This window comes from Clytia hemisphaerica, unplaced genomic scaffold (genome assembly GCF_902728285.1).
Source record: "Clytia hemisphaerica strain Z4C2 unplaced genomic scaffold, Clytia hemisphaerica genome assembly, whole genome shotgun sequence".
Classification (NCBI taxonomy): Eukaryota; Metazoa; Cnidaria; class Hydrozoa; order Leptothecata; family Clytiidae; genus Clytia; species Clytia hemisphaerica.
The window spans coordinates 531,590-672,717 of NW_027104389.1; the positions used below are offsets into that span (position 1 = coordinate 531,590).

The window sequence follows — 141,128 nt, forward strand, 5'->3', positions numbered from 1 at the left end:
CAAATGGAAACCCAAGCTATTATTACAAGCGAATATTGCATGTAAAGTTTACAAGATACATAACAACCTTGGTTCTCCATTACTCTCTGACCTAATCGTTAAAACGAAATCAAGAAAGTCTCGCAATACACTGAAAATCGATATGTCTCCATTCAAATATGTTTGCTTTCAAACGTTCATTTCGCTACAGAAATGCTATTGTATGGACAATATTCCAGACAGAATTAAAAATATGGACATTTCAAATCCTTCAAGAAGGATCTGAAAAAATCACTGCCTTGAAAGTTAATTTTAAAATGACAGGAAGAGCTCTTCTTCACGAAGACTTCATTTATACTAAAGTTATATCATATAATCATAACCGAAAACATATTTATTATTTTTATATTTAATATATTTATAAAAACATAACATATACATATTTTAAATTATTTTTTGCAACACATAAGATTTCATATTCTAATCCCCGTCATTAATTTTCAGACACACTTTAATTAACCTAGCCTTAGTTTGCATAAAACACATTTCGCCTTTGCAGCGGTTTTACTTTTTTGTTTCTTAGCCTGCAGGTCCACATCAGTTTTTACTGCCAATATATATAGAATTGTATATAGCTTGTATATATAGTTTTGTATATAGAACCTGACCTGTGTTGACAAATAAATTAACAAAAAAAATTAACAACAGAAGTAATGAAAACTATATTAGTTTTACCAGCTTCGTTTTGTGTTTGAATGCAATAAATTTTAAATTCTTTAATAGTAATTATTTCTATTTCTACAATATAATCTGTGACATTGGTTCGAGCATTCCTTGAGGAAAGTATTTTGGCTAAAACTGAAACTTTTTGGCTCGACTTATACTGTATCCGCCCTGTCCAAAATGAAAAGTGCTTATAAAAAATACCAAAATCCCCGATAGTAGAAATATTTTTATTTCACTTTCGATATCAACCACGGCTACCATTTTTTGTTTGTACTTCTAGTCTTGTACACATAGAATAATCAAGCGCTCCGATTGGCTCAGAACTAAAACAATCGATCGGGCGCAGATATTTCAATAGAACAAAAGGTTCCCTAGCCTATATTTCTATAGCTGAATAGCGCAATTCTTATCCTCTTTTCCCAAATCTCTGGTAAAACCGAAGTGAAAAGTTTTTTAGGCAAATAGATTTATAGAATTCATGATATGCACAACTGGAGAGTCTTCTGAGAACTTTTAGAATTTTCCACCCAATACCTCACTTAATATACCAGAATGCTGCTTGAAATTTTATGAATCTACGATACGATAAGTAAGCTTTTAGAAAGCGTTAGAATGTAAACCTGCATTCTGTGGGTGGGCCACTGGTGGGGCGGGGGTCAGTGAGTAGATTTTGTTTCCTGTTTTTGTTTTATTTTAATAAAAAAAGAGTCAAAACAAAACTAGTGTAATAACATCGTAAGTTGAAATGTCAAATTAAAGTCTGAGCCATTCAAATACACAGCTAGATTTTTGGTTAAGAACCGTTTGGAGGCTGAGGTATTCGTGTGCCGGATGAGTTTCTACGACTGTTTTGAAGCTTAGATTTTGACGATTTAATGATTTATTGGTTTCCTATTTATGAAAGTGTTTTGTCAAATTTAATTTCTAGAACAAAGGATGAATTGAATGATTGTTTAATAAGGTAATATTGTTGAGATAATTAAATATTTTTATGATTAAGGCATAGTTATTTTCATTTCAACCAATTATATCATACGATGATCATTTGGTTGAATGAATGGTTGGATCGTTGAAAGATTTGATGGTTTTTAGGTGCAGGCACAATACACCTTTTCGACCGTTGTAGTCGCGCGGTCAGGCTACTCTGTACCAGAGTGCATCTCACGTTTATCGCTTCGTAGTACACTCTGTGCACATTGTCTGTTTGATAAAAAAATTCCCGTACGGAGACCTCTGCGATGAAGTATGATTTATAAATAACAACACTTCTCTCGTCGTCTCCCCTCTCTCACCAACACTCCATCGTAGCGGTCGGTTTGAAAAGTCTCAAACGAGAAAAGACAATGACAACGGACCCTCTACGGTAATGAATTTTGAAATTAGCTGTAAATACTGGGTCTGTGTACAGACAAGGTCAAGCGCATGCTAAACTCGATCCAATCCTTTTTTACATCTTTTTCTATTGTCTATAGGTGCGAAAAAAGACTGGGACGGTTTTAGGGTGGTAAAATGGACAAAAATGCCCGCGCGGCAATTGGCGGCTACGGTCGAAAAGGTGTATACAATGCAAGGACTAAAGATTTTTAAGCGAAAACACTTTAAAACCTGTTTGAAGATTTGAAACGATTTGAATGGAAGTTCACGAATGAAGGAAGAAATACTGTACAGAAGAAATAGAAATAGGTTTAAGTGTTATTTGGATTACAGGATTACTAGATTATTAGAATTTACGAGAATTTACATAATGATGCTATTGTACAGAGGGTCAGTAAACGTGGTAGAATATATATGCGCAGATTCAGGGCGGTGGCGGAAGAGTTTGGAACACTGTAAACACCCCACCAATATTTACTTTCTGCCCCGAACTAAACTCCGTTTTCAAATTTATCTCGCCTCCTGAAATATTCCTTTTTTTAGTAATCTTGTGTAGTTAGACGATAGAGGATAGTCTAGAATTTACATCAGTTTTCTGATTTTAAAAGAGGGAGAAAATAATTAGCGGAAAGTATTTTTATAATAGACCACATACTTCCGGCCCAAGATGCCAAACATTAAAGAAACAATAAAGTTTCTATCAGTCTGTCTCTATTCGTGCTCTTTCTAGTGGTTAGTCATTCGTGCTCTCTCTAGTGGTTAGTCGTAGACCATGTTTGCACGTAACGATTCCGTTTCGCTCCCGGGGGGGGGGTACTAGGGTTGGTGAATGAGGGGTATGTGCGGACGGGACCTCCGAAAACCGACCCTTAGAGAGACCAAATTTTAGTGAAAAAGTGGCCCTTAGAGAGACTTTTTCGAAAAATTTTCTCTGATTTTCAAAAATTTCCTACCCTTAGTGAGACTTTTTTGTAATTTTTTCTCTCAAAATCAAATTTTTTTTCTAAAAATCGTGATTTTTCCCACCTTTAGAGAGACTACTTTGAAATTTCCTGATTTTTGTAACCCTTAGAGAGACTTTGAAAGGTGAAAAACCCGACCCTTACCGTCCGCATGTACCCAGAACCTATTTTTGCCTAAGTACCCCCCCCCCCGGGGTTTCGCTCCAAAGAAACGAAATGAAGCAATTCTATTGACTAGATGTGATACACAAAGCTTAAATGTAACCAATAGAATGTCTTCATTTCATGAAGGAATCGTTACACGTGCGAACATGGTCAAAGACTGGTGAAATCATTATATATAATCAATTATAGACTGGTGAAATCATTTCTATATTCGTGTTTAGAGTTTTAGAAAATATGTTACTTGTATTCATTGTTCATTGTTTTTTTTGTTGTAGAGGCCACCGGCAGTTTGTGTGATCACGTGATTGGAGCTTAGTCCCTTTGTTTGCTTTTTTATAATTCTGAGAGCGCTCAGAAAATATTGTATTACGTCAATCAGTAAAATCAAAAAGTGGTGCAAGTAGCTCTGTGTTGCTTATTCACCCTTTGTTGACGGATAGCACGATTTCATTTTTTTTTGGCGTCGTGGCACGATGATATGCGGCATAGATTTAAGGCTTTATGCGTGATGCATGGTAATTATTTTCCCTGTAAATTAGCATGGTGAACCGATATTCATAATCTTGACGAGAGAAAAAATATTTTTCTTTCTAAAAATTGCCTTATTTTTTTTATTCAGTACACTTTTTTGTGCGAAACACACGGAACAGATATGGCAAAAACTATTGCATGTTGTTTTGATTTCTTTATAAATAGTCGGAAAATTGATATATTGTTAGATCTAACAACTTTTTTCTTTCTTCATCTTGAAAAAGCAAGCAAAGAATAAAACAATGGGTCGAGGAAAACGAGGGCCACCACAAAACGGACAGACTTCGTTACAAAATTATCAAGCACAAATTCAACTCACTGTAGCAGTCATTGTTATTATCTTTAATCTGATGGAGATCTTCGTTTTAAAGTTTTTACAACGCTCAAGACGAACATTCGAATATTTGTTGTTGTCACTGTCCATAAGTGACCTTTTGTTTGGAATCACTGTGGTTGTCATGTCAACAGCACAAATTTTCGGCTGCCGTTCTGTTTTAAAGCAAGCACATTTCCTGTACCTCATTTTCGCAGTGTTCATCAGTTTTACATATATCGTGGGTGACGCTAGATCGTTTACTAGTCATCTCGCTGCCAATGCGCTTCAAATTATTGTTTCAGGAACGGCACGTAAGCTAAGCGGACATTTTAAACGGGTTTTTTTCATTATCGGATTATCATGGATTATCCCGATTGCAGTCATGTTTGGGATTCTGGTTGATGCACACGTCAACAAAAACGGAAAAGTTAAAAAGCAAATCAATCTTGGTATTCTGGTCTGTGTTTTATTCGCAAATGCATTTTTTATACCCTCTTATATTATTTTGATTTCCAAATTATGTAATCTACAAAACAAAGTGGCACCGATCGATCAGGAAACAACAACCTCGAGCCCTACTTCACTGTCAACAAAGAGTACGAGTCGTGTGGGAACTAACAATCGAACGAAAGTAAACACCGCAAGGCAAAGACATATTTTACTTCTGACTTGTTTAACTGCATTTGCATTTTCCGGCTGCACGCTACCGATTGCAATCGCACAATTTCAGAGCGGAAATGGTGAAATCCCATTCTACGCGAAACTTTTGTTGGTCCTTAATTCAGCTTTGAATTCCGTATTTTATTTCGGATACTGGAGATTACGGAAGTTCGTAAAAAGACGAAAAGCTAAAAGAAGGACATGAAGGGAATCAAAGATTTTTTCTCTTGTGGTTAGGAGCTCCTCCTTTTTTCAAGACAATGCTAGTTCCGGTGTTTGCGACACAAGTTACCTTGATTCATATTGATGATTAATCTAAATAAGTTTGTGTTTATCGACCCAGTGATATTCATATTGTAAGTTTATCTCGTGGATCACGAGATTTACGTTTGGCTACGTTTCGAGAGATTCTTCTCCCATCATCGGGCAATGTGGAGGATGTTCAAATTACTGTATGGTATGGGCCTCTAATTTCAATGATTAATGAGCCCCATAGCTGAATCTAGACATTGAAGTGAGGCGAGGAATTTTGTAAGAAAAATATATGAAAAGCCTGGTAAGCACTGCACACAACGTTGTTTTAACGTTCAAATAACGTTATTTGGACGTTATGAATGCCAAATGGACGTTGTTTTGACGTTGTGTGCCAGCTGGGTGTTTATTGCCAAATATTCCAGGGCTGCTTGTAGCTGGGATACCTAATGCATCATACGTCAATTCATTTCGTAATGTTTCATACGGAACCACCAAAATCAGCCCGGGTGTTTTGCCACACGTGTTGTGTATTGATCTAATCATGAATAAAGAAAGAGAGATAGAGAAATTGACCCTCCGATATCATCGGACCGGGTCCTATCCCGGGATAGTTTCCTACCCCTAGATAGGGAAATCACAGCGCTTACCAGACATTGTACTCTGTGCTTGCGACACATCAGAGCCGTGCTGTATCGATGATGATACTCGAACAGTACGAGAGAACCTTGCGTTCTCGCAGGTACTGAACATATGAGTACCATCACCACACCACATTCAATGTCAAATGAATAAAGTGAGACCCATAAATCTCACTTTTACGGCAAGAGAGGTTTTGAAATCCCCTGACAATAATTTGCGACAGCAAAATCCCAACAAATAGCTGGCGTAATTTAAGGCATGTCCAAATTTTTCAAATGTATCTTAATTTTTTACCACCGTTCCCACTTATCAAACCATATCACTTCATACATCAAAAGAAGCGTATTGGAGTGTAGAACACTAGATTGGCTGTTTAAAAATTAATTTGTATACCAAAAAAAAAAAGATATTAGGAAAAAAGCAAAAATTGTTTCTTGAATAAATGGTGATAAAAATAAGATATATTTGGACGTGTCTTAATACGCCTGAGAGCATACAAAGCCAACCATCATTTATTTCGATGAAATTTAATGGCAAGCAAAATCATGAAAAAGGTTTTGTAAATAGCGAGACTGTATACACTTAAGTCTGTTCTAAAAGAATTTTTTCAAACGTTCATCTCGATGGAATCTTAATTTTCAAATTTATAGGATAATTTACAAAGCTTATACTGAGCGACTCGAAATAACCTTTCCAACGAAGGTACTATCTTTATCCCTCCAGAGCATTGGTCAAAAAAGCTTGGACTGCTATTTTTTTTTCAGTTGGGTTGAAGTTTTTACAAGATGCTCACATAATTGGCTATTCAAAACAATAGAGATGACGCGTTCTTAGAAAACTATAATAAAAGTTTTTCTTTGAATAGTTAACGACCAATCCAATGACAAAAATTCTTGTAAATGTTCAACTTGACCCTTTTTTTTGGAACACTTTTATAAACGTCTCATCAGTTTTTCAAGAAAGCTTTTCCAAAAGAGTCACAGACAAAGATATGATACTTAATAGAAATTCATGACGTAATGTTTTATACGGTAGCACCCAAGAATGACCGGGTGTTTGTCACTAATTTTGAGTTCAAACAATAAAACTAGTGGCAAGAAACTAGGCTAATCTGGGCACTTCCGTATAAAACATTACGTCATGAATATAAGGGATTCAGTGTAGAATGAATGTAAAACGACCAATGTTCCAAAAGCGATATTTCATCACTTTACGTAAATTTTCCCGTGAAAAAATGATTTAAAAAATATTCTAACGCAAAAAACATATTCCATATACTTTTTTTAGATAATTATAAGGTTATAAGGTGTAAGAAACTTGGATTTAAATATGAACACTATTCGTCAGCCATCTTGGTTCAATATATTGGTAACCTAACTGGTTCTTTGCTTTGCGGTCTGCGTTTCTCTTGGCGAGCGTCTTTTGGACTTCTTTCATTCGGAACCAGGCTTTGCGGACCAGGGCACGGTATTTGAGGTCGGTAACGCCGGGCCAGTAATCGAAAATACGGTTAATTCGGACGTTCGCGATGATTCCCTTAAGAATGGTCATTCCCTGAAAGTAAAGATTTTGAAAAAGATAAGCACACGTTAAACTAGGCTAGGTTATATCTTCCTTCGTTTCGAGCCTAAAAGCCTGAAGCTCATTGGCTTCGAAGCCCGAAGGGCTAGACTCGAGTCTCCTGGATGGGAAATGAAGCCACTTATTTCTCATCCAGAACACCCGCGCGTGGTTTTTACAAAAACGCCGGATTGAAACTAAATTCTATCGCTAGATTTCAAAAATACAGTCCTCAAAATCAAAGGAATCGCTAGATACAATCCGTCGTCATGACTGCGGCGCGTAGGCGTGGTCGGGGATAAAAAAATCGGGTAAAAGTTTTAGTCGGGTCGTAAAATGTCGGGGAAAAATTTCGTCAACCCCTCAAAATTTTCGTCACTTTCCCCCGACATTTTTCCCCAATAAGGCACTTGAGACAGTAAATTTGATGGGGGAGGAGGGTCGCTTTCAGCTTTCTAGCTTAAGAAGAACACACTAACGACTAACGACCTTGAAAACTAGCCCCCTGGCAAGAGAGTAGGCTATCCTTCGAATTTGTTTTAATGCAAAATTGGAAGTTCGATTTTCTGCAATTTCTGCAATTTCTGCAATCAAACGATACTCTTCTGTGTTTCATTGTAATGGGGGGGGGGTTATTTTCCACTTTTCAACCCCAAAATTACTTTATAATGACCCTCCCCCGTTTTATGAAAAGTGTCAAAAACCTTCATTTTCCTAATTCACTAAACTCACTCCAATATCACGTAATTATGACCCCCCCATTTTATGCTTTTACTTCCTAGTTCCAGCCCCCCCCAGCTTATTCCCCTCCCCTACAATCAAGCACAGAAGAGTAAAGACTCTGCTGGGATAGATTTTAAGTAACGGAATTTATATGGCAAAATAGTGGGATGAGCTGGAATTTTTACAAGATACTTCACTAATTGGTCATTTGAAGTGATAGAGATGACGCGTTCTTTAGAAAAAGTAACAAAATTGTTTTATTACTGGTTAACGACCAACCAAATCAAATAAGAACTTGTAAAAACTCCAGCCTGTCCCAAAATAGTGCGGCCATTAAGGTCCCCTATCTATCGGGATATGGTCTAAGTGAAGTTCTTTACGACAATAAATCTAATACTATTCGGAACGAGAAGACAAAAAACACTCTGTTGATCCGCTTTCAGCAATCGTTGTCAACATATTAGCGAGATTATGTATCTGGAATTCTCTACAGCTACGGTTAAAGTGGCGAGGGAAATGGCGAGTAAGGCAAGTAATGGCGGAAAGCAAGTTCGATATTTGACGTACGGCATTATGTCGACTTGGCTTATACGGTGTTTTGGTGTTTTTCCCGTACAGAGCAAAGTAGACAATGACATGTCGCCTTTGGTGACGACCCGCATGGGCGGCCCCGCAACCGTAGCCGTAGAATATCTCCGATACATAATCTCGCTATTATGACACATTTCCGGCGGTCAAATTTAGATACAGGGTAATAACCTTTCCTCCGAAGAATATTGGTGTGAAAGAAATATGCTTCGCCGGCCCTTAGTCCGACAAAATTGTTTTTTTTGAGGGAGAGGGGGAAAGCTTGGGCTTTGTGCCATAGGTTTTGTCAATGTTCATAGATCGAAAAAGAGGAGACAAAATAAGTAAAATAAATTATGAGCACTCACAACAGTGAATTTGACTTGATGAGGGACAGCAATTTGGAAAGGCATTTTCTTCCCATCTTCGTATTCATAAAGCTTTGTCGGCGACAACGGTAGAAAATCGGGTGCCATCGGATAATTGGTGGTTGTGTGGAAAATATTAATAAAAAGGAATCGGTTCATGAACTTCTTGAGTTGCGCGATCGTTCTGAATGTTGAGGGGAAGTTCTTCATCATCTGCGAAAAAGAAAAATTTGTGAATATTTTATGACTTCAAATTAAAAAAAAACTGTTTTGACTTCTCACTACAGTCGACTCTCTCTAATTCGATCTTCAAGGGACTGATAATTTTCTTCGAATTAGAGAACTATTCGAATTATAGAGACTGTTTTATTCTAATTTCCAGCCAATATCTTTGTTCGATTTATAGAAAGATTGGAATAGTAGAGGTTCAAGATTTGTAATAGTTATCAGACATTTGCTCGTAGAATATGGAAATATTTCACTCGTTCTGGATTTTCCGTATATTTTCCTCGACTAAAGGCTCGGTAAATATTGTACGGAAAAACCTCAGAGCTCGTATAAATATTTCTCATACTGTACTCGCAACTGTCCGATAACTATTACATATTTTCATAAACTTTAAATTTATCGATACTGTTACAGTGGAGTCTCTTAACTCGAACCTCTCTAACTCGAATACCTCCTTAATTCGAACAAGATTTAATTGTGATGCTCACGGTAGACATATTGAGTCCGGTCAAAAGTATAGAAAATTTCTGTAAAGCCCGAAGGGCTAGATGCCATGGTAAATATCGCAAAAAATATTGCTGCTGTTGTTCTCGAAAGCCTGCGAAGCTTCTTTTTGGTCAAGCGCTGAAATTCTATTGTAATGTCATGTGACCTAGGTAAGATTTCCTACCTAACCTCGGCACACTTTTCAGCCAAAGCACGACATCTAGCCCTTCGGGATTTATATATATAAATCTAGAGTGGAACTTCAATTACCCTGGACGAAGGTATATCCTCCATCTTTGATCGAAGTTTTTTTACCCTAATTGTAGCACTACTTGATGTGGGTCAATTTGTAATTCAATGACCAACATTGAGTAGGGCTACAATCGGCGTCGAAATATTTGGCACAAAAGGGGAATTCCCTCGAAACTTTAGAACCACAAGTGATTTTTAAGTGCTTTGTGCTTTGAAAGTAGAGTTTTAACTCTGAGTTCTAACATTAGACCTCACACTTATGACCTTAGGATCTTAGGATCTAAAAGCTCAAAAATGTTCCAAAAATGTTGAGAATATAGCCTGGAAGCCACTTCACCCCTCCCAAATCGAAAAATCCAATGAAACAAAGTGGAAGTACTGAAACTGCAATCCTCGCCCGATCTATAAATTCTGAAAAACGATAAAATACCCAAAAGTATCATTATATTTCGGGGCCGATTGTGCCATTAGGGTACCACTTAAAAAAAAAATCCGATCAAAAATTTTGCTTAACCGAGATCAAGAAACTGTATCCAGAGTATATAGAGGTCAGTGGCCTGGGTACGAATTTGCATAATTACCTTTTCTTTTTCAACACCCAGGGCAGGTTTTCCTTTGGAAGATACTTCGTTGATCCAGGCTTGGAATTCTTTGTCGTTTCGTAGCTTCTTATTGCTATTGCCGTAGCTGAAAGGATAAAGAGATTAAATTCATGTTATAAACTGATTCTGTGTGATGTCGTTTTCACTCACAATCAGCCATTTTATTGGGGGATAGCAAATAGAATACATATGTACATTTTTCGTTTTGTGGGTGAAATTTATGCTAGTTAGTCATGTCATAGGCAGCTTGCTTGAGTTTTGGTTGGACGTAGTTTACAACTGAATTTTGTGGAATCTGTTCAATCCGAAGAAAAATCTTGAAGATCGAACTAGAGAGAGGGAACTGTATTTGAAATTCTCAAAGAAAAGATATTAAAGGTTTCTTACACGTGTTTTATAATTTCGTCAACAAAGAGAGCATTTTCTGCCATCAATAGTTTGGCGTCATCACGGAATGGGAAATATTTGATGTTAGGGTCGTCCAAACCGTTAGCCTGTAAACAAAATAAACGGAAATGAAACAAGATTTGTTCCTCCATTTACGCACTAAATCCTCATGTTGCTGCAAGAGAACTCCTATATGATTGGTTTGTTTTCTCCGTTTTCCCGTACGTTTATTTATTTGAATCGGTTGCTATTACCTACCTACAAAAAAACTTTCTCTTCTTGCCAGCTACACCAAATTAGTTCTTTTACGGTCTCAGAATGTAAACAAAGTTGCATTTTTAAGATCTTCAAATGCATATATTTTGAAATAGCTAAATCCTTTAAACTTTAAGTCCACTTTTCGCACTATTTCTTTCTAGGATTCATTCTAAATGTCATTAGCCGCTGTAGAGAGTCAAAAGTAGCCCGATGTCTAAGCTACCGGTAACCAAGAAAAAAAATATCCATCATTATACCTTGATGTAATAGTCAATATCATATTTATCATAATTTCTGTTGTTCCATTCATGAGTACCAATCTTCAAGAAGCCTTTGTGACCCATACCGTAATAATTGTGGGCTCCAGTCCCTTCGGTTGTCAAAATGGTGAAACTGGTGGAAATGTGGGGAACAGTACCTGAAAAAATGAAGGTTTTGACATTCTTCAAATGTGACGTCAAAAAGATTTTTTAAAGACAATATATTGGGCTTTTCCAGAAAAAATTTTACGCCCACTGTTGAGGATATTGATTTTTTGAAGTATCGAACCCCCTAGATATCCACTCTTAGAAATATGAAAAGCCCCCTGGATATCCTCTTTTATAAAGATGCTTACCCCTGGATATCGTATTTTTTACTTGAAAAGACACTTTATATCCTCCCTTGTAGATATTTAGCCCCTTCGATATCCACTTAAAAAAAAACATCGTTAGCCCCCTGGATATCCGATATCCTCAACAGGGGGGGGGGCACGGACTATTTCTGGAAAAGCCCATTGTATTTTATTTTCTAATGTATCTCATTTCACTGATGATTGATGAGCACCATGAAACTCTGAGTTTGAAACATAAATATTGTGTTATGGTTGAAATGTGGGGAACAGTATCTGAAAAAATGAAGATTTTGACATTATTATCACTGTTTCTCACTAACATTTTGTCGATTGGTAGTGTGAATGTTTCAATAGATAGATAGATAGAGTCGATATTTTACGTGGATAGCCCAGTAATCTAGGACTTTTAGGCAGTCTTTCGATTGTTTTCACGGGGTCCACGGCCAGCCGGCTCTATGAAGTGAACGGAACATTGGAAGGAGCGGGGATTCGAACCTCGAATCTCTGGTTGGAGACGCTGACACCTTTGACCACTTGGCCATCGCTCCTCCGAACTTCAATCACTCACAATTTTACAAGCATTCACAGTTGCCTGAAGATTGTCACCAAAGTGGCATGAGACTACCAGTAGCAGAATAAAAAAGTGTCTTTTCTTACTTCCTGACCTTAAGGGTACCTTTTTTGGATTTCCAAATTCCCGCTAAGGGTCCGAAAAATCAGGAAATCAAATTTCAGTCCCACTATGGGTCGGAAAAATAGAAAAATTTCATTTTTTTACCCCCGGAAAGACCGAAATTTGGTCAAAATTGGTCAAATTTGTCCCGCTAAGGGTCGTAAAATTCACAAAATTTTTCTTTGTTTTCTCCTTTTTAGTTCCGGTAAGGGTCCGAGCCTCGAAAGTGGGGCGGCACCCACCCTGTCAGCTCGCAACCCTAGTACCCCCCCCCGTTACGTTACGTCATATCACTCCAATGGAATTACTTCATTTTTCTTTTGACCAATAGCGTGAAAGCTTTGTTCGAAGAAGAGCGATCGCAGCGCGCGCAAGTGGATACCGGCCCTTTACGCAATTCGAACGTTTGCTTTCATAATGGCAGAAGTCTCGTCTAACTTAACAAAAAATGAAAAACTTTTTCTGAAGGCTGTAGGGACGGTCAAAAAATCCATTCTGTAGCCATGTAGTAATAAGCGCAGTAAATTCAAAATATGCTTGAAAATAAGTCACAACATACCTTCGCAATGGTATTTCAAGAAATTGTAGAGCGGATGTTGAGTTGAAATATGTCTTCGGAAAGTCAAACACCAGACTGTTGAAGTCAAATGAGTTCGTCCAAAGTGCATTCCAGCTTGACAATAACCATCGGCCATCATTTCAGTCTTCCCTTTAATTGTCATCCAATCATTGTGGTTGCTGACGTGAGTAAAGACTGGAGAGTCTGTTGGAAAGGAAGAAAAAAATTATGCGATACATTGTAAGAACGTTTTATTAGTCACCAAGAGCATTTTATTTTGGGATACCTAACTATGTTTGAAGGCCTGTTTCCATCGATCACGCGAGCGTGCACACTACTTAGGCCAAAATTTCCTAAAATAGCACATTGACGTCGCGAATTAAATTTCCTTTTACACAAAATGCGTACACTCTTGTACGCTTTTGTGCTCTTTTCTACGCTGAAAATCTTCAACTTTTTTGAGCGTACAGGAGCGCACATCCCAATTGATCATTTTTCAACCAATCAAGAAAGAGTAAACAAAAAAAAGTAAACATTCGAGTTGATGGAAATCAAACATTAATCGCGCGGAGGGTGCGGCCAAATCTATTTCAAGAATTTTGGCGATCGATGGAAACAGGTCTTTACTCGTACACCACCAGTGTTTAGTGCAAAGGGAGAGTATTCAGCTAAGGTCCTTTGGCCGGGTTATACCAAAAACACGTACTTTGTTAAAAATCTCGGCTTGATGTTCAGCAATAAATGAGAAGGATTAAGGGTAAATGGAGAAATTAAGGAAGAAAAAGTGGCATCCAATTCATGATTTTCATTACGTAATGTTTTCTACGGAAACTAGGAATTTTTCGCAGTAAATTAACAAAAATCCTTGAAAACTTTCTGTATTGTGAGACGGAATAGCTTCTTTAATACTTCTCTGATAAATAGAGCCTTACTTAAAAAATATGGAGGTAGTGAAAATAAGGCCTTACTTGGTTTAGGGTCTTGTTGGATTGCAGAGATTCTTAAAGTACCATCCGGTCGTAAAAGAAACAGAGAAACTGTCGATCGAATTTTCGCCATTCTTGTATTTTCAGTCTGGTTCATCAAGTCATTGATGTTCTCGATGTCATCCATTTCTGGTATACGGAGCACAAACAAGCGACCCATTTTGGCAGCCTAAAAGTGAAAGTGAAAGTGCACGGAAAAATTAGACAAGTGTCTATGCATTTAAGGGCTCTGACCATAGTCGGAAAATTGATTTTAGTATTTGAACATACCGGGTGTGTCAAAAAAAACGCCCCTATTTTTCGATTTTTGACGTACATTTTTCTATTTAGTTGGGCTGCTGAATTTTTTTTGTGAGTATTGTACATTTTATTTCCAAACATTTCTAGAAGTTTGGTAGAGTTGCCTCAAATAAATTAAAAGTTATGAACATTCTCGCAAGATCACTACTTTTTGTGTTGTTCACAGAAGCAATTAAGTGACGTCAAAGAAGATGTTAAACCTTTACATTCTAGCTTTCCTATCAGCTGTAAAAACAGTTTTAAAGTAAAATTGAAATTGAAGCGAGATGTAGAAGGGAACACTACTACTAAGCCAAAATCTTTTTATGTCAAACTCATCTTTTTTTTCAAATTAAAGGGGTTTTGGAATCTTTTCGCAGTGTTATGATAACATCTCAAGGTGTTCAAGGCAATGTAAAGCATTTCTTAGCAAAACAAAATTTCATCAATTCGTTTCATTTCCATTATTTAATCGATCATATTATATTCTACAAGCTCTGTTCTGTTTCCTTACCTTTTTGCAAAACACTTGAATTGAAAACCTAATGATTTTCATGCACAAAAGGTAATAACATCAGTTCGTTTCTGCATCATTGACGATTTGAGAGTCTTTTTTTTGTCGTCGCAATCGACGTTAAAAAATGGCCTAACTGGAACTAGCTAGAATCTATCAATTATTGACCTTGGAACAGAACTTAACCTATGAAACAAAAGAATAATGCCATTTTGGTGTTTTAAAAGTAGCGAGACAAAATAAGAAGGTAAAAACGAAGCGTATTTTGGTTTCTTGTTCCATACGGGAAAATTTAACTATCAAAATCTGTGAACAGTGAAAAATTGACGTAAGTCAGCCAAATCGTCATAAAGTCATTTTAAATGAACATACAAATGTATAATTCTCACCAAGGGTTAAAAATTAAATTTCAAATCCTCCCTGAAAATTTCACTTGCCTATGTTGGATAGAAATTTGTACGTCGAAAATCAAAAAATAGGGGCGTTTTTTTTGACACACCCGGTAAAAGTTATGTTTTAGGTTCTTTAACACATTCAACAAAGAATTACCTTTATAAATTGCTTTTTAATCAAATCCCTTCAGAGTAATTAAGAATTTAATTGCAGAAATGACGTGCAGAAATGACGTTATGAACTTTAAAAAGACGTTAATAATATGTTGCATCACCTTCTTTTATAAAAAGTGCGAAGTTTTAATGGGTAATTAACCTTTTTGTTTCAAAATTTCTTTACACTGTCCGCAAAGGATTTAACTGTTTTAAATTTTGCGGAAAATTTTTCTAAAAAGATGTGTCAAAAGTTATGACTGTTTTTTAAGCAAAATCCAGATGAAAAATTGACGAAAAACCACTATTTTGAAGATTTCGAGACAAAGAAGCATTTACAAAAATTTTCCGCAAAAATTTTTATTGTTCGGTAAAAGATACACCATCTACTGCGAAAAATTTTTCAAAATGTTTTTTCTTCGCCGAAACTAAGCTTTTCAAAGTTGAAATACTCTTCCTCGCAAAAGTCTTCATTCTCTTAACTTCATCAAATTTTTTCATTGCAATTTTTGAATTTTCAGATTCAAGAATAGTTTGTCTAACAGAAAATGTATAACATGCCATAGTTTTGTTGGTTACATCAGTCAGAAAACACATTTTAAACACGGCAATTATGAAAAATTCACTATGGTCAGAGCCCTTAATACAAAGCATCGATAATCGACCCATTTTGGCAGCCTAAAAGTGAAAGTGAAAGTGCCCGGAAAAATTAGACAGAAGTCTATGTATATAATACAAAGCATTGGTAACCGACCTATTTTGGCAGCCCAAAAGTGAAAGTGAAAGTGTCCGGAAAAAAGTGAAACAGGAGTTTATATATGCAATATAAAGCATTTATATTTTAGCAGTCTAAAAGTGGGAGTCGAAGGTAGAGTATCCGGATAAAAATGGAGCTGGGATTCTACATACAACGTTTGGAATACACAACAAATTTCCTGAAAATTAACCCAAATTCTTAAAAATTTGCAGGATTTAAAGCCTTTTCTTAACTTCGCTGCGACGGAAATCTGTCTAAGATGTAAGAAATTAAAACAATGTATATAATAATAAAAAACAATAAAAAACAATGATAATGGAACTTTCAGTTTAAAACAAAAGCAAACGTTAGCTAGTAAACATGGGAACAGCTTTTGAAAATCGGAATAAAACGGTCCATTCAGGTTTTGAGCTCCAAACATTCGATTTTTTATTTCACTTTAAACTTTCGAAGCCCCTACAGCCCAGCTGGCACACGACGTTATTTCAACGTTTATCTAACGTTCACAACGTCCATATAACGTTAAATGAACGTTTTAAACAACGTTTTGTGCCAGCTGGGTCACGAAAAATTTGAAATTGCGTCATACCAATTGAAAGGTTTTTTCCGAAACTCATCAAAGTGCAAGCTCTAGTTAAGATGGCCGACTTTCTGTCATCCCCCGGGGGGGGCACTGGGTTTGCAGACTGACGGTATGTGCGGGCCAAAAATTGGCTTTTAAAATTGCACCCTTACAGTGCAGCAAAAATCAGTGAAAATCATACCCTTAGAGTGCATTTTCCCCCAAATTTTCGATCCCTTTCGTGCAAAAATTGGTCAAAATTCTAGCATTTTTGGTCAAAATATCTAGATTTTTCAAGAATTTTCTAAAATTTCTACCCTTACAGTGCATCTCTAGTTTTTCCGACCCTTACAGTGCATTTTAAACATATTGGAAAAGGTACCCTTAGGACCCGCACATACCCGTCGGTCCTTTTGCCCAGCTGCCCCCCCCCGGGTGTCATCCCTATTCTTATTTCTAAAAGGAGGAAAATAGGTGGGCAGAAAGCTGACATTTAGCTTGAAGAAGATTAAAAGTCTTGCATTGACGTCAAAGGAGAATAAAGAAAGCCAACTTTCAGCCCACTTTGGTTAGAATCATGGACAAAAGGTTTGTAGACTTCTGCAATATTTGCAAAATACTTCAATATCGATCAAAAACAAGTTCCCAAGAGGTTCTGGGTGCTTTCCAAACCCATCCAAAGCTGTTCAGTCTTTGAAAGTTACCCACTGCAGTCTAACCACAAGGGCAAACCACAAGGGCTTGATTAACTGGCTTACACCAGTATCAAAACGCTGATTTTTTGCTTGTGTTTCCCTCAAAAGCAGTTCAAAAGCAATGCAACGACTTCGAAAGTGTTTTTCTTAACTTCCCTCCTTTTTCAGACGCATCGAAGAATCATTTTGCTCTATTTCTCACCATTTTTCACTGAAATTTCATTTGTCTACAACCTTTTGTCCATGATTGTAGAAACGAAATAAAATTGTCACAAAAAATACCTCAGTTATGGAGATCCATTTCTTTCCATATTGCATTCGATAGATCTTGAAAAATCTTGGATTCAAAATGCTCTTCAAATCGGCAAATGGAAGACCGTTCTTTCCTGAGAAAAATAAAATAACATCTCATCAAAAGGAGAACCTTCTCTTATGATCTTTATTACTAGTAATGGGTTATTCCAGAAATATGTTGAGAAGGTGTGACGTCCAGGGTGGTCTGTATATCAAAAAATCCCCGGATAGTCCGGTTTTTCGAATGTAAAAATCCAGGGTGGTCACTAAAATGCGGTCAAAAATCCAGGGTGGTCAGTAAAATGAGGTCAGAAATCCAGGGTGTTCCTGAAAAATTAAAAAAAAAACAGGGGGTCACCGTTCCCATGAAAAACCTCCTCAATATAGGGGGTACAAATTTTTTCTGGAATAGCCCAATAGCGTCACAAAATTAAAATTCAACCTTGTTGACTATCGTTACAGAAATATGGTGAAAAGCTTGCAGGAGTCTTTTTTGGCTTTTACTGTCAAAAGCACGATCAATAGAAAGGCTTAGACACCTATTTCTGCTAAACGGCCCCGGCGAGCCGTTTACAGTGAGGGATCCAAAACTTACTAAGAAAATTGTCGTCCAGCAATGGTTGAGCTGCTTTGCCATAATAATTGCCATAATTGTAAACTTCCAAAATTGTTAGGTCCAATTTCGAAAAGTAGAAAAGCATAAAGAACTAACCTGATGTGATGACCTTCTTCAAAAAGTAAGGACACTGGGCGGCCAATCGTCTCTGCGTGAACGCGTCATCCGTCTTCCAATATCCCGTATGAATGTGGTCGGTGAAATCGGCAGATTGTGACGGGTTAGCGTAGTACTGCGGCGTTTTCAGATTCTAAATGAAGAATACTGATGATAGTCAATTTGCTTTCGTCGTAAAAAAGTAAGTTAAGACAAAATACTACAACCTCCAGAAAAAAGTAAGGCTTACCGACGCAGTCGAAAGTGATACAAAGGCAGAGGAGTATATCTACTCGGAGGTAGAGGGGGGGGGGCAAATTCTTCTAGTCTGGATGACACAATTGAAGAAGAAGATATTATGACGTCATTGGAACGAGATGAAAATCTTAAGCCAGTGCAATCATTCCAAAGTTCTCGGATTAGTCAGGATTGCAAAACTGCCTCCAGACTGAGTCTAATTAAAGCTATTTTAAGTGTCATCTTTAATACACCTTTCCCGAATTGTTATTTAGGCTTTTTGACTTTTTTGTTTTAATGTTTGAATGTTTCTATTTAGTTTCATAAAATTGGATGTCGCAAAACTAAACAAATAAAAAAAGAATTATGAAAAAAACACTTCCGGTTCTTGAGTTATTTTGATTTGAAATTTCTTTATGAACAATAGAATTACATGGAAACGAGGCCGGGCTGTATGTTTTAGTTTTTATAAGGGATTTCACCTTGAACAAAAACAGTCATAAAAATTGATAGAAAAAAGCTTTTGAGCTCAAATTTTCAGCATGCACTTGTCATTATAGGAGTAATACAAATATATAGTTTTCAATATGGTTTGAAGACCTTCGAAAAAAACCTAACAATTCGGGAAAGGTGTATTAGCAGGCCTATGTATCATTCATTATTCTCGAAAAAACAATCCCGTATTTGGGTCATGTATTTGGAAAACCTTTCGATGTCCAGGGAGAAGGAGTGACGAAATTCGGACGTCTTTAATTAAAGATGACACTATAAATAGCTCTAATTAGACTCAGTCTGGAGGCAGTTTTGCAATCCCGACTAATCTGAGTTTTTTTGGAAAGTGGTACACTAACGGTGGCACTATTTAATAGCGGTGTAAATGCTACATTTCTACATTTCCTTGAATAATTGTGATAAGGTAAGGCCATTTGACCTTAATTTTCAACACTGCAATGGCTTCATTGCGGGTATTATTTACAAAACAAGTCCGATCAAGGATGGCTGATATAGCTTAGTCAAGACCTAAATAGGTCAGTAGGACACACACGCAAAAGCTAAACTATCAAACTTGACTAAATGCGTCTGATAACTCAACGCATTCATATTAATATGTATACACTTTTAAAAAGAGTTAGACAAAAAGATTTGGCGGAGGAGTCCTTAGGATTTTGGAAGGATTGCACTGGCTTAAGATGTTGTATCTTCATCTTGTCCCAATGACGTCATAATATCTTTCAATTGTATCATCCAGACTAGAAGAATTTGCTCTTAAAAGCAAAGTTGCAGGGCTATAATTGGCGGTACAAAAACCATTGGTGTTCTGGTGCAAAGTATGAAGATATGGTAATTCTTTCATCAGATCCATCTGATCAGATCTGTTATATCGTTTATTACTTTAACCAGAGATGACCGATATTGGGTTTTTCCAGAAAAAACAAGTGATACTTTTATGGACCTACCTGGTTATGCATTTAACACATTTATAATTGATATCTATGTGACGTGACCATTAAACAATCATTCAGAACACAAATAGTGACGATCTATTAAAATCAGTCGTGTGTTTCTTATAAAAAAACCATTGAGAAACCAAAATTTCATGCTCTTGAAGAAAAATCAATTTTTTAGCCGTTTTTTGGCCCAAATTTGCCCAAAAACATTTTTTTCGAAAATCAGGTTCCGTCACATTCAAGGGTTTATAGTTATGCATCTTTGTGCAAAAAATCTTAAAAAGTGAAAGAGCCAATCTCGAGAAAAGCTAATACCTAAGTAATTGATAATGTGCTTATAAAAAAGTAACGAATTTGGCCAGTTTTTCTAAAAAAACACGCTAAGCAACCAAAATTTCCTGTCTAAACACACATATTCTTCAAAAGTAAGCCCTCGTGAGCAAAAAAAACATCTATCTCATAAATAAATTGAGTAATTTGACTAAGAACATTGATGTATACTTATTAATAGTGATTCTTATAGATAAACATGCGCTTTTTGAGCCAACACGAGCCATCTTTTACCTATGATAGTACCCTACTTTCATGCAAAAAATCAGAAAAAATTAATGATCCAATTTTTCACAAAGTCCAAAAAACCCGTTTTTAGCCGTTTTTTGGCCCAAATTTGCCCCAAAATTTTTTTTTCGAAAATCGGGCTCCGTCACATTTTGGCCACTACCATTTTGCACCTTTGTAATAAAAATCAAAAAATTCCCATTATTCAATCCCGAGAAAAGTTGGTAACAGACGAACGAACGGACGAAGGAACGAACGAACACAGGTTAATTTATAGGACCTCCACCCCACCGGGGTAGGTCCAAAAAAATACCCCCACTATTGAGGATGTTGATTTTTCGAAGTATCGAACCCCCTGGATATCCTCTCTTATAAATAAAGATGCTTCGTAATTTTTACTTGAAAAGACACTTTACCCCCTGGATATCCGCTCCCTTGTAGATATTTAACCCCCTGGATATCCACTTTTGAACAAACATCGTCAATCCCCTGGATATCCGATATCCTCCACAGGCCCCCCCTCGCACGAACTATTTCTGGAAAAAGCCCATTAAGGCTTAAAGAGATAGTACAAAAAGTAGAAAACTACCAACCTTAACTTGTTGACTGAAAGCGTCAGACAATTCAACATATTCTTTCCAAGTGACAAACGGATACTTCTTGAAAGCCACCATCAAAGCCGGGATCATGATTTTATGCTCCAATTTCTCAAAACCACCAAAAAGAACCAAACTACGATACTCAAATGGGTCAAGCAAGTAGAATGTCTTCACTGCCGTAACATTGTGAGCTAACCAAGGAATTTGTCTGGCTCTGGGGAAGTCAGTATTCGATTTGGAGTTGGTAAGCTGGTACCACATTCTGGCACGTTTGATGTCAGTGGTTCTGGCTTCATTACATCTTTTTCGTGAGGTAGAAATTGCAATTGGACATTCTTCAAAAGAATAAGAAAAATAATGATATATTATTTACTTTCAAATATCTTGCCAACATCGAATAATGGAGTGTTTTGAATAGTTGAGCGTCGTTTATGAGAGTTTCTTGTTGACGGTGACTTTCAATATTATCGAATAATAGGAGGACGTCGAATTAGAGAGTTTCAACTGTCACATACAGTTAACTCTCTCTAATTCGAACCTTAATCTTTCTGTAGTCAAACAAAAATATTGGTCCCCTCAATTGGGGAGTGGTATCAATCAATATTTCTCTAATTCGAAGAAGTCCTTTAAAGATCGAATTAGAGAGAGTGAACTGTAAATAATATTTGTTTACCTTTGGGCAAACCTTTACCAAGGAGCTTTCCGATGAACATTTTGACGCCGTTGAAGAAGACCGGGTCTTGCTCTTCAGCTGTTGTAGAGAAAGAAGGAAAAAGAAAATATTGAAAAAGAACTTGGTAAAGCATCAATCTTAATAAGCATGAGGAATTGCTCTAGCCAGTAGGGATAAAGGATTCCAATTTGGGGGGAGGGGGGAGGGGGGGTGGACGATTTCCTAATTCTTGTTTTTGGGGATTTTAAATTCTACTGCTTACAGCTAAAAATACCGGTTTAAATATCCAGCGGACTTTCTACAAAGTACAGAGTGCTATTCGAAGGTACAGATCTAGGGTATTTTTTCTCACCAAGTTTTCTAGTGGGAGGGGCGGAAACTTGCGTGTCTGTGATATGGGGGTGTTTCATTCTAATAGCTGCCAAATTATGTAAGATGGTAATTGTTAACACTTATTAAGACAAAAGGAAGAACAAATATCATTGGTTTGGTTTTCCAAGATTCTATAACCCATTTGCTTCCAACTACAAGAATACTCGTGTTAAAGGATGAAATTGTCTAATCTACAAAGCGCCAAAAAATACACTACCAAGTTGTTATTTATTGGGTGTGTGCTTTAAGGGTCTGTATAAGCTAAAATATATTTATCAACCCTTAATAGACACCGTTCTGCTTTTGAGAAGTCTGGTGACGAATTTACAAGGAAATGACGTCTTTGTATTATGAGAGTGTCAATGCGACACAGGCATTTTGACGTCATTCTTTCCTGGTAAATTTGAAACCAGCCTCCTAACACTTTTAAAACTTTAAAGACTGATAGGTGTATTGTCGTTATTTGGAACTGTTGTTGGAGTTTACGATACCAATTTAAGGTCACATTCAAATTAGTTAGATTGATGGCACACAACGTTGTTTTAACGTTCAAATAACGTTATTTGGACGTTATGAATGTCACATGGACGTTGTTTTGACGTTGTGTGCTGTCTGGGTAGATTGATGGATTAAAAGGGATTAAGTGGATACATAAAAAAGAATATAGCAAAAAATTAATTTTCAAGGGGAATTTGAAAACGGGAGCTTATCAAATAACAGAATGTCGAATACCTTATCGGGGAAAACTTCGTTGGGGAAAAGTGACGAAATTTCGGCCAAGTGACGAATATTTTTCCCCGACGAAAATTTTCCCCGGCCTTAATGCGTTTACCAAAACCAGCAAGTGACGAATATTTTTCCCCGACGAAAATTGTCCCCGACGAAAATTTTCCCCGACGAAGTTTTCCCCGATAAGGTAGTTAAGTGTCGTTTGTGAGACTTTCTTAAAGTAACTCGACTGTGACCATCAGTTTGATCGAGAACGGGATGTGTCAGTACCTTCTTTTAACATGACTTTCTTCAAGACATCTTGTGGCACATTTTTGGACCATCTCATGAACGATTTGAAGTCTTCAACTAAAACAAAGAAACATGTTTATTAGTGACAGAATAGTTTTTCTCCTTTACGCTCTCTAATTCGATTTTCAAGCGGAATTGGATTTTCATCGAATAAGGGAGCTTATTGAATAGTAGAGTGTCGTCGTTTATGAGAGTTTCTTGTTGATGGTGACTTCAATATTTTCGAATAAGAGAGCGTATCGAATTGTAGAACGTCGTTTACGATAGCTTCTTGTTGACGGTAACTTTCAATATTATCGAATAAGGGAATGTATCGAATAGTAGAACGTCGAATTAGAGAGCGTCAACTGTACACACTTTTTTATCAAAATAATTTTACAAGGCTCAATTTCGGTGTTAAAAACAACCCCAAACTCAGAAGACAGAATTAATACGCCCGTATTTAGGGCGCTCCAAAGTAGACACCTCTATGTGTAATATACCAACATGAAGGGGGTTTGAAGCAGTTCAGAATTAGGGGAGGGGCACTTTTCCGCTAAGCTAACTTTGATCTTAAATTCCCTTTGTTATTCGAGAAGAAAGCAACTATAAACTAACAAGGCTTTCCCAGCTGACACACAACGTTATTTCAACGTTCATATAACGTTATGAACGTGGCCGTTGTGAACGTTAGATAAACGTTGAAACAACGTTGTGTGTCAGCTGGGTTTATTACAAGGTTTGCCGAAAAGTTTACTTTATCTTAAATATTCATAAAATACAAGAACAGCCGAGACTCATCTTTAAAAGCTTCTTACAAAAAAGTACCCTTTACAAAACTCTTTTTTGGCTGAAAAAGAAAAATGGTCCGTGGGTATTCGGGGGTGGTTACACTAACAAAAAAGGCGTTTAAGGAAAATTATTTGTCTCAATAATTTCCCCAGTGGATTTAAAACACCACTCCAGGGTCGGCGAAACCGGGGGGGGGCTAGGGGGCTATAGCCCCCCACTTTTTTGCAAAAAAAAAAAAAAAAAAAGAGTGAGAGAGAGAAAGAGAGGGTGAGAGAAAAAAAAACTTGGCTACGTTCAACAATTGAAGCCAAAACGGTTTAACAATCTTTCTTTGCTCCATATCCATAAAAATATAACGGATAAACTTGATTTAGATGAAGTTGGTAGAGAGTTTGTGTCGACTCGAGAGCATCGCTTTAATTACTTTGGACAATTTTAATTTTGATTACTGTATGCTTACTGTCTGTTAAAGCATACTCTAAATCTACTTTTACTTATGAATTTTGAACATGTAAAGTCCGCTTTATTTATTATAGGTTTCATTTTGTTATTATATAGTAGTATATTCTTTGGTGATTATCAGTATAAAAAAACGCCTAACTTCTCATATTTTTTCATTCCAATAACTTCAAAAAAATTAAATTTAGACCACTTCTAAGCCAATGTAGAGTACCATAATTTCAAAAATTTCTCAGCCCCTCAGCCCCAACCATGGTGGGGCCTCCTTAGTCACTATATCATTTAGCCCCCTCACTTTTAAAACCGATTCGCCGGCCCTGCACTCAGACCCTCCTTTATGTTTTGATTTGAAATTTGTTACACTTTACGACCCGCAGAATGAAGGACATTTTACCTCCTTTAACACAGCAAATTAATTTAGCCTCGATTCATTTATTTAGCCTTGATTTATTAATTTAACACACAAATCAGGAGACTTTAATCGTTGAGATTTTGACGTGGAAAGCTTAGCAATCTAGGACTTTTAGATATTCTTTTGATTGTTTATATGAGAACAGGTACACGTTTTTTTATAAGAACATCCAAAACTTTGAAATCCTTCGGATGCCTTAAAAATGTTCTTAACATGTTCTCATTTTCACCATTTTGTGGGTATTTCATCTGTTTTCTTAAGAAATCGGGTGTTTTGGAGTCCCCAAAGCCTTAAAATGTTCTTAACTTTAACATTTTGGTCATAAAGGTCTTATGTTCTTATATAGTTTGTTTTTATACAAAAACGGGTAGTCGGCCCAGCTATCTCTGATAAAGTGAGTGGAACAATGAAGTAGCGGAGATTCGAACCGTGAACCCTGGTTTGTGGCCCTGATGCCTTAGACTACTCGGTCGTCGCTCCATTAAATGTAGACTAGCACACCAGTCGGGCAGGAACGGTATCACGCGGGAAAAGTGAGCGTAGGAGTATGGTAAGTGTAGGAAAGAATTTTGTCGGCGGCAATGGCTGAAAGCTAATGTTAATCAACAGCCTCTCACCAACTTTTGCTCCTTCTCCTACGCAGCTCCTATTCTAGCTGACGCCCGCAGCCTTTATGTTCCCGCCCTCTGACATGATTAATTAAGAGACTAGTTTGCTAGTCTACTTTAGATGAGACTAATGTCGTCGTAATTTTGGGGTCACTTTTCTGTGAGCTACAGTGGAATATCTGTAACCCGACCACGCACGTGGAACACATATTTGTTCGAACTACAGAGAAATTTCGAGATATGGAGTAGGGTTTATAAAGCATTGTTAAGAGAAGAGAATAAAAAACTTGTTCGAGTTGAGAAGACATTAGAATTATCGAGTTCAAGACACAGATATCTGTAAAGCCCGAAGGGCTAGATAGGCAACTTTAAGCTTTCTCCAGCAAAAAAAGTGAAGCAAAAATTTGACTTTTCAAATTTCGTGCCGATGGATAGGATCTAGCATTTTAATTGTTTTCGGAGCGCGAGATCAAAAAAAGTAGGCGGCAAACGCTATTTCACATCTCTCAAACCGGTGAAATTGCATATTTTTGGTAGGAAATCCTTCCAAACCTAGGCTTCACTTTTCGATAAAAGCCGCAAATCTAGCCCTTCGGGCTTTACAGATCTGTGGTTCAAGACTCCACTGCATTTAGAGAAAAATGATAAAAAATTGATCTTTGTTCTTAACTGATATAGAGAAACATGAATTACCTTCTTCTTCAGGCGCGCTAGATCCATTGCAGCGCAACACAGCTGTGAAACAAAGAACAGCTAATAAAAAGATCTTCATAATTTTGAAGTCACTCAGTTCTTCAATGAAATTAATCTTCTTTCTTCAAAAACAGGCGACCTATTCAAGTGGCCGATGAAGATGTGAGTGAAAATGTTGTACTTCAAAATAATTGAAAGTTCAATCCCACAAAAATTCAAAACAAAAAATCTTTTGTTTTTTTTAAAGTTTTGTCTGTCCGAAGAATACGGATATTGTATTGTTCCGGAGTTTTTGATTTGTTGTCAATCAAAATTTTTAGAAAACACGCATTGTTTTGCAAAAAAGAAGTTGGGATCTAATAAAGTTTTTCTGTCCGGACGGAGATAAGTTATCTGTCCGAGCTTCCACACATTATGAATAAATATTAAATTAATTTTAACCATGCTTATTGATCTAATAATTTCCATATTTGAAAATGTGTTTTCTCGCCACGTGCGTTCATAATTCATTTAATGATGATTTCTAAAAATACACAGATTTTATTTATTTTATCTTGTTCTTAATTTCTTGATTTTCGAAAAGAAATATACTCATTTCTCTTTGTAAATTCGGGCTCATAATTAGCCAAATTTCAATTTCAGCGCCTAATTATGCTTAGTAATATCATTGACTTCCAAGAGACTTCTGGATGGGAAATGAAGCCACTTATTTCCCATGCAGAACGCCCGCGCGTAGTTTTTACACAAACGCCGGATTGAAAGTAAAATCTATCGCTAGATTTCAAATAATACAGTCCTCAAAAACAAAGGAACCACTAGATAAAATTCGTCATCATGATTGCAGCGCGTTCCAGACGCGTTCTAGACAGGAAATAAGTGGCTTCACTTTTTCTTGCCTGTGAGAGGTTAGAGATTCTACTCTAGCCCTTTGGGCTTCAAACACAATGGGTCATATTATGCTTAAAAAAGTTTTTTCAAAACATAATCAATTTTGGTGAAATTTCATTTTCACTTTTAAATTTTTCATGATTTCATCCACTCCATAATACATTTGAGTTTTATTTCTGCCAAGCATCACGGTACTTGTTAGTTACATAAAGATTAAGAAACGTTTTATTTCTTTTCAATACTTAAAGTTTCTTGCTTTCGCATTCATCAGTTGATTAGAAATTAGATTAGAAATTCTTAATCTTTATGTATCAATCTCTACTTATGTATTGAGCACTCTTAATTGTGCAGAGAAACACAAGAAGAACTTGTTAGTTATGTATTTAAGTCAAAATATTATTTGTCTAACCTATTACTATTACTAAACTACTATTATTTGGGCCCTAAATGACGTCATCGAAAGTGTAATTTCACTCGACTGTAATCATTGACCAAATGGATTCTTTTGGTGATTTCCGATTGAATTAGGGGTCAATAATTGCTTAAGGTTAAATTCATCAGACCCAAAATGACCCAAATTGCATATGCTCATTTTTGTAACTTCCAAATATACCTTCCCAGGCTTTTATCCATTAAATTCCAGATCCAATGAGGGGTCAATCATCTCCTAACTCCTTCTAATTTCTGACTAATCTGTGACATCATTGGGTTCCTTTACCCCTAATGTTGTCAACGGTCAATTCGCAAATTTCGAATTTTTTTTTCAATTTTTTTTTGCATTGTCTGATACGATTTTTTTACTGTGCAATAATTAAATATTGAATCAAAACGTTACAATTATAAATTGCTTAAAATACGTAGAGCTAGGAAATAGAATTCAAAAAAAAAAATTGAAATCACGACACAAATAAATATAGTGAAAACTGAATCGCAATCCTGTCGAAATAGCACAACCTAGTGGGTCATGCCAGCCCCAAAAGGACAAGCAAAAGCAATGGAAAAATGCGGTGAAAAAAATTGAAAACCAGAACTATGAGAAGCACTAAAATCTATGAAAAGCTAAGATTTCAAATTTTTTGCGGTCAACGGGTAGCTTCTACCCCAAGGGTCCAAAAGAAAACAAAAAACGTCAATCAAACGTCACCCATCCAAACAATCCGTCACGTAACTCTCGAACCCCTATCTCAAAAATCCATAATGGCTCCCCCACGGCTCATTCAGAATTAGATTTTTAGTATATGTAGATAGTGAAATTAATAAAAATACGTAAATATGATGAAAATGTGGAATTTTTACTAGCCTCCTTTATCCACCTCTGACATGTGCATAATTATAATTAGTGAATAAAGGCTTTTGCAAATTATGTTCCTGCTAAGCAGTATAATACCGAGTTTATGTATCGGAGGATATCGAGGGCGACGGTAAGTGAAATCGATACAAAACAAAGTCGATAGTCGATGTACGGCTTTATATCGCTTTTTCTCACCTAAACAGACGACGGTATCTTGGTGTTTTTACCGTCGTCGAGCAAAGTGGACGGTGATTTTGGAGATTTTGCTTTATACCGTCCCCCTCGATTTATCTCGAATGCATAAACTCGCTGGTCACGCGAAGAAAATGTCATTTTATAGGAAACTCGTTATAATTAAGTACAATTTCTCATCGGCCTCTACTTTTACCATAGGATTAAGTAGTCTTTTTACATTTCTTCGTAATTGTAATGTACATTATATATTATTTTTGTATTTTTTTGTCCGATGGTAATTAAGTAACAACAACAACAACAACACCCAACAACAGGTAACAACAACAACAGCCACAACCAATTGTAATTAAAAGGTGGTGGTGTAGTAGGTGCAGAAGATACTGGTAGTGGTGTAGGTTTAGGGGTGATCGTTTTTTTTCCACCGAAATTCCATATCACAGTTTCTTTGTTGTTATTCAAACATTTCTCAAAATACGGATAATTGTTAGGTATGAAAAAACAACCACGGTTTACGCCTTTGTCATGTTTCCCCATTTGCTGCCTTCTTGCAGATACACCCTTCGCTTTTTGTCCAAAACTAGGATCTGTGTATTCCAAACAAGATTTCCCGTAACAGTAAGCCGGGTGATCTATGTAACTTAACCTGTGTCCATGGCAACCACTGTCGCTATGACAACCTTGAGCAGCCAGAACACATTCAAATGACTTGCCTGAACTATCATACCGAAACTGCCTTGCTGAAATCCCACCGATTTTGATATAGGTGCATCCAAAATCTTTAAAGCCAGTGTAGTACTGTTTCATGTTCGTAGCAATCCTGTGTCTTCTTCCAAAGCTTTTTTCTCTAATCAAGAATAGATCCCAAATTGGCTTATACTTGAAGGCCATTGGCGATTCCATTTTACGGCCTTCGTTTAAAAGTTTTTCAATGTAAACCTGTCTTTCTTCCCCTTGCAATCTATTCCCCTGTAATGCATTTCTTGTTGCATCCCTGCCACCTCTAACATCCAGTTTATAAGAGGTGACGATTTTTGAATGCTTGGCATATTCCTCCTCCGTCACATCGCTGCACGCTTGTGTTGTTACACCAAGTTTCAAACTGATTATACCAAGGAGATCAAAACAAGCTTGAACTTTCAAGCCTCTTAATGTCAATGATTGGCTTGACTCAGCAAAATTCCATTGTCGATAAGAAGAACCCAAAAGAACTTCAGTTCGTAAATGAGTCCCAAACTTTCGGAAAAAGCGGTCATATTGGTCCCAATTCCTGGCTAGCCAAGGACTTTTGATGACTTCTGGAAGATCATCAAAATCTTTGAGAATGTCATCGGTGAATGAGCCAGAGGAAGGATTCATGTAACAATTTTCATCAAGGGTAACAGCTCTTGTATAAGTGAAGATTTCTGCTGAAGACCCCATTACGTCTTTTTCACCGGCAGTCAGTGCATCAGTTTTGGCATTCAAAGTAAACCCCATTGTAAAACGACCTGCAATAGATAAATCGATATTTGTGTCTGACGAGATCTTGTGGTAGAAGGATTGAGTATCTCTGTACGTGTTCAATTTGGTTTGTGTTAAATGCAAGTTCGTAGAAATATAGCAATGGTTCTCAAATCGTTTGAAGATTTTAATCCCATTTAGAGTTGGGTTGTAGATATCGTTCTCTGGAAGATAGCGAGTTGTGAAAACATGTTCCATTGCCGAACTACACGGTACCGATTCCTTTATCAGTGCACCATTGGGATGATATTGGGGTACAGAACATCTCGAGTTTTCGAAGTAATTGGCAGACACGATACCCAAGATGCATATTAAGACAACGGTTGATTTCCAGATCGACATTTTTCTCTTTCTTGTTTCTGATAGCCACTAATTCAATTTTATCATCTTCTCAGGTTTTACTGAATTTACTGTGAGTTTTTTTACTTTTATGTCATTTAGTCCAGTTTTGTTGTTTTTTTGGTCCATATTTTATGTTTTTGATTTTGAGAATAAATATTTTTTTTGAATGTCTCGTTTTGATGTTATGGTAACAAACAAAACAAAATGACAAAAAGTGAGAAAAACGCATAACTAAGCGAGTAAGGAGTAGACCTAATAAGCCTTATATAGCGGCGTGGACCTCTATTTGTTTATAATAATTGATATTGACGCCTTGATGGTTAGTTTGTACTTTCCCCAATAGAACCTTCAACGTAAAATGTAATAAAAAAAAAGCTGACGCAAATTGTTAGAACAGACCAACGTGATTACCTGATTCTTGTATCTGTATTAAAACTTTAAAACTGCATAACATGGCCGAGTAGCTCAGTCGGTAGAGCATTCACCTTACAATCTAAGAGTTGTGGGTTCGATCCCCTGTCACCGCCAACTCAGCGGATGAGTAGCTTAGATTGGGTAATCTAATCTAGGCGGTAAGTTACTGGGAGCTGAGAGTAGGTGTGGCGCTCCACCTCAGCATTCGATCACCCAGGTCTAGCGCAAATAGAAAAGGGGATAGACTACTTCTCTCCCGGCTCCGCCCGCCGACAGCCACCAGATAAATATACCATATACTTACTATACTATACTAACATAGTTAAAAACACAAAAAATGCGGCTGTTGCTAGGGTATATGTCATTCCTTGATCAGGCAACCCAATCCGCATTTACATTTGACTCTCGAAAATTCGAACTCGAATAGGGAAACGCATTTTTTCGAATTACAGAGAGATTCCAATTATAAAAAGTATATTTAAGAGCGTTTCTCCTTGACTAGGAATAAGTTCGAATTATAGTAATATTTGAATAATAGAAGTTCGAATAATAGAAGTTTGAACAAGCGTTCTTGTACTTACTTACTACAAATTGAATTATGGGTGCAGAATATATTGCCTGTACCAGAGGAATACGTTTTTTTCTCAGTCCGTTTGTAACTTTTTACAAATATTCCTCCCAGGATCTTGGGGAGGGGGAGATTGGCGTCAATTCATACAATTACCGGAAACTGACGTCACTTCAATGTAAGTATGTAAAATACGTAAAACGTAATAGAACTGCTGGTCTGTGATAAAAAATGGCATATTGGGATGAAGATAGTTTAGGGAACAAGGAAAAAAGCTATTCAAGAAAGAGTAAAAATGTTTTTCCCTGGTTCTCAATATACATTTTTTGATCTTCTTAAATTTTGATTTTTATGACTAAAAATGTTCATGACATCATCTTTTTTGTGAGTAGTTTTGTCCATCTTCCTAAGAAATTGGGTGCTTTAGAGTCCTCAAAATGTTGCTTTAAAATGTTCTTAACTTATTCTTAATTTTTTTGGCCATGGAAGGGGCTCTTCCAGAAAATGTCTGTACATGTGGGAGGGGGGAGGATATAGTGTCCGGGGGGGGGGGGGGGGGGGGGGTGGGGGTAGTGACAAATCTACAAAATTTGCCTTGTCCGGGGGGTAAAATTTCTCTATTATTGGGTAACTTTGCTGTGTTTGAGGGTATTTTTGAATGTCCAGGGGGTCAACTGATGCTTATCCGGGGGTTACACCTGCTGTACGGGTGGGGGGTCAAAAGTCACAATGTCCAGGGGGTAAATTTCCACAAAATTTTATATCCTCCAACCCCTATATTCATTTTTTTCTGGAAAAGCCCAACCCTGATGTTCTTATTAAAGAAACATATAAGATCATGTTCGCTTGTGACGGTTCGCTTCGCTCTAAAACAGAATGAAGCCATTCTATTGGTTAGAAGTGACGTAACACTTGAATGTAACCAATAGAATGGCTTCATTTCGTTTCGGAGCGGATCTTCTTTAGTCATGATTAGTTTTTCGAGAGAAGAAAAATTCAAATCCAGTAACCATGACACTTTGAAATAAAGCACTAAAAATAAAAAATGTGGTCCTCGTTTATATTTGAATATTTATTTTAGAAATTTATATTTGAATATTTATTTTAGAAATATGGGCGTCAAAACCTTAATATGTCGTGATCAACTTTTGCTTAAACTCGTTATATTTGGATTACAACCTCGTGTTTGTAACTTAAACACGTTGGATGTCAGTCTCAACGAGAACCAACCAATCAAAATCCAGCTTTGTATGAATCAGCCAATCAGCATTCAGCTTTTTGTCAACAAACCAATCAATATTTAGCTTTGAATGAATTAACCAATCAAAATTCATTAAGTGAAACTAATTTTGTGACAGGACCAATAGTGGTATTAATTATCCAATCGAATTAAGCAAATTAAGCAAATTGAACAAAAAACGGAAGAAATTTTGTGAACCAAACAAATCATTCATTCAAATAGGAATCAGCCAATCAGATTGGAGCTTAATGTCGTGACCTCGAAAAAAAAACAAAGAAATTTTGTAAACCAATCCAAAACTATTAAACTCATTCTACATATTCAAATAGGAATCAGCCAATCAAATTGAAGCTTAATGTCGTGATCTCGAGAAGAAATTGAGTGAAGGAAAATAAAATATTTTTTCATTTCATTCAAGTCTTTCGCTGAAACAAGTAAGGTAAGAAAATATGATTTATAAAAAGTTCTTCTATATTTTTTTCTTATAAGAATAAACTAAGAACATGAGGCTTCGATGGCCAAAATATTAAGAACATGTTAAGAACATTTTAATGTGTTACAATTTAAAGTCATATCGCTTGATTGCTTTTAAAATTCAAACATTTTAAGCCTTTAAAATTCAAACATTTTAAGGCTTCGAGGAATCTAAAACACCCAACCTTTTAGAAAATTGCTCAAAAGTATTCAAAAAATGGTGAAAAAAAATATATTTTAAGAACATTTTTGCGGACTCAAAAGCAATCAATATTTTTTAGGAAATTGCTCAAAAGTATTCAAAAAATGGTGAAAATAAGAATATTTTAAGAACATTTATAGGTTTGAAACTCAGAAATTTAGGTACATTCATAATCTTCATAAATTTTCTATGAAAAAGAATGGGTGAAATTAAGCATTGGGCTGTTCCAGAAAAAAATTAAATATGGAGGTTCGACTCAACTGTATATTAAATTCATTCATTCAGATATTTAATCTTTTTAATTTCGTCAATCTTTTAATCAGGTGAAAAGATGAGGTCGACATATTTTGCATTATTTGTGCTGACGTCGGCAGTTTTAGCGCACCAAGAGCACCAGTTTGATGCAGCGAATCATTTGCAGTTGAGCGGTGAGTAATCAGTAGGCACACAACGTTGTTTCAACGTTCATCTAACGTATGGACGTTGTGAACATTAGAGAAACGTTGAAACAACGTTGTGTGTCAGCTGAGATGTGATTAACACTGGTTTTATTGTTTACCGAGGCTTTCATTAGGTTTTTCGAATACTCTTTTTTGTATATAAAAATATAAGAACAATTTAAGAACAATTTGAGAACAAAGCTGGCAGTAGCTCAATTTTTACCCAGTCTCATAGTTACAAAAATTGAAGAGTTGCTGAGCCAACAAAAAAATTATTACTTCTTACTGAAGAAGAGGTACAGTAGATTTTCTCGAATTCGATCTTTTAGGGAACAGGATTTTTTTCGAATTACAGAAAGTATTTTATACTAATTTCTAGCTGAGGGGACAAATATTTTTATGTCTGCTTCTCCATACTATTTCCTTACCCAGGCCCTTTAGAAGCTCCCTTACTACAGACCCTCTTGAGTCCAAAAGCCAACTCAAAACGCTATTTACCACTCCATTCCATGAACTAAAGATGTCGTGGAGCACGAAAATAGAAATATATCTTATACAAAAGTATCACCCTATCTAGGTGGCGCTTCCCCGCACTGAACCTGGCCTACAAGATTCCCGATAATTCTCCAAAACAGCTCTGTAAGCTTCGTATGAAATTCATAATATTCATGACGTAATGAATTCAAGATTAAAGTTCATTAAAGGCCGGTCTCCACTTGCGCGCGCTGCGATCGCACCTTTTGGCTTCAATCCTTTTTGCTTTGGAAAAAAGATTACGTCATAAAATGTAGCGCGATTAGAGTTGCTTCATTTTTCTTTTGACCAATAGCGTGGAAGCTTTGCTCGAAAAAGTGCGATCGAAGCGCGCGCATATGGAGACCGGCCTTAAAAGCTTTAAATTCATAAACAACATACCATGATTGAAATTTTCTTTAATTTTCAGAGCAAGATGCATTATGGTTTGGAAGTACATTTAGAAAAGTGAAAAACTTTTTCGGAGGAGGAAAAAAGAAGCCGAAATTCACTGTCCCACCAGGTTCGTTCTTAACCAATGAAAATACTTCAATTTGTGCTTTCAGGTTTAATTCTAATTCTTAAATCTTAAAGGTTTTATTTTTACATAAGTGTTTCCGTTTCATATCAGACACATATTTCATATCAGAACAGTGTCTTGCTATTATTATATTATGCTGATTAAAAGCAAAAAATGTTTTCTTTTCCTCTTTCTGACCAATCTTGCTCCACATTTGTGTCAATCCAATGTGAAAAAGCTTGTTAATTAAAATTGATGAGTAAGCAAACGATATCACTCTTATTCAAAAACAAAACCTTTTAAACGCCCAGGGGGGGGGGGCACTCATATGATCTGGCTAACGTCATGTGTCGCGTTTAAGGGTGGGGTTTTTCAGCATCCCAAAATGCACTGTAAGGGTGTGCTTCTGTGAGATTGCACTGCAAGGGTCGAATTTTAAAACAAATTCAAAATAATTGATAAAAAGAAAGGTTTTTACTTCTCGTTTGTTCGTTTGTTTTACTTCAAAAGTTTCTATTGTCTAATAATTACAGCTGACAAGAATATTTTTCTCAATTTTTCTTTGAAACAGAAAATTTCCCATACTTCTTCTTTCACGCAGATTTACAGCTGAAAAATATAGTGCACTATAAGGGTTGGGTAAATCAAGAGAAAATGCACTGAAAGGGTACCTTTTCAGCCATATTGAACTGCACTGTAAGGGTACGATTTTGAAAAGCAGATTTTGCGCGGCACATACCGTCGTTTCGAAATCGAGTCCCCCCCCCCGGGTTTAAACGCAAAAGCAAACATGTGAGAACTTCAAAACTTTGTGACTTTTTATTTTCTTTACAAACGTATAAAGGATTATGACTAGAAGAATATGTTTACTGAAATATCTAGAATTTTATTCACAACCATAGATTTATAAAACCCGAACGACTAGATATCGTGCTTTGGCTGAAAAGTGTGCCGAGGTTAGGTAGGAAATCCTACCTAGGTCACGTGACATTACAATAGAATTTCAGCGCTTGACTAATAAGAAGCTTCACAGGTTTTCGAAAACATTGGTAGCAATTTCTTGCGATATTCACTTTTTTTTTTGCTTGGAAGAGCTTAAAGCACAATATCTAGCAATTCGTGCTTTACAGCAAATCTGTGTTCACAACCCTTCCTCTTAAGAGTGCCCGTATCTATCCAATTACATTTCTGCCTCAAAGTTTAAATTCAAGTCTAACAAAGGAAGCAGTTTTTTTCTGTTAACCAAATACAAAATGACTGTATTCTTATCAAATTCTGTGAAACTCACCCTAGAGGGTATTCTTAGGGTATTTTTACGGTTTGGCCAATTTTCACCCTGATATTCTTATTAAAAAAAGCGTGTATGACAAGAAGAATATCTTTACTGAAATAATCTAGAATTGAATTTACAATCTTTTCTCTTCAGAGTGTCCGGTATCTATCCAAGCTGCCACCAAAACTTGTCAAAAGGATCGCTACACCGACATTGCCAAAGCTCGATACTGGTACAAAATCACCGATGAAAATTCAAATGTTGATTTTCCATTGGCCAAAGAAGTTCCATGGTTGGAACAAAATTTGACCACAATCAAAGGTTATTACGCCGCTGATCCGTTCGAGTCCAGATATTCAGCTTTATTGCTAACCTGGTCTAAAATCCTTTTGGAACATATTGCACCACAGTTGGGGAAGGCTTTCGCCAAATTACCGTTCTCTAATAATCAACAGTACGCTATGGCCTATAATGGTTGGCAAGGCGCCGTTAAGGTAAGTTTCATATAGAATACTAGATCACGTCGTTGTATTTTGAAGCAGCTTAGGCTGGCAACGGGCTCGCTATATTCGCTGAATGCGGCAATTTCTATTATTTTATGAGAACTCTTTATAAGCACTATTCCCGTGTTCCCGTGTCCAAGAAAAGACAGACGCTTGCTAGTCTAATCAAATACATGTGTTTTTATAAGGACAAACTATATAAGAACATAAAGGCTTCGATGGCCGAAATACTAAGAACAAGTTAAGAACATTTTAAGGTTTTGCAGACTCGAAACATCCGATTTTTTTAGGAAAATAGGTAAAAAATGGTCACAACATGGAGAAAATAAGATTATTTTAAGAACATTTTTAGGCTTAAAACCCAAAAAGTTAGGAATATCGAAAGGCTTCACAAATTTTGGGTGTTCTTATAAAAAACGTGTAAATGCCTTTTCTATTAAGAACAAAAGAATTTTCACCTACTCTCGGGTACCTAATAAACGCCCTCCCCCCGATAATTAATTTTCGAAAATTTTCCACCCAGAACACTCTTTCCAAATCCCCTCTTATTAATTTTTGGGGAAATGTTTTTGAAAATTCCCTCTTTTGCCCAAATTCTGCAATTAGCCTCCTTTTCAAAAGTTTTCCACCCAGGACATTTTTATTTCAACAGCCCGCTCTATTTTAAAACGAGGCTTTTGAAAACAAAATCATTGAACTTCAAGAGATTTGCAAAACATTGACAAACTTTTGATGAAAAACCAAGGTTACATGAAGGCCTTACATCTTGAAATCAGCGCTTGAGACTGTCTTGACATCCTTAAATCCTTACTCAAAATCCTTACTTTTACTTGATATTGCTCAAAACTGTTATGGCATAGAGATCCTTACTCAAAATATTCATTTTTAATATAATAATGACTTGCGAGGGCTGTACTGAGAAATATTGCCCGAGGTCAAGTAACGACTGAGCTTGCAAGCGTTCATTTTCCTTTGAAAAAGTGACGTCACAATGAATTTTCCTAACGACGGGCAACTCTGGGCAGTGTAGGCCCGTCGTCATGCGAAAAGAACCAATTGCATTGCGCCAAAAGCCGTGTAGCCCGCTTCGAACAAGTATCCGGTAAACGGCTTTTTGCGCAATGCAATTGGAAAATTAACAATGCGTTGACATCATTTCTCTCATCTTTTATTTCTGACGTCAGAAATTATAACAATTTTTGTGTTTTCGCTTTTTTTCGTTGTTTTTTCGCTTTTTTTCGCTTTTTTTTCGCTTTTTTTCCTAGATAGAGCGCGAAAAATCAATCGAAGCTGAAGGAAACGGTTAACAAATACAATAATGACCGGTTAGTGAGGGCTGTACTGAAAATATTGCCCTCAATCAACGCAACATCCTCGCAAGCTCGGTCGTTACTTGACCTCGGGCAATATTTCTCAGTACAGCCCTCACTAACCGGTCATTATTGTATTAATAATGCACCCACGATTCTTCAATTTAAGTATGATGACGATGACCAATAAAATCATCATTTATTCTTGATATTCTAGAAAGCCAAGTTTCCATGGTTCTTCGGAAATCCAGGGCAATACCCAGAACACACTGATCACATTAACAATGGATTGTGGGAGTCGGATGAAGCTTTCACTCAACGAAGGTTAACCGGACAGTGTCCCTACTTGTTGAGAAAGGTCATGATAAAAGGTGTGTATAGATAATACAAATATCATCTTCCTTTACAAACAACAATCATGGTCAAAATTGAGAATTTAGCTTATTTCCTCATTTTTCGAAATTTGGAGTTCGGGCGAGAAAGTCGCTTTTTGGGCTGATTGATAAATTTATTCGGGTATTTCAATTCGGGAGGGGTTTATAGACTTCCTGGCTATATTCTGAGCCTTATTGGACCATTTTTGAACTTTTGGTCTTAAGCCTAGCGTTAAAACTCAGAGTTAAAACTCTACTCTTCCAACCTAATTTAGAGCGCTTCCAAATCGTTTTTGGTTATAAGATTTCGTAGGAATTTCCCTTTTTTCTCAAATATTATGACCATGATTGTAGATAGGCTAACTGCTCACATATTTCCCTTCTCAAAATGTCCAGTTTTGAATACACTCTTCTCGAGATGCATAAATTTATTGTTGTCCTCGTTTTCAAACAGATTTCATTGCTATAAAATTACATATTCACAATGATAATTGTATTGTTTACACCTCATGAGACATTTTGAATTTCAAGTACTTTTGTTTTAGAGTTAATGTTTGCCTTTTGGGAATTTAAATTGGTTTAAATGTATAATTTCATAGCAATGAAATCTGTTTGAAAACGAGGACAACAATAAATTTATGCATCTCAAGAAGAGTGTATTCGACTAGGATGCTCGCACAGTACAAAAACCTTTCTACATTTTTCATTTTAAAAATAAATGATATTGCCCAAGTTTAGTTTTGAAATTTTTTCTTTTTCTTTCGATTTTAGGATCCAAAGGATATTTATTAAAGGATCTGAAACCAATCATTAATATGAATTTTTTCAAGAACTTCAAAATTAAATATGACAATAAAAAGACCGTATCATTCACACAGGTAAGTCAGAGTTGATACAGCCCAAGGAGCGATAGCCAAGTGGTCAAGGGCACCAGTGTTAAAAACCAGGGGCTCCCCGGCTCGAATCCCCACTTTCTCCAATGTTTCATTAAGTTCATAGATGGCCGAACCGGTTGACCCCGTGAAAACCATCAAAAGACTGTCAAAAAGTCTTAGATTACTGGGCTATCCACGTAAAATATCGACTCTATCTATCTACTCGATTCCAGGGCTAACATGATTTCAGAGATATAACATTCTGCTATGATGAGCAATGCTATATGGAACCTCGTTCCTTACATACTTACTGATGACATCAGCAACGTGAATAACAAAAGGGATACACGGCGACGAGGATGTGTTATAGGTTGTAGGATAAGGGAGCCTTCTCTTCACCTTCGACTGCAAACCCTCTTATACCCCCTTCTCATAGACCCCGTAGGGTTTTTTCAATTTCCTTTCTCAAAATGTCACGATTTTCAAATTTTTGGGTCCCAAAAAACGCCAATATTTCCTCTCTCTAAGGGTCGATTTTCGATTTTTGGCTCGGACAAACCCGTCACCTCGCAAACGTAGTACCCCGCCCCCGGGAATAATCTGCAAACTTTTCATATATTTTTCGTAACAAACACAACTTCAAAGTTTTCAAAATTCGTTCTTACCTTTCCTTTCAGGCAATCTCAGACCAACGTCTTTTCGTTCTTCATCAACCAGAGATGGTTGGTACCAAGAATGTACCGGACGTTTTCAAAGATAAATTACCGGACAGGAAATTAGCGGATGTCAAAACTCCAATCACTTTTTTCGTTTTGGGTTATGACGGTTTGTTACGTGTTATCGCTATCCAAAGAAATCCTGGTAAAAGTAAGTAAAAACAAAGATGATCAAATTTACTTTAATGGCCAAAACTTAGTCGGCCTTAATTTTTAGTCGGCCCTAACTTTAGTAACCTTGTCGAAATTTAGCCACTCAGGGTCGACTAATAACTAAGTTTTGGCCATTTCTAAATTTTTAGTCGGCCCAAATTTTAGTCGGCCCAAATTTTTAGTCAGCCCTAATTTTAGTCAACAAGCCAAAATTTAGTCACTAAGTTTTGGCCAATAAGGTAATGGGAAAAATTTTCGCGGGGATTAAATTTCGGTGTCATCCACGAATTAGACCTTTTCGGAAATTACGTCACGAACATCACTTGCCTCGTTTTGAAACTATTACCAAGGTGATTAAATCCCAGCGGATTTTATTGAAACTACTTTCTATTCATAAAGAAATTATTTAATGTCTCAATGGTAAAAAATGGTAATTATTTGAATACGAGGCAAGTGATGTTCGTGACGTAATTTATGACAAGGTCTATTAAGTCCCAATAGAGAGGCCTTATCCACGAAATATTTTTCAAAAAATGTATAATGAATACTTTTCGAATGTTTACTGACGTCAAAAAGGTGCTAATGATGTGTATTTCAACAACCAACTGCATGATTTGACTGTAAAAGGCACAAAATCATGAAAATATTGTCAATAGTAACAATCGCGAAATTAAGTCCCCGCGAAATCTTAAAATTTCATAGTCTGAATCGCAGACCTTTACAAAACCTAAGGTGGTATAGGAGCACGAATCCGTTAGTGGATACCGGCAGCCTAATTGTCTGTTTGATAAAAAATTCCCGTACAGCAGCCTAAAAATTTCGCGGTTGAGCTTATTGAAATTAAAACTAAATAAGCCTTCCTACAGCTAATTTAGCGCTAAATTCAGAGGAAAATCTGGGGGGGGGGATTTCCTGGAAACTTTTCTCAGACAGTCAAGCTCACCACCCCACCCTGAAACAAAAAGAACCTGTGGATAAGCCTCTGATCTGATCATTTAATGAGTTTGGCTTTGAGCGTCATACTCACCTCATGTTTCTAATAAAATTGGGCTTTTCCAGAAATAGTCTGTACTCCCTATGTTGAGGAGGTGTGACGTCCAGGGTGGTCTGAAAAATAAAAAAACCCAGGGGGTGTAGTCTTTTGAACGTAAAAATCCAGGGTGGTCAATGAAATGAGGCTGGAAATCTAGGGTCAGGGTGGTCAGTGCCACGAGATCGAGAATCCAAGGTGGTCCAAATAAGTGAGAAAAAAAATCCAGAGGGATCACCTCTTTATAAAAAGACCTCCTCAACATAGGGGGTGCAAATTTTTCCTGGAATAGCCCATTAAGTACTGTCTAGGGATTTCAAATATCTCTGTATTATTTATAGTGTAAATCAATGGCTTGCCAAAATACATTCTTTTTTTACAAGAACCATTATATTTTTGTTCAGACTCAAATGTTATTTTTTGGCAATATTGAGACATCTTAGCTTTTGAACTTTATCTTTACTACTTTGACCCCAAAATTTAGTAATTTTAGGCTCAGCATTGTTCTAATTTTTCGGTCATTTTTAGCCTTAGTGTTCTTATAAAAAAACTGTACATATCTCTCTTCATACTTCATATCTTCAAGTCTGATGTACACATTTTTTGAGCGAGTCAGGGCTGGGGTTGCTCAGCATTCATTTTCTGAAAATTTGCTTTGATATTAAACCATATTTATGCTTGTTGGGTCAAGGGATATAGTTTGCCATGCTTAGATTATCTATAAACCTTCTACCCTGCGAGATAATGAAAAAAATTGACTAATTTCAGGGCTGGAGCCTTAGCAACTCGGTTGCTTATAAAAGAAGTGCAGGCTTGATTCAACCATTTCGATCTTTCTCTATTTCTAACACAAAAAGTCCTTGTTCCCGAAAATTCAAGCATTTCGATCTTTCTCTATTTCTAGCACAAAAAGTCCTTGTTCCCGGAAATTCAACCATTTCGATCTTTCTCTATTTCTAGCACAAAAAGTCCTTGTTCCCGGAGATTCAAGCATTTCGATCTTTCTCTATTTCTAGCACAAAAAGTCCTTGTTCCCGGAAATTCAAGCATTTCGATCTTTCTCTATTTCTAGCACAAAAAGTCCTTGTTCCCGGAAATTCAAGCATTTCGACCTTTCTCTATTTCTAGCACAAAAAGTCCTTGTTCCCGGAGATTCAAGCATTTCGACTTTCCTCTATTTCTAGCACAAAAAGTCCTTGTTCCCGGAAATTCAAGCATTTTCGATCTTTCTCTATTTCTAGCACAAAAAGTCCTTGTTCCCGGAAATTCAAGCATTTCGACCTTTCTCTATTTCTAGCACAAAAAGTCCTTGTTCCCGGAGATTCAAGCATTTCGACCTTTCTCTATTTCTAGCACAAAAAGTACTTGTTCCCGGAAATTCAAGCATTTCGATCTTTCTCTATTTCTAGCACAAAAAGTCCTTGTTCCCGGAGATTCAACCATTTCGATCTTTCTCTATTTCTAGCACAAAAAGTTCTTGTTCCCGGAGATTCAAGCATTTCGACCTTTCTCTATTTCTAGCACAAAAAGTCCTTGTTCCCGGAAATTCAACCATTTCGATCTTTCTCTATTTCTAGCACAAAAAGTCCTTGTTCCCGGAAATTCAACCATTTCGATCTTTCTCTATTTCTAGCACAAAAAGTCCTTGTTCCCGGAAATTCAAGCATTTCGACCTTTCTCTATTTCTAGCACAAAAAGTTCTTGTTCCCGGAAATTTATTCATTTCGATCTTTCTCTATTTCTAGCACAAAAAGTCCTTGTTCCCGGAAATTCAACCATTTCGATCTTTCTCTATTTCTAGCACAAAAAGTCCTTGTTCCCGGAGATTCAAGCATTTCGATCTTTCTCTATTTCTAGCACAAAAAGTCCTTGTTCCCGGAGATTCAAGCATTTCGATCTTTCTCTATTTCTAGCACAACAAGTCTTTGTTCCCGGAAATTCAAGCATTTCGATCTTTCTCTATTTCTAGCACAAAAAGTCCTTGTTCCCGGAGATTCAAGCATTTCGACCTTTCTCTATTTCTAGCACAAAAAGTCCTTGTTCCCGGAGATTCAAGCATTTCGACCTTTCTCTATTTCTAGCACAAAAAGTCCTTGTTCCCGGAGATTCAAGCATTTCGATCTTTCTCTATTTCTAGCACAAAAAGTCCTTGTTCCCGGAGATTCAAGCATTTCGATCTTCTCTATTTCTAGCACAAAAAAGTCCTTGTTCCCGGAGATTCAAGCATTTCGATCTTTCTCTATTTCTAGCACAAAAATTCCTTGTTCCCGGAGATTCAAGCATTTCGATATTTCTCTATTTCTAGCACAAAAAGTCCTTGTTCCCGGAAATTCAAGCATTTCGATCTTTCTCTATTTCTAGCACAAAAAGTTCTTGTTCCCGGAGATTCAAGCTGGTTGTTGGCCAAAGGAGAAGCAGAGATGTGTTCTGATCTGTACTGCCAAGCAAAACTTCATTTGGGAGGTGTTCATTTTGTGGCAACCGTTTATTGTTTATCCTTCCGACGTCATCTGAGTACCCAACATCCTTTATATGATTTTTTCAAATATCACTGCGAAGGAACCGTTCCGCATATTACCACAGTATTTGATTCTCTGACCAAACCTAATGCAGCCGGTAGTGTAATTTACGGAACGGGGAATGCTTTGTTTATCAAATTATCCAAAGCCGCGTTTGACGAGAGGAATTACGAGCACACAACATTCGAACATTTCATAAACGTAAGTTTTATTTCAATCTCTAGTCTTCATATACAGTTGACGCTCTCTTACCTGAGATCAGATTGTGATTGTTTTCTGCCCACCACGCTGAAGCTCTAAAGGGATGGGTGAAAACATACAATCTGACGAATATGCAATCTCAAAATCGTAAGGACCGCGTTCGTCTAAAAGGACTGGGGATGACAACAAAGTTGCGTGATTGTGTTTATGAATAGGGCGCCGTATCAGTTTTTGACTTTCTGGCGCACAACAAGATTCTTGTTGTAAAATTTTCCGCGGGAGGACTATTTTCCTCAGATGTATAATTTTCAAGCGCCTTTAGAGGTTTACCGTGCGCGTAAGAAAATTATGAATTCTCGGGGGTCAAATCTGAGTTTTCATGTGAAGCAGATATCGTCTATTCGAATAAGAGAGCGTTAACCTTATAAAGCTGTTATCAGGTTAACGCTCTCTTATTCGAATAGACGATATCTGCTTCACATGAAAACTCAGATTTGACCCCCGAGAATTCTCCACGATGCTTTGTGCGGAAAAAATTTCACCGTGGACTTTTTTTCCGCGCAAAGTATTGTGGGCTATTGTGGGCTATTGAGAATTCTCCACGATGCTTTGTGCGGAAAAAATTTCACCGTGGACTTTTTTTCCGCGCAAAGTATTGTGGGCAATATTCGGAGGTCAAATCTGAGTTTTCACGTTAAGCCAATATCGTCTATTAGAGAGTCCTAGCTGTAAAAGACTTTCTCATAAAACGATTCTCAAAGACTTTGAGAATTTTTGCTGATTCATTTTTTAATTTTTTACGTAAAGTTTGATGCAAAGTTTTCATATGAAAGGACCCTTTATGACTCATGATATTTTTCTCAAAGTTGTACTTTAGGAAATCTATCTATTTTAGAATTGTGTTTTTTTCGTGAGTATGAAGGGACCAAGATGTCTGTTTTCAGACTTGCTTTCAAATCAATTTGAAGTTTTCAACCTGTCATGGCATTGCAGCATACCCTGTCACTGAGAAAGTTCGGCTTAGTGTTAAATGTTTCTAAGCTATACATCACGGCTTGTAAGTTTAGGCCTTAAACGCTGCGGTTCTCATCAGGACCCATCAACAGATATCTTATATGAAATACTAGATAAAGCTTCTCTTCCTTTCTCAAATCACGGTTGGAGCAAAATAACTTTTCTGAGTAGACCACGGTTGTAGACCACAGTTCGGTGCCGGCAATTTGTTCAGTCAGAACAAACAACTACCATGGCGGGAATAAATTACCGGTACCGATCAATGGTCTACATTTAAAGGTGGTACATTATTTTGCTTCAGCAAGACACCGATTAGCTCTGTCTAGTGTTTTATACAAGATATCTGTGGACACTTCCTGACAAGTATAGGCTGGTTAACAATCTTCTGCTTCGTTTTCAGGGTAATGGTTTGGACGACAAACGAATCAAATACTACCCTTACAGAGATGACGCTAAAGAGATCCTAAAAGAATACGATATTTTTATTAACTCTCTCGTTGACAAATATTACAAAGGTATGTCGTTTGGTGACCGCTCCTTATTCAACCGCAATCTACCCGAAGTTTGGGTTGCTATCTGGAACTTGATTTTGGGGCCTTTTTGGATACGTGCGTACATATACAAGCTATATGGAAGAATGTGAATGCCTAGAAGAATCGGAAGGGAGTCTCCATTTCCTCATAAGAATGTGTATAGCTAAAAGAAACACTTCCAATCATAAATTTTGAACCATCCGTCAAATCCTCTATTAGGCTACAGTTAGGCTACAATCAATCTAGAAAGATGGTCTGCTTAATATGAGAGGATTCTTTATTCTTCCAGGTGGTTGGTTCAGCAAGAACAAGAAACTTCGTGCTGACAAAGAATTGCAAGCTTGGGTAAACGAATTGTCAAGCAATGGTAAGAAGAAACCAGACGGTGGCAAAGGAAAGGTAAGACCCTGTTTCCATTTGACGATTTTTCTTTGAATCTAATTGAAAAAACTAAGGCCTTATTTCCACTCGACGATTTATCATTTCTGTTGCATTTAGAAGAGCAAGGCACTGTTTCGATTTGACAATGTTTTCTTTGTCTCAGATTTTGCATCATTGTGCAAAAAATCGAATGAGCCAATCCTGAGAAAAGCTTGTATCAGACGGACGGACGGAAGGACACAGGTTAATTTAAAGGACCTCCACCCACCTAGATTATGTAAAAAAGGAACTCTAGGAAATAATCATCTATCAATTTTAATATCTTTTTTTTCAGATGATTGGCTTTCCACCAAGTTTCCGTTCAAACTCACAATTGAAGACTTTCCTCAAACGATTCCTTTTCATCAACCTTTTCCATACATCCGCCAACTACCCTGACACCAGAGATTTTGTACCCATCTCACCCACACGATTGTACCAGAAGCTTGATGGATCAGATATGCCTTTCTTTGATGCTTTATCTGGCAGAGTTTACGCTGTGGTAAGTTGCTACTTATATTACATTTTTTACCAGTTTGCAGAGTATGACAAGGCACTGGAAGAGCGCACCTGATAAATCTTGGTCCGGACAAGGTGCACCTATACCTCGGAAATTGGCCCAAAAAGGCAAAAAATTACTAATATTAGCTGCACTTGAGGAGAAAATAGCGGAGCTCTGCATTTGGGGTTAAAAAATCGTCTGCACTTGCACCTGAAAACCTCAAATTTTGTACTTGCACTCGACTTTTCGAGCAAACGTGCTACAAACTTGTATTTTTATAAGAACAAACTATATAAGAACATAAGGCTTCCATGGTAACAATATTGAGAACAAGTTGGGAAAACTTTAAGGTTTTGCGGGCTCTAAAACAACCATTATCGTAGAAAATTACTCAAAAATTCTGAAATATCTTTAAGCTTAAAAAGGTCAAGAACACCTGAAGGATTCAAAAATTTTAGATGTTCTTATAAAAAACGTGTAATGGATAAAAATTAAGCATGGAACATCTTATTTGTTCTTGAAATGGTACCTGGAAACCTCACAGTTTGGACAACTTTTAAGACATAAGAATGTTATGGGGAATTTCATTTTCATCCCTTTTTTTCAGAAATATTTATTGTTATCTCTCGATAACATCTTGGGAATATCTTTAGTCTTAAAACTCAAAAAGTTAAAGGCCAATTATTTTTGAAAATTTGTATTTAAAAATGGTGTTTCCATTTTGGCGAGAGCGTATGTTGTCTCAAAATATAGCTTTAAGGAGAACATTCTCTCTTTAAAAACACCTAAAGGTTTCAAAAATTTTGAATGTTTTCTTCCCTTTTTGTAGAAATACTTCATCTTCCGATAACATTTTGAGAATATCTTTAGTCTTAAAACTCAACTTGTCATAGAAATCTGCTCTCCTAAGCAGATCGCTCTTCACCCCGGTCTACGCTTTAGGAATGTTATGATAAATTTCATCCCTTTCTTTTCAGAAATACTTCATCTTCAGAGGATTGTTGGCCAACTTCAGAGTCAACCGAATCTTCGCATACTGGAAGCACATCGTCAATCCGGTCTACCGGCACATCGTAAGAACGTCGTTCTTCAGAATGCATGTATTGCTCCAAAAGAAATTGGCTAAAAGAAATGCTGCGCGAAAAGCCAAGAAACAATTGGGGTACCAAATTATGGAGCCCAAATGGCTAACCAATAGTATCCATATTTAGGACCAAGAAAATAAAAAACTGATCCCTAAATGATGACTAGAATGGGGATCTCAATTATGAATTATCTTTAATATCATTTGTAAAGGTGACTGCCGTTCTTGTAATTGATTTAGAGTTCTGTGATGAAATTTAAAGTATAGTTTGAGTCTTTTTCGGAAGTTTGACTAAAAGCATGACCAGAATAGAGAATCTCTACACCACTTGTTATATTTGAAATTTAATAGTTAATTTAACTTTGATATATTTTTGAAATCTTTAATGACGGCAATTTTAGAATTTTTTGTAGCTTGCAAAATAACAATTCCATATACTTTTTTGAAGAATTATTTTGTGTTTTCTCATTGGTTGATACATCCCTGTGTCACAGACCCGATAGGAGAATTTGGTCAAAAATTCCTCCCGGGGGGGAGACTCTAAAATTTCAGCCTTACTGTGAAATTGCCTTTCATTTCATCCCCATTCCCCGTTTAATGGTCAATGTAAAAAATTGCACTCCAAAACCATACCCACTGAATTGTTTGAGCTGGGAAAAATAGAATTTCTATCCCATTGAGATTAGGTGAGTTTTGAAACCTCTGGCAACAATCTCTTTTCTTCGAAACATTCAAGGCAGCACACGTTTTTTATATAAGAACAAACTATTCTTATCAATAAAATTTGATGGCCAAAATGTTAAGAACAAGTTAAGAACATTTTAAGGCTTTGAGGACTCTAAAACCCAATTAGGAACGGGAAATGGACAAAAACACTCACAAAATGGTGAAAATAAGAATATGTTTAGAACATTTTTAGGCTTAAAACTAAAATTTTAAGAAATTCCAAAAGCTTCAAAAACTTTGGATGTTCTTATGAAAAAATCGTGTGTAATGATACGATTCTTGCGAGAACCTCAGGCAACAAAGGGGCCATTTTGAAGATGACCACACCCCTTTTACTAGACCTTTTTTTCTTTGTAACATTCAAAAGGCAGTATAGTGTAAATCAATTTCAATCGTGTGTTATTTTTTGACAAGAAGATGAAAGAAATTTCTGAAAAGTTTTTCACAAACAAATCTCTATAGCAATAGACGCTGCTATGAGATACAGAGCTCGTTAATAAACAATACACAATAAATCAACCAATCACAGGTCAGGATTCATTCACCAGCCAATGAAAACACAGTATTTGATACAACCAGCCAATCAGAGAACAGTATTTCATTAAAACAGCCAATCACAGAATCGAATCAGGTATTCAGTATAAATAGAACAGCTGCAGAGGTCTTGGTTGAAAAGCGTTTCTTTGAGTTCAAACTCATTTGCTGTATGATTTCTTTTGTTCGAACAAAGACAAAACAGAAGATCGACCTCCAGTAGATTTTGAGCACAATCTTTAATTATGGGATTCAATGAAAAATAATTATGATATTGGAAATTTATTAACTGGTCCTTTGTTTGGAGTACTAAGCTTTGTTAATTTAAAGTTCGCAGAATATCAAATATGCTGAGATTTTAAAAACTTTGATATGGAGGCTTTATAAAAGTTTATCAAGAAAATATTTAACATTTCTGTTGATTGATAAACATGGGAAAACATGGCCGAAGACACAGTTTCGATTATTCATGCAGCAATGACTACGAAGTAAACCGTTTTTACGAGCAAGAAAAACAACGAAAAGTACATTTCGATGATGAATATTTAGCGTCGCGCGGTCGAAAACAGACGCGCGGGCGGTCGCAAGATGGTGACATACAAGAAATGGGTATTTACGAAACAACATCGAAACTGAAAGAATCGTATCAAAATATCGATAAAGGTTTAGATGTTTTACGAAGAATTTACGAGAATTTACTACACAGTAAGGAGTCGGTACGCTATCACAGCGAATGCTCGCAAAAAACATTTCTTTCCGAAATCAATACTCTACTCAGTCAAGTGAACGAGCTCGAAAAATCGTTACGAAAATCAGGAAATCAAAAGCGCGAATACTTAGAAGAGTTAACGAGACTACAACAAGCTTTACGCGAGGATCGATCAAAATTCGAAGCGAGTCGAGAAAATCGACACGAATTACACGAAAAGATGAAGGAATCGACAAAACAGACTCGCGAACAACAAATCACGATTAATAAACTTAAGAAGGATAATGAAAATTTGTGGCGTATTTTACAAGAAGTTAAAAAACATCTCTTAGAAGAAGATACAATACAACGCGAAGGACAGCTCTTTAAAAACAAACGATTCCAATTACCGTACCCTCCTTCGCAGGAGAAAACTAATGTCGAATGTGAGCTTTTCCCTATACGAGATAACAATAGCGTCTCGTCGCTGGAGAGCGCAGGGAGCTCCACCACAGATGTCATGTTGTCTGAGAAGTTGAAATATCTTATTAGCCGGAGTGAGAATATCCAGAGTATGATATCAAAGGTTGGGGAAAAGAGTAGCGGATCTAGGCTAAATCGTAGTTTTTCGGATGATTGTTTAAAGAGATCTAGCCTGGATGAAAAGCGACAACGCCCATCACGGTTTTCATCCTGTGAAAGAACCATACCTGAAGAAAAGCGTATCCCTGCTGAGAACGAACGGGGCGTGCGTTGTGACGCAAAGGATATATTACGGCGCTGTGAAGAGCTGGAGAAAAGAGTTGAGCAATGTTCGACTAAAGATATGCGCGACCGCCTCATGTGCCAATTAGAAGAAATGGAGCGAGATGGAAATGAAAATTTGAACGTCAGCCGTGATCGAGAGGACGACCAGTATTACAATACAGGTAACTTTTTTTGCTTTCCCCGGAGCTTTTAGCACAGTACTAGATACACTTTAAAAATGTTTTTTACTCTGTGACTTTATTGAAGACTTCAACCTTTTCCTCTCGAAGTTTTTCTTTTGTATTTCCAGTGTCAGAGAAAGCATTTTGAAATTTGGGGAATGGGGCTGAGGTTAAGTGACTTTGTGATGGCCAATAACTTTAGTTTGGGGTTAAATTTTCAATTCAATATGCCGGAAAATTAACTCAAAATCAAATTTTATTTGGGGAAGAAGAATGCAAAATTAGTAAAAAATTTATTGGATATGGAAAGCCCGCCCTTCCGGTAGCTACGGCATCCAATTCAAAAGCTAAATTATAATTTAGGTGGGATTATAATAGGTTTAACTCAGGGGTCCAATTTAGGCCCGGCCCGGGTCCAAGACACGAAAAAAATTACAATTCGAAAAGTTCGGTTCGCCTCCAGTACATATTTACAATTTACATAAAGATTAAGAAACGTTTTATTTCTTTTCAATACTTAAAGTTTCTTGCTTACGCATTCATCAGTTGATTAGAAAATCATTAAAAATTATTTACGTTAATCAATAAACGGGGCTTGCTAAAAACTCGCCGGCCTGGAATATTAAATTCGCCAGAGTTACTTTTTCATTCACCAGCCCATCAAAAAACAAAGCAAAACCCCTGAAGTTAAACTTAACGATTCCAATTCATTGAGAGCTTGTTTTTATATATTCATAAACTTTAGAGAGATTTTGCGAACGAAGCAAACAAAGTGACATGACCAAAACAAACACGTTGTCATCGCAACAACATCAACAACAAAAATGGCACCCAGAGGTGCATAAGAAGGTGCGTGGTGAACTTTTCAAATGCTTGGATCAAATGTCGACGCTGGAGAAGAACTTTACTGATGCTCAAACAGAGATTACAAGACTACGACAGTATATTAAGGTATGTTGATGGCTGGCTGGACTAAAATGTTGTTTTAACGTTAATCTAACCATTGACGATCTAACGTTGTACCGAGGGTGTAAAAAAACACCCCTATTATTCGATTTTTGACGTACAAATTTCTATCGAATAAAGACAAATGAAATTTTCAGCAAAGATTTAAGATTTAATTTGTTATCCTTTTTTATCCTCATACATTTGTATGTTCATTTAAAAATGACTTAATGACAATTTCGCTGACTTACGTCAATTTTTCACTGTTCACAGATTTTGATAGTTCGTTCGTTTTTACCCTCTTATTTTGTATAAACGCTAGGAACGTCAGAAAGACGTTGTTATAACGTTCTATGCCGGCTGGGTTTCTATAGATCAATGTTGTGACTGAGATTATTTCAACCATGGCTTAATCGGTTCGTAAAAGTATGCCACAGACCCACTTAGCCCCCTACATAAGACTTTGAAAATTGATATGTGATGCAAATGTTTCAAGATAACTTGGGTAATGCCTCAGTAGGCAACACATGTTGCGCTTTATCTGTGATCGAGGATACTTTAAGCCCGGCAGAACAACCGTAAGAGTGGGGAGGCTGAAGGCTCAAAATGAGATAAAATTCGCTTGGAGAGTGGGGAGGCTGAAGTCTCCCCAGTCTTGAAACACAGCATAAATCAAAATGGAAATAAAAGCACTTACACATCCATGGTCAAAGCAAACTTATTTTATGGGACAGCTGTAATCATCATCCTAAAAAAAGAATTAGAATATTTAATAGTGCATTGTTTGGAGGGTAAATCACTAAAAAACTTTTCTAAGACCGTAGTGCAAAGGCGGAGCATCAAGTACGGTGCGCAAAGTCGTGAATTCAATCCTTCATGATATGCGCCATTGCAATGTCTTCTGGCATTACATCACAGAACCAACAACTGATCGGTTGTAAGTGACGTAAAATCAGTCAATACGTCACAATCAGCTGTTGGGTCTGTAGAAGACATTGCAATGGTGCATATCAAAAATAGTAGAAAAAAGGTGTTTGATTCCTCTAAGAAATTAAGAGAAGGATCACGGGTAATTAGAGAGATCCAGAGGAACAAGTGGCGCACTCCCCTATCTTCGGGCGGGTAGATAGCTATCGAGAGAGGAGCTTTCGGGTTACTTCCGATTGCAGTCACAGACTTAATTATATCCTACACCCCAGGTATATCTTTTTCTGGTGTGATGGAAGAAACCAATTTGATATTTTTCTCCGACATACAGGAGACAAGCGAACATAAGGATTTCAGTGAGAAAACTTTCAAACGAGAAGCGATTCAATTACGAATGGTGGTCGACGAGAAATCGAAAGAAGTTGAAGTTTTGAAACAAAACCTCAATGATGCTATCAAAGTAAGATCCGTTTATCATTTTGTATTAAGATTAAGGACTGCGTTCAATCCGTTATTCTTAATTCTTCTCATACTAGTTTTTTCAAAACCAGGGGGAGTTCCTGTACAACCCCTTTTGATATAGTGCCGTCTTTTTGGATGAAATATGGCGCACAAAATCCTTGTCATATAAGGTAACTGTTGACAAAAAATTTTTTTGATGACGTCACTAGTTATGTCCAAAGTGAGCGAAAACTTTGTTCTTAAAAAAAGCTTTTGTATTCTAACAAAGGCTTCAGAAAAAAGTTCCCTGCGTCTAAAATGCTTATTTTATCCTAAATATTCAATAAATACGATTTAAAAGATGTATTTGACATAAAAAATAAATTTGTATCAGAAAAGTGTCAATTTTTGTGACACCTTACTGTCAGAAATGCCATCATGCTCAAGGTGTGAAAATTTTTAGGTTTTATTTTTTTTTATTTTGAAGCTTAATAAAAGTTTAACATTTACAGAAAATTTCATACCAAAAGCTCCATTTCAGGAACTATTCACCCCGAACAGAAACAATAAATAGTACGAATAGGGTTAAAGCGACGCAAATATAAGGCTTCGCTTTTCCTTGCTTGAGAAAGATTGAAGATTTCTCTCTTGCCGTTTGGGCTGTAAGCGCAATGGTTAAACCCATCGACCCTTATAATACAGTGCTTTTTATACTTTTATACGAGAAACTAAACCATAATCTTTATTTTATAGGGTTTACGAGATAGCGAGGAACTTATCGCGAAAGTGGATGAGTTGGAGCGAGATTTGGAGGATAAAGAACGAGAAATAAAACGACTGAAATCGAAACATCGAGCGGATTATGTCGAAATTGAAGATCGATTCGAACAGAAATGTACTGAAGCCGAGACACTGAAGGTTTGTGTCTTTTTTATGTGAAGAAAAACACCCCTGTGTCGGTGGAGCCCCATCCCTAACAGAAAATACCTAATCTCCGAGTAGATTCTGATTACTCCGCGCTAGCACGTATTCAATCTAAAGGCCATGGCTCCTTAAGGGAATCTAGCTAGGTTGGCGCACCGCTTTGATCTATTTCATCCAGATCTGAGATTAATATTAAATGAGCTTTTGAGCACGGTGATTGGCTAAACCAAAACATCAATCAACGTCAGTCGTAAACATAAGGCCCGGTGGATCCCCACCTACTGGAAAATACCCTGTAATAGACCTTTTCATAAATTACGTCACGAACATCACTTGCCTCGTATTCAAACAATTACCATAGTGATTATGTCCCTTGAGACATTAAATGATTTTTTTGTAAATAGAAAGTAGTTCTAATAAAATCCACTGGGAGGTAACCACCTTGGCAATAGTTTCAAAACGAGGCAAGTGATGTTCGTGACGTAATTTATGAAAAGGTCTATTAAAAGAAATCTAGGATTTTTATCCTAATTGGAAATTGAATGGAAAAAAGTTGAACACCGAAACCATCCTCATTCGCGTTTCCGAGCAGGAAACATTAGATTTTCTGTCCCCATTTGGATTTTGATAGTAATTTTCATCTCTACTGAGGGAGAAAACCCATCCAGGGCTTTGAGAAAGGGGTGTAAAAAGTGTTAGAGGGTGCCTGGCCGAAAACAAGTGATGTGAAGTGCGGTAAATGTCACAGATTTACGTTCTTTTATGCGATTGGCCTGAACTTTTTTTTTGTCGAGTAAACTCGAATAATTCAATTCTTGAACTGTTCGAATAAAACAGGTGGTTATAATGAGCAATTTGAACCAATGAACATTAAGGCGGTATGCTTACTCTATACCAGGGTGTAGCTCAGCTATGACATAGTGTAGCACACTTCGTGGTACACCACTACGGCAATGAACTTTGAAAATTCAGTAGATATCGGGTATGTTAGCAGACTAGGGCATGCTGAGCTTGGCTAGAGTTGTCTTTATAACAAAATCTATTTCTTTGTAGACTGAGATGCGAACTGCCCTTGAAGCAATGGAACGTATCCGTGTCAACACGACTCAACGCAAAGAATCGATGCGAATCGAGGAAACGATAACAACAGAAATATCGATGTTACAAGCAGCCATTATCGAAGTCGAAGAACGAATGAATATGCTGAGTACCGAAAACTCGACTCTCAAAATCGATTTAGATGAAAAGTTACAAATCTTAGGTGAAGTGACAATCGAGAACGAAGAATTGATCAATCGATTACATGCGTGTGAAATCGAGTTACAAACATACCAATCGAATCAAATCGATAGACAGGCGTATCCCTTGAACCTAAACGCAGCATCTTACGTTCAACAAACAAAGCGAATTCGACAACTGGAAAGTGATCTATCGAAAGCTTTATCGGAGAAAGAATCGATTTTGAACTCGACTCTTCGTAATAATTCGTATGTTCGAATCGACAAAACAAGCGATGAACAGGGTCAAGTTATCGAATCATTAATCGATGATAACGAGAAACATTTGGAAACGATTCAAACGAAAGATCGAATCATCGATGAATTACAAAAGGAATTACGTCGATTAAATCAAGATTCGAGTAACGAAAAAGGCTCGAATGACTCGAAAGAATCGGTTGAGAAATATATCGATATTATACAGCGAAAGACGAAAGCTATCGAGGATCTACGAGATCAACTAGACGAAGCCAGAGCCAAATTATCCAGACAAGAATCCGATGAAAACTCGAAAGAATCGACTACTAAATATATCGATATTATACAGCGTAAAACGAAAACAATCGAGGGTTTACGAGATCAATTAGATGATGCTAAGATTAAACTATCGAGCCAAGAATCCGATGAAAACTCGAAAGAATCGATTGCCAAGTATATCGATATCATTAAACAAAAGAATCAAATGATCGAGAAATTGCGCGAAGAAGTCAATGCGGAATCGGATAAAAAATTGATTAACGATTTGATCAATACGTTATCCTCGAAAGCAAACGATAAAGACGAGAACAACTCATCGATTGAAATCGAGCTCCAGAAAATCAAGAAAATTCTCAGTTCATCACACAAAGATCTGGTCGGTAAAATTATCACTTTGGAAGAAGGAGTTGATAATTTACGGAACGAAAATCGGTCGCTAAGGAAACAGATGACAACAAAGAGCGACGCACAAAATGAGAAGAAAATGGATCAACAATTTCACCAGGTATGACAAGTTTGGGTTACCCTCGGCTGTGATTAGCTTTCGAGATTTGTTCTTAAAATGTTCTTAGAATATTAGTATTTTATATTTTTGGTTCTTACAGTAGGCTGAATACACCCCTGTCTCTGTCAGCCCGGTGAATCCTTTTCTAAATAAAGAATAAATAAATAAATAAAATTCCACAGTGGGGATAAAATTTTCTATTGAAAACCCAATTTGGATAAAAAAGTCGAAAGATCCGGTGGGGATGATTTGGAGTGCGATTTTTTACATTGAATTTTGAATGGGGCTGAAATAAGAGTCGAATGGGGATGAAATTGTAGAGTATTTTCCCACCGGGGACGAGATTTTTTCCGAATTTTCCAGTTGGGCTGGGGTCCCAACGGTGTCTGAATTTCAGGCTTGGGTTTTAAAGTTGTTCTTATTCTTAAAGAAATAATCTTTGTTGATATCTTTTTAACATATTTTTCCAAATTATTTTCAAATCTCATAAGAGTCTAAAATCAATTCATGGCTCCGTACCAATGAAGTATAAGCCCGAAGGGCTAGAAGTCAATCTCCTTGGTAGGATTTGAGGCCAACAAATCCTACCAAAGTTGCGCGGCCTTGAGCGGCTCGCCTGGTTTTTACACAAATGACAGATTGAAACTAAAATTTACCACTGAATTTCGAAAAAAATATCAATCGTAAACAAAGGAATTGCTAGATTCAATCTGTCGTCAAAAATGTGGCGCATTTTTTAAGGCTTTTCTTGCCTGAGAAAGGTTAGAGATTGAACTCTAGCCCTTCGGGCTTTAAACTCAATGTTCCGTACACGTTTTTATTTTAACCATTTTGTGAGTATTTCCGTCTAATTTTCCTAAGAAATTAAGCCTTAAAATGTTCTTAACTTGTTCTTAGCATTTTGGCAAAAGTCTAAGTTCTGGTATAGTTTGTTCTTATAAAATACGATATTATATTTTCATTAGGTGATTGAAGAGAATGCGACACTGAGGGAATCTCTAAATAAACCATATCCAGGTTTGGTTCAAAATATCTTGTTACAGACGGATGAGGTTAAACGACTACACGAAGAAAATGAGCTCTTACGGCTTGGTTTGAGTGACAATAAAAGGGAACTCGTTGATAGCAACTTGCGGAAGCGGCAGCGGATCAAAGATATGCAGACTAAGATAGCGGAGCTTGAGAACGAGCGCAGTGGATCAGGAACAACCAGACGTGTACGCAGACGGTCATTCTCTATGAATGAAGATTTAGTAGATGCCAATCAAAATTCGTCCGAAATTGAAAGCCAGCTTCGCAAAATGGAGGACGAGAAAATCAAAATGGCGGAAAAGACACGACAGCAGAATAAGGAGATACGAGAGTTGAAAGACGAGTGTAAACGACTTGGTCGAGTGGAAAATTCGAAGAAGGCTTTGGAGTATGAAGTAAAGAATCTAAGAGATGCGTTGAAGAATTTTGGTGGTTCACAACCTGATGAAAAGGACCAAAAGATCAAGGATCTCGAAGAAGAAATAACTGTTTTGAGAGAGGAGCTCGGCGATGGAGGGTCATATTTGGTACCTGATATGGAAGGTGTTTTGATTGACAGCAAGACGAAAGATGATCTTCATCGCATGGCGAAAATAGCTGACCGCGAGCGAAAAAAAGCAGAAGAACTGCAACAAGATTCGGACGCGTGGAGGAGGGAGAAGCGTAGATTAGAGCACGCTGCGGAGGAGAGCCAACAAAACGTGTTGAAATTGGAAGACGAACTGTGTGACGCGCGAAGAGATTTGAGCCGCGCGGACGATGAGGTGAAACAGGCGGTTGAGGAGATAACAAAACTACGAGATTTGTTGGAAGAAAAAACGAGCTCGGATGAACGCGAAACAGAGATCAAGAATTTGACCGATGACCTAAACACACTTCAGGACGACCGTGTTATTTTGCAGAACAAGTTAGAACAAGTTCGACAAAAGAATATCCTACTTGACCGTGAGAATAAATCATTGAAAACGAATCTTCAAGAAAGTAACGCAGACAATATCGATGTTGTGCAAGGTTTTGAAGACGAGACTGCTAAAGCACGTGATGAGATCATCGAGTTAAGTCGCGAACTCGATTACCTCAAACAACAAAACAAAGAATTGCAAGACATCAACGAGACTCTGGTCGAGGAGGTGCAGAAAATGAAGGCTAAATCGAACGAGACACATTTCAAGAACTGGCTTGACCAAGATGTTGAAAGGAGGCTAGCTTTACTTAGCCCTGATACGCATCGCAGTGATTTGGGGCTAGATGAGAATGAACGGCAGATGAAGAAAGACCAACAGAGGCTAATCAGGAAGCTACAGATTGAAAACCAGATCATGAGAGCTAAACTACTTTCTTTAGAAGAAGAAAATATAGCTTCAACAAAAATCATCTCTGACATGGAGCGTGGGCATGGACACCTGACAGGCACTTTGAGATCTCACTTAATTCTTCAACAACACTCCACCGCAAAGCTTTTAGAGAACGCCTTACAACAATACACTACAGATTATGAAAGTTTGAAGAAGAAGTTTGTCTCGTTAGAAGAGAAATATGACCGAAAAAAAGGTTTGTCATATCACAGCTAACTCTCTCTAATTCGAATTTTTGAAACCTTCGGATGTTCTTAATCTTTTTGAGTTCTTAGCCTAAAACGTTTCTTAAAAAGTTCTTTCTTTCATCATCAACTTTTGTGCAATTCCCTTAGAAATCGGCTGTTTTAGAGCCATTTAAGCCTTAAAATTAATTTAATTTATTCTTAAATATTTTGACCATCAATGTTCTTAGAAAAAAACGTGTAGATATTATCAACGAGCTTTAACACTATTGTTCCACTCACAGGTGACAATTCAAAACAACGAGACGACATTTGGGAATTATTTACCAATGCGGGTGCAACTATCACAAACATCAACACTATACTCAATGAGGGTCTAGTGAAAGTGGATGAAGATCTTGAGAAAGACGAGTATGGTAAGAAGATGAGCATTTTTTTTCATAAATGAAGAATCTGTTACTTATATTTGAATTATTGGAAGTTTATCGTGGCTTGGATCACGAGATTTACGTTTGGCTACGTTTCGAGAGATTCTTCTCCCACCATCTCCCATATATTTGAATTAGTACAGTTTGGTCTCCATAACTCGAATCGCACGGGAACACAAATTTGTTTGTATTCAGGACATTTCGAGTTATAGAGTAAGGTTTATAAGGCATTGTTAAGTGAAGGAACCATAAAACTTGTTCGAGTTAAGGCGACATTCAGAGTTAGAGAGGTTCGAGTCAGAGAGACTCTGCTTTAAAATCGACAACAAACTACAAATCTAACGTCGACTAAAATATTTTAAACAAAATCATTCTCCATAACAATCCTTTCAAAAGAAAACAAAAATAGAAGTTGTGGTAAACATATCTTCTGATCTTTTAAGGGCACCCCTATGTCACAAACCCGTTGTGAACCCCGCCTCACTAAAAAATTTGTCCAAAATTTCGTCACCGTTGGGAAAAATACTCCACAATTTCAGCCCTACTGGGAACTTGATTTTGTTTTTATTCCCACTGAAAATTTGACGGAAAATGCACTCCAAAATCATCCTCACTGGAATTTTTGACCTTGAAACAATAGAATCGACAACAAAAAATTTTGAGGAATTCTTTTGTTGATTCTACTTCCCAAAAAAATAGGCGTACCTCCTTTCCATGCCATGAGATAAATATTTTTATTTTTCAGGAAATGACTTCGATGCAAGAGATTACAAATCACGTTTATGGATCTTAAGACGTCGTCTGTCGGATGTCGAGAACCGTCATCGAGAGTTACAGCTACGTGCGGAAGAACTCAACTTACGTTTAGACGCTAAACAAACGGAATTCGAGGTTACGCAAGATGAGTTAGAAGACGCAACACGTGACCTTGAGACACGTGAGAACCACGTGCAAAAACTAAAGACGGAGCTCGATCACGTGGCAAAAGAACGAAGCCGATTGGCTCGCTTAATGAATCTATTGAAACAAAATCAAGATCGAATGGTTGGTGACGTCATAGCTGACAATGAAGCTTTAGCTAACGAAATGAATCCGAAAATAACCGAAATTCATTACTATTCCGAAACGGGTACAGGTGGTAATCCCGATTTATCATCACTGATCGCGAAATTGAAAGAACGGGATACAGCATTGAATATAATGCGAAAGATGAGAGAGGAAAATGACAAAGAGAACGACGAGCTCAAAAGAAGAATCAATTATTTGGAACGTAAGCTGAAAGAAATGACGGATCAACGAGACAAATTGCAGAAGGAGGCGGAATACAGGGCCGGGTATATGAGTTTCGCCCGGGACGAATACGGAACCATCCATATGCTGCGGGATGACTTGAAGAGGATTGCGAAAGAGAATGCAGATTTGAAAAATGATATTGTTTTGAAACAACGACAGATGTATGATATGTCTAAAGATCTGCATAAGCTGAGAATCAAACTGGACACCGAGGTGGGGTCGAAGACCGGCGAACGAGCGCCACGGCGTGAAGAAAATGTCGAGAAGTTGATCAATGATTTAGCATCTAATAAAGCAGAGAAGTTTGTGTTGGAAACTAAGCTAAAGGATATGGAACGCAGGCTAAAGGATCGCGATGGTGGTACTGGGGATCTAGATAACGTTGATGGTCAGGCTAGTGATGCAGTGAGAGTCTTGAAACAGAGGCTAGTTGATAAAGAACGCGAGATTGAGAAGTTGAAACGTGGTCCGATATCAAGAAGCCCAAGTCCTACTAAAAGTCCGATGGCACCTCGAGACGACACGATGAGTGACGTCGTGTCGGCTTTTGATTCTTCACGCAGTGAGAAAAATCGCGCGCAGTTGGAGCTGAAGAAGAGGCTGGAAGAAGTTGTCGAGGAGAATAAGATCTTGACTCAGGCTATCGGTGAGAAAGGCTTGAAAACGAGTGCTGATTACGTCAAGAAATTAAAGATGGCGGATAAAAAGATCGCACAGCAGCGAACGGAGATTAATACGCTCAACAATGATAACGAGCAGAAGCGAAAAAGAATTCGAGAGCTTCTGACCGCCATTGAGGAGATCAAAGACGGTAAATCAACAAACTCGAAATCACAGAAAAAAGTGAACGATCTCATTAACAAAACAAAAGAGGATGAAATGTCTTCGGTGTTAGAGAAGTTGAAGAAAAGTAAAAGCGAAGTAGCTGAGTGGAAAACCAAAGCTGAGAGCTATCACCAGGAGTTAGAAAAAGTCCAAGAGAAAACAAAATCGAATGATAGCAGAGATTTCCTTATGGATCAAGAACTTCATTTCGATGGGAACGAGGCTACCTTGTTGACACCTGAGTTGCCAAGACAACAAGAGGAACTAGCCAATCAGGAGCCGTTATATGAAGAATTGGAGCCTGGGTACGAAACGATGTATGAAATTGCCGTAGATGGAAAGGATGCCAGCTCCAAGAAAACAGAATCGACAAAGAAGAGCCAATCCCGAATCCCAGTTTCACCCGTTAAAAGATTATCGGGAAAATCGGGGAAACAAACGGAAAAGAAATCGGGAAAAGAGGTAAGAGATGATGTTAGACAAGAACTCGATATTTATCGAGGACAACTCGACATGAACGAACACGATACACTCGATATACTCGGACGTGATCGATTAATTTACGTAATCGATTTTCAAATCTCGAAAAAATGTATGACTGAATTACGAACTATTAAAAATGATGTTTACGAACTTGAACACGAAAACGAAACTTTACAAACAAATTACGTGAATTTAGCTGAAAATATGAGTGAATTTAATGACGATTTACGAGTACAGATACGAGGACGTAACAACCAAATTGCGACACAAAATATACAATTACTAGACCAAAACACGAAACTTACGACACAGATTGAGGAGTTAAAGAATAGTTTGGAAGCGCGTAATATAGTAAATGACGAAGCTCAGCGACAGGTGGATGTACTTAATGTACAAGTCGAGCAACAGGTCCAGGAAATGGAGGTCTTAGACGAGACTTTGAAGAATACTGAATGTGAGCTTTCGAAAATACGCCAAAAAGAGGTGGATTGGGAAAGCGAGATCAACCAATTAAACGAGACCATTATAAATTTGGGAAATGAAATCGATCAACGGAATTTGGATAACGACGCTCTATCAACTCGATTGGAAAGTAAGACGGAGGAAATGTCTAAACTTCAGACCGGAAAAGGCGGTAAGGGCGTGAAGGGTGCCAAAGCTCAAGAGATAAAACGTCTAAAAGAGGAATTAAAGACGAAGGGTCAAGAAGTGGACAGTGTAAACGAAGCCTTACGTAAAAAGGTTGAGGAATATTCCAAACTACAGAAGAAATATAAAGGTACGAACATCGCTGAAAAGAATAAACAGTTGAAGGCGGTCAAAGAAGAACTCTTAGAGAAAACAAAAGAACTTCAAGATATTAATGAACAACTGAGAGAAAGGGTGGAAGAAGTACACAGGCTAAAACAAGAGCTGAAAGAGAAATCAAAGGCTAGTCAAAGCTCTAAGGACGATTTAGAAGCTATAGCCACGTTACGGCAGGAGCTTTCTATGAGCAGCGCGGAAATCATCAAAAGGAATGAAATCATACAAGAATTACGCGCGCATGTTGACAAAATTAAAGAACAAGAGTTAGCGGTTCGACAACAGGAGCAACAAGAATTTGAGGAGTTGGAGAAGAAATATGAAGAAACAATTTTAGGGTTGAATGAAAAGATACAAGAAAAAGATCAAGAATCGGAAAAATATCTTGATGAGACCGTCAAAGCAATGGAGGAAGCCAAAACGAGGCTGATTCAAGAGATCAACACCAAAAAGAGGCTGGAAGAAGATGTTAAAATGTTGAGAGAGAAGATTGATAATTTGAAACAAAAAGATGAAATTATGACAAAAGAATTGAAGGAGAAACATAATAATGAGAAGGAGATTATGGATATTGCACAAGCTCTTGAAAGTTCACAAACGCATGCGCAATTGATGGAACAAAAGATGCGTGATATGGAACCACAAGTAGATGCTTTGAACGAAAAGTTAAGATCGGTTGAAGGAGAACTGGAAAAAGAGAAGAGTGAGGTGAAACGATTGATAGCTAGTCTAGAGAAGGGGAAGATGGAGTTGAAAGGCATTTTGGCGGATTATGATTCCTATAAGCATGCAGCTGAGAGTGAGATTGCTCACGTGACAAGTGAAATGCATCTTTTGAAGAAAAAGATTGGTTGGTTGGAAGCTGAGAAAAAGAAAGTACCACCGCCCAAAATGCCCTCCATTGAAGAAGAGATAATAGAAGTGCCACCGTCTAAAACGACCGCTATTGAGGAAGAGATTATTAAGCCTGAGGAGGTACAAAATTCAATGGCAGTACCTTGTGATCCTGATCATCCGTTGTTGAGTCAAGGATTGGAAGAGTTGGAAGTTGAGCTGGAGATACTTCAAGGTTGCAATGAAGACCTTGAGGAAGAGCTAGCGAGCGCGCGGTCACAAATGAACGCGCTTGAAAATGAGAAAAGTGAGCTGGTTAATGAGCTAGAAAATACAAGAACAGATTTAAAGAAAACTTTGGGATATTTAAATGATTTGAATGAAAAACATGAAATCTTGAGGAGAGAGTTTGAAGAAAGTGAAACAAGCTTGAAATCGCAAGAGTCGAAGATGGAGAGCATAGAATCTGATCTAAGGAGCTATCGAGAACGCGAGCTAGAAGAGGACGAGTCAAGCCGCTGTGAAACGCTGACTGAAGATCAAGTCAAGAGCTTTGAGACTGAGTTCCAAAAACAAGCTCATATGATTGAACAACTTCAGGAGATTATCGAGGGCTTAGAGGGAGAAAACAAACGAAAAGATGACGCTTTCGAGCGTTTACGACTGAATAACGAGCGAAATATTCAAGAATTGGAAAACGTAACTAAGGAACTCGAAAGCGAGATTCAGTTACGAGCAGATGAAGAAGAAGATCGTAAAACACTTACGCGAGAACTCAAAAAGCGAGACGAAGAAATTAAACTGTTACGAGAACAGAACACTGGGGATTCAGGTAATTACGAGAAATTGTGTTTCGAAATTGAAAAACTTGAAAGAGAGCTTGACGAAAAGCTACAGTCGGAACAACGCCTTGAAAATGAGATCGAAAAATGGGTAGTGAAATCACATGAACAAGACTTGACTATCAATCGAATGAAGATTGAACTCGAACAGCAATTGGATAAAGATGAACAAGATGGCGGATACGGGACCAATCAGATTGAAGCATTACATCATGAGGTGGCGTCAAAGGCTTTAAAGATTCAAGAACTCGAACATCGATTGGTTCAAGCAGAACAAGATGGTGGATACGGGACCAATCAGATTGGAGCATTACGTCATGAAATAGGTTCAAAGAATTCGAAAATACAGACCTTGCAACAAGAAATACAAATGCAAGAAGACCAGTCGCAAATTTTATTGTCTTCCTTGAATAAGAGGCGTGAAGAATCGAAACAATTTCTAACAATGCAGCAAAAATTTCGTGACGAAATTGATAGTAAAGAAGACCTAATCCGAAAACTCAATTTCAAATTGAAATCAAACGATCTTGACGTCACAGCGTCATCCTTGAATGTGTCACGTGATGATGATTTAAGCCAATCAGAAGACGAGTTAGACAATAGGGATGTTTTATCGACCAATCAGGATGAAGATGTTTCAGATTCTATTGTTGAGCTTTCAAAACAATTGAATAATGTTCGAACGCGCAATAAGAATTTGTCACGTGATCTTGAAAAATGTCGCGGTGATTATATTCGCTTGAAGGAAGAAAAAGATCGTTTGGATCTGACCAGCCAGAATTTAAAAGAGGATATAGAAGTCTACAAGGATCGGATTACAGAGCTCCGTTCAATGTTACAAGCCTCACCTGATATGCCAAGTGATGAAGATGGTTCGAATGCAGTTGGAGTTCGCACGAAGTTGTACGCAAGTTATAAAGAGTTACGCGAAAAATCAATCGAGATTGCTTCTTTACGAATGTGTATTGATATAAAAGATGACGAAATTAGAAGTTTAAGAGAAGAGATTGAGCAGTTACGAGGGATAAATGTTGAATTACGTGGTCAAAATGAGACAATATCCGAAATCGATGAAAAACTCGATTATTCAAAAACGAATAATGTTAAAGTTTTGGTAGAGGAGCTGAATAATCGAGAACGAACCGAACAAGACTTACACAACCAGATTGCTGAGCTTCGACAACGTTTAATGCAGAAATGTAAACAAAGCGATAAATTACAATTAGAATTGAATAAGGTTACAAATCGATTTCGGGACATCGAGCAAAAGTTATGTCAAAATGATCGAGACACGCGGGAACGATTTTTGCACGTGTTTGAGAACGACAATTCGGAAATCTCAGAAGTTACACCTCTGAATTCAATCAAACTTTTCTCGGCACTTGATACACAAGATGCGTCAAATTTAACGGGAGACGAAAGCGATACCGAAGATTTGTCGTTAAACGAGAATTTTACGAGGGACGACGATTGCGAGATCAGTCGGTTACGAGAATTACAATTGAAAACACAAGAACAAAACTTATTTTATCAAGAGCAAGTGAAATCATTACAAAACGAAATCCAGCGAATTAAACATTCCAATAAAACGACAAATAACGAAAACGAGAATTTACAACGACTATTATCGGAACTACAAATTCGTTTACAACAACTTGAGACGACAAAGACAGACGGTGAGTGACTACCGACTATTCACTCGTTCGTTGTCTTGACTACAAATGACGCACGCACAAACTTCACTTGACCCTACTTCTTTATTTAAAAGGCATGTTCTTAATCTGTTCTTAATACATCTTTTACATCTTATAAAGCTGCCCATTTTGTAGACCGATTCCGTGTGACGTCATTTTCACCCACGATCAGCCATTTTGGTAGAACGAATATGAACAGGATGATTTAGTAACACCTTAATAGCTCAAAGTCTTCAAATATTTCCCTTTGGACCTGCGCATAGTTTTTTGTTTGTTTTGGCTTCGTGGGTGAAATTTATGTCAGTTAGGAACAGGCAGCTTGCTTGAGGTTTGCTTGAGGATAGTCCTTAACTGGATTTTGGCGAATCGGTCTATATCCATACAGGGGGTGGACAACCCTTTTCAAACCATAAAATTACTTGAAAATGTGTGGATACCCCCAGAAAATGACAGAATTTGTAAAAACCTTGGTAAATTTGCTCTTAAAATTTGCTCGTGTTGAAAATAACAACACCCGAAAAAAGCCGGGTTTTGACGGCTTTCTTTGGGTGCGTTCGTTAGAAAACATGACGTCATCTTGACTTACACTTATCAAGAATTGATCACTTTTTTGAGAATTTTAAATTTTCTAATCGATCTTTGTCTTACAGTCTTGAACGAACTTCAAAAAGGACGCGACGAAAACATGATTTTGGGAATTCAAATCAATCAGAGAGAAGAAAGACACAAAGTGGAACTCGAAAATTTGAAAACGTGTTTTAAAAATGTTGAAACGGAACACATGGCGTCCATTAAAAAGAGAATGGAAACTAGTTTCCAGGAAAAAATCGTTTTCCAAGTTAAAGCTAAACAACTGGCTAATGAAGTGAAACGCAAGGACTTGGAAATTGAAACCCTTAAGAAACGCGTACGACAATAATTGACCGCCCGCGCGTACAGTGATGGTTTACAAATATAGGATTTTGAAACCTGGACTTCATTTCATTGGACATGTAAATATTGTATATAGTTTGTATAAAGCTTATTAGTTCAGTTTTATTAAAGATTTGATTATGTAACAGTTTCTAGCGAAATTGAAGGATAAACAAGTGATACTTTTATGGACCTACCTGGTTATGCATTTAACACATATATAATTGATATCTACGTGAGCATGAACGTTAAACAATCATTCAGAACACAAATAGTGACGATTTATTAAAATTAGTCGTTTGTTTCTTATAAAAAAAACGTTTAGAAACCAAAATTTCATGTTCTTGAAATATTCTTTCATATTCAAGACTTCGTGAGCATCAAAAAGACATCTATCTCATCAAAAAATTGAGTAATTTGGCTAAGAACATTGATGTATGCTTATTAATAGTGATTCTTATAGATAAAGATGCGTTTTTTGAGCTGAAAAGTTTTTTTACAAAAATCTGCTCGACCCATCTTTTACCTACTCTCATGCAAAAAATCAGAAAAAAACAACGATCCAATATTTCACAATGTCCAAAAAACCCTTTTTTAGCCGTTTTTGACCCAAATTTGCCCAAAAACATTTTTTTTCGAAAATCGGGCTCAGTCACATTCGAGGGTTTATAGTTATGCATCTTTGTGCAAAGAATCATAAAGAATGGAAGAGCCAATCTCGAGAAAAGCTAATACCTAAGTAATTGATAATGTGCTTATAAAAAAATATTGAACTTGGCCAGTTTTTCTATAAAAACACGCCAAGCAACCAAAATTTCATGTCTAAACACACATATTCTTCAAGAGTAAGCTCTCATGAGCAAAAAACATCTATCTCATAAAGAAATTGAGTAATTTGACTAAGAACATTGATGTATGCTTATTAATAGTGATTCTTATAGATAAACATGTGTTTTTTAAGCCAAATAAATTTTTTTGCAAAAATCTGCTTGAGCCATCTTTTACCGATGATGGTACCCTACTTTCATGCAAAAAATCAGAAAAAATTAATGATCCAATTTTTCACAAAGTCCAAAAAACCCGTTTTTTAGCCGTTTTTTGGCCCAAATTTGCCCAAAAATTTCTTTTTGCGAAAATCGGGCTCCGTCACATTTTGGCCACCACCGTTTTGCACCTTTGTACCAAAAATCAAATGATTCCTATGATTCAATCTCGAGAAAAGCTGGTAACGAACGGACGGACGGACGGACAGAGGTGAATTTATAGGACCTCCACCCCACCGGGGTAGGTCCAAAAAGATATAGGGACCGATGGGATCATATGATGGGATTTCAATAGACTCTTCCAGAAAATTGTCCGTACATGAGGGGTGGAGGATATAGTGTCCGGGAGTAGTGTAATATCTACAAAATTTGACTTATCCAGGGGTAAACTTGCTCAGTTTGAAAGTAATTTTCCTTTGTTTGAGGGTAATTTTGATTGTCCATGGGGTCAACAAATGCTTGTCCGGGGGTCAAAAGTCCGGGGGTAAATTTCCAAAAAATGTTATATCCTCCACCCTCCCCCCATATTCAAATTTTCTGGAAAAGCCTAATGAAACGGTATTTTCACTGAGGGATGGAAACAAAAACCATAAGAAAAATTGAAAATTGAAGTACACTTACCATTCCTCGTGCCAGTTCACTTGTTATAACCACCATTGACGAGTCTGGTTTCTGTATAATTTCATCAATTAATAACATTTCTCAAAATTTGCCAGAATTTTTGTTGTAAATATGTATATTTATTTTGTATTTCTATTTCTGATCTGAAAAAAAATCAATTTTGGAAAATAAAATATCTAAAGTCGCTCAAATTATTGGAATGGACACATAGTTTCTAGAGGGGTCAAGACCCCCCCCCTTAGGTAAGAGGACCCCTTCCTTAAGTGCTAACCCCCCTTAGGAAATTCATTTAAAATTTCACACCCCCCTTAGAAAATCAGTATAAATGAAACGATTGTACAAGAGTCATAATTCAAGGAAGACCCCCCTTAACTGGCAACCCCCCTTAGGAAAGTCATACTTTTAACACCCCCTTGCTTTTGGTTCATCAAAACCCAAGACCCCCCCCCCTAAATGTAGGGGGGTAGAAACTATGGGACATAACAATTAGCCTCTTAGTTTCTAGGAAATTCATTTTCAATGTTAAAGGTCATGTGCTTTATCATCAATATGAAATCTGAATTTCCACAAAGAATACCTAAGTTGAGAGCTACTGGTATCAACGTTTATTTGACACGTTAGAATGGGCTTTTCCAGAAATAGTCTGTATCCCCCCTGTTGAGGATATCGGATATCCAGGGGGTTAATTTTTGTTCAAAAGTGGATATCCAGGGGGGTAAATATCTACAAGGGAGCGGATATCCAGGGGGCAAAGTGTCTTTTCAAGTAAAAAATACGATATCCAGGGGTAAGCATCTTTATAAGAGAGGATATCCAGGGGGTTCGATACTTCGAAAAATCAATATCCTCAACAGTGGGGGTAAAAAAATTTTCTGGAAAAGCCCAATGAAAGGTCCCAATACTTGGAGGACAAAATACTTGGAAAAAGGGGGATTTCTCTGCGAAACTTTAAACACCATAAATGATTTTTAAGCGCGTTAAAGTAGAGTTGGAAAGTCGTGTTTCAACTCTGAGCTTTAACGTGTGACTTAAGACTTAGAACTTTAGGATCTTAGGGTTTAAAAGCTCAAATTTGCTCCAATAAGGCTCGCAATATAGCCTAAAAGCCACCGAACCCCTCCAAAATCGAAATATTCAATGAAAGAAAGTTAAAATAAAATGTTAAAATAGCAATTCTCGCCCGAACTTTAAATTCTAAAAAACGTTAAAATACACTAAAATCTCATTATATTTCGACCATGATTGTTGGTACCCCCTAAAATTCGATATCGGTAGGTATCCCCTACTAATTTGGAAGGTACCCCTCGATTTGGTATGTACCCCTAGATTTGGTAGGTACCCCTAGATTGAATAGGTATCCCCTTCTAAGTTGATAGGAACACTTTGATTCGGTAATTTTGCCTTCTAACTTGGTATGTACCCCTAGATTTGGTAGGTACCCCTAGATTGAATAGGTATCCCCTTCTAAGTTGATAGGAACACTTTGATTCGGTAATTTTGCCTTCTAACTTGGTATGTACCCCTAGATTTGGTAGGTACCCCTAGATTGAATAGGTATCCCCTTCTAAGTTGATAGGAACACTTCGATTCGGTAATTTTGCCTCTAACTTGGTATGTACCCCTAGATTAAATAGGTATTCCCTTCTAACTGGTAGGTACCTATTGTAACTTGCTAGGTACCCCCTTCAACATGAGTACACACTAGGATGTTGTAGGTACCAACTAGATTTGTTCGATAAATATAGATTCGGCAAGCTGTACCAATTGTTTTGGAATGAAACAAAATATGATTTTTTAAAGTAACAATAAATCTTTACTTCCATTTCATCTACAAAGTATAAACATTATTTCTCTCCATAACTACTAATTGCAATCTACTAAATTAAAAAAATGAATCCAAAAAAAAAATTGTAATTTTTACAAAAAGTGAATGAAAATTTGTTAAATAATGTAAAATAATCTCTAATATGGATGAAGAAAAATTCACAACCGAGACCGAGGAAATTCCACTGTGCCTCTACCGAACACGTGGGTTGAAAGCTAGGGCGAATTCTACTAATCTCCCCAATCGTTTACTTTTACGACACAAAAGATAGGTATGATATTTTTTAATGAAGTGAAGAACAAAATTTCGCACGTAACGATTCCGTTTCGCTAAAACGAAATGAAGCCATTTTATTGGTTAGATGTGACGTAAGAGCTGAATTTAACCAATAGAATGGCTTCATTTCGTAGCCAAATGTCGAATATATCTTTTATCTACAAAGCTCTCGTGGAAAAACTAATTAAAAGCCCTACGGATGGCTTTACCACCAAAATCATAAACCACCATTAGCTTACATCCATTGGAAACTCAAAGACAGCTTTGGAAATCCCGCCCCTCCATAGGGCGTCAAGGGCGTTATATGATGATAATGATGATAAATATAACCAGATTGCATGTGCTTAAAACTCAAAGACAGCTTTTGAAATCACACCTTTCCGTAGGGCGTCAAGGGCGGCCTCATAGTCATGTAAGCTGTAAGAGGCGACCTCCAAATGTTTAAAGTCTAAATACCTATCTGACATATGGTGTACGAGATTTACAGTCCGCGCGTACGAGAAGCGGTTTAGAAACGAGCTGACGATTCGTAATTCTTTTTGGTAGATACTGTACCCTTCGAAACTCACGTTGACACCTTTCCCACAAACGCCGAATAAAACGAAAGTGGCGCCATGGCGTAACCAGCGGAAAGCATCTTCTACGGCACGTTTATTTCCTGAGAAGGGAATGAAAAATTTTTTAATCGTGATGTGCAATTTCAATAATTTCAATATCAATTATTCTTATTACCCCTATCTACAGTATGCCAACCCCCCTGCGGATGTCAGCACAAAGACCATGTTCACGCATGACGGTTCCGTTTCGCTCCGAAACGAAATGAAGCGAATCTATTGGTTACATTTAAGTGTTACGTCACTTCTAGCCAATAGAATGGCTTCATTTCGTTTCGCGTCACGTGCGAACATGGTCTAAATAATACTTTCTCGAACTACATAATTGCTATGAATTTAATTCGTGCGGAGCCATTGGGGTGGATCCCATTGAGCCGAGTTAGTTGATTTCCATAAAACAAAGAAATAGTAGCGAAAATATTCGAAGAAAATAATTTGAAACAGTCAGTTTAACAAGCGAGCTTATAGAAATCTGAAGACAAAAAGGATAGACATGAAATAGTAGCTTAAGCTGGCTTAAAACTAAGAAAAATGACATTACAATATACCGTAGTCGCGCAGTCAGGCGCGTGCCACTTTATTATTTAATTATCCCCCTAAACTCGATCTAATCCTTTTTTTACACCTTTTTCTTTTCTCTATAGTGAGAAAAAAAAACTGGAACGGTTTGTCTGGGTGGTAAAACGGACACAAAATGCCCGCGCGGCAATTGGCGGCTTCGGTCGAAAAGGTGTATTACCTGAGCAATCTACGATAACATCGAATCCCCAAGTCAAGTCTCCATTTGTCTCTGCTGCCTTATAATCATCTCCTATATCCTTTGGATGTCTTGCTGGGTAACCGAGGTTTAATCTTGCCGCCATTTCTTTACGTTGATCGTTAATTTCACTGATCGTGACGTCACGGTAACCATGGAAATGAAATAATGACGCCCATAGCAGCCCTACTATACCTGATTCGAAAGTAAAAATTCATTTCGTTAAAAACTTTTTAACTTTATAGTACAAAATATAGATTTTTATTAGGCTTCTTAGTACAATTTCCCATCAAGCATTTCGAGTATTGCCTGGTACGTAATGTTCAAGGCTTTCTGCCACGTGCAAAATTGCAAAATCGAGGAGTTAAAAGCACAGCTTGAAAAAAAGCTAACCGTCTCCAATACCATTACGGTATGATGCCATAGATTTATAAAGCCCGAATGGCTGGATGTCGTGCTTTGGCTGAAAAGTGTGCCGTGGTTAGGTAGGAAATCCTACCTAGGTCACGTGATATTACAATAGCATTTCACCGCTTGACCAATAAAGCTTTCACAAAACAAATAGCAGCAATATTTTCTGCGATAAATTCACTTTTCTTTTACTTGGAAAGCCCGTTTTTTACTACTGATCTTTATTTAATCTACTAGATCATCGAAAGAAAAACAAGCAATATGCTGAATGGACCTACCTGATGATGAAACTTAGATAGCAATAAGGAGAAAAACAATCATTTAGAAAATATAGCAGTTAGCGAAAATGCATTAAATTTTATCGTTGATATTTGATGGGGGGGGGGAGGGGTTTAGGAAAAAAGAAATAGAAAGTTCCGGTTGCAAATTTGCAAAGGTTTTGTTGACAATTGAATCATGCTTGATGGTGTCATTGTTATCAATAATTTTTTTAAGTGAAAAAACAAAGAAATATATGGAAAAAGCCCAATTCAAATCTGCAAAAACGGCGATTTCCGGCACACTTCCGGCATGACAAGATTCTCAAAAATCCGAATCGGCCACACTTAGGGCATTGCTGATACACATCTTCATGCAAAAATCGGGAAAAACGAGAAAATGGCAACAAACCGGTTTTGACGGCATATTATCGGCATTTTTGGCCGAAATTGTTTTACTTCAAAAATCAGGCTCCGTCACATTTTAGGTATTGCCATTTTTCATCAGTCTGCAAAATTTCATGAAAAGATATAAAGTACAGCTCGAGAAATTCAAGAAAAATCGTTTTTCCGGCGATATTCGGCTGTTCCGGCGATTTTTAGAAAGTCCGGCATCAAAAATCAGTTTTATTGACAATTGAACCATGCTTGATGGTTGGCATTGTTATCAATAATAATTTTGCGTGAAAAAACAAAGAAATAATAGGAAAAAGTCCAATGAAAATCTGCAAAAACGGCGATTTCCGGTATATTTCTGGCATTTTCGGCAAGAATAGAACTTTTCTCAAAAATCGAACTCAGCCATGTTTTGGGCATTGCTATTACGCATCTATGTGCAAAAAATCAATGATGAAATCTCGAGAAATTGCCAAAAAAACGGTTTTTCCGGCATATTTCCGGCATTTTCGGCCGGAAAAAATGTTTTTCGAAAATCAGGCTCCGTCACATTTTAGGTATTGTCATTTTGCATCAATGTGCAAAATTTCATAAAAATATATAAAGTACAGCTCGAGAAATTCAAGAAATACTGTATTTCCGGCGAAAATAGGTTGTTCCGGCGATTTTTAAATAGTTCCGGCTTCAAAAATCAATTTTATTGAAAATTAAAACATGCTTGATGGTGGGCATTGCTATTAATAATGTTTTTGAATGAAAAAACAATCAATTATAAGGAAAAAGGCCAATGAAAATCTGCAAAAACAGCGATTTCCGGCATATTTCCGGCTTAAAATTTTTTTTCTCAAAAATCTGACTCGGCCATGTTTTGGGCATTGTTAATACGCATCTTTGAGCAAAAAATCAGAAAAAACTTATGATAAAATCTCGAGAAAATGCCAAAAAAACAGTTTTTCCGGCATATTTCCGGAATTTTCGGCCGGAGAAAATTTTTTATCCGAAATCGGGCTCCGTCACATTTTGGGCATTGCCATTTTGCATCATTGTGCCAAAAATCAGCCAATCCTGAGAAAAGCTGGCAACAGACGAACGAACGGACGAACGAACGGACGAACGAACGAACGGACAAGGGTTAATTTAAAGGACTACCTTAGGTAGGTCCAAAAACGATCTAGTGAGGAGAAATATAGATATCTGTTTTTCCAGCGGAAAATATAAGGACGGTCCATAGGGTATCGTGCCTCATTGAATGCAGAATTCACAGTCCCATAAACTCGCTAGTAAGACAAGCCAAGGCAAAAACGACCGTCTAAGAATGAAATTTTGTCTGTCATACCTGCTCCAGCGATGAGTACTTTAGAATCCAACGCAATTTTTCCCATGTTATCCCACCCTCTCAAAATGGTTGACAATGGTTGGCAAAATACTGACTGTCTCAACTGCATGGTGGGCGGTAGTGGAAAACATAAATGCCCTGGGAGTACAATGTATTCCTGGAAACCACCATCTTTTTGGTAACCCAGGGCAGTCTTCATGGCTTCCTTAACGCAAAATTGAGGTTGGCCTCGCACACAGAAAGCACAAGATCCACAATAGTTGTATGGGTTGACACAAATTCTGAAATAAAGTTAAAGTTGAAAAGTTTTGATTTATTTTCCAATGTATTTAATGTTGGTTTTACATATAAATGTATACCAACTTAAGAGCAGAAATTCCAGTATATTACTTCAGAACAGTCAACACCGAGCTAGAATGTCAACTGAGGTAACGCTTCGAGTGCATCAAACATTGTTAAGACATTTTCGATCCTACCTTTTCAAACTTACTGCAGAATCTTCTATAAAATTAGATTCTGCTTCTCAATCTAGCTCTCAGAAAAAAATTGGTGCATACAGACTGAACTAATATTATATAAATATGAAAGTTCTGTTAAACTTCACTGATATCCTTGTTCCTTTCCTCTAGTCCCCCCTGCTTGCATTTCTGAAATCAAGATCATGGTATTTTCTTAAAAATACAATAAAATATTAACACTTCGTAAACTATCACTGTTTATAAACTGCTTTAGAACAGGAAATATTTAATTAAAACTAAAAAGCTTCTTGAAATGTTCTTTGTTCAACCATCTTGCCAATCTTGCAAGTATTTTAGCGGAATTTCCTAAGAAACTGGGTGTTTAAAAGACTGCAATCTGCAAAGCCTTAACGTTCTTAACTTGTTCTTGGTATTTTGTCCATCGAAGCTTTCTTTTGTTTGTTCTTATAAAAATATGTAAAAATTAAAGGTTACCTATCACCAATCTTTAGATGTTTGACTTTTGCACCAACACCGGAAACTACACCAGAGAACTCGTGACCTTGTATAATTTTCTTTGCTGCTTCAAATCGACCAGCAATGATGGATAAATCAGTTCCACAAACCCCAGCGTGGGTCACTTTAATCAAAACATCATTTGGTGACGTCACTTTTGGCATGGGTCTGGTGATGAGAGATAATTCTCCATTGTATGTTTGTAAAGCATTGTTCATCATTTTGTGATATTGCCTTTTAATTTTTTTTACTGTAAATAAAAAAAGAGAATTTATTTTGTCAAAATACGTGTAAAATTCAAGCTAAATTTTTAAGCTAGATACAAGATCGTGTCATGGGTTTCAAGATAGATAGCTGCAGGATGTAAAAGGGAATCGGCAAAAAAAAAAGAAAAGGTAAATATTATTTCCTTTACAAAAAATTATAATTTCATTCACAAAAATATTTTCCTATCAAAATTTAAGATAAAAGATTAGCGTTTAAGGTGCATGTGGTGATATTTTACAAGAGTGTAACAAAACCTACTTAATCAATGTTTAAGAGCTGTAAATACTAACAAACATATACTAGTAACAACAGATTTTCTTTTAAAACATGTAAATAACATGTTGCGGATCTAAACAAGAGCTTTAGTTCAGTGTGTTGAGCTTGGAAGTTATATATGTAATAATTATAAAAAAAGTTGCAGCAATGGTGAATAATGAGTAAATAAATAATTTTCAAGAAATGTCATTTTAAGATAATTTTGATCTTTATAAATGTATAGTAATAAATTGCAGCTTTATTTCTTTTAAGACGCAAAAGATATCATATCAGCACAACAGATTTTATGAAATTAAAATTGGAAACCATTCAGACTTCAAAAACTAATTTTGAGAATTCACCATTCTGTAATTTTTCCAGAGCTTCTTCATAGTCTTTCAATTTAAAAACACCAACATCCAATTTCTTAAAATCTAAATACCGCTTTGACATTCCATGAACCAATTTTAATGTCCGTGCATATGAAAACCTGTTCAAGTAGGAACTAACAATAGTGATTTCTTTTTTATAGATTTGATAAACTTCAAGATCTAGATTAACACCCTGCGCACATACTCCATACAACAAAAATGTCGCTCCTTTACGTAACCATTTGAATTGGGTCTCAATAGCCTCTTTTTGACCTGGAGAATAAATATTAAAGAATGTAGGTTACAAGTCTTAAACTTTGAGCAAGAAAACAATAGAAAAAATGTAAAAAACCAATGTAAAGATATTTCAAACTTTCATTTGACTGGGAAAATGTTAGTCAAAACATTTGGAGGTTTCATTCAGAACCATAGAAGATTCTACAGGCAAAATATATCAAATCATCTGACTATCCTTTTTAACAGCTTCCTAATTTTAAGGTTCAAACCTGTACAATCAACAATCAAATCAAAACCCCATGCTTCATTGCCATGTTCTTCAGCTTCCCTCATTTCTCGGTTTACATCTCCTGGCTTCAATGCTGGAAAACCAAGATCAAGGCGTGATGCCATTAGTTTCCGATGATCAATCACTTCTGTTATTGTGACGTCACGATATCCATGGAAATGAAACAGCGATGCCCATAATAACCCAACAATGCCTGAAACATTTTCAAAATATGCATTTCAATTAGCTAAAAACGCTTGTATATACCCCTGAAAAAACATTTTTTCCAATAGAAGAATGCTGATCATGTTTTGCAATAAATATTACAAGAGTGAGAGTTGAAAATATTCACCTGCACCAGCAACAAGAATCCGTGCATCCAAATCAACATGAACCATGTTATCCCAGCCTCGTATACAATTTGATAAAGGTTGACAAAAGACAGAGTCCTGTAGTGACATTCCTTGTGGTAGTTGAAAACAAAGGGAGCCGGGAACAACAACATATTTTTGCCAGCCACCATCTTTCATGATTCCAAATGCAGTTTTCATCCCTTCCCGTACACAAAATTGTGTATCTCCACGAACACAGTATAAACAAGTTGAGCAAAAGTTGAATGGGTTGACACATACCCTAATAAATAAAAGTGCTGCTTTTATTGGTATTTTCAGACTTTTTGCACAAATCAAAATTGAGCTTCACCAAATAAATTCAAATTGAGTTTCTACCACTACAGTATAATAGTGGAAAAATTCCTAAAAAAAACTTTATATCCAGTAACTGTTACTAAAGCCTGTGTCAACCTTTTTAATATACAACAAATGCTTGGGAAGTTATAAAATAAAAACACTGCACACCTTTTTGACACAGACTTTAAAAAAAAGAAGTGCTAAAAATCATTTGAAAAATATACCTGTCTCCAATGCTGAGATGAGTCACATTTTCACCTTTCTCTGCAATCAAACCTGTGATTTCATGACCCATTATCACAGTTTCAGCCGCAGGAAATTTCCCATCGATTATTTTCAAATCAGTCCCGCAAACTCCTGCATGAGTTACTTCAATAATTACATCATCAATAGATGATAGTTTTGGTCGTTGAACCTGTACAGATTTCAATCTCCCTTTGTCTAACTGCACTGCCAAATCCATAATACTTTTTATAATAATTATTTTAAAATTTTTAATTTGCAATCTGAATCACAATTTATTTATTCACACAAAGATACATGCTAAATGGACCTACCTGAAGGCTAATGTAATTAGAAAATAGAAAAACAGCTACAATGGTAAGAAAATGCAAACTAAAAAATAAAAAATAAAAAACCAAGTCAAACGCGAGAAATAGTCATTTGCCCTAAAAATGAGAAAAGGAAATCCCCCTAACTAAGAAAATGCGATTTTACGGCAAAAAACATTTTCCAGAAAAACAGCTTTTAAAAGAACCTTGACCTCTGTCTTTATGCAAAAAATCTTACAATTTTGCAATTTTACACAAAGTCCCAAAAACACATTTTTTGGCACTTTTTGGCCCAAAAATTTTTCTTTTCAAAAATTGGGCTTCGTCACTTTTTGGATATTGTCATTTTGCATTATTGTGCAAATTAGCAGAAAATACTAATGAGCCAATATCTAGAAAAGCTGGTAAGAGACAAAAGACAGCATACAGACCTCACACTCTCTGGTTCCTCCTAAGACAGATAAAGAAAGAGAGATTCAAACACACTTTCATATTTTCTTTTAAATAAAGTTTTACCATATCATAATTTTGATTGCTAATTTTACATGCAATACCTTTCTGTTATCTATTAAGGCCCCCAGCATTTTGGGTGAATGCGTATTTTTGGCTGCGTGAATGCATGAAAATAAAAAATCTGTGAATGCATGCCATGAATTTAAAAAATTTGCGTGAACGTGAAAATCCTCTTTTATTACGTGAATGCCTGAGCTATTTTGTGCCTGAATACATGAATCTTCCCTTTATTCCACTGATTAAAAACTTCTAAAAAACGTTTAGTAGAAAATGAAAATCTGTCAAATCAAACCAAATTTCATTTTCTAGTGGCCTTTTCTAGTGCTAGTGAACTTGTTGCTCCTTCAATGCCAGCTCAAACTCATGTAAGTTACAACATATGAGGCTATATAAGTTCAGCATCAAGTTCATGAGACAGTGCATGTTTTTGATTTTTGCAGACGAGCTGCTGATTTTCAGACATGTTTATAACGTATATAAAGTCTGAAAAATAACCAGTTGACGTCATTCATAAACATGCTTAACATGTCAATAAACAATGACTATAGAAGTTGCATCATTTCATGACATAAACCCCTCAATACTTTAACTACAAAACAAAAGAAATATATTAAAAAAACATCTGCCTCACCTATCGTGTATGTCTGCACTGGGTCACGTCCTTTGTACTTTCGTTTTCTATTTAGCGCGCAAAATGAATAAGCCGCCTCGTCCTAGTCTTTTTTATCCTCTACCACCCAACTTTCGCCTGGACCGCCCTCCGTGCGCCCCAGTAACAAAACGCTTTTACAGTTACACGAGTCGCGTTTCTGACTAGTCTGAATCGCAGACCTCTATAGATATACTTCCTATAAGAAACTTTTTTCGCTAGAGGATGAGCAAGAAGCCTATTTTCTGACGAGAATCAGGTCCGGGGCGGGGCACTCGATTCAGCAAAATTTGGGTAGATTTGGACGAAATATCAAGCGTTACGGTGCATCTTCTTGAAATTTTTTTACCATTTTCAGGCAAAACATAGTCACGTTTTCCAAATTTTACACCCTTAAAGTGCAATTTTTCTCATCTTTTTGATCATTTGGACACTGTTAGTGCACTTTGGGAATCTTGGAAAAAGCACCCTTAAGGGCCGCACGTTCGTTTGTTTGGTCATTTACCTACCCTCGCTCCCACCCCCGGAATAAGCCTAAATTTAAACTCAATTTTTTCCATGGTGCCAATCACGTCAAAACCTTAAAGGTTTGATTTCAATCTTTATCTTTTCAATCTTCTTTGATTTGATGGACACATATTCACGCATGGCAAGTAAGTATGATAAATATTGAATCAGAGTTTCTCACAAACAAAGTTAAAGCAAATAGAAAATTTTTGCTCGCCGATTCAATCTTCTTTTCTTGACATTTTCTCTTCAGCAGTCTCTTGTGTGTAAATCATTAAACAAATTGATTTTCAGTTAAATAATGATGGCTTCATAGTGCTGGTTTGGTTAGGTATAATCTTTTTCACAATGAAAAAGTGAATGAATTTTCGAAACACCTTTGGCTCACGTCAAATTTGTTAACACCAAATGCACTATTGTATTTTTAATGTAGATGGAGAGAAAGTGTATGACCATGACGTGACTGCGATGCTGTAAATATGCCATGCCATGATACGTGGTCCAAGACCACGAGTAGATTTAAATACTTCCATCAGTAGAAGTTTTAGATTACGGGTATGAATACTCAACCGCATTACAGTCAGTTAATAAGTCACTATAGTTTGATACGGTTTTATTTTTCAGAGCACAGTGCAGTCTTTAGTGGCATTTCTTAATAAGGCTGCTACCCCTTTACCGCCAAACATCCAGACTAATGGGCAGTATAGTTGAATGGCGAGAGAATATAGGAATTTATTATAAGAAGCTTTGCTTGATCTTCGGATATAAAATGTCTCACCCTTCAAATTTTAGTTAGATTTTTATAAAGTTCGGTGACGTGAGGAATAAATGATAATTTTCGATTTTTATAGCCAGAATTTTCACAGCGTCGACGTTCTTAATGTGGTTTTTACCAAAAGGAAGAGAAACATCGGCGTTAAAAGTACTGGGGTAAATTAGTTGAAACTTAGGGGGTTTGCAATCATCGAGTTATGCTTAAACCAATCAAGAGCAATGCTTAGTTGGTGTAAAAGGTTTGCGTTAACTTCATTCAAGTTGGATCCAGAAGAAGATATTATCAGAGAACTGTTATCATCACAGTGCCGTAGCAACTGGGGAGGCAAGGGGGGCTATGCCCCCCAATAATTTTTTCAAAAATGGTTATTTTGCAAAATGCAAAGTTTTTCTTTTTTAATTTGTCATAATTGTCTTTTATGTACATGTTTTGAGTGTATTTTTAAGCAATCTAGAGCCCAAATTTTCAAAATTTCCCCCCTCGGTCCAAACCATGGTTGGCCCTCGCGGTGTCACTAAACTTCAGCCCCCCAATATAAAAATGCTTCCTACGGCACTGCATCATCTATTCAGATTCCCTTTGTTAAAGGTGATTATTGATCATAAAAACAGTTTCTGAAAATCTGATGCGTGGATAGAAATCTCTTTATATAAGGGTATGTTTGCACGGTATTTTTTCTCAGTTACGATATTTTTAGTTTTAGAAAACGATTGATATTTACAAATCTATTTTGGCTTACAATCTGGAATTTTAGGAGCTGAAATTTAGTGATTCCATCGATTTTAACTCCTAAAATCAAAAAATAAATTTTAGTTTATACGGAAAGAATAACTAATTTAGGTAAAAAACTTGACACCCAAATTTCTTTTCTTAGAAGTGCGTTTTCAAATAGTTTTTCAACACTGGTGAATCTATAAAATGAGCTGATTTCAAATATGTAATTCTTATTTGCATTGAGGGGACCGAAGTGCCCGAAATTTCCAGTTGAAAATGATCAAATTATGTGCATAATATTTTGAGAATTCAAAAGAATCCAATCAAGCATGAGAAAATATGCAATTAAAATACGATAAGAACAAAGAAATTTTGAGGAAAAAAGCATGAATTCATTCTATCTATGGTATTATCATCTGCAAAATTTAAAATTTCATCTATGACATAAAATAGATATATTAAAAGAAAAAATTAAATAGTAACGTCCCAAGAATAGACCCTTGGGGTACTCCTAATAAAATACTAACAAGCTATGTACTCTTGGGGGGGGGGGTACTACCCTTGTCGACCGACGGGGGTGCTCCCCCGCTGTGGTTCGAGAAATGGACCCTACGTGGGACTCGTTTTTTTGAAAACTTTGCAGAAACTTTTTCCCCAAGTTTTCCAAAAAATACACCCTACGAGGGACTGATTCTTCTATTTTGGTGTTTTTGCGACCCTACTCGGGACTCTTGGAGGTTAAACAAGGTACCTTGACCAGCGGTGCATCCCTGTAACCCATTTTCCATAGTACACCTCGGGCATGTACTTAAATGTGAACCTATACGAACTCTATTCTATTGCTTGAATAACAGTGCATTAATTTGACGGCACTCTCACTGAGCCCGTATGCCGAGAGTTTTGCTAAAAGTAAGTTGTGAGAGGTAAACAATCAAAGGCTTTAGATAACACAATTAAGATCGCTCCCACTTTTTGTTTATTTGCTATAGCACTTCGCCAATTTCTTAATATGTTCAAAATGGCGTGTTGAGTGCTATGACCTTTTTGAAAACCACACAAGAGTTTTGAGAAATGTGGTTCGAGATGCGCGTTTAATTGATTTACTATTAAACGCTCAAAGATTTTTGAAACAACTGGGAGTAAGCTTATTGGTCTATAATTGACTTTATCAGTAAGAGAGCCTTTTTTAAGAACGAGAGTGTCATCAGCAAGCTTAAGCCTGCTCTGGAAATGTCCCGGATTCCAGGCATTCATTAAAACATTAAGTTAGGAATAGAGCACAGACATTTGCTTCAATCTTAAGCATACGAGCCGGTATAGTCCCACTTACAGATACCCTATCACTGACTCTTTTTAAAAAGCATTGATAACTTTTTTGAGTTGTGTTTTCAATGACGGGAATAAAAATATCAGCAATGAACTTCATTCAAGATCTTGGATTGTCGTCAAGGTTACTTTTCTCTGCGTTGATTGCGAGCTGAATAGAATCTGGATTGGTCGGCACAGGTCGATATATGATTTCGGCCTGTGGTTTTCACGGTAACTTTTACAGATTTAGATTCATTTAGGCTTGGAATAACTTTGAGAACGTCAGTCTGTTCAACTCTGGAAAAATCAAAAACCTCGTCAGTGTTCCTTTGAGAAACTATTACTTTGATACTTGGATGTTTTTCGGATAGGATAAAGGATAACTCGCTACTGCGGAAACCACGATTGGTGGTTACAACTTTCCCCCTCCAGGCGTCATTTCTCACTTGGCTTCATATACATAATCCGTATACAAATAAAATGACAATTTTTATTGACATTGCAATTAAAAGAGTTTGTTTGTTGTTTTATCAAGTTAATCCGCTAATACCTGAGTACTTAACTTTCCAATCTAGAAGTAGAATACACGTCAAGGTTGATACTTGGCGGTGACTACACTCTTCTCGAGATGCATAAATTTATTGTTGTCCTCGTTTTCAAACAGATTTCATTGCTATGAAATTATACATCTAAACCAATTTAAATTCCCAAAAGGCAAACATCAACTCTAAAACAAAAGTACTTGAAATTCAAGATGTCTCATGAGGTGTAAACAACACAATTATCATTGTGAATATGTAATTTCATAGCAATGAAATCTTTTTGAAAACGAGGACAACAATAAATTTATGCATCTCGAGAAGAGTGTCTTGATAGTCACCGATCGTCGAAAGCTAAAATAAAACAAAAACCCCTGTCTCACTGATTCATAATAAATTTCTCGGCCGCTCTTCTGGTCTTTGACTCCTCACTGAATATAGGAGTGTCACCAGGGCACCAGGCAACCTCCTTCCCTGTGCATTATCAGCTTTTTGATGCTTACTGATAGCACTACAATCAGTGCTATAATATATTGGCAATTTTGACAATTTTACCATTTTTTCCAAGTTCGAGTGAGAATGTCAATTTCGGGCCTTCAACTTATTGATTCCATCGATTATTTCGATCTGGGAGAGATTTATTGGTTTCTAGGCTAAATTTCAAGCCTGGACCATTTTTGAACTTTTGGATCCTCAGATCCTAAGGTCTTAAGGCTTAAGTCTAGCGTTAAAGCTCAGAGTTAAAACTCTACCCTTCCAACCTAATTTAGAGCGCTGCCAAATTGTTTATGGTTATGTATTTTGTCACTGATTGTAGATGCTACCCAGGCAGGGTATTCTCTGGCGACAATCAGTAACGTCAATAACGCATGGGATACACGGGGACGAGGTTGGGCTCCATGGCAATATTTTTGACCAACTCTTTCACTGGGCAGCGGGTAGCAATGACAGGTCTACAACACAGGGCTTTCATCTTAAGGGCTCTGTCCATAGTTAATTTTTCATAATTGCATAGTTTTAATGGGTGATTAATCTCTTTCACCCTCGACCCAATGGCTTATCTACCCCCCTTACGCTATTGATGATTCTGATGGACGCGTTGACGGGGCAATTATACGGTACTGGCCTCTTTAAGTCGCAGAATCGTTTATCGGCCCTGGCTCGCGAGGGTGAACCTTTTTAATTATCTGCAAACTAACTTTTTGAGTTTTAAGCTTTAAAATGTTCTTAACTTGTTCTTAACATTTTGGCAAGCGAAGCCTTATCTTATATAGTTTTGTTCTTATAAAAAAATGTGTAATCGGTCTCATAATCGATCTTTTAACTATGTTTATTATCTTTGATGACCACTCCCTTAGTTTCATTTACAGAATGAAGAAGGTGATACTCTCGGGTACCTAATAGCCCCCCACCCGCTAATTAATTTTTCGAAAATTTTCCACCCAGGACATTCTCATTCTTATTCTAACCCACCTCAGCTTATTAATTTTTGGGAAAATGTTTTTGAAAGTTTCCTCTTTTGTCCTAATTCTGCCGTGTTAGCCTTTTTTTCAAAAAATTTCCACCCAGGACATTTTTATTCCAACCACCCTCCCCCCCCGCTTATTCCTATCCGGCTATTAGGTACCCGAGAGTATATTATTTATCTCTACACGATAAGTTTGTTTGTTTTTTTTAGTCAACTTACTCCCTTAACTCAAAGTGCTTTCCAAACCAACCTTTTCAGAAGTGACAATTAAAAGATTTTTCAACCGCAAAAACTGTTTACAGACCGTTGAAACCCAACTCCATAGCAGCAGCCTTTTATTATGTCTCGGTGAGGTGATTAAGTTTGCAACGGAGATGTTGTATATTTTTCTCAAAGGAAAATTTTGTGAATTTTACGACCCTTATTGGGACAAATTTGACCAATGTTTGTTCTTTCCGGGGGTAAAAAGGGGGGGGATTCTTCCGACCCTAAACAGGACTTTGCAAATCCAAAAAAGGTATCCTTAAGGGCGGCACACACCGTACCCTCCGTTTGTCTAAGTACCCCGGGCTTACGGCAAACAGCTTAGCAAGACAGGGACGATTTCCTCTAAAGGCGTCACCATGAACTTTGATTTTATCTATATAAAGTATATAGGACGTCCTTCTTGTTAATAAAGTTTCTAGGGTTTGTTTTCTGTCTTAACCGGTATAATCTGGATAATCCTTTAGTAGCAGCACTTAACTCTTTGCCTTTCCAATTTGCAGATCTCTGAATAGATCAATTAAAAGATTGTTTTTTTCGCAAGTCACTTCTAGACTGTGAAGCTCAGTTTGTAATCTTTTGTAATGTTGTTAAGGTGGTAGTCTACCCAAAAATAAAAAATCATCGAAAAAATTGTCGAATTCTGGTTTTTGGGTGTTTTGAGATCCTTAGGTCTTTCTGAACATCTCCTGAAAATTTCAGAGCTATATCTTTATCATTCAGGCCGCAGTGAGCATTTTTATCCTGTTGGGTGCTTGAAAAATCGCCCTAGCAACAGAAAAAATCCCGTTGCTAAGGACTTATTTCTTCAATCTCGGCCGAAACATAGCAATGTGATACGCCAAAAGAAAGCTCTTTTTACGCCCTTTTCGAGCGCCAAAATATTATTTTCCGTGGCATTACGTAATCCTTAAAATTAAAGATGGTAGCTGCAGTAGTGTAACACATCAAAACCAGCTGAAAAGCAAGATGTAAGCATGATTCTGCAGATTTCTTGGCAAGTTTTATATCAAAACTTAATCTCTTTGATTGAAATGATTTATTTAAATGAAGAATGGACTCTACCGAATCTATAAAGTTGCTCTACATTGGTTGTGTTGCTGGATTTCTGCGAAAAACATTTAAGTTGTCGGCATTTTGTTTTGAGCATAGACAGTGTGCTTTTGTTGGTGACTGAGATATTTCCAAGCACAACATGATGTAACAGAGATAGAAATGTGCATTATAATGAACTGGACCTAACTTCTGGAGACACACATTCTCATCTGACACCAGCCATTCATAACCGCCTAGGCGGTAACCGAAGCGAAGGCGCCGCCTTCGATCAAGCCAGCTCATTGTCAATTCAAGTCTATGTGAATAAAAATATGCACTAGAAAAGTTTCCATGTCTACAGAGAGTCATGCTGGAATTTCAATGAACATTTTGTCACACTTATGTGGCTGTTTTCACCCAAATTTGATGTTATCGGTATCGCAAGATTACCGCAAAGTTTGCTATATTTACGTAACTTTAGCGCAACATGTTTTTGTTGATTTTTGGATAATTTATCAATTTTTGTGAAATGTTTTACTTTAACTTATGAAACCTGACTGGTTTGATGAGTATTCAGTGAAGAAATTTTTTGAAAAGAGCTTTCCAGCTTAAAATGATACCCATTTTTGTCTTTTTCTTTGATTTTCTCAAAAACGCGTTTCCGGGGGTTCGCAAACACCTTGTCAGAAATATCTTATGATTGAGAGTAGCTACAGACTTGAAATTTTCAGGGAAGTTTCCTTACATGATTGTGCATTGAATGAATGGATTAAAAAGTTTTAAAATTGGTTTCCTGACTTTTAATCTCAAAAAAGCGTTTTTTTCAGTTTCTTACCCCCTGGAAAAAAATTTTAATTTTTTTTTTCACTCATTCCAGACCTTTTCTAAATATTAGTCATTTAAAAAAAAAACTAACTTCATAGGTCAAGCCGACTATTCAGAAAACCTGACACAAGCAAAATAAAGTATTTTACCCCCTGGCTGATTTTACCCCCGTCTTTGGTTATTTTTAGAATTTTTTTTTATTTTTAGAAATGTTAATAGTTGATATACATTTCCTGAAAATTTCATTACGAAATGTAAAGAAGTTCTTGAGTTATTGCAAAAAATGTGATTTTTTGACTTTTGAAATCTGGCGGTAGACTACCACCTTAAATCAAATGTAAAACAACTTCCTTATAGTTTTACAAATTCTATTAAACTATATAGAGATTAAATGAAAAGATTTCTTTCTCCATATTATACACATTCATGGAAGGTTTTACAAAATGATAAGAGGAGAGGATAAGGCGAGGAGTTTAAGAACGTTGTAAAGTGGTTAAGTATGGTTGTAAGTAGATGGACATTTGTCCAGTAATTTTAAGTGAGCTTCAAGAATGAAAAAGGTGTAGGAGAAACGTATGTGATTGACAGACCTTACTGACGTTGAGCTTTTTGTGAAAGGTTCGGGATTTGGTTATCCGGAGGGCTAGAGAATAATCTTCAATATGAAGTGAAAACTTGAGATTGGCGTCGCAATCATGATGGCAAAGGATTCAATTTGGTGCTTTTTTGGTTTTCGAGCGGCTCACTAAATCTGGCGAAAGATGTGAGTGACTTTTATTGCGATTTTTTTGTGAAGACTGCGCTTGTCGCGCGTTTTGAATGGGAAATAAGTAGCTTCCTTGATTCCCTTCTAGTCCATTTAGGGACTTAAACTCTATGTTTGTCATTATTTTCTCAGAAAGCACAAACAGAGTCATATAGCAAGGGAAAGCGATCCACGGATTATAGCAGTTCTAAATTAGTATTTGCTTTCACTCTAAGATAATCACCCTTGTATTTAACGATTTAACCAAAAGGAAAATAGAGAATTCTTAAAGTTAATGTGTGTGAGATATGAGTATTCGAATTATATTGGTTTTTCTTGAATTTCAATTGATCAAACTTGGTTACACGTCTGGCTATTTGGGATGTTTCTGTTTTGCCTGAGTACATAAGTACATCTCTGTCTCGATAATGACCCGGTGTAAGTTGTTCATTTAGTGAGGATAAATTTAGTCCACACTTTATTCTCTCGAAAACTTTTTCTTTCACAGCCCTGTCTCACAGCCCTTGTTGAGCTTTTCCGATAGTGGAGATGAAAATTGCTACTGGGACTCCAATGGGGATAGAAATTCTATTGTTTCCAGGCCAAAAAAATTAAGGATGTTTTGGAGTGCTATTTTTCCCGTAAATTTACCACTGTGGCTGAAATCATAGGGCATTTTTCACACTGGGGACGAAGTTTTAGCTAAAGATTTTACAATGGTTTGAGGTCTGGTATCTTTTCCATTATCGATTCCAAAGTGCTTAAAAGCAAGGGTTGTGAAAAGCTATAATAGCAGATGGGCTTTGACTTCAACGGGGATAGAAAATGTGGGGAATCTCAAAATATTTTACACGAATTTAGTTAGTAGGAGCCATTCGTCTCAATAAGCGCAGACAATTCTTTACCCGATTTCCGGTGGGTAGGCGGTCACATCAGCTGTAGGGACAGTTGAGTTTTACACCCGGAAGGGCTACGTATTTCCAATATAAACCCGCGTGGTTTTCAGTAGGGTAGACAGGAGGGCGCAAAATTTGTGTAGGAGAGCAGATTTTTATGACACTATTCATAATGTTAAAAGATAATTAGAGTGTCATAAAAATCTGCTCTCCTCGTACACAAATTTTGCGCCCCTCCTGTCTACGATATTGGTTTTCACACATATTCTTCATCGCCAGATTTCGAAATTCACGCTGCGTGAAAACAAAGCAAAAGCAAAAGCTAGATTCATTCCTTCTTAAAAAAGAAGCGTCAATCTTTTTAGGTTTTACTTTTTCTCGCTTGAGGAAGTTTGAAAATCTCCTTTGAAAAATACATGCATTGTGTTTTCAGAGCATCCACTAGAGGCGATATTTAATTATTTGATGCAATTAAAACACAATCATCTTGCTGGGAAGTAATCAATAGTCAATTAGTTTTGACTGAATGCCGAGGTTTATTCTGGTTGTTTTGCAGAAACATGAAACGAGCTCTTTAATAGCGCTCCGCAAAGCATACGTCATAATTATTACTTTACACTTTTTTGACATTTGTACGAGTTGCAATCCCACAATTCAATGCGAGTCAATTAAAAATACGTGCAAGTTGTTTTATATCTTTTGTCAAATGATGCAATTAACGTGCAAAAGAAATTAACGCAAGGGTTGATGGGATTGGAACTCGTACAAACACATCGAGAGTAATGATTATGACAAAAATAAAATCTATTTTTAGACTCAGCGCGGTGCGCTATTATTTGAAGTCATTAAAACACAATTATCTTGGTCTGAGGTAATTAGTAGAACTGAATTAGTTTAGATTGGATGACAAGGTATATTTTGGTCGTTCTGCAAAATCATTTAATGAGCAAACTATACGTGTTTTTCTTGTGACAATGGGCAGATGGGTAATATGATGGCATAGAAGTTGTGGAAAGAAAACATTTTATTTTAAAAAGTCGAAGATGACATTTCTAGATAGGTAAAAAACCAGGTTTTAAGAATTTTTCTATGGTTGATTAATAATACGCAACAGTGTTCCTGCGTTAAAATGGATAATTAAATGCGTGTTTTTTCGATGTATTTTATAACGTCAAAATCAGTTTTTGACCGATATCTTCAGATTGACTTAATGTAAATTTTTGACCCAGCTCTTTTCGAAATCCTCTTGTTGATACGATTGTTTTGAGCTATATATGAGAGTTAAGGAATAATGGGAAGCGGTGCGCGTCCCGCAAGACAGCGTATCAATTTCTTGGTGCTTGAAATGTTTTGACCACTAATTTTTGGAGTCAAAGCAGCAGTGTCCTACGAAAAGCTTTTGTTAATTCCTTATTTTATACGGAAGCACCCGTTTAAGCCCGGGCGATTGCCACTAGTTTTACTGCTTTAATGATGCGGTCTTTTTGGGTACTTCCGTATCAAACATATTATGTAGAATATCAAAATAGTCGTCTATGACGCTGCAGCTAACGCTCGCCTTACGCTCACTAGGTTCGCTTAGCTCTAGTTTTGACGGCTCACTCTTCGCCCTGCCTGCTTGTAAGAGTAGGTACAAAGTGGGCCGTATAATTCTTTGCTTCAAAAAGGTTGAAAGAAGACATTGCATTGACGTCAAAACCCCATCAAAAGAGGGCAATGCATTGAATTTAAACAGCCCACTTTATGCTCACCTTAATTCGCTATTAGAATAAACAGAGCGAAAAGTGGGCCGTCTAAACTAGAGCTTAGTTATTTCCAAACTAAACTCGCGGCTGTTTTTCTAGATTATTACTATTATTATTATTCGACTTATTTTCCGATTTGTGAGTATGAAAAAACGACTGACCTACAGTCTAACATTACATCGTGGATATCACAAATGGAAATAATATAAGGATGAGACTTGACCATAAAAACAAACTTCTTACGTATATCCCGTTTTTGTTTTGTACAGGCGAAAAAATCACATGAAATTCATAAACGACGTTACTATATACAATCTTCACAACAACAAAACAACAGAAGATCAAAAAATGGTTCACGGCGACGAGTCGTTAAATTTACTTCTATTTGGTTTAGCCGCGTTTATCATTGTTTTGATATTTGTATTGTTTATGGTATATCGTTTACTCGGTTGCCGGCTAAGTTGTTGGATGTACGGCATCCGGATTAGATTTAAGAAAAAACGAAAACGAAAGTGTAAACGGTATAAAAAATTGACCAATATTGATCCGAAAAGTATGGAAAATAGTTTGGATGTAGGTAACTCGGTATCGATAGATAATGTTGATAATAAGTTATGTTGCTTGGCTTTGTATTGGGATAAAGATGATGACGAGACGGAAGTGATTTTACCGAATTCTCATCGAGTGACTTATGGTGAATTTCAACCACCTACGCAAACAACGGAACGCTTTATAGATTGCTGTTGCGCATGCATAGAACGGTTTCCACAGCAACCTAAAAACGATACATGCCCGATATGCTTGGATGTTTTTACCCAGAATACATCACTAGTGTTGTTAAATTGTTCCCATGGTTACCACGATAAATGTTTGACTGATTGGTTGAAAGCGAACAGTGTTTCATACGTGCAATGCCCGATCTGCAAACGTGGTATGCACGTTGAGGGGTTTGGGGAAGAGTATTCCTTAGTCAGTAATAGTTATCATTCGGGCGGTGGCGGCAGTTATGGATTTGCAATGCCGCCCCATGCATTTAGGAACACTATATCATATTTGTAAATAGTTTCTTTGAAGAACTTGAGATTTGATTGGCGGATGTTCTGAAGATGAGCTATTGCGTTTGTATCCAAGCAAACTCGAACCCAGTCCTTTAGCTCACTTTTTATGTCTCTGAAAACGCTCACAAAAGGTACGATTGTACCAACGTCCACCAGTATAAAATCGTAAAAAAAGTGACGTGATTGGCTCTGGGTACGAGACTGGAATCTAAAATATTTATATTCGATGGCTTCCTTTGATTATCAAAAACAGGCTATGAATCTAATTATTCTGACTTCTGAAATAAACTAATTTTTTGAGTCAATTGACCAGCGAGTTGCCAAAAAAGACCACGATACCCTTTAGGCCTTTCGGATATCTACTTGACTAAGAATTTTTTAGTGTGTCATATTGTGAATATATTGTTATATATTTTTTTAATGTTTTTATGTACAAATTTAATTTTCGATTTTCCGAAACATAAACATACAGATGTCGAACAAACAGAGGCTGATCTGATGGCGAACTTGTAATTTTCCTCCTAGATTTTGTAATTTCCCGCAAAAGTGAAATTTCCATCGTTTGGAAATTCATCACCTTTTTCGATTTTTTTGTTAGAATTCCAATCCAAACCATGAGATTAACCAGGGATCCCATGCTTGTTTTCGTGAAATTCTGGATAAATTACCCTCACAGCAAATTTCGAAATAGTATTTTAAATTCGGTAAGTTTAGAGTTAATATTTAATGCATACATCTTTTGAATTTAATATTTTTATGACGTGTCATTCATTTTGGTTGAGAATGCGTTTGTGTAAATAAACTATTATATAAATTTTCGCTCATACGTGTTGTTATTTAATTTTCTCGATCTAGGAGAGATGATCCTTTACACAAGATCACTAAAAAAGGGAATAGTTTAGGAGGCGTGATATATTCGGGCGGAGTAAGCAGTGGTGGAGGTGCTTACGTTTGTTCCAAACTCTACCGCCACTTTTTTCCTGTAAACCGCCCTGACGCTTATATATTTTCCCGCGGTTACCGACCCTCTAAAACGGACGATAGCATCGTCTAGATCTAGGAGAGACAATCTTTATATAAACAAAAAATTCCGGTCAAAGATTTTGGTTCGCTGCAATAAAGGGCTAGAACCGAATCTCCTTGTTTGGGTTTGAAGCCAATAAATCCTACCAAAGTTGCGCAGCCCGCCTGGTTTTTGCATGCCAGATTAAAACTAAAAATTACAGAATGTTATAGTCTAGCAAGCTAGACAACTAATTCAGACATATTAGAAATAAAGCAAAAAAGTAAATTTTAGTCGTCTAGAAACTTTTGTGCACTAACTCCAAACAAAAAAAAATGTCAATATCGCAATTAAAATTTTTTCCCGCTCAAAAAAAATTCTTCAAAATAAAATGTGTGTGGATTTGTGTGTTAAAAGTTTTTCATTTGAGTTGCTTTTATTTTGAAAGTTTGTTTGTTGCTTGATAAATTGTTTTCTCGCTACGCAAGTTTCTGCGTAGCTAGGCCCGGTATCTATAAGGCTGGAACACCGGATTCTTCCAGTCGTTTATACAAACTAAATCCCGTATCATTATTTGTGTTTATTATTAGTATTACATGCATTATAAACGACTCCAGTCTAAGAATGTTACAGAATGACTAAATTTTATGTATAGATCAATACTACATAAAAAGATTTCTGAAAATCACCTTCCTTTTAGAAGTCAATTTTTGAGGTGGGGCCGATAAACCAAATTTTTGTGTTTTAACATTTTACATATTGGCTCCTCAAAACCATAAATTCTATGACTAGGCTCTGCAAAACCATCAATTTTACATGCAGGATTTTCAAGACCATCAATTTTACTAGTAAAGTAGCCTCAAAACCATCAACTTCTCAAGTACTTAGAATCTTACATGCAATCAATTTCTCTATAGTTGGTATGAAATAGTATTTAATTATTACTATACCTACTATGTAAGACCAACGATGTAAAAATATTAGATAACAAACTACCTCTAGAAGGCACTTCTCCCAAGAGAACAACCATTGTTTTCCTATTCAAATGAGCACTCCTTTAAATAGCTCTGTGTGCAGTGCGTGTTATGCTTTTAGCTAGATGTTGACACACTTTTTGACATCCACTGAATTGATAGAAAATTTGAATTGTTATTTACTGCAAATTTTGGAATTTTTTTCAAAAGATAAAGGTACCAATCTTTAGACAAATTGACTACGGATCAGCCTAATACCACTTAATCTTCATCTGGATAAATAAACGCTCATAAAATGATGTTATCTGAAAAATATATGTGTGATTTGAAGTGCGATATCTCACGAATGAAAAGTGCATGAAGGTTGCCTGATACAAAATAAACAGATGAATGTTTATAGAACAATAATATCTAATTAAAAAATTCCTTCTGTGAGGCTGCCTATAGGAAAATACACTTTTTTTAACCCAAATTTTGGAAAAATATACATCACGTGATCGATTCTGGCCAATAGAAGGTTGCAAATGAAGCAAGTTTTTATTTAATTGCACTTTTTACGATGCAAAATGTCATTAATATTTTTACAACCGTAACACGGATGTTTTTTGAGAATCAAGGCAAGTTGGTTATCTATTATTTTATACATCGTTGGTAAGACCAACGTTAAATAATAAAAAATTAAGTGAAATAAAAACCATCAATTTTGCAAGTAGAATCTTCAAGACCATCAATTTTACAAGCAGGATCTTCAAAACAATTAATTCTACAAGTGAGATCTTCAAAACCTTCAATTTACAAGTAGGATCTTCAAAACCATCAAATTTACAAGTAGGATCTTCAAAACCATCAATTCTACAAATAGGATCTTCAAACCCATCAATTCTACAAGTAGGATCTTCAAAACCATCAAATTTACAAATAGGATCTTTGAAACCATCAAATTTACAAATAGGATCTTCAAGACAATCACTTCTACAACTGAGGATCTTCAAAACCATCAATTTCAAAAATAGGATCTTCAAAACCATCAATTTTACATATAGGATCTTCAAACCCATCAATTTTAAAGTAGGATCTTCAAAACCTTCAATTTTACAATATAGGATCTTCAAACCCATCAATTTTAAAGTAGGATCTTCAAAACCTTCAATTTTACAATATAGGATTTTCAAATCCATCAATTCTGCAAGTAGGATCTTCAAAAACATTAATTTTACAAATAGGATAACCAAAACTATCTATTTTACAAACAGATTTTTCATCAACTTCCCTAGTAGAATCCTAAAAACCATTATTCCAAGTAGGATCTACAAAACCATCAACCTTACAAATAGGATCTTTAAAACTATCAATCATACAACAGAACAACGGAAACAAGAATTTTCAAGACCATGACTTCTACAACAAGAATCTTCAAGACCATCCCTTCTACAACAAGAATTTTCAAGACCATCCCTTCTACAACAAGAATCTTCAAGACCATCCCTTCTACAACAAGAATCTTCAAGACCATGACTTCTACAACAAGAATTTTCAAGACAATCCCTTCTACAAAAACATTTTTCAAGACCATGACTTCTACAACAAGAATTTTCAAGACCATGACTTCTACAACAAGAATTTTCAAGACAATCCCTTCTACAAAAACATTTTTCAAGACCATGACTTCTACAACAAGAATTTTCAAGACCATGACTTCTACAACAAAAATTTTCAAGACCATGACTTCTACAACAAGAATTTTCAAGACAATCCCTTCTACAAAAACATTTTTCAAGACCATGACTTCTACAAAAACATTTTTCAGGACCATGACTTCTACAACAAGAATTTTCAAGACCATCACTTCTACAACAAGAATTTTCAAAACCATCACTTCTACAACAAGAATCTTCAAGACCATCCCTTCTACAACAAGAATCTTTAAAACCATCAATTTTTAAAATAGAATCTTCAAAACCATCTAGTTTGGGGTGTGAAATATACATCGCCCCCACATTGCCTTTTTACGCTAGCTTTGTTGAAGCCCAAACAGGGCATTTAGATGAAAGTGTTGTTTCATGTCTATGCGGCTGGTAGGGTATGAAAATTTCATCCCATAGGATATGAAATTTTTTTGAGAATTTTTGATACGCAAACAAAAATGTCACCGAAAAAATCCCTTCCACCCGGTATATGCTATACTTAATGACCGCTCCCTTAATTGGAGCTGGCCAAAGTCAATCGTATAATAGACCTTATCGGAGTTTTTGATTTTTCTAAAAAAGCGATGCATTGTGGGATTGTTTCGAGTGTATTACAATAGAATTCTTTTAGAAAAATCAAAAACACCGATAAGGTCTATTCCTTCAGGGTACCTAAACATATTCGTGACAGACAGAAAGACAGAAAGTCATTTCATGTAATCATTAGAACGCATTATGTAAAAGAAATACTCGATGATCAATAAAGTATTTCAACATATTAATTTTCTTTCTGTTACCCATCAACATGATAATAGCAGGTTAATGCTATCATCAATATAATATGGAAAAATAAATTCTTCAAAATAAAACTTCGTTAGAAAATAAAATTTTGTAAAATTCATAAAAATTAGTATCGGTTTTTTTTGCAAGTGTCACATTGTAGATTTGTGTTAGATCAGCTTAGATACATTCCTGCCACTGGGGTGACCCAGTGAATGAAAGCTTTTCAAGGTTCGTAACACACAGAATTCGAATCAAAGTTCTCTGTGATGTGAGTAAATACAATCGCTTGAAAAGCGAGTCGACGCCAATATAGTTTGATGTGAAAACACACCAAATTTCACCAATTATCACCTCCTTTGCCTTTTATCATATCCGCCTCCAAAATTACTTTGTCCGTTATTTTCGAAAGGGCGTTTACGCCCGTAACCACCCTGAGAGTTTCTATTATTGTTATTATTATTCGACCAATTACTACCGAAGCTTCGGTTACCGTTTTGGTTGCGATTCCAATTATTTCCACCGCCACGTCCTCCACCATAACCGCCTCGGCCACCGCCACGACTGAAATTCCCACCTGAGCCACCACCGTATTGTGAAGAAACACCTTCGACTAACTCTGGTAGTTCAGTCAGTTTCTCGAGGGTAGCAAATTTGTCTCCTTGCCAAGTATCCTACAAAAGTTGAAAGTAGGGAAATGAAAACATTGCACAGTAGACTCTCAAGCTCTGAAGAATCAGAAGAAATTGCAAGAGATCAAGTATCGGAAAAAGGATAACTCCTCACCAGAAAGCAATAAAAAGAACAAAATCCAGCTGACCCATGAAGAGGATAATATCCACACACCTTCAAACGTACTAGTCATATGGTTCATCGCGGAGGGGAGGGGGTGGTATATTTTGTTAAACCGTATTGAGTTTATCTCTGCCCAGCTCTATTTCTCTTAACCCTATTAGCCCCAAGCTTTTTTGACTTTTGTATCCCCAGGGGGGGGGGTAGAATCTACCACCCTCGATTATTTTCGATCTAGCTATGGCCATGAAATTTGGTACAGATGTTCTCCATCATGATACAATTTTCCAGGAAGAAAAAAAAAAATTGATGACGTCATTCAAAAACTGATGACGTCATCACAAAATTTCCACCTGTCGGAAAAAAGCCCAAATATATGGTTTACAAAAATGTCTATTACAGTCGAACCAATAAAGATATTTCGATTCTGTTTGAAGATTCTGAAAGGTAAAAGACTGTCCTTTAACATAATTGCCTGTTTTGCAATTTCCATGAAGATTTTTTCTTAAAATCTATGCTGAAGATGAGTAAAATTTACAAAATTTGATGACGTCATAAATGATGACGTCATCATTTTCAAAAATTTTCTTTAGATTTTTTAAATTTGTATTATCAATGCCTATCACGTGTCAAAATTTGAAAATGATTGAATAAATAGTTTAGAAAATATCAACACTTTAAAATTTTGAGTTTTAAGGATTTTAGCTGGGTTTTATGTCATGTTTCACAATAAAGTCATAAAACCTGATCTGGACAACCTATGACCCTAAAATTTTGTACAAGTACTCTTAATAAGATTTTATTAAAAGTCAGAAAGTTTCAAGTCGTTTGAAAAATTTTTCTCCGAGATATAAACAAAAGAGCTCCAGCGTGGTAGATTCTACCCCCCCCCTGGGGCTAATAGGGTTAAACATACCGTTGGCTCTCACCAATTTTAAATCGAACGAAGAGAATTGTTCGAATTAAAGAGAGATTAGGAGTATAAGGCATGGGCTCTTCCAGAAAAAAACCTTTCATGGGGGGGGGGGGTGGAGGATATATTGTCCAGGGGTATTGACAAAACCCCGAAAAACTGCCATGTCCATGGGGTGAATCTGCGATGTCCAGGGGTGAAAAACCGAAATGTCCAGGGGTAGATCACAGACAAAATAATATCCTCATATATATCATAATATTTGCACTTTCGAAAACGGCTACGATAGCGATAATGAAGGAAGACAAAAAGCCAACGATGAGGAAATAAATAAAAATCTTTTGTTGCTAAAAATTAACATATTTTTTACTGAACCTTTCAGCAGGTATAATTTAATTACATATACTTGTAATAACATAGCCAAGTTGTCGCAGTGAGAAATTGTGGAGAACTTCCTCACAAGTATTTTTGAGTCTGACAACAGACAAGAAAACGTGACAAATAAAATTACAAGTTTGTGTTTTTTTTAATTGATCGACAATCATCAATAAATCGGACTTTCTTTACTTTCCATCTTATTTTCAACATTTTGATCGAGTTGCACGAAGACGTGTTCCTGAGGGATTTCTGTCCGATACTCTGCGTTGCAATTCCTCCCACACTCGATACAATACAAAATACAAGCTGCTAGCATGTTGAACAGTATCAAGATCTCCATGATCAAGACGATCACAATCATTGCGTATTCTAACCGAACGCGATCGATAGTGTCAGTCGAACACACAATATCTCCAAAATCGTCAGCTGCAGGAGAATGGCGGGAGTCGCTCGTCGGATTCTGCCGCGCGCAATGTCCTAATGCCGTCACAAACAGCAATCCAAAAATAGCTATCTTGACAATTTGACCAAGGATTTGGAACACGTCAAATCCCAATTTGATGGAAAGATAGAGTCTGTCTTTCTTGGTGATAGCAACATAACCTAATACAATATTAACCAACAAAGGTAGACTAGTCCATGCAGTAATACCCATCTTTTTAGCACCTTTCCAAGTAATTCCATATTCTTTTCCACTATTGGCATCACTAATGTACACCGATCCAGCAATAGTAGATACCAACACAAAACTCAATAAAAGGTGAGACAAAATACGTTGGGCCTTCCATGTTTTGGTTTCATTGGCGTTCCAACAGATACTCATTTTCCCAATATCGTTGTAGTCTGTTGTATTTGCTGGATCTATAGAATTGATAAGCTTCCACCGTTTGTTTGTTTTGAATCTTTTGGCTGATTCTATTAAATGAATCGTCTTCCTCTCTCTTCAATTATTTGTAGTTTTCAACCCTCGTATCAAGGATCTTTAATAAAACTCTTTTATATAAGTTTCTTGTTCGTATCAATGATTCGATACCATCTGCTTCTTTCTTGTTATCTTATCGTCGAAGATTAGTTGCTTACAACACAGTTTTTCACGAAAAAATGCTAACGTAAGCATCTGAAAGCTAGATCAGTATCACTCATGACGTCACACCGTTTGAGACGTCAGAACGAGTGATCAGTATATAATGATAATGAATGTTATGACAGATTTTTAACGCTTGTCAAACTTCTGAGTATAGGCCATTTCACGGTCGAAATGGATCATGGGTAATCAGGACTGATTGCGCCTCCATTACGGCTTCCCGTTGGCTAGACGCAAAAATCTTCATTTTTTTTCAAAACTTTGGACCAATAGTAAGTCGTTATTAGCGCGCAGTGGTCCTGATTACCCATTACGCTTTGCGACTGTGAAATGGCCTATATAATTTGTAATTAATGCTAGGCTGCACACATCCCCTCTGATAAGTTTTGATATATGCTAAATAATTGTTCAAGAAATCTATCCATCAAATGGGTTCATCATCATTACCATTTTAAATGAGGGCATAATGTGTGTAAAAATATCATTTCCCAATGAGCAAGTTATGAAGAAATTATTACCATGCGATTGCCATGGAAACCAAATATAGTTGAGTTTATACTTCCCGATGATTGTAAACGTAACAGGAAAATATTTCAATATGCTAATTAAGCTTTTTTATTGTTTTCTTCGTAAATTTTGCTGAGAATCAAAATTTCTAAAAGTATTATAAAAGACAATTAACACAAATTTATTAGCATCATAGATTTGGCTGAACTAGAATTGGGAAAATGAATATCTGTTGGAACGCAAACGAATCCAAAACATGGAAGGCCCAACGTATTTTGTCACATCTTTTATTGAGTTTTGTGTTAGTATCTACGATTGCCGGGTCGGTTTATGTGGCGAACAGAGAATACACACGAAGTGAAATCATAAGAGCATTGAAGACGTTCATAGGTTTCCCTGCATGGAGTACATTGTCATTGTTGATGAATGCTGTGTTTGGGTATCTAGCTGTTGCCAAGAAAAAGAAACTTTATTTATCCATAAAGCTTGCGTTCGATTGTTTTCAAATCGTCAGTCGAGTATCAATCATTATTTTCATTGGATGGTTACTTTTGCCGGTGTACGGTAGATGGGTGAGAGGAAGATTGCCGGAAGATATACCCGAAGGTTATAATATCGATCCCGTGAAATTAGACTTTGCGATGATTCTGATTGTCTTCATAATGGAGATTTCGATACTAGCAAACTTGATCACTGCTTGCGTATTTTATTGCAGGCACGATAATGATGAAGAGAATAGAAATCACGGGCTAGTGGTTTATAAGACTGATGTTGAGCAGTCGGATATGAACTTTGCCGAGAAGGAGCTGCTGTGAGCTGTGTTATTGAAAAGTCATTTGTTTAGTTTTTATCATGCGATACTTACTGATACTTACTTTCTCTAATTCGTTTTTCAAACTACTAAAAATTATTTTCAAAATAGCTTTCGGATTACAAAGAGGATTTCATACGATATTCCAATATCGTTTGAAATAATGTTTTTAAGTTCGAATAATAGGGGTTCGAATTAGAGATAGTTGACCGTTTATCGCTTTTTCGTTCATTTATGTGCTTGAATTACAACTGACTTTTCAAGTTAATTCATAACATAAAGTTTCAATATATGAAAGAGTGAATAAATTGAAAGACTTTAAGAGATTGAACAAGCTAGAAACTATAGAGACCTACAAAGAGGCTTTTCATGAACATCAGTTGGAGTTAACTTCGAACCCTCTCCGATCACTAATGAACCCATTTAAAAGCCACTGTTATCCTATGTGATCACTCCATTTTCTGCGGTCCTGTACCGGTCGAGATTGGCATATTTTTTAGGTTGGGGTGTGCACGCGTTTGATATAGAACAAAATATTTCAAAATTTGAAGCTACTGAGTGAAGGCATTAGACCAATTAGAGATCAGATTAGTTTTGAAGTATTCTTACCTCCAGGACACTGATGCTTGAGTCTGGGACGTCGAATACACAACCCTAAACAATAAAGAATACAGGCAGCGATTTAAATAAAACTACAACACTTTAAAATGATGGACCCTCAACGAAAAAAATCGTAGTGTGATGGTAACAGACCTTTTTCTGTTTTCGATAGTAACCTTTGTCGAAAAATGCCCAGTTTTTCACTAAAATATGGGTGTAGTTTGGCGGTTTAGAAATTGATTTATAAGATTCAGAAGACGTCTGGGGGAAGCGGACAATCGAACTCTCAAGAGTAAGTAGATGTAGAAGAAGTAAAGGTCGAAATTGAAAAACTGAAATTGAAAGATGGAATTTCCACCTAAGAAAAACCTTTTCTTAGCAGATAAGATAAACATCTGCGAGAAAAACAAAACAATTAAGAAGGGGTACCAGTTTATCAGCACACATGCGCATTCCCTTGATAGAGCCGAGGAACGACTCGTCGAAATATCTCCTCAGCGTGCTCCAGATTAAACTATTGCTACGCAGTTCCAAATTCTGTTTCATCATATACGTTGTATAGCCCTGTAAGGAGAAATAGAATGTTTGATCAAATTACTTAGTTCGGGGGGATGACACCTACCGAAAAAAATGAAGAAGGGGGGGGGGGTCAGAAATTTTATGAAAAAAGGGGGGGGGGCTTACATATATATTGTAGATTATTTTTAAGCACTGTTATAAAATTTTGTCTTGTCTTCATAAAAGGAAGTTTTCTGTTAGAGTAGTCTGAGTCAAAAAGAAGAAAGAAGTTTATTATTTCGCTTTCTCTCTCTAAAGATATTTCACATTGTTTGTTAGCTAATTTTTGTCCAAAATCCTTGGGGGATAGACATTTCTAAAGTTGGGGGGATGCCAATTAGACCCCTTTCCACACTATGAATTATCCATTTAAGGTTTAGCCTTCTCTTCTTAAGAAATTTCTTTTGGCCAGATACTGGGTATGACGTTAAAGCAGGAGCTGGCCAATGCCGCTAAGCACCATTCAGAAAAAGTTTACCCCCGAACGACAGGCAAGAAAAACAGCACAAGTTTCGTTCATTTTTCTGTTAAGTAATAAGTGCAAGTAAAGTTATTTAGTCAATACAAAGGTTGCAAAATTAAAGTCTGAAGACAAATCACGCTTTTACTCGAAATTTTTTATGTGCTGGTTACATGACATTTATTTTTGATTGGTTCGAATTTATTGACACTGATAAAGTTATCAGCTGTAAGTTGTAAGGCAAGTGACATGGGACTAAAATCACGTGAGCTTTTTCGAGTAATCACATGTTTTGACTGCATTGGTATAATTTTGCAACCCGTGTATTCTAGACTCCTTAATATTTGTGTAAGCGAGAGTATAAAACGGCGTACTGCAATCCAACGGTAAAGTATTTTTTAAGCTATGATTGATATCAAAGAAGAATGATGAAATTGATCTTACTGGTTGCGAAGACAGCAATGATCGCTGAACAATTTCTGTGACACCAGAAATATACGCCAGGGCGGCAGCCAGCGCCTCTTCAGCATTTCCGTCTCGCTTTTCGATTAATTCTTTTGCTGACGGTGCAAAAATACTCAAAACTTCGTCACTGATATCGTCCAGACATCTGAGAGAAAAAGATGGTGAATAAATTTTACCAGATCGAGACAATAGACATTTCGAGGCCTTTGTTTTTTGATTTTGAGCGACAATCATGAACAGAAGTGTTTGAGAAAAACACAGAAAGTTACTTCTAGTCCGGCGGCGATCCAGGATCACCCTTACAAGTAGTAAATATGGGTTTTTATTTTATTTTCTCATTATATGGTCCCTTGGGACCCCAAAACCGGTTTTTGCCAAGCTGGCAAAGGTGGGGAAAATTTTTTATGGGGGATTGAAGGGGGTAGGGTCATTTTAGCCTGGGGGTCCTTAGAAAGTCGAATTTTGAAGTTCTCATTTAGCTAAAACTGATTGTACCATCAGATAGAGCTTGAAGAGTAGATCACCAAAATGGGGTCATTTGTCTCATTTGGCGGACTTAGTCCCCCGGAATTGGCTGATACGTCTTCAAAAATGCAATATTTTATGCTGACGTCAGCAGTTTTGAGAAAATTTTCAGCGAAAGATACCACTTTTAACAGATGCGTCTCAAAGTGTACTATCGATTAGAGGGGTCATTTATAGGGTTTCCTAGGCTAGATCATGAGATATTTGAGTTTGAAATTTTGCTGACTCAGCAGCAAAGGGTCAAAAACGTTGAAAAACGCTGGACTATTCAGAAATTTAGAAAAAAGATACCTCCTCCCACCCAACCGTAGTGTTCAGTGTGCACGGCCGTCCCACCGTTCATTCAACATTGTAAATGGGGGGAAGCAGGCTGGTGGAATAGATGGGAATTTGCTTTTTCTCTCATAATTTTTGTCCATGATTGTAATTGGCGATAGTTAAAAGTTCTCGTTAGGAAACATTAGCATTTGTTATTGGCTGGACACTTAAGATAGAGTGTGATATACCAAACAACAGAAATAACTCAAATTCTGGTTGACGTTTACGTATTAATTGCCTTTTGGGACATAATTATAGAGGCTTTTTCATCGTATTAGTTAAGTTACGAAACTTCCGACATTATGGAAGTAAACGTTCGAATCTGTAGAGGTCATCCCTTACGAATTAAAACACGAGAAACCTCTATTAAGAGCCAGTTTTTTTAAGAGCGGGGCAGGTCCAATAGTTTGAAACTTAGATTTTTTTCATTTTTGGATATGTTGTTAAGTACAATGAACTGACTAAAATCCCAAAATATTTTGGTCTGAAAATCCATAATGGCGGATTTATGCCAATTTGAAGTTTTTGACATTTTTGGGCATTGCACTTAAAAAGTTTTTTGATATAGAACCATGCTTTCTCAAATCAAAATGAGGAATTGATTTTGGGTCATTCTGAAACTATGGCCAGTAAACTATACAATTTTCCAAAAAAATCAAAATTTTCAAAATGGTAGCTGGAGTTATGACGTCACAAAAACACTACAAATTTGATTTTAGGGGTATTTTAGAGCCATCTGACCTGTCCCAGGGGAGTTTCTTACTGCTCAAAATAATATTTTCTGGTAGTTTATCCCCTGGTCTATCCATTTGAAGTGATTGCAATAAAAAATTCCGGCCCTACTGGCCCCTAGAGGCCCGAAAAGCCAATAAGGTCTCAAAAAAGTACCAACTTTAGCCCAATTTTCCTAGAAATCCCAACATTGTCTGACCTCCAACTCTTCTGTTCCTGAAAGACAACCGCCTGGTCTCTTAGGATCAAAAGAGAAACCTATGTGACCTCCTACCATTAAATTTTTATCTTGATTTAAAAATTTTCTTAACATCGCTCGAAAAATGACTAAAATTTGGGATATTTTGGCCCATTGGCAAACTTCAAAGGGGTCTAGGTCACTGAATTTGTTATAATATAAGGGCTATGATGAATCTTTTATATAAAAACAATGAAACTAGGTGAAAAAAGTTGTCAAATGTGCTTTTTTGGGCCAAAAAGGCTTTTTTTTCAATTTTTTGACTAAGGCTGAGGTCATTCTATTGCAGCCAGTAATTGGCAGCTAGAAAGTAAATTTTATCTGAAAATCATGATTCCTCATCACATTCCAGAAAGGTTTCTAGGAAAATCAAATATGGTACTCTTCGAAAGCTTATAGAGGCTGAATTTTCACTCAAAGGCGGCTTCTAACTCCCCTGACCCCCTTAATTTTGTAAAATTGACTTGAAAGTACATTTTTGGCTGAAATGTTTGCCCAAAATGAGTACCCATTGCTACTCGATTCTTGATTTTGTGAAAGCATCCTATAGATAGTTCAAGAATTTATCAGAAGTTGGAACCTTTTCCTTTCTTTTAAAGATTAGGGCTAGCTTAAAGTCAGTTTTAACTCTAAAATCATAAAAATCTTGACAATATTGCTCAAAACAACAATTTTTGCTCAAGATTGAACAGAAAATGAGCCCACTCAGATAATTAAATCATGGTTTTTGGAAAGTTTCATGGGGATAGTACAAACATTCATCAAGATCTTTACCTCCTGATCTACCATTTAAGGATCAAGTCTGTCAAAATGTGCTTCTAAACTCTCAAATCTTCAAAGGTGAACTTTACCAACCCCATAAAACAATTTTGCCATCAACCTTTCTGCCCTTAAATACTTAGAGATAAGTCCAAAAGTACAAAATATTCCTAAACCTTTCCTTCCCTTTGGATAATTTGAACTTTGGGCTCATTAAGTGCATTTAAGAGCAAACAGGCTGATAGCAAAATTGTGTTATGGGGTTGGTAAAGTCCACCTTTAAAGATTTGAGAGTTTAGAAGCACATTTTGACAGACTTGATCCTTAAATGGTAGATCAGGAGGTAAAGATCTTGATGAATGTTTGTACTATCCCCATGAAACTTTCCAAAAACCATGATTTAATTATCTGAGTGGGCTCATTTTCTGTTCAATCTTGAGCAAAAATTGTTGTTTTGAGCAATATTGTCAAGATTTTTATGATTTTAGAGTTAAAACTGACTTTAAGCTAGCCCTAATCTTTAAAAGAAAGGAAAAGGTTCCAACTTCTGATAAATTCTTGAACTATCTATAGGATGCTTTCACAAAATCAAGAATCGAGTAGCAATGGGTACTCATTTTGGGCAAACATTTCAGCCAAAAATGTACTTTTAAGTCAATTTTACAAAATTAAGGGGGTCAGGGGAGTTAGAAGCCGCCTTTGAGTGAAAATTCAGCCTCTATAAGCTTTCGAAGAGTACCATATTTGATTTTCCTAGAAACCTTTCTGGAATGTGATGAGGAATCATGATTTTCAGATAAAATTTACTTTCTAGCTGCCAATTACTGGCTGCAATAGAATGACCTCAGCTCTAGTCAAAAAATTGAAAAAAAAGCCTTTTTGGCCCAAAAAAGCACATTTGACAACTTTTTTTCACCTAGTTTCATTGTTTTTATATAAAAGATTCATCATAGCCCTTATATTATAACAAATTCAGTGACCTAGACCCCTTTGAAGTTTGCCAATGGGCCAAAATATCCCAAATTTTAGTCATTTTTCGAGCGATGTTAAGAAAAATTTTAAACCAAGATAAAAATTTAATGGTAGGAGGTCACATAGGTTTCTCTTTTGATCCTAAGAGACCAGGCGGTTGTCTTTCAGGAACAGAAGAGTTGGAGGTCAGACAATGTTGGGATTTCTAGGAAAATTGGGCTAAAGTTGGTACTTTTTTGAGACCTTATTGGCTTTTCGGGCCTCTAAGGGACCAGTAGGGCCGGAATTTTTTATTGCAATCACTTCAAATGGATAGACCAGGGACTAAACTACCAGAAAATATTATTTTGAGCAGTAAGAAACTCCCCTGGGACAGGTCAGATGGCTCTAAAATACCCCTAAAATCAAATTTGTAGTGTTTTTGTGACGTCATAACTCCAGCTACCATTTTGAAAATTTTGATTTTTTTGGAAAATTGTATAGTTTACTGGCCATAGTTTCAGAATCACCCAAAATCAATTCCTCATTTTGATTTGAGAAAGCATGGTTCTATATCAAAAAACTTTTTAAGTGCAATGCCCAAAAATGTCAAAAACTTCAAATTGGCATAAATCTGCCATTATGGATTTTCAGACCAAAATATTTTGGGATTTTACTCAGTTCATTGTACGTAACAACATATCCAAAAATGAAAAAAATCTAAGTTTCAAACTATTGGAACTGCCCCAAACTGCCCCATTCTTAAAAAAACTGGCTCTTAAAACAATGAAATGTGTTGATAAACGAATTACCGAATTAATGTTTACGGATAATCTTTTGAGCCAACAAAAATTTGTTCGAGTAGATTCTACAGACCTAATTTTGAGTATAGAGGCGATTATTACAGTCTATGTTGCACAAAGTAAATAGTGTTGGCGAAGGCGGTGATTATTAACTAACCTTACGGCGTCATGTGCACTTGCTCTGATGATGTCTTCTTGTTGGGGTGGGCCAATCCTCGTAAATTGAATGCCCTGTATACATTACAAAAAATCAGTAAATCAGTGAAAAATGACATTTGTCTTTTTAATTCGGTCTTCAAGGAACTAAAACTTTTCTTCGAATTAGAGAAAGATTCGAATTATAATTCACTTTAATTTCCGGCCGAGGGAATCATTGACTTAATTCGAACTACCAATAGATTTGAATTAGAGAGAGAGTTGGATGTATACTGTTTCATAGTGGGCCGTTTGAGTAGGAAAATACCGGGTGCGCCATAAAAAAGTTTCTCTCTTTAAAACTGATTTTCGAGAAATCTAAAAATTTGAAAAAAAACCCATTTCTTTTCCATTGGAAAGAAGAAAGATAAACTTAAATTTTGATGGGTCATTTATTAAATTCGGTTAATGAGATCGAAAGTTATGCTCAATTGAATAAAAAAGTTACTTTCTGAAAGTGCACAAACACATTAAAAATCGACCTATCAAATAAAACAGAAGTATGATTACATGATGCATCAGCATTTTCGTTTCAGTCATTAAAAATGATAATTAGCTGTCTATTGTTGAATTTCAATTAAAAGGAAGAAAATTCGTCGAAAAAAGACAAAAAATCTGGTAAAATTCATAAAAATACATCAAATATGGGTTTCGAGGTACATCCAGCCTTACATAGACTTTGTTCAGTCGAGAACCAAAAATCTGATGAAAATTTCAGTGAAAGTAAATTAAAATGATTTTGACGAAGATTTTAAACCCGTTAAAACCCATCAGTTTCAAAGTTAATGTGTTTAATTACTGAAAAATGCTCTTAATGATGTAAAGGCTATTGCAATTGCCAAATTTAAAATAAACTTTGATAGGTCGATTTTTAACGTTTTCGGCCTCTTTCTGAAAGTAACTTTTTTATTTAATTAAGCATAACTTTTGATCTAAAGAATCAAATTTAATAAACGACCGATCAAAATTTAAGTTTATCTTTCTTCTTTCCAGTGAAATAGGAATGGTTCTTTTAAAATTTTTAGATTTCGAGAAAATCAGTTTCAAAGAGAGAAACTTTTTTGTGGCGCAACCGGTATAGGAATAGGGAGGCTTATGAACAACTCTTTCAAAAAACTTTTAACAAAACTTAAAAAAGTGTTTAAAAAAGGTCAATTCCTAAACAAATCACAGGCCAATAGTCATCATGATAAACAAAAGATAATCAATAATAAATGAAGAAGCGAATTGTTCTTACGGCTTTTCGTTCAACAGCTTGTACGCCCCATTCTTGGCCGGGTTTGAAGAAAATGATGCAAGCGCCATTACGCCCTGCACGCCCAGTACGTCCGGCTCGATGAATATATGAATCGACATCCTAAGTGTGTAAAAAAAGTGGATAAGTTGACTGATTAGGGACTTCAATAATTATTAGAATGACTTACAACTGTTTTCTGATTCTCTTCAGTATTTAATTTCCCCGTTTGCGGTAATCCCAGAAGAAGGGTACGTTACACCACGGATGGTGAAATAAATTGATAGTACAGTTGACGCTTTCTTATTATTCGATTTTGAAGGGAAATTTGATTTTCATCGAATTAGGGGAACATATCGAATAGAAGACCGTTAAATTAAAGAGCGTCCAGACGAAAGACCTCGCCAATCTGATAGTAGTACTCATTAATAGACGGCTCGGTCGAACATAAATTCCTATCTGGTTTAATGTTTTTTTTCTGTATTGGACGGTATAGGAGTTACGTCGTTAGCACCGTCTTCGCTATGGTTTATACTGCTTGCCATCTTGCGATACTGGGTCGCAGTTTTCGACCAAGTGAACCATTATAGGACAAGGTAAGTTTCTAATTAATATGAAAAAACCTATTGAATGAACGAATGAATGAATGAATGAATGACAATATATACCTTTGGTGGTTCTGTTTGGATGACCAAGTCAATTTCTGGGATATCGAGACCTCTTGCAGCAACATCTGTTGCAATTAGGCAGTTGAATTTGCCATCTCGAAAACTCTGCAAAGATAAAACGTAACTACAGTAGGAATGTATCTTTGAAGGGATGTTACATTGTTAGGTATTGACTAAAAATCAAATCGATGTACAACGGAAAGTATCTGAATGTGTATTGGAGGTTCTAGATTGCGATGTGATAGCGAGTATATAAATCCGAACTTTCTGAGCAACAGATATCCGCGGTTCAAAAATGCTTCACATCAGAATTTAGGTAAACATTCAACATGTACAGACTGAAATGTAAAATACCTGTAAAGTAATTTCTCTTTGCTTTTGCTGAATATCACCGTGCAAGACTTGAGAATCCTGAAGAATTGTTCAAAATAAAACGACATAAAATTTAATCTTTTCAACTACAGTAATAACAACTGGACAAAATGGCGAAAATCAAATCAAACATAACTTAGATCACAGGGCAAACCTTCACGCGTTTTCGTGTTCTTAATTTATCACTCTTTGGTTGAAACTCTTTAGTAAGCAATTTATTTGGAAAGGAGCGAAGAACAATTCCGGGATCAATCAAAACGTAAAGACCTGATGCGTATGCGAGGGCGAGCGGTAACGAGAAACGATGGCAAATCTAACCTAGTGCAAGGAAAAAGCAGGTTCAGTGGTGGCAGCAAAAATGAAGGAGAAGATCTTACCATTTTGATAACAGAGCTTAGAGCAAGTTCATTGGCTTCTTGTTTGGTTGATGTGAAAATGATGGACTTGCCATGTTTGCCACTGTAAACCTGTAAGTAGCGAATGAAGAGAGTTGAAATATAAAATTAATCGATAGTCACTGCTTTGTTGACAGTATAATTTACCTAAAAGGGGCAAATTTTTGAGGGATCTACTTTTGGCATTTTTGCATTTTTGACCCATTTTTTAAAAATTCATTTTTGAGGTGGTTGAAAAATAGATTCCAGCGAGCATTGATCGATAGATACTTTTTACTTAAGAGGGGGCAAAATGTTGAGGAACGAACGTTAACAGTTGACACCCGTCTTTTTGTTCATTCTTTTTTTTTTGAATTTTTTTTTTACGGAATTATAATGGAAGTTATATTCAGTGGAAATAATTTTCGCGGTAGACACCAAAAACTGTGAAAATTTGATGTGAAATATTAGTTCCCTTGAGCTGCATTTTTTAAACAAAAGAAGTTCAACACTAAGAACCAAAAAACCTTGCAAGCTCTTTCCTGACGATCCTATATATATAACAGAATCTGTTGTACGATGCTACCATTGCAGTCTAATTTTACCAACGCCTAAAAGAACTTGAAGGAAGAAAGATGAATGCTTTAACTAAAATATTTACCTGTAAAATGTCTTTTATTGTTGCTGCTCGTTCGTAGTATGAACATTTAATTGCTTTGTGCTGCAGAAAAAAGAAGAGATAAAAATTTGAATGGATTTTCAGCATTTAGATAGAACTTCGTTGCACGCTTACTTTAAGCCGCGCATGTGCATAAAAACTACAATGCAGAAAGAAGAAAGTGTACAAAATGTTATTTTTATCAAATCTGTGAAATTCTCTCAATTTTCACTATGGTTCTCTTACAGATATGCTATTTTCATTTGAAAACATTAACATGACAGAGAAATCTAAAGACAGACAACACGATAGAATAGAGAAAGTCTGAAATGCAATGGATTGGCGAATAAAAAGGGGAATGTCAATGAAGTGTTTGAGTATACCTCTACACTTGTGGAGCTTTTGTTGATATCCTTGCCAATCAAGTCGAAGGTTTTGTAATTCTTGTCCATATATTTCTTAGCTGTGTCTTTCACCCATGGCGGTACTGTGGCCGAAAATAACAACGTCTGCGGCTTGTTGTCTAAGGTTTAAATGATAATAAAAATAATGTAAAGTTGGCGTAAATCATAATAATAAATTTTGTGTTGGGTGTTGAATGTGAATATAGTTATAAGTTTGTCAATGCAGTATGGTCCACAGTTTTGGGTTGGTCCCTAATCATCAATTTTTTATGGAATATTTCTTGCATTGATTAAAGTGTTGTGAAAGCTGTAAATCAATAATTTGCAAAGACCAAATGCCAGGAGTAATTACTCATTTATTTCCGAAACCCATTGTTAATAAAACCACAAGATTTGTAAATAAAGAATTTAGAGAAGAAAGTGGTAAGATGTAAATACCATTTGTGTAAGCAGACGAAAGAATTTCATCAAGTGACTCTTGGAAACCCATGTCCATCATTCTATCCGCTTCGTCCAAACAAGCATGTCTGAAAAAGTTTTGGAAAGTTTTAAAGAAAAAAACCATCAAAATTCTCCATAATCTTCAACTTGAGAAGGCTCAAGATTTGATATTTACCTTAAGTTAGTCTTATGTCGACATCCCTCGTCTAATACTGTCACCTTTCTTTATAGGTGGAATATAATAAGGAAGGTCAGAATCGCTTATTGATAAAACATATTTTTCTCTCTGACCGATAAGAAAAGAAATATAGTTTCAATAAGCGATTCTGACCTTCATACTCTTATTCCTGTCCTTAAAGAAGGGTGACCCAATTAGATGGGTTATGTCAATATTAGATCAATTTCCAGTACTCAAGATGGAGCAAAAAAACAAACAAAGATTATCCCTTAAATTCTCCTGTTCCAATGATACCCTTTTTCTTGACAATGAAAATGGGGGAAAAGAGAAGAAAAGAGAAAGGTATGTTGATTCCATGAATTAAAAGTCTTACTTCAAATTTGAGAAGTTCAGTTTTCCCTTGTGTAGATAGTCCATGATTCGACCAGGGGTACCAACCAAAACATCAATCCCTTCTCTCATCTCGTGTTCTTGTTGTTCGTACGGCGCTCCCCCGTAGAAACATGACACGCTGATCTTCTTCGCTTTGTATTTCTCGAACTCTTTGTATATCTTGAAAAGAAGAATGAAATTTACTGATTTATTGATTTTGCAAATGAGCTAAGAATGCTGTACGTTAAAGTAAAGATTATGTCAACATTAACTGCATAGTGGCAATCAAAATGTTTAAAAATTAAGTGACCCAAAATGGCTTAACATATCTGATTTTTAGTGTTTGGTAAGTAATGCTTAAAAACGCCACAGATCTGGGAAGATATGCTTAAAAATATCAGTTTTTAAATCTTTTAAAATTTCCTATTTAGCCTTTTTTGTAATAATAGAAATAATAAGGTATTCTTACCTGCATAGCCAATTCTCTTGTGGGAGCAAGCACAAGTGCCTAACAATGAAAAACATAGGAAAATAATATGATTTATTATGTTATTTACTAATTCAATTAAAAAATTAAGTGAGGTCTGTTAGCACAAAAATACTTTAGATGGTGATAAAAGCATGATATTTGGCACTGTCATCAGGTGGCTGGGCAAAAAATTGATTTTCTGAAAATATTCAGAATCTGATGTGCTAACAGACCTCACTGATTTTCAAATTTTGCATTTCAAAAATTTGAAACATTACAATAATTCAGGTATGATACCCACGGACGGCTGAAGGTTTGATATTCTGACTGGAACTTATTGATCAAGGAGTTGAAAAAATTCTTCGAATAAGCATGAGGAGAAAATATCATACCATAGGCATCCGTCTTTTCTTCTCAAAAACTTCATCTTCATAATCTCGCAGGATTTCCAAAATGGGTAACGTAAACGCTAGCTGAAAGGAGAAAAAACATTATATTGGTTACAGAACAGAGTTGTTAATTTTCCACAATTAGTGGGAGAGGGGGAGTTGGGGGCATCTGAGGGTGCAAAATACTGGAATACTGATAATCTTTACATGACTAAATGCTGAAGCATCTGGATTCTTGGAAGCACCCTTCTATTACTGCTTAAAAGTGAATTTCCTTTTTTGAGGATCAGAGAATATGACCAATATTTAGCTATATCGTATTATAAACAAGCTCGTTACACAGAGAGCCATGAAGCACTAGTTGTGACAAGAGAAATCACAAATTAAATCTCAAGAGACATAAAGAAAGTCACATGCTACTGAGATTTGAGAAGTGGGCCAGAAATTAGACAAATTAAATTGTTTGATTTTTTTAAACAAAATTAAAAAAAGGATGGATTCTAGTTACTTGAATGGATAGGTTGGGTTCCAAACGGATTTGATACAAGTCGAATTAATTTATGTAAATAACTAAGAAAGCTTTGGAGCGTTTTGTAAATTTTGCAGATCTTTTGAAATGGAAAATTTCACCTGGTTTTTAATCTTTTGAAAAGTGGGCCAGAAATTAGACCAATTTTTTTTAAGTGATTCTTTAAAGCAAATTGGATTTAAATAGTGGTGTGGTTGGTATGAAAGAGGTAGCCAACATTTACACTACAGGTAGGTTCAGAAAACACCAAAAAGAGAGTATACAACATGTGATTAATCATTCTCACCCATCGAAAAAAAAGAAACATTAAATACAGATAAAAATGACTTACAGTTTTCCCAGTCCCAGTTCCTAGAAACAAAAAAAAGTATTATTGATAAAAAAAAAATAAATTTTTTTGTTTATACTTAAAAACCCATTAGCCCACCAACCAACCAACCTTGGTATATTCTTGTAAGGCAAGCTTTTTGGTACTCTTTACTATTAGGATTAAAAAAGCTGATATTTAAAAAGCTCTATAATGTGTGATTTTTAAGACAATCTTCACAGCCTATTCAATTTTGCAAAAGATTCAATAATTTTTCACTTTTAACCCCTTGCAATTTAGATTCACAACATAGATTTACACTTAAAAACCTCACGTCCAATCTAAGGAATAACTTACTAGCTTGTACTATGACATCGTTTCCTTTGTGACATGCAGCAAAAGTCTCAGCTTGCACAGGAAATAAATATTCTACACCATTTGCTGTAATAGAATCAAAAGAAAAATCGGTAACACAACAAAGTAATTTGTCTCTTGCTTAATAAAGAGGTCTGTAAATTTATTTTAGTAATTGAATATTGCTTTTAATTGAAGAATTCTAATCCTCTCAGATCCTAGCATTTTGTTATCTACAGTGTGTCCCAAAAAAGAGGACAAATTTTTATATAAAGTAAAATCCCTATGATTTATGCGAAAATTCTATGGCTTGTATACTTAATATTTCAAACTTTGAAACCTATTCAATCATCTTGAGAATTAAATATCTATTGATTGAACTGATAATCTAAATCTTATTTCAATCATTCTGAGCCCAGTTTAGAAAATTAGTTTTCCTTTTCTTGGGAAACACTCATGGCATGGACCAGGGGTTTAGGTACCCCCTAAGAAAATAGGTACCCCCTGAATTTTAGGTACCCCCAAACAACAGACGTTAATAGGTACCCCCTGTGATTGGTACCCCCTGTGATTGGTACCCCCTGTGACTTGAGTCAAGAAATGAAAAAATTGTATATTTTTAAAATTAAAAAGAATAATGATAGTTAGATAAAAGCAAGATAAAATATAGTTCCCAAGCCCCCAGACCTTACTGCATAAAAGTTAGATACCCCCAGATCCAGCCCCCAGCCTTTTTCAGGAAGATTTTGGGTGTAGCCCCCCCCCTGCGGGCTGGGGGGGGGGGTTCATGCCATGGACACTGTATTGGGAGCTATTCAAATTTGAATTGGGCTTAGAAAAATGAGATGGTCAAAAAAAAATGCTGATCAGTAATTGAAAGATTCTTTGAATACAGACCTTTGAGTTTTTTGGTTGTTTTCTTCGAAATTTCAAAGTTGCTGAAGTCTCCATCCTCCTTTTGTTGGTTTCGGATCTACACATAAAAAAACAATGTTATTAAAATTCTTGATTTATATAGAAATTATTACGTTTGAAAATTATTATGGTGCAGCCTTTTTAAGAACTGGCATACAGGTGTTATGCTTTTATCCATCAAGTGCCATTGACTTCCGATTAGATCACTCAACTTGGTCTTGTACTGGTGGGTTTGGACCTAGGGCTCCTCTGCATAAATTGAGATTGAGATTTTTCCATAGGTAGGGCATGTGCGCATTTAATTTGAGATCAGAAAATATTTGCAAACTCTAAGGCTAACCATTTTTTAAATCTAAATTTAATTAGATCATGTGAGCACTATCAAAACTTGTTTCAAGCCACAAACTGGTAAAGCAATACTTTCAACAGCTATAAAGAACTTAACTTAACTAATCTTTAATAGTATTTATTTCTATGAATAAATTTTCTCTCTAGCTTAAATTCTGAAATCTGAAACATAAACAAAAAATGCAAGTCCAGCTGTGCTACCTTTTCAGAAGAAACTGTATCCTTCCGTGCTCTGTGCTTCAATACTTGGGAGGTAGCAAGCTCCCTCAACTTCAGCTTCAAAGTTTCCAGCGATTCTTTATCTTTGTGTATATCATTATTTTCAAAGTTAGTACTATATAGCCTCGATGTATTTATAATACAAGGATTCCATTGATCTGGTTGGAAACTAATCTGCTTTTTTGAAGAACAGCTGATATTTTGGTGAAAAGTTTTTGAGAAATTCCTTGACAGCTGATAACAAGAGGATCTCACAATTCTGAAGGCAGTAAGTGACCTTCCATAGAGAGAGAATATCATTGAATCTTTATACTTTTTTGTCTGGTCTAAAAAATATAAACAAAAATATTAACAAGGAATATAACAATAAAAGTGTTATGAGAGGGCAGGGCTCTGACAAAGTACACTTACCGTATTACATCAGAAATATATACTCAGGTAAGTTATGGTATGTCCTAAAATTACCATAATTTTTAGATCGCATTAGCCGACAGAAAACGACCAAACAAATCACTGAACATGAAGGGTACTATGATGAAGTTTCTAACCTGATGTTTAACCTAATTGTTTTTTCGCTGATTTTCGCAAAAATCCACAAAATGCTGATTATGAAGTCATAATCGATGATGTCATAAAAACTAAAAAAATTGAATTTCTCAAGGATCATTTATCCAATTATCTTCAAACTTCCACCTAAGATGTATCTCACTAAAGTCGATAGTTTGCAAAAGTATTGTTTTGAAATTTTGATTACGCCAGCAAAAAATAGGATTTTTGGTTTTTAACTAATTTCTGCTGACGTCATCAAAATTTGGAAAAAGTTATTTTTTCAAATAATTGACTTTAGTAAGATACATCTTTGGTGAAAGTTTGAAGACAATTAGATAAACCATTCTTGAGAAATTCAATTTTTAGTTTTTTTATGACGTCATCATCAGTTTTTGCAGATTTTTGCAGCTTCGCGATTCTAGCAGCTGTGTGTTTTGCTTTTGATACAAATAAGCTCTCGTATTCTTTTTACGCCCCCTGACAATTTGGCTAGGCTAGATGTACCTAGTACTCTTTTCTATTCCAATAATTAAATGCTTACACATTGACAGAAGTATTCCCCATGCAATCTTTATATTAAAATCTGCAATAAAAACGAAAGTGGTCTCTTCTTCTCATTGCTTCCGTAATTCGCTCCATCAGAAAGTATTTTTTAAATCTCAACCAATGAGATTGCTGTGTATGATGAAGGCTAGCGACTAGCCCTACTTTTCGACAAAAATGGCTTTTCGACGCCTTGGATAACAAATAGTCATTTAACTTTATTTGTTTCTATCGTTGCTTCTAAGGGATGAAATTTTTCTTATCTTTCCAGATCTTTCGTTCTCAAACGAAAGCGGGAATTTGATGCAAGCGTTATTTTTCCAAAGAATACCTTCATTTGATTGGATACTTATTTTTAAACAATCGTACGGCAATTTTTTGATTAAAGATTGTTTTTTTTAAATCCGGAAACATCGATTTTTGACGGCCCGAATCGCCCTTGAATTTCAGTGTAGCTGGAACCTCGATATTCTAGGATTAGAAAAAGCTATACCTGTTATCTTTTTTCTTTAAAGAATCAACAAGCCATCAACATCAATAAATTACACACATTTCCTCAGAAATTTTTAAAATACACCTTTCCCGTAATTCGTAAAACTAATGTGCGCCCATTATTTTGATGCTCTCAACTGTTTGGTCTCTGGAGGTAAACAAACCCATTTTTGCCTGCGTTCCCTTAGGGAAAGTTGGTTTTTTGAGCTTTTCAGAAGTTCTGTCAAACAAAATCCCCTCAAATTTTAGTATGTTCAATCTATTCATGATATTATACCACCCTCAAAATATTTTGCCAAAAGAAGGTCGCTGTCAAAAGTTAGAGGCTCAAATCCCATTTTCCCTAACCCCTCGCAGGCAAAAACGCGTTTTTACCTCCCAAACAATTTTATACACAATGGTGGAGCACACATTTTCCCGGGCCATTTCTGAGAAGTAGCTAAGTTGGAAAAAAAATTTTCCCGGGGGTTTGAGGAATAAACAGAACTGTTATCATTTGTTTTTTATTTAACCATATATTTAAGTAGCACCCTCAGTGCAAGATTGCCGCCTCATCTTTATTTGCCCGCGCGAAAACACGAGCTAATCATTTTTTTCTCACGCTCTCAAGGGGAAAAGGAAAGTGATCAATATTCTTTGAAGGAAAAACGTCAGAAACAAACCCAAAGACCAAAAGAAGTATTTTGTCGTTGACAATCAGTCCTGTGAAGATGAAAAAATTTCTGCTATGCGTTTTTTTCAGAACGCTGAAAAACTCTAATTTCGATCTTCCTTTAGAAGGTAAAGAGGTTGCGGGGTTTGGGTTAGCAAGGCAAAAATCGCTAAAAAACTGGTTAAATCATAATCCTCAAAAATCGAAGTTCCAGCATCACTGAATTTTGGCAGATGGACATTCTTTTTGTTGTATATACTACGGAGATAATTAATTATGGGAATTTTGTGAACAAGTTTAGAAATCATCTCAGTTTCATTTTTTCAAATATAAACTATGCGAGCCGTAGTGAAAATAAAGATGGCTGACCAAACAGTGATGGATGCAGTTTTCATCATTTTCAGGGATTTCAAGTTTTAAGGTGTGGGTGGGTCAGCTTTTAAATCGCCAATTGACGTTTTTCTAACCTACAATCGATTGGTGAGTGACCCCTTACAGCTTTTCTCTTTGATATTTTATTGGTTTCTTTTGCTGATTTCTTGCGTCATTGATGACTTGCACAAAATTTTTGAAATGGAAACAACCGGATTTTACCAAGCTGTCTAGCTTTACGATAGCAGTTAGTCACACTAGTCCTGCCGAAATGTGTATAAAAGAATAATGCTGCAAAAGCGCTATATCGTTTACTTGACTTGCAAGCAGAAAAATGCGCCGCAAAACTGCAAAAGTTCCAAAGGGATTCATGAAAAATAAACCGGCATTTTTAAATGAAATTAACATATACATGAACTATGAGACATTACCCACCACATTTTGAGCCATACTGTCAACTGCTCTAACTTGGGACTATCTGACAAAACATAGGACGCGAATCAGCCACCACTTCACGGAACCTCCAATCCAAAGTCATTTAATTAGGCGGCCATCGAAAAATTGTTCTGTTCCCGTTGCAACAGGTGTTAAAAATGCATGCAGGCGGACAGGCGGTCGGAAAAATACCCGGTTTTTTAAAATCGCTTCTGTAAAGTCGGGGGCAGGCCCAGACATGGTGACTCAAACAGAAGAACAATTTTCTGATGGCCAGACAATCTCAATCGAACGGAATCAATGATCTAACTAGTCGAACCAAACCGAACGCAATCGACCGATTGAAAATTGATGATTGTCGAACGCAATCAAATTTAAATTCGATTGTCGAACGCAATCGAATTTCAATCGAATATTACTGCAATTTTCAGATTCGATTGATATTCGATTGCGTTTGATTGATGTTCGATTGCGTTCGGTCGTCGATACATTGACCCCCGGATTGTTCATCGCATAATTTCTACGGGAAATCGAAAGTAATTTCATTCGGCTTGTGATGTTTGAGAGCTTGGATGTTGGAAAGCTGCAAGAATAAAGCCAGATGATCTCAATCGAACGGAATCGACTCTGAACCAGTCGAATATTACCCAAAATTTTGACGTTCGATTGCGTTCGACAATCGAATTTCAATCGGTCGATTGCCTTCGACTGGTTCGATGATTGTCGATTCCGTTCGATTGAGATCGTCTGGTGATGGCCCCCAGAGCGATCAAGCAAAATGCTATATGTCAAAAGAACAATTTGCTTTTTCTGGATGTTTTCCTGCATCATCTCCACAATAGAAAATCAGGGGAAAATATGATGCGGGCGGGTGACATGAATAGAACAATTTTTCGATGGCTGCCTTATGTGTGAAAAACAAATATTTTTAGATGGGAATCGAACACAAACAAACACAATCTGAAAATTTATTGATCATTAAACTGCATTGTAGCTATCCAAATTCAAAACTGACTGGACTTTCTGACCTTCAACCTCTTAAAAACTTAGTTTCCAAAACCATACCTCTTCCTCTTTGGCTTCAGCTTCAGATTGTGATCGCGTTCTTGGCCTCCTCCTAACAAGATTAGGTTTTGGAGCTTTCTTTGTTGGCTCAGAATCTGCAACCATTTTCATTCTCACTTGGAATGGAGCTACAACGAATAATTAGAAGAAATACAGAAGTTTTTGGCTCAATGCGACCAAGCCAACGAGCGAGTTGTAAAAATTTTGTGAACGAAAAATCTACCATGCGGTTCACATTCCTTTTGTTTACATCATCGCGTTCTATTCTCTAGCCTGGATTCGTCGTCACACGGTCTATACATCTATCCCGTAAACATGGCCCCTCGGGGGCATCACTCGCCTTCCGCAATCCAGTAAAATAGGAAACGATCCCATCAATCAGTAATTTCATTGGTTCGTTTTTCATCCAAGATCATGGATCATTATTGGTCATTTTTATTCTCGCTGAATTCTGTCAATACAGGTCGAATTTCCACCTTTGAATCCCGGTGGGGGGGGGGTACCTAGGCAAAATTGGGTACGGGGACGAGCCGCTGGTCAGGGTCACTTTTTTTAAGGCTCTAAAGATGCCTGACAGGGTCCCAGATTTACTAACTTTCAAAATGTGAATCGGACAGGGTCGACTTCTGCTTATTTTAGACGAATTTCAGGGTGAAAATGAGAAAGTTTTTCAATTTTTCGTCTACTTTCAGTCATTTTTGAATTTTCCGACTTTGAATCTCATGTAAAAGGGTTTTGGAGTAAATGTAAATGAAGTGATCTGTAGGAATCACCAATAAAAAACTTCACATGATTCCCAAAAGAAAATCTTCTCGTTTTCAATGATTTCAAATTAATTTACAAAACAAAATAACGTGAGAATAACAACACAAAAAAATACTTGACATAAAATAATATTCTAACTTTCATACCCTTTTATACAACTTTTGCGGGATCTTATAACTATTTCGGTGAGGATTGATAAAACAGAGTTTTTCACATTTTTCCAAAAGTGCGAACTTAAAATCTCATCTTTGGCAAAATCAAAATAGATCAAGTTTGGGTTCGATTGAAAGCTCTTTTTGAGATCTATCTTTTCAGGATGCAATTTGTTTAATAACCTTGAAATGAAATTTACAACAGCTAAAAGAAATATGGCGAAAGAAATGAAATTTAACTGAGCGGTATGGAAAAATTTAGAAAAGAAGTTTCTTAACAACCCATTTATTCCTATTGAGAACAAGCTTTGATAAAAACAAAACTAATTGAGTTTGGGGAGAGCAAAAAAGTGCAGCTAAACGTTTGTGCAGGAGAGAAAGATTATAATTTGGGCATTATGAATTATTATTTAAATATTAAAAATAAAATATCCTCATATCATTACCTACACGTATAAAAACGAAGACAACACAGAAAATATTATAAATATTTGGGACTCTTGAGATGCTTTCAACCAAAAACAATTTTTACTACCGTAATACTTCGAATAAACGCCCCTAAATTATATTGAATTAACGCCTCCCCTCTAAAAGGAGTATTTATAGGCCTGTAAGGGAGAATTGCATAGAGGGAAACTTAACAATGTGTTAATAGCTTTTCTTTCAGTGTTCAAACTAATCTTGACCGGTTTTGATATTTCTAAAATGACATATTGATACCGAATTTCGAAGATAAATGTTTTGGTGAGCTGATAAACTATTTAGAATTTTGAAAGCCCCTGGTCAAATACTTTCATTGATATTCGCATTCTTGAATTTTCAAAACATGACCATAACAGGTGCACAAAATATCTAAACGATGTCCATTAAACGTCCGTATTACGACGTGAATTGAACGTTGTTTGGACGATAGTGTGCCAGCCTAATATTGTCTTTGTAAAACACTTTAGTGCTCAAAGTATAAAATTTCATATGTATCGTCTCGCTTGCTTCCCACACAACCCTGGTATTCGAAAACCAGCGTAGTAAAAAATTATTTATTCGTCTCAGTCACTCAGTCCATTTTGAGATATCGATAGATGTATTTCACAAAGATGAGCGAGGCGAAAAAACTGACGGTACCGAGCATCAAGAAGAAGATATAACAAGTCAAGACGGTGTAACCAAAGAATTGAACGCTTTGTAGGAAGCCAGACATGTTGGATCGTTTGTGGTAATAAAATACGGCGTATACAAAAACGAAAATCCCGGTCGACCTGAAAATAAAAGAAAGTTGAAAGTGTAATCGAGAACATTTATCCAGGGCGTTAAGGTTATTTTTGGACTTTATGTAACTACAATTAAAGTCGTATTAAGAAAAAAAGTAAAATTCCAACGAAATCTTATAGCCACACACGATTTGGAAGTGCTTCAACTTTGACTTTGAGTTTTAACGCTAGACTTTATACAAAGGATCCAAAAGTTGGTTAAATAAGGCTCAGAATATAGTCTATAAACCCCTCCCGAATAAAAACGACTTTCTTGTCTTAACTTAAAATTTCGAAAAACGACGTAACCAACGGTGCAGATTGTAGTCAATCCACGTTAACGTAACCAAAAACGTTCGGACTCCTTAGTGCTCTTTATCTCATCGTTTGTCATTTGAAAGGGTGACCAATTTCAGCCGTATACAGAAAATGACCAAGTTAACTTCAATTCAAAAGAACCTATTTCCTAGCAAAAGCATTTTAATGTATATATTTTAATATTTATGTTCTTTTAATTTCTCAGTATTATCCATTTTTTTCGCTCAGCTAAACTATAACACAACACAATTTCCAGCAATTTCTTTTTGTCTTTGCAAGCCTTATTCTCTAAATTCAATTACTTTTGCAATAATCTCTGATAATCTCTAAAGTCTCTGTTTTTTAAGTCATTTATTTTAGCCCATTTAACTTTAAGAATATATTCATTTGTTAATAGTCGAAATAGTTATTTATATTTTATTATCATATTATTTTTTAAATTATTTTATATAGTAGGTCCACATCAATGCTTGTAGCAATGCCTAAATTTTAGACCTTCTTGACCAAATAAATTTTACATTACATTACATTACATTTAAATTACATTACAAAAGACAGATAGATGGAGTCGATATTTTACATGGATAGCCCAGCAATCTAGGACTTTTAGACAGTCTTTCAATTGTCTCTACAGGGTCCACGGCCAGCCGGCTCGGCTATCTATGAACTGAACGGAACATTGGAAGGAGCGGGGATTCGAACCGCGAATCTCTTGTTTGAGACGCTGAAGCCATTGACCAATTCGCCAAGTGGCCATCGCTCCTTAATGTTGACCAAAATCTGCATTCGGCAGTCAGCTTTTTTTAATACCATCAGCGCTCCTAGTCTTTGGCCCTTTTTTTGACGTCAGAATTCTACAGCTATCGTTGCATTGCATCAAGTGACGTGGGCGTGCCACGTTTTGTTTTGACGAAGATGTTGCATTGTTACGAACAGTCGAAGAGAAAAAAAGAAGAAGTGGCGAAACAGAAAATTAGAAAAACGAAAAGAAGGAAGGACGAAAGGGCGTGTAGAGCAAAACGAAGGAAGGCTTTTTATCCAAAGAATTTTCACAATGATTGCAACACGAAGTAAAACTAAAGAATGCAATTCACCGAAACTTTCGTCGTCACCGTACAAAACAAGAAAGAAACGGAAGAGCGAAGAAGCAGATTTGAGACAAGTATTTAAACTTTTTACAAGTTCTTTATTTCGGGTTTTACGCATTTCGGGTTTCACTTTATATTTCATATTTATACGACCTTGTCATGAAAGAATGAAAAGTGCTTGAGTCAACATTAGGGAATCGTGACGTGATTACAACACAGAATACCTTTCGAAGACTGGTTGGAGATTGCGCGCTCAGCCCAATCAAAAAAGTATTAACAACAAAGAGTTTGATGAAAACCTTGTTTTTTCCCCTAAAGCTTAGTTTCCACTGTGTGATAACATGTGATAATGTGTGACAGACAGCCTGTCTGGAACACACTATCACAAAATAAAATTCTATCTCATAGTGGAAACGTTTAAAAAGAGTTTTTATCACGCGTTATCACACTGTGACAACGTGTGATAGTGTGTTCTTGGATTGAAATGAATTTCAATCCAAGAACACGAAAATTGTGTGAGATAACGTGTGACAAGAAAGTTCAAAAGGCGCCCCGACACACCTGGTGTATTCTACGTCACATTTCTTTGTTATTTCAATTTTCCTTTGTTAAAAATATAATAGAAAGCAAATTCCATAGTTTGCTATCACAAATTTTCCCTCTTTCTACGAGCGGATATGACAGATGCGTTTCCACTAAACAAAATTTTATCTCAAGTTTTTTGTCACACACTATCACACACTATCACAAGTTATCACACAGTGGAAACCAAGCTTAACAAAATCTTTTAATTCTATTTGTCAGTTTCAAGAGACAGTGGACATCAAACATAATGGAAAGACGTTGACACTACGAAAAGGTTTTTGTTATCTCGTATCTCTATCCAATAAAACCGGATGGCTGAGAATCGACAAATTATGGATATATGATGAAACGATCAAAATGGAAGCGACATGTTTCACTAGACCTTCGATGAACAAGACGAAGAAGCACTCTTACGGACAGGTAAGGTTGTTAGAAATTGTTGTTGACAAATCTATTAGGATTAGAATTTTACCTGAATCCAACTTGTTCAAAATTCCACCCACTGCATGTCCTTTCTCTGGCAAAAATAACGCAGAAAAGAACCAACCTTTAAAATCATTTTGCAGCGGGAAATGAGAAAAGAACAACTGAAAAAACACTTTTTCTTCATAAAATTTGAACTCTTCCGAGACCAGGCGACGACTTTGACGCTCTAACTGTAGGAGCTCTCCTACAAACCCCCGCTTTTGTCATTATTACTAGCCAAGACCTTTAATTAGTGAAAGAAAGTAAAACTATCGAACTCTCAAAATTCTATTTATAGGACCAGTTGATACCACACAACGCAAAATTAGTTATGAATGAAGAGCGTTTCAAACGAATGTACATTCAAAACAAAATACCACCAAAAACAACCTCTGTCAAAACCATAAAGAAATCGAACGTAATCGATTCTGTATCGAACGAGAACGATTCTGTTGAACTCGTACAGTCTTTGCACAATTCAGCATCTGACCAATGCGATCATGACTACGCCGCAAGACTAAAACCACAGCAACAATCAAGTCAAAAAACAGCGAATCAAAGTTGCAACTCATCTCCCCCTGACCCGACAACAGTGAAGGTTGAACTCGTCGATCTTAAACACCTACCACAACAGGAAAAACAAACGAGCGAAAACGTTCAACGACAACAACAAGACTCGGAAGATCCACAAACATCGAAACAAACAGCACCTCGACAACAAGGTGAGTCTAGATCTGGCGATGGGGAGGGGGCACTAGGGTTTCAAGCAGACGGGAATGTTGCTCAACTTTCGACCCTCAGAACGAACAGCACCTCTCCGACAACAAGTTGCAATTCCCAGACCTATTCTTCATCTAAAGTAAGGGCAGAAAATATTTTTCAAAATGTTTCTTGCATTCAATAAGCTTAAACAAAACTGCAACACTGTTAGCTAGATATCACCAAATACTTAATACGAAATGGTATTTTGATGCCACTCTATTTGATGCTCAGCAATTAAGGGAAAGATCAAAGGTATAAAAGTGGAGCAATATCCAGGTAGGAACCTACTTTCGGATAGTCAGTAGGCTGTAAGTTGTTGAGAGAGGAGCCTTTGGGTCGCCTCCGACTGCGGTCGCAGACTTACTTATTGCTCAATAGCAAACTATTGGCAGATTGAGGTTGAAAAGCTGGACTATACGAGAGAAAAGAGTAATCTAGCTGAAAATTCGATCCCTTTCTGTTGAAATCAACAACATTTCTCCAAGTCAAATATCTCAAGCCATCTAATTATTCTGAACAATTTACGACTACAGGTTCAATGACACTGTCTACCAAGAGGGTTGTTCAACGTACCAAAGAATTGACCATTTACTATCAAATGAAGAACTCCCTTACAGATATCAAAGATAATGTTTCTGCAAGCGCTATCGTACAATCATTAGGTAAGGTTTCTACTATTTTATGCTAACAGAAAGATGATTTTGTTTTTGCCAATACCAAAAAATAAAAAAAATATATACAATAGTAGAGTCGATATTTTATGTGGATAGCCCTTTAGACTTTCTTTTGATTATTTTCACGGGTTCCACGGCCAGCCTACCCAGCTATCAGCGAAGTTTCTAGCCCAAACGAGCACATTGGGAACAAAAATCTGGCTCAAATATGCAAGTGAGGGACATAAATTGTTTTAAAGTTTCAAGTATGGTTTATAAATTGTTCAGTTTACTAAAATGTAAGGAGCAGACAATTTGTTCGAGTTTTGAGGAGACAGTTTTGAGTTAGAGGCTTGAGTTAAGAGACACGACTGTTTTAAGGTAAACTGAACGTACTGATTTTCTGTATAAATCTAGACATGACAGAATATTACATAAAGTCGAAATTCCATTTTCAGGTTTCGCTCGTTTCAATGCTGGTCCAAAACGAAAGTCGATGACCCCTATTGAGGAATGGGCACCTAGTAGCAAAGTAGACAACGTTGGAATGATTTTACCATACAAAGATTATTGTTTACATTGCAAATTGAAGAGGTTATTGGAAGCTGGTGGGATCGTTTTGAAGGAGGACGCTGTGAGATATCACGTGGTCACTGATAAGCCAAACAGAATCTTTTATTTTAATATCCCGGTTCAAGAATACGCTCAGAGTGGTAAGTAGTGTTTTTTGTTTAGAGACACTGCCTTTAGAGAAGTTGTTGTAACTCTGCAACAACATTTTCCCTTTTTGTCCAGATTATATATTGAGAATTTCTGATAGGATTATGTACCGTTAATACGAAAATGATCAAATCATTCGCCATTGAAAAGTTATACGTTTGCGTTAAGTTGGAAAGCTCTTTTCAAGATCTAAGCTCTACTAGTTTAGACTAGGCAGTTCAAATTTTTGCTTGGAAAAGATTGAAAGTCATTGCATTGAAATAAGGGCAATGCATTGACTCTAGACAACCACATTTCTGCCCACTTTAATTCACAATCGGAATTTCCAGAACATTACACAGTAGCTTCGAAATTCAGCCTCTGGATATTGAAAGTTCTTTAACTTTTAATAAATTTATTTTCAGACGACTGGGTAATCAAGATGGATGCAATAGATGACATAATGTATGAGAAATATACGAAACGCTCCAAGATGGACGATGAACAGTTGAATAAATTGGCAGGAAAATATCGGCGACAAACCATCTAGGAGCTATTGTTTTTGATACTCAAACGCATGGAGCCCTGTTGACAATCGAATTTTCATGAATTGCGAAAGTGATTTTGATAGGGCGCTGATTGACATTGTGTTTTGTAACCAAAGATGGTATATATTTCGATACAGCGATTCAATGTGAAGCGGGTTTATTTTTCAACCTTAAATATTTTGTTTTGTTTTATGAACAGTTTATATGTGATTTTTGATTGATAAAATTTTTTTGCTGTACTTTTTTAGTATTGGTATCTGGACTATTTTTAAAAACCAATTTGACAGCTTCGTTTTAAGAAGGATCGTCCATCGTTTGTAGGCAAGATTGCACTTCCTGGACTAAGATTGCACTGATTTATACTATACTTGAGATTGGAAAGGGCTTTTTCTAAAGATATGGAAAATCTTGTGTTGACTTAGGAAACTGCCTACATTTCCGAAGCTTATATTTGAATTACCCGTCTTTGGTTGCTCTTCTGGTCTTTTTTCACTAGAAAAGTGGCATTAAGGAATCTTAACCCAGGAAGGGGAACCTAGCCCATAAGGACGATATGCTCTTTACTTAAGTGTTTTTTTGTATTGATCGATATTTTGAATGATAAAAGAAAATAAATTAATTAAGAAACTTGAATGTGTATTTTTTTCAAGCCTATAGAAAGAATTTCAAAAAGAAATAAGATAAAGATATAAACCAGACACTAACGCTGCAAAGGGATTGGGTAGGTATTTACAATAGTCTAATGTCGTCATGTCTTTGAATGCATTTCAAGCGAAATGGTGATGAGTAAGTTAGTCTGTGACCACAGTCGGAGGCGACCTGAAGGCTCCTCTTTCGATAACTATCTACCCGAATTTAGGGAAGGGTGCCACTCTTTCTCCCTGGATTTCTCCATGTACCCTTGATCCTTCACTTAACTGCTGAGCAGAGAGGCAATAAGTTCCATTTTTGTACTAAGTACGAAATCTTTGATATGACCAGGCCGGGGATTGAACGAAAGACTTTACGCATCGTAGCTGGATACTCTACCTACGCTTTAGCTATCTAGTCGAGGGTAGGGGAGAGCGCCACACCTTTCTCTGAATTTCCGATCACTTTCTAATTACTGAGCATCAAGCAGAGAGGCATCAAGTACCGTTTTTGTACTAAGTACGAAGTCTTTGATTTGACCAGGTCGGGGACTGAACCCACGACTTTACGCACTGTAGCCGAATGCTCTACTTTTGCACTACGGTTGCTGAAATAGTGACAGGTGAATTTATGAAAAGTGAGGAAAGAGACTTACCCCAAACTTATAACAGATCTCCACCACCACAAGTAATTTTCAGCCGATAATTGGAAATAAGTCAAAGCGATTGACATGGAGGCTGTGACACTCAACAAGATGACAAAAACTACCAATAGAATACCATATAAAGTGTAGGGTTCACGGCCCCATAACGTCGCGAAGATGTAATATAATTCAACAGAGATTGCACTGAAAGAAAGAAAACATAGCGAAATTATTCTCGAAATGAAATCTCAAGTTGTTTTTGGTTTAGAAAAGATGTCATTCCCAATGTATAACGTGGTCTTACTCTTAGATTAAAATGTAATTTAAAAGGCCGTTTGTAAATGTGGTCATTTAAGAGATGTCCCCGGAGCACTCTTCCTGAAAGTTCCTATAACGCTGCTTGCTATCGAGGCAAAAGGTCCAATCTCAAAGTCATGTTTAATGGCGCATTTTCCATAGTGAAGGGGTTCTTAGACCATGTTCACACGATACGGTTCCGTTTCGTTCCGGTATATTTTTCTTTACGGATCGAGCGTGTTCATATTGGTTTCAAAACGGAACGGAACGGATCTGTAACGTCTGAACATGGTCTTAATCTGCATCAGAAATAGGCTAATCTCAAAATCTAAAAATAGCGGAGCAAATAAAAATCTAAGACTCTAACTTTGAGATCTGAACTTTTAAGATTGGCTATAGTCAAATTTGAGATAATTATGTGTTAATTAAGGTAAAGGAGTTTATTCTAAAGGTTTCCATCAAAATAGTTCGTTTTTAGTCTCAAAAGTCTTAAGTGCTTACCTGAAGGGTAAAAAGCCGCCAATGATCATGTAAGCAGGGTAAGAACGATACCTGAAATTGGAAGGACGTTTTGTAAAAGATAGATAGATATGAGCCCTCCAAATGCATTCGGGATGGGTCCTACCCACGTAGGAGTAGGAATCACGGCGCTGACAGACGCGAGCTGCCCACCCATGGCGTATACCATGACACTCGAACGACAATAGGAGAGCGATGCTCACGCGAGACCGACCGAACCTTATGAGTGCCACGGCACGTCACAATTTCTGTCTAATCTACCCAGACTTCTGTATCAGAGTAATGGTACCCAATTACAATCTTACCCTGGCATGGGTTATCCCCAGTCGAAGGTATACTTGCAAAGTGAATCGTAGAGACACGGTAAGTATCGAACTCGGGCCTCCCAGGCGGGAGTCAAGGATGTGTTTGTAACCACTGACCTTTATATACCCTGGACAAAGTTACTCAATCCCTGCCAAACAAAATCTTTGATCGGAGTCTTTTGAAAGTTGTACCCGAACGGTAGCACTATTTTTAATAGCGATGTAAATGCATCGAGAGCGCTAGATCTACTTTTCGTCAATACTTTTGATGATGTAGTGCCTTTAAACATTAATTTTTAACATTGCAATGGCTTCTTTGTGGGTACCACTTAAAAAAAACTCCGATCAAAGATGGTGGATATAGCTGTTTGTAACAATACGTGAAGTTAGTTGAAAAATTAGTTGAAAATCGACATTACACCGCTTATATATCATTTTGAGGCCGACCAAGCAGCCCTTCTTTCAACTGCCTTCTACCCGATGATAAAGCAGCGTCAAAATCAATCCAAAAAGTATTACTTCCTTATCGGCGGAGAATTCGTCGGACAAAAGTGACGACAAAATCGCTAAGTGACGAACGGGTATTTTCGGCGGACGAAATTAGTGTCCGACGAAATTTACACGGACAAGGTATTTCATCATGTTTCGATTCTATCAATTCAATCCTACAATGAGCCACAAAAGAGTAATGAATAATTTCATACCAAGCAGTAGCAGGTATTTCTCTTGGAATATTCTTCGTGCGGCACGGTGCATCAAATCCGGATGTCCAATTCTTGCCGAAAATTCCTCCAACAACCGTCAGTGGGAAACCAACTGAAAAGAAAAGAAAAATGCTTTGAATTACAGTATCTCTGATTTTCATTTCTCAGCCAAGCTCGATTTATATCTCTGGTATGTAAAGGTCAAACTCGTGAATTAACTTTTACATGATTTTGAGTAGAAAGTTGTTGCGTGTGTTTAACAAAATGTAAGAAAATATAAGCCAACATAATAATTGTTTTTACAACAGTCTTTATGATTAAAAAGAATTATCTTTCTTTACAATTTTCACGACGTTAAAGGTATTGAGAATTATTTATTGTAAAAGTTATTCATAAAAGCTGATAAAGGACAGAAAGAAACTTTGATAAACATTGACAATTTAGTGAAACACACACAAGAACTTTCTTTCTATAGAAGTGGTACTACTCAATACTTTTTTCCCGGACACCCTGTACTGAAATAGCACTATCAAAAGATGAAGCTTTACTCACCGAACAACCAGATCAAGATTATAAGAAGGACAGTGGTGAAAGGCAGAGCTTGTGTTGATTGATACGACCATGCTATGGTGTTCACTACGCTCCATATAGTGAAGAAGGGCACTAAATAGAGAAAGAGTAATGGTGAAATGTATTAATAAATTCGACGAATGCTGCAATGGGCTTTTCCAGAAATAGTCCGTGCCCTCCCTGTTGAGGATATCGGATATCCAGGGGGTTAACGATTTTTGTTCAAAAGTGGATATCCAGGGGGTTAAATATCTACAAGGGAGTGGATATCCAGGGGGTAAAGTGTCTTTTCAAGTAAAATTACGATATCCAGGGGTAAGCATCTTTATAAGAGAGGATATCTAGGGAGTTGAGCATATTTTTAAGAGTGGATATCCAGGGGGTCTTTACTATTAAAGTAGGATATCCAGGGGGTTCAATATTTTGAAAAATCAATATCCTCAACAGTGGGGGTAAAATTTTTTTCTGGAAAAGCCCAATCCCCATTCGAGCTTTAAATTTTGAAAAACGTTAAAATAATCAATATTGTCAATATATTTCGGCACCAATTGTAGCCAAGAAGACTTAATTTTAATACAAAAACTATTCTTTTGTCCTAGTGGTGACATATAAAGAGCCCTAGCCCCCCAAAAGTCGGACTCCAAGAAGCTTATTTTACAAATTTCAGTTTCCAAAGTTTTTTTCTTATATCGTGCTATCGACGCGGCTTTTTCTGAGAGAGTCAATCATCCTTTATCCCAGTTCAAGTGAAATTTTAACTAACTCTTCTTGACTGTAAGAGTCAAAAAAGAACAATTAATTGTCAATAAGCTTCTAATAAGGCAATATCATTATATAAGGATAAGTTTTAGTGACATTATTATGTAATTATTCTTTCCGAAAAAGCAGTTGATTTTAGTAAGTAAGTATATTCATCTGGTGGCTATCGGCGGAGCCGGCAGTGAGGGAGTCTACCTCCTTTTCTATTTGCGCTAGACCTGGGAGATTGAACGCTGAGGTGGAGCGACACACCCACTTTCTGCTCCCTGTATCTTACCGCTTAGATCAGATTACCCAATCTAAGCTACTCATCGCCTGTTTTGGTGGTAACCAGGGATCGAACCCACAACCCTTAGATTGTAAGGCGAATGCTCTAATCACTGAGCTACCTGGCCCGGCAGTTGATTTAATTTTTTTGTAATTTTTACAACTTGCTTCTTTTGGTTTCTGTAATTTTTTCATACCTGAAAATAATGATGCAGTGAGAACGAGATTCCACGCCCATCTTTCACCGTTCAATTGTTTATACATACTGTTTGAAACATATCCTGAAACACCTGTGTTGGAAAGAAGATGTTTTTTAAAGTCTATTCGTTTTAAGTGTGCACTCTTTTTTTGCTTCCATGTCATGAGGAAACCGTGTCAATTTAACAAATTCTCTCGAAAGTGGTTTCCACAAGGTAGCAAAACACTGCACACTTAAAGCGAATAGGCTTAACTGTAGTAAGCACCACTATCTGAGATGCAGTGTTTTTCACAACATTATAAGAAAAACATAAGCGGTTGCAAATGTAATAATAAAGTACTTAATTTACGGGGCATAAGAAGGCTCGTATAATTTTAATAATATCAATGTGAAGGTTAGACTCGACTTGAGTTTATTACTCCTGTCAGATCTTTGCTTTTTGATAATTTTTGTAAAACACCAAAATTCCAGACTTTGAGTTGAAAAATAAAATGAAGTGAAAACAAACGTGAAAAATAGATCTTCAATACCCTATTTTCCAATTAAAACATTGCCCAGCCCATTCTAAGCATAGCCATGAGCTAAAAATCCAGAGCTTTTATATACTGGACCCACTAAACTGCGGCATCCAGTCCATCAAAAATTCCATGAGTAGATTCCAGGCTAAGTGAAGGTGAGTAAAGACTCATTTTAGAGAACAAAGGAGAACAAGAAAGTTGTTACTTACAACAAGTCAACGCATACAAAAGAACAGCAGCTGTATTCATGGAACCATGTCTGGAGAGGGAAAAATATAATGTTTATTATCAATTACGTGACTTTTCCTTCCGTTCAAAACCTTTTATACGTAAGCAAACTGTACATAAAGCCTTAAAAAAACACTACGTAAACTTAGGGGAATCCCAACCCTTCAAGGTCTTTTAAAATTTTACGTACATGTGAAAAAAGCTTTAGAACGAATAACTTTTATTCTCAGGTTTTTCTTATGTATTGCACCCAAAGTTTGACCCTAAATATTCGTAACCGAATTTATCTGATGATATGTCAAGGAAAAGGTCGACCAATTGAAAATACCAACTACACGTTTGTTTTATAAGAACAAACTATATAAGAGTATAAGGCTTCGATGGCCAAAAGAACAAGTTAAGAACATTTCAAGGCTTATCCAGACTCTAGAACAATACCTTTAAAAATTACACGTAAAAATACTCATGAAATGGTGAAAATATGAATATTTTAAGAACATTTTATGGTTTTGAAAACTTAAGAGCATCCGAAGGCTTTAAAAATTGTGGAAGTTCTTGAAGAAAAAATATGTAGTACCTTTGAAAGTGGTAAATATAATGGAAAAGAAAAATTATAAAAAATACCTGTGCACGTTGAACAATCCTAATAAAGCCATAATAATGATACCGAAACATAAAGTCAGAAATTGACAACCATTGCCTAGAAGAGAGAAAGAAAATTTAGTGTTATGGTATTATAATATCCTGATTGTTATTTTTTGCCCCTAATTCTGCTTTTTTTTTAGTTTTTGTACATTTCTATTTGTAGTGTGAAACAAAGTGCTGAGAAAGAAAGTAAATATAAGTAGAGGCCCCTGTAAAAGTAAAATAAACATTAAGATAAAACCTCGTAATAATAATACAAAGAAAAACTCCCTATTACTGTACTAGCTTTTATTACAAATTATGACAATAGTAAAAACTTGATTTAAGTGGGCATTGCAACGCATAATACACTAGGTTGCGGACAAACCTAATATAGATGAAAGTAGAGCTCTGTAAGGAGGAAATCTGAAGACGTCTGAATGAATAATTTTCCATCCATAATCGTCCTGTTGAAAGTCCTCCATAGCATCCTCGTCGTTGACATTGTAGCGAGCGAAATCGTTGCGTAACACACGCATCTTAAAAATAATAATATTTGGTAGGTTATAAGAAGCAATAAGAATCATTGCGCAGCACACCAACATCTATAAGGTTGCCTGATTTGATAACTTAGAAACTCAGCGAAATCATTTAAGAAGTTGGTACAGAAATTTACAGGTTTGTCAAATATCTTACTGCATGAAGTGGTACCCGTAAAAAAGCCACTGCAGTGTTAAAAATTAACGTCTAACGGCGCTACATCATCAAAAGTATTCCAGGGAACGTAGATCTAGTGCTCTCGATGCATTTACAACGCTATTGAGTAGTGAGTAGTGGCACCATTAGGATACCACTTTTCAAAAAACTTAAGATCAAAGATTTTGCTTGGCCAGGATTGAGAAACTTGATAAAGGTCAGTGACTGTGTTATGTAGAGGGGCACTAAAACGACGTACCAATATGATGACAACAAATCCAATCAAAAGAAAAACAAGAACAATCGAATTGAGAATAGAAAGCCAGTGAATCTGAAAGGGAACATAATAATAACATCATACAATAGCTACTGTTTTGATTTTGAAAACTAGAGCATGATACATTTTGAGATTTTTGAGCCGGTGGTTAAGCACGGTATATATAGAAGAACAATTAAAAAGCAACTTTGAAATGTACAAAATCTTTCTTTTTCACAATGCAAAATCAAAAAAGTTAAAATCATTTGAAGAATGCTGAAAATTTAGATAAAAGGAAAGTTCTTTACCTCTAAAGACTTTGGGAAAAATCCATCAGCTTTATTTTTCGTCAAACGGTCTTCAAATTTTACACTGAAATCAATAAGATAGTCACATCAAGATATTGAGCCTTTGAAAAACTTCCTTTAGAATTCAGTTCAACATTAGTTACAATTAAGAAACAGCCTGTCCACAAATCAAAACCAGAAGTCAGATCAAAGTTTCAAAATACCTTATCAGCCCTTTTTACCCAGAAATAGCTTTGTTGTAATAAGAGCCTGCAAAAAAAGGTCAACACTAAATTAGGGTCGATGTAAAAAGGGCTGATAAAGTAGTTGATGAATAAAACATACTTGGTGGATTTCCAGAAGGTACTATATGTGAATTCAACTTTCAAGGGAAATTCTGTGATGTCCTCCAAAAGGATTGGTTTATGACCCGTGGTCGTTGCATTTGCCGTGATGATCTGAAAATGAAAATGTAATCTAGTGAATACTACATATGAGAGAAGATAGAGTCAATCACCATATTTCCCTAACACTCTGCCTGGAAGTGCTTGGGATTCGAACACAGTCAATTACAGTGAAAGTCTGTGATCGAAACCGTCACACTACCAATCGCAGAATGTTAGTGAGACACAGTGATAACCTTATCCAGATGGTGAGTGAATGTAGTGAATACAGTTCCTCTGTTAAATGACTTCTGACAAAACACCATAGAACTGTTCCCAAACCAAAGACGATCGGGAGTGATTCCAACTCCTAAGTATGTCATTAGAGGCCAATTGCTGTAAGAGCTAGGGGTAAAACATTTACAAACTTTTACAAAATTTTGCACATTTTTCAAGTATAATTCTTATATCAGAATAACTTTGCTGACCGAAATAAAAATCTCTTACTGTCATTCATTACTGGGTGTTCTCTAAAGAGTAGATTAGTTAGTCAAACTTCAGCAAAGAATCTTCCTATTAGCCTTAAGCCTAGGAGACTGCTTTATCTGTTTCAGTGCAGGTGTTCAAATGTTTGAAGATTTAAGATATTTGTACCTTGTCATTATTGTATTCCAGATGGAAATTAAGATGTGTCCACAATCTCACTTTATGCTTGTGTGGCAAAAATCCACTTTCTTCAAGATGGCCAATGAACCCTCTCACCGGTAAGTCATCTATGACAAAGAGTAGTATCATCATAATAATGTTATGTTAATGTTTTTACTGTTTGTTTGTCACTTTTCAAAAATGGAAAGGTAGGACAAAAAATCAAACATAACACAACATCTATGAAATGATATTATATCCTTTCTCAAATTATCATTATACTATCACATATTATAATGCTGTTTGTCAAGGTAAATAGAAACATGAATTCAGACCAGAAAATGAAAACAAACCTATCACAAATTCAAAATAATATAAATCTTCAATTGCACTTCGTAGTTCTGTTACATCTTTTTGTGAGAGTTCAACAGTGCATAATCTTGAATTCTCAATGGATTCTAAAGACAGAAAACAAATCACTGCATAAAGGAAATAAAAAAAGGTTATCATAGGCAGCCAGAATGGGCATTATCTGTTAGCAATATCTTGAGTTTTAAGTCAAACCAATTCCCTCTCACATAGCATGAGTTGGCATAAAAATGAATCTTCAACATATCAAAGTTAATCGCAATAATTACTATCCATTCTGGCATCATCTGAGACGACTATTCTGCAATTCATTTTCTCGCGAAAAAGAGAGAAAAAAAAGAAGAAAAACATATAGGCGGGCAAGTCAAGGCTGAAATTATAATCTGTCAATCAAAAGAAAAGTCATCTTTAAAAAAAACAAAACATTGCTTGCGAACACGAAAGTAACACACAGAAAGACAAACAAACAAAGTGACATACACCATACATATTATGGCTATTAAGATATAGATGAATAGGACCTCAACAGCCCCAGACAAGATTACTCCTGCCCCAGACAGATACTCCTGCGCTCTTCAAAACGTAACAGAATAGCAACCTATTTTTTCAGCAAAAAGAATTCTATAATTCCATAATTCATTATCAAATAATAGAATGTGAAGATTCTGTAAAATATTTCAGAAAACTTACGTTTAAATTTGACATCGTACATTGCTTTTGCCATGCGGTCACCATCAAGGACTTCTCCGAGAGTCAAACTTCTGTGTTCAACCTGAAATGCAGGAATACTAAATAAGTCAAACACAAAACTATTAGTAAAAATGTCAACAGAAAATTAAAACAGTTTAATCTATTTTTGTTTTGTTTTTTAATAAAGAATCAGTAAAGATGATTGTGAAAAATTATAAAAAAGTGGCAATTTTAGTAATTGTCAATCAACTTTGAAAAAACTAAATAAAATATAAAAAAAGACCTTATAAAAATAAAATACCTTATCAGGCCTGCAAACAGGCAGCGAGTAATAATGATATGTTTCATGTGGATTGAAGTACGGACCAACTTTATTGACAAACATGGGAATCTGAAAAAAAATATTTGACGAATCAGAAGTCACAATCTTATCTTTGTGGAATTGTTTAGTGTTTCTGGCAATTTAAAAAAGTTTTTCTATCTTCATGTTGAAAAATCTCAATATAGGATTTTTAAAGGGGGTGCAAATTGACAATCTTACACTCATTGGATGTGGAATAGAAAAAAGTCTGGAACATCTTTCTAACAAGGTATTAACTTTTAATCATATCTTTTTCCCCTCAGTAGCAGTTTTTGATTAAGTATCTTATGGATTCCAACTTTTTGGAACAGACTCTTTATTTTATTTCAATACCTTACAACTGTTTCAAACGTCATTCCAACAAAGCTATATTTTGATTTGTACAGAAATTTTGGCTGCTCAAATCAAAACAACAAAATGGTCAACCTCAATCAATTAAAATGTTTATTATTTAAGGCAAAATGAACATCTCAAGTTAGCAGGTCTGAAAAACCATTGCAAATCCAGGGATCTGGGCATGCCTACTGTAAGATGAAAGACTATAAACCAATTTTTATATTTTCAGGGATCTTCATTTCAGAGGAAATTCCATTTAAAATCTGATATAATTGAAGAATTATTTATTGCTGGTGCGGGGTAAGCAGACCATTCTTTAGAAAGGTGATTTTTTGTGTTTTGAAAATGAAATAACTTAGGAAATACTTAACCAATTTTAATAAATGACCCCTCATTTTGCTCACAAACATAATGACTTTCAAATAAAATTAGTTTGGTTTGGAAAAATTGAGGGGGGGAATCTTGCCCTGTCCACCTTTAGCATTCTTCTACAGTTAGTCACACTAGCACCCAGCCAAAATGCGTATCAAAGATTAATGCTGTGATGTGTGAAAGCGCTTTATCATTTACTTGACTCGCAAGCAAAAAAATGCGCCCAAAAACTTCTAAGGGATTCATGAAAAAATAACCAAGCGCTTTTTAATGAAATTAATATTTTCAAAAACTATGAGAAATTGCCTAAAATTTGAGCCATAGATGAAAAAAATTGAGCCAAGCCAACCTTGAAAACTAATTTGAAGATCAACTTCCCAAGAAAAAGATCTACAGGGGAGACGGAACCCACCTAGATCTGCACACTGCGGGATAGGCTATTTCCCGGAAATTTTTGCTGGACCTCAAACACCGAGCCATTTATAATTATATACCGTGCGGAATCATTTTTACTTTAGCGTATAAACAAGGCCTTTAAAAATCGAAGTGAATACCGTGGTCTCGGGAATATAATGACAAAATTTGGTTGATATTCTGGCTGCTGCACGTTTGCAATCGGTCATTTATTGTCTCATTTTAAGCTTTCAAGTTTTAATTAATTGTCTTGGAAGCTTGAACTCGATTCAGGTAACTCTCATCCTTGTTGTTGCAAATACATTCTGTAGATGACTGATGTTGAAAAACCTGCTTTTTATTATTATTATTATTATTATTATAATGTAACAAAGTTCTAGGCGCACGAGGGCCTCTGGAACTGATCGTGATTATACGTATTTTACAATTGTCTTGTGTTGAATCTTTTCGGGTGTTTACTCCATGCAGTGTTGAGTCTTTCTTTGAAGACTTTGATTGTCTTTGCCTCAGCGACATCTTTTGGCAATTTATTCCAGGTTGGTATAGTTCGATAAAAGAAGGAATTCGTTTGTACACCACGGAGTCCATCGCTTCCAAAGTTTGGAATCATCTCAAAGTTGTGCCTTCTGTTTGGTCGCGTTCGACGGGCTATCTTGTTTGGGATGGTATCTTTTTCGTAATAGTTTGATGTGCTTGTAAAGTTGGACCATGTCACAAAAGTGTCTTCTAAACTCGAGCGTAGGAAGATCTAATTCACGCAGTCGTTCTTCATAAGACATATTACGACATTTTTGAACAAGTTTTGTTGCCCGTCTTTGTACTCCTTCAATCAGATTTACGTGTTTACGTAGAAACGGAGACCATACTGACTGAGCGTACTCCAGATGCGGGCGAACAAACGCACAATACAATGTTTTAAATGTACTTGTACTCATATTTACAAATCCTCGATTGATTATGCCAAGTATCGCGTTTGCTTTTTTGACTTGCTTTGCAATGTGTTCTTCAAATGTAAGTTCTGAGTCAATGAGGATTCCAAGATCTTTTTCTTCAAAGACGTGTTCCAATTGGCGTCCATCTAGGGAATATGGATGAGCATGTTTGATGTTTCCAAACTTTCCTAGCGTCAGAACGTGACACTTTTCAGGATGGAATAGTAATAGCCAGTCTTTCGACCATTCTACAAGTGTGTCTATATCATTCTGAAGGGAAACAGAGTCTTCGACGCAATTGACTTCTTTGAAGATTTTGGTATCATCAGCAAACAGTAGGATCCATGAGATGACCTTTTCAGGAAGATCATTGATGTATAGCACGAACAGTATTGGTCCCAGTACACTACCCTGTGGAATACCACTCACTACAGGGTCTGTAGTCGAGAAGGACTGGTTCACTTTTACTGATTGAGTTCGACCTGTTAGAAATGACGTTATCCATTTTAAGATTGAACCGTTGATGCCATATGCTGATAGTTTCTTGCATAGTCGACGGTGGGGTACAGTGTCGAAAGCCTTCGCAAAATCGAAGTAGACACTATCAACAACGTTTCCTTTAGAGATGCTCTCATAACATTTATCCAGATAGTACAAAAGCTGTGTCACGGTTGAATGGTTGTTAATGAAGCCATATTGTTTGTTCGATAAAAGATTATGATCAGAAAGGTGCTTCATGATGTGTTTCCTCAGTATTGATTCCATTAATTTGCACACTACCGATGTCAAACTAACAGGTCGATAATTGACTGCCAAATTCTGAGGTCCCTTGTTTTTGTAGATAGGGTGTGACATGTGCCACCTTCCAATCTTGTGGTAATGAGCCTTCAACTAAAGATTTGTTCATGATTACAGCCAAGGGTAGAGACAGATAGTCAGATAATTCCGCTAGTATCCTAGGGTGTATTTCGTCTGGACCGAATGACTTATTATGGTTGAGCTCTTTCAATTGATTCTGTACCATCTCCTCAGAGATATGAATATCTCCGATGGATGAGTCAGTTCTCTTTTCAAATGCAGGAAGCTCACCTACTGCTTCTTTTGTGAATACACTGCAGAACTGTCGTTGAAGTATATTAGCTTTTTCGTGATCTTCATGCTTTAACGAGGTTTTGACATTTGGTGATTCAAGTAGTGATGAAACTGTACTAGAAGATTTCATCTTGTTACGCACATGTGACCAGAAGATCTTCGGTTTGGTCTTTGCGTTATCACAAATTCTTTGTTCGTAGTTCCTGTGAGCTTGTCTCATCAATTTGCTCACTCTGTTTTCTTACAGGGGTTGTATTTTGCTCGATTGTATTCTTTTTCTTCGGGCGATGATTTCATCCATTTCCGATGGAGGCGTCTCTTCTCTGCTATTTCTTTCCGAAGTTGAACTCCAATAGGTATTTTTACCTTTCTTCTTCCAGTTTTGACCACCGATGATCTTTATGGGGTACAAAACGGTTTCGTATATCCAAAAATCTTCTTTCGGAAAAGCTGCCAAAGCTCCTCGGTTTGACTTAGAATTAGCCATCTCTCCGGGAATTGCTTGTACCAATCATCAGAGGTTGAGATCTTGTTTCATTGCTTCAAAGTCTGCGTCCTCGTACTTGTATCTTTCTGATATTAGGTTTCAATACAGCATCACATTTGATACTGAAGGTCAAGCAACTATGATCGCTTAAACACAAAGGACTGAGATACTCTAGACATAGAGCTTGGTTAGCTTCACCTGTTAGAATGAGGATCGACTAAAGATGGATCGTCAGTCCCACGGCATCTGGTTGGTTCTTCTACACTTTTGGTGGAGAAAGGAGTCGCGAAGGCATCAAGAAATCTTTCTTCTTTCTTTTTTTCCTACTTCCTCGAGATGTGGCGTCGTCCAATTTTTTCCAATTGATTGTTGGGAAGTTAAAGTCCCCGACAAAGCATTTATGAGAGTATTTGTTGTTTATGCGATATCTTTGATTAGATGATTCAACTTGTTGTTATTTTCAGCTGACGTTCATTGTTCGTAGGGGAGCGATAGATACAGGAGAAGACCAGGAGATCGTTTCCGGATAGAACGAATTTCGATTGTAGATACTTCATTGAAATTGACTTGGTTCATTGATTGGTTGACATCGGTGACCAAATGTTTGATCGATGAATGAGCAAGAATAATTATCCCGCGACCGATGCCAGTGTGGTCATGTTCGTATGACTGACACATTTATAATGTTTAAGCTCGTGTTCGTGTAGCTCTCTCAGTCCACCGTGCTTTGTTTCACCTCACATATCCCAATGATGTGGGGGATGATGTTTCTCTACATCAAGCAACAGTTGTCGCTTCTTCTCAGGTGTTAGCGTGTCGGCGTTGCAATAAAAGATCCTGATTTCGTTGATCTTTATTTCAACATCATCTACTTGATTTACGTTATGGTTTTCTTGAATTATTGTTCTCCGATTGTTTTCGTTTGAGTAAGATTCTTGGCGAATACTACATTCTTCGTGTCTGTCTTCTTTGTTTGGGATCTGATTTTGACCTTGATGATGTCGAATCCGTTTTTTGAGTCCCCTCGAACTCTCCATTTATAGATATCAGAGTTATCATTCTCATTTCTAGTTTTCGCTTTGAACGATAGTTCCCTTACGTTCTTTCTTTCATCTGGTGTTAGATCTTCAGTTATACTCGTTGTCTTGTATTTTTGGATGCCCTTGAGAGAAGGAAGGTTTTTGGCTTTTGTCTGCGTCTTTTCCTTAGGGGAGCCGTTCATATTCATTTGACAACGCAAAACGTCAAATTGACGTTATGAGGGGTGGGGGGTTTTCAAAAGTTAGGTTTGACGTTATAAGAAATCAAAGGTATACCTTTTTGAGAAAATTGCGAATATTTGTTTTAACTTCAACCACATACTTTTTAAGCTGTCGAAAATATATTTGTGTATGAATTATATACATGAAAATTTGCTTGCATAATCCCATTGGTGGTTTGCGCTATGATATCATTATATACATCGTATTTTCATTGTTTGCGCAATCGAGCGAACCACATGGCACAAGTGGGCAAAGAAGGTGGTACGCCTAAAGCACGGCACGGACCTAGCATCAAGTGGAGCTTTCATTTTCTTTTTAAATAAAAGTCATTAGTTAAAAGAACACATACACGCACGGGCACAAGCAAGTATATACGGACTTTGCGAGGGGAAAACCATTGATGAAAAAATGGTGACAACTTTTGGTATACATCGCTTGACAGAGGATAACGTCAATTTGACGTTATGCGTTGTCAAATGAATATGGGCGGGTCCCCTTATGGAAAGTTTTTTTTTTTAGCTTTTCTATTGATCAAAATCCCCTAAAATCTTAAAATGTTCTTTCTATTCATGATATTGTACAACCCTGAAAATTTTTTGCCCAAAAAACATCGCTATTAAAAGTTAGCTAGCAGCTCTGAAACCCACTTTCCCTAACTTGCAGGCAACTACGCGTTTGTTTACCAGCCAGGCAATTTTATACACAACGGTG

General features: G+C 36.5%; 9 protein-coding genes across 10 annotated transcripts in view; 3 read left to right on the top strand and 6 right to left on the bottom strand.

Annotated features, from left to right (window-relative positions):
• Window positions 1-6,793: 6,793 nt before the first annotated feature.
• LOC136819612 (hydroperoxide isomerase ALOXE3-like) lies at window positions 6,794-26,256 on the bottom strand. The gene is made up of 13 exons (XM_067075853.1): window positions 26,078-26,256; window positions 23,114-23,191; window positions 21,743-21,820; window positions 21,064-21,404; window positions 18,228-18,381; window positions 17,504-17,607; window positions 13,852-14,038; window positions 12,884-13,087; window positions 11,296-11,456; window positions 10,781-10,887; window positions 10,373-10,478; window positions 8,826-9,038; window positions 6,794-7,161 (listed from the first exon to the last, which is right to left on the bottom strand). Exons 1-13 carry the CDS (start codon window positions 26,154-26,156, stop codon window positions 6,931-6,933), a joined length of 2,043 nt encoding a protein of 680 aa, XP_066931954.1. The 5' UTR covers window positions 26,157-26,256; the 3' UTR covers window positions 6,794-6,930.
• Window positions 26,257-28,222: 1,966 nt separating this feature from the next.
• On the bottom strand, window positions 28,223-30,335 carry LOC136819595 (DELTA-alicitoxin-Pse2b-like). Its single transcript, XM_067075826.1, has one exon. It carries the CDS (start codon window positions 30,291-30,293, stop codon window positions 28,665-28,667), a length of 1,629 nt encoding a protein of 542 aa, XP_066931927.1. The 5' UTR covers window positions 30,294-30,335; the 3' UTR covers window positions 28,223-28,664.
• A 2,530-nt stretch (window positions 30,336-32,865) lies between these two features.
• LOC136819630 (uncharacterized) lies at window positions 32,866-47,621 on the top strand. Its single transcript, XM_067075868.1, has 12 exons — window positions 32,866-32,954; window positions 33,515-33,619; window positions 34,575-34,667; window positions 36,091-36,431; window positions 37,968-38,121; window positions 38,896-39,002; window positions 39,677-39,866; window positions 43,260-43,618; window positions 45,033-45,147; window positions 45,455-45,564; window positions 45,881-46,087; window positions 47,065-47,621. Exons 2-12 carry the CDS (start codon window positions 33,523-33,525, stop codon window positions 47,296-47,298), a joined length of 2,007 nt encoding a protein of 668 aa, XP_066931969.1. The 5' UTR covers window positions 32,866-32,954; window positions 33,515-33,522; the 3' UTR covers window positions 47,299-47,621.
• A 923-nt stretch (window positions 47,622-48,544) lies between these two features.
• On the top strand, window positions 48,545-66,626 carry LOC136819631 (golgin subfamily A member 4-like). Its single transcript, XM_067075869.1, has 9 exons — window positions 48,545-50,048; window positions 50,794-50,999; window positions 52,252-52,380; window positions 53,115-53,279; window positions 54,339-55,544; window positions 56,510-58,127; window positions 58,401-58,532; window positions 59,290-65,301; window positions 65,970-66,626. The coding sequence occupies exons 1-9, from the start codon at window positions 48,863-48,865 to the stop codon at window positions 66,236-66,238; spliced, it is 10,923 nt and encodes a 3,640-aa protein (XP_066931970.1). The 5' UTR covers window positions 48,545-48,862; the 3' UTR covers window positions 66,239-66,626.
• Window positions 66,627-69,724: 3,098 nt separating this feature from the next.
• LOC136819632 (uncharacterized) lies at window positions 69,725-74,987 on the bottom strand. The gene is made up of 4 exons (XM_067075871.1): window positions 74,721-74,987; window positions 73,768-74,048; window positions 71,350-71,562; window positions 69,725-70,654 (listed from the first exon to the last, which is right to left on the bottom strand). The coding sequence occupies exons 1-4, from the start codon at window positions 74,960-74,962 to the stop codon at window positions 70,341-70,343; spliced, it is 1,050 nt and encodes a 349-aa protein (XP_066931972.1). The 5' UTR covers window positions 74,963-74,987; the 3' UTR covers window positions 69,725-70,340.
• A 145-nt stretch (window positions 74,988-75,132) lies between these two features.
• On the bottom strand, window positions 75,133-77,330 carry LOC136819528 (uncharacterized). Its single transcript, XM_067075761.1, has 4 exons — window positions 77,053-77,330; window positions 76,492-76,772; window positions 76,141-76,353; window positions 75,133-75,907 (listed from the first exon to the last, which is right to left on the bottom strand). The coding sequence occupies exons 1-4, from the start codon at window positions 77,289-77,291 to the stop codon at window positions 75,594-75,596; spliced, it is 1,047 nt and encodes a 348-aa protein (XP_066931862.1). The 5' UTR covers window positions 77,292-77,330; the 3' UTR covers window positions 75,133-75,593.
• Window positions 77,331-94,843: 17,513 nt separating this feature from the next.
• LOC136819538 (nucleolar RNA helicase 2-like) lies at window positions 94,844-118,560 on the bottom strand. Of its 2 annotated transcripts, none has more exons than XM_067075774.1 (19): window positions 118,291-118,560; window positions 113,598-113,673; window positions 112,704-112,787; window positions 112,371-112,390; window positions 111,514-111,594; window positions 111,122-111,160; window positions 110,654-110,832; window positions 110,100-110,188; window positions 109,641-109,780; window positions 109,261-109,320; window positions 108,603-108,692; window positions 108,208-108,264; window positions 107,854-107,958; window positions 107,189-107,308; window positions 105,914-105,987; window positions 101,410-101,575; window positions 100,377-100,511; window positions 99,957-100,001; window positions 94,844-95,536 (listed from the first exon to the last, which is right to left on the bottom strand). In XM_067075774.1, the coding sequence occupies exons 1-19, from the start codon at window positions 118,399-118,401 to the stop codon at window positions 95,213-95,215; spliced, it is 1,995 nt and encodes a 664-aa protein (XP_066931875.1). In that variant the 5' UTR covers window positions 118,402-118,560; the 3' UTR covers window positions 94,844-95,212. The 2 variants fall into 2 exon arrangements, with proteins under 2 accessions (XP_066931875.1, XP_066931874.1); XM_067075773.1 differs by lacking the exon at window positions 118,291-118,560 and adding an exon at window positions 114,165-114,508.
• Window positions 118,561-119,844: 1,284 nt separating this feature from the next.
• LOC136819656 (transmembrane 9 superfamily member 1-like) overlaps window positions 119,845-141,128 on the bottom strand; it is a 23,948-nt gene continuing 2,664 nt past the window's right edge. Inside the window, exons 2-17 of the mRNA XM_067075899.1 lie at window positions 135,463-135,552; window positions 135,162-135,243; window positions 134,456-134,560; window positions 134,112-134,230; window positions 133,420-133,532; window positions 133,096-133,159; window positions 132,791-132,862; window positions 132,224-132,374; window positions 131,836-131,911; window positions 131,193-131,242; window positions 130,464-130,556; window positions 129,223-129,333; window positions 128,671-128,782; window positions 127,644-127,694; window positions 126,858-127,049; window positions 119,845-120,463 (exon numbers count right to left, since the gene is read on the bottom strand). Coding sequence (XP_066932000.1) covers window positions 120,262-120,463; window positions 126,858-127,049; window positions 127,644-127,694; window positions 128,671-128,782; window positions 129,223-129,333; window positions 130,464-130,556; window positions 131,193-131,242; window positions 131,836-131,911; window positions 132,224-132,374; window positions 132,791-132,862; window positions 133,096-133,159; window positions 133,420-133,532; window positions 134,112-134,230; window positions 134,456-134,560; window positions 135,162-135,243; window positions 135,463-135,552 — 1,683 coding nt within the window. The 3' untranslated portion in view covers window positions 119,845-120,261. The remainder of the gene's footprint in view (window positions 120,464-126,857; window positions 127,050-127,643; window positions 127,695-128,670; window positions 128,783-129,222; window positions 129,334-130,463; window positions 130,557-131,192; window positions 131,243-131,835; window positions 131,912-132,223; window positions 132,375-132,790; window positions 132,863-133,095; window positions 133,160-133,419; window positions 133,533-134,111; window positions 134,231-134,455; window positions 134,561-135,161; window positions 135,244-135,462; window positions 135,553-141,128) is intronic.
• LOC136819596 (uncharacterized) lies at window positions 121,696-126,117 on the top strand. Its single transcript, XM_067075827.1, has 6 exons — window positions 121,696-121,934; window positions 122,665-122,865; window positions 123,209-123,632; window positions 124,206-124,334; window positions 124,784-125,038; window positions 125,450-126,117. The coding sequence occupies exons 1-6, from the start codon at window positions 121,827-121,829 to the stop codon at window positions 125,572-125,574; spliced, it is 1,242 nt and encodes a 413-aa protein (XP_066931928.1). The 5' UTR covers window positions 121,696-121,826; the 3' UTR covers window positions 125,575-126,117.

What these genes read in the sequence shown, in the direction of transcription:
- LOC136819595 (XM_067075826.1), bottom strand. Translation starts at nt 30,293, where the DNA reads ATGTCGATCTGGAAATCAACCGTTGTCTTAATATGCATCTTGGGTATC.
- LOC136819631 (XM_067075869.1), top strand. Translation starts at nt 48,863, where the DNA reads ATGGGAAAACATGGCCGAAGACACAGTTTCGATTATTCATGCAGCAAT. An exon ending in CTGAAGCCGAGACACTGAAG is followed by an intron (nt 53,280 to 54,338) that starts GTTTGTGTCTTT and finishes ATTTCTTTGTAG; the next exon opens with ACTGAGATGCGAACTGCCCT. An exon ending in TGGATCAACAATTTCACCAG is followed by an intron (nt 55,545 to 56,509) that starts GTATGACAAGTT and finishes TATTTTCATTAG; the next exon opens with GTGATTGAAGAGAATGCGAC.
- LOC136819612 (XM_067075853.1), bottom strand. Translation starts at nt 26,156, where the DNA reads ATGAAGATCTTTTTATTAGCTGTTCTTTGTTTCACAGCTGTGTTGCGC. An exon ending in CTTTCAGTCAACAAGTTAAG is followed by an intron (nt 18,382 to 21,063) that starts GTTGGTAGTTTT and finishes TTCTTCATTTAG; the next exon opens with AATCTGAAAACGCCGCAGTA. An exon ending in AATGGATCTCCATAACTGAG is followed by an intron (nt 14,039 to 17,503) that starts GTATTTTTTGTG and finishes TTTCACTTTTAG; the next exon opens with GCTGCCAAAATGGGTCGCTT.
- LOC136819538 (XM_067075773.1), bottom strand. Translation starts at nt 114,482, where the DNA reads ATGATATTCTCTCTCTATGGAAGGTCACTTACTGCCTTCAGAATTGTG. An exon ending in AACAACCAAAAAACTCAAAG is followed by an intron (nt 112,788 to 113,597) that starts GTCTGTATTCAA and finishes ATTCTATTACAG; the next exon opens with CAAATGGTGTAGAATATTTA. An exon ending in AAAGCTCCACAAGTGTAGAG is followed by an intron (nt 109,321 to 109,640) that starts GTATACTCAAAC and finishes TTTTTTCTGCAG; the next exon opens with CACAAAGCAATTAAATGTTC.
- LOC136819596 (XM_067075827.1), top strand. Translation starts at nt 121,827, where the DNA reads ATGATTGCAACACGAAGTAAAACTAAAGAATGCAATTCACCGAAACTT. An exon ending in AAGAAGCAGATTTGAGACAA is followed by an intron (nt 121,935 to 122,664) that starts GTATTTAAACTT and finishes TCTATTTGTCAG; the next exon opens with TTTCAAGAGACAGTGGACAT. An exon ending in CGCTATCGTACAATCATTAG is followed by an intron (nt 124,335 to 124,783) that starts GTAAGGTTTCTA and finishes TTCCATTTTCAG; the next exon opens with GTTTCGCTCGTTTCAATGCT.
- LOC136819632 (XM_067075871.1), bottom strand. Translation starts at nt 74,962, where the DNA reads ATGATGAACAATGCTTTACAAACATACAATGGAGAATTATCTCTCATC. An exon ending in CATCTAAAGATTGGTGATAG is followed by an intron (nt 74,049 to 74,720) that starts GTAACCTTTAAT and finishes ACTTTATTTCAG; the next exon opens with AATTTGTGTCAACCCATACA. An exon ending in AGTACTCATCGCTGGAGCAG is followed by an intron (nt 71,563 to 73,767) that starts GTATGACAGACA and finishes CTTTCGAATCAG; the next exon opens with GTATAGTAGGGCTGCTATGG.
- LOC136819528 (XM_067075761.1), bottom strand. Translation starts at nt 77,291, where the DNA reads ATGGATTTGGCAGTGCAGTTAGACAAAGGGAGATTGAAATCTGTACAG. An exon ending in GATTCTTGTTGCTGGTGCAG is followed by an intron (nt 76,354 to 76,491) that starts GTGAATATTTTC and finishes AAAATGTTTCAG; the next exon opens with GCATTGTTGGGTTATTATGG. An exon ending in TTTGATTGTTGATTGTACAG is followed by an intron (nt 75,908 to 76,140) that starts GTTTGAACCTTA and finishes TTTATTCTCCAG; the next exon opens with GTCAAAAAGAGGCTATTGAG.
- LOC136819630 (XM_067075868.1), top strand. Translation starts at nt 33,523, where the DNA reads ATGAGGTCGACATATTTTGCATTATTTGTGCTGACGTCGGCAGTTTTA. An exon ending in AGACCGTATCATTCACACAG is followed by an intron (nt 39,003 to 39,676) that starts GTAAGTCAGAGT and finishes CTTTCCTTTCAG; the next exon opens with GCAATCTCAGACCAACGTCT. An exon ending in CAGACGGTGGCAAAGGAAAG is followed by an intron (nt 45,565 to 45,880) that starts GTAAGACCCTGT and finishes CTTTTTTTTCAG; the next exon opens with ATGATTGGCTTTCCACCAAG.